This window comes from Linepithema humile, chromosome 1, assembly GCF_040581485.1.
Source record: "Linepithema humile isolate Giens D197 chromosome 1, Lhum_UNIL_v1.0, whole genome shotgun sequence".
NCBI classification, from domain to species: domain Eukaryota; kingdom Metazoa; phylum Arthropoda; class Insecta; order Hymenoptera; family Formicidae; genus Linepithema; species Linepithema humile.
This window is the reverse complement of record NC_090128.1, coordinates 16806159-16928054: the sequence shown is the minus strand read 5'-3', so window position 1 is coordinate 16928054 and position 121896 is coordinate 16806159. Positions and strand designations below refer to the sequence as shown.

General features: G+C 33.8%; 13 protein-coding genes, 3 long non-coding RNA genes and 1 other non-coding gene across 46 annotated transcripts in view; 8 read left to right on the top strand and 9 right to left on the bottom strand.

The window, feature by feature from the left end:
• Positions 1–5500: 5500 nt before the first annotated feature.
• On the bottom strand, positions 5501–10127 carry LOC105671059 (cytochrome P450 4C1-like). 3 transcript variants are annotated; one of them, XM_067347184.1, is made up of 6 exons: positions 9119–10124; positions 8770–8859; positions 8631–8699; positions 8115–8292; positions 5996–6172; positions 5502–5929 (listed from the first exon to the last, which is right to left on the bottom strand). In XM_067347184.1, the coding sequence occupies exons 1-6, from the start codon at positions 9164–9166 to the stop codon at positions 5844–5846; spliced, it is 648 nt and encodes a 215-aa protein (XP_067203285.1). In that variant the 5' UTR covers positions 9167–10124; the 3' UTR covers positions 5502–5843. The 3 variants fall into 3 exon arrangements, 1 of the variants encoding a protein (XP_067203285.1); XR_010887847.1 differs by having other exon boundaries at positions 5501–5929; positions 5996–7993; positions 8115–8699; positions 8770–10127; XR_010887846.1 differs by having other exon boundaries at positions 5996–7993; positions 8115–10125.
• An 852-nt stretch (positions 10128–10979) lies between these two features.
• LOC136997039 (uncharacterized) lies at positions 10980–17687 on the bottom strand. Its single transcript, XR_010887850.1, has 2 exons — positions 14178–17687; positions 10980–13510 (listed from the first exon to the last, which is right to left on the bottom strand). It is a non-coding gene; the product is annotated as an uncharacterized lncRNA (long non-coding RNA).
• A 6516-nt stretch (positions 17688–24203) lies between these two features.
• On the bottom strand, positions 24204–29518 carry LOC105671063 (ubiquitin-conjugating enzyme E2 Q1). 2 transcript variants are annotated; one of them, XM_012364934.2, is made up of 6 exons: positions 29178–29518; positions 27190–27537; positions 26535–26694; positions 25531–25682; positions 25105–25402; positions 24204–25029 (listed from the first exon to the last, which is right to left on the bottom strand). In XM_012364934.2, exons 1-6 carry the CDS (start codon positions 29337–29339, stop codon positions 24998–25000), a joined length of 1152 nt encoding a protein of 383 aa, XP_012220357.1. In that variant the 5' UTR covers positions 29340–29518; the 3' UTR covers positions 24204–24997. The 2 variants fall into 2 exon arrangements, with proteins under 2 accessions (XP_012220357.1, XP_067203283.1); XM_067347182.1 differs by lacking the exon at positions 29178–29518 and adding an exon at positions 28213–28242.
• A 2024-nt stretch (positions 29519–31542) lies between these two features.
• LOC105671060 (uncharacterized) lies at positions 31543–49491 on the bottom strand. Of its 6 annotated transcripts, none has more exons than XM_012364926.2 (7): positions 48483–49491; positions 38738–40116; positions 38428–38594; positions 37225–37251; positions 35344–35610; positions 34950–35207; positions 31543–34856 (listed from the first exon to the last, which is right to left on the bottom strand). In XM_012364926.2, the coding sequence occupies exons 1-7, from the start codon at positions 48574–48576 to the stop codon at positions 34661–34663; spliced, it is 2388 nt and encodes a 795-aa protein (XP_012220349.1). In that variant the 5' UTR covers positions 48577–49491; the 3' UTR covers positions 31543–34660. The 6 variants fall into 6 exon arrangements, with proteins under 6 accessions (XP_012220349.1, XP_012220350.1, XP_067203280.1 ...); XM_012364927.2 differs by lacking the exon at positions 48483–49491 and adding an exon at positions 42347–42475; XM_067347179.1 differs by lacking the exon at positions 48483–49491 and adding an exon at positions 42089–42227.
• LOC136997037 (uncharacterized) lies at positions 41021–47829 on the top strand. The gene is made up of 3 exons (XR_010887848.1): positions 41021–41325; positions 41676–42626; positions 47615–47829. It is a non-coding gene; the product is annotated as an uncharacterized lncRNA (long non-coding RNA).
• Positions 42655–46804, top strand: LOC136997038 (uncharacterized). Its single transcript, XR_010887849.1, has 2 exons — positions 42655–45710; positions 46114–46804. It is a non-coding gene; the product is annotated as an uncharacterized lncRNA (long non-coding RNA).
• A 363-nt stretch (positions 49492–49854) lies between the features above and the next one.
• On the bottom strand, positions 49855–55442 carry Aduk (Another Drosophila Unc-51-like kinase). Of its 3 annotated transcripts, XM_012364932.2 has the most exons (9): positions 55307–55442; positions 54550–54806; positions 53925–54076; positions 53563–53777; positions 53219–53445; positions 52321–52582; positions 52000–52197; positions 51175–51359; positions 49855–50064 (listed from the first exon to the last, which is right to left on the bottom strand). In XM_012364932.2, exons 2-9 carry the CDS (start codon positions 54643–54645, stop codon positions 49960–49962), a joined length of 1440 nt encoding a protein of 479 aa, XP_012220355.1. In that variant the 5' UTR covers positions 54646–54806; positions 55307–55442; the 3' UTR covers positions 49855–49959. The 3 variants fall into 3 exon arrangements, with proteins under 3 accessions (XP_012220355.1, XP_012220354.1, XP_067203282.1); XM_012364931.2 differs by having other exon boundaries at positions 54550–55369; XM_067347181.1 differs by lacking the exon at positions 49855–50064 and adding an exon at positions 50071–50545 and having other exon boundaries at positions 54550–55369.
• Positions 55443–57217: 1775 nt separating this feature from the next.
• On the top strand, positions 57218–59998 carry ari-1 (E3 ubiquitin-protein ligase ariadne-1). The gene is made up of 7 exons (XM_012364929.2): positions 57218–57427; positions 57513–57686; positions 57773–57835; positions 57904–58119; positions 58199–58756; positions 58834–59060; positions 59144–59998. Exons 1-7 carry the CDS (start codon positions 57218–57220, stop codon positions 59223–59225), a joined length of 1530 nt encoding a protein of 509 aa, XP_012220352.1. The 3' UTR covers positions 59226–59998.
• A 2322-nt stretch (positions 59999–62320) lies between these two features.
• Positions 62321–65622, bottom strand: LOC105671058 (bcl-2-like protein 1). Its single transcript, XM_012364920.2, has 3 exons — positions 64650–65622; positions 63975–64436; positions 62321–63896 (listed from the first exon to the last, which is right to left on the bottom strand). Exons 1-3 carry the CDS (start codon positions 64914–64916, stop codon positions 63777–63779), a joined length of 849 nt encoding a protein of 282 aa, XP_012220343.1. The 5' UTR covers positions 64917–65622; the 3' UTR covers positions 62321–63776.
• Positions 65623–75258: 9636 nt separating this feature from the next.
• On the top strand, positions 75259–88589 carry LOC105671064 (synaptic vesicle glycoprotein 2B). Its single transcript, XM_012364935.2, has 10 exons — positions 75259–75391; positions 82328–82567; positions 82642–82701; positions 83009–83092; positions 83364–83688; positions 83824–83945; positions 86687–86925; positions 87094–87538; positions 87661–87948; positions 88016–88589. The coding sequence occupies exons 2-10, from the start codon at positions 82531–82533 to the stop codon at positions 88069–88071; spliced, it is 1656 nt and encodes a 551-aa protein (XP_012220358.1). The 5' UTR covers positions 75259–75391; positions 82328–82530; the 3' UTR covers positions 88072–88589.
• Positions 80277–80349, top strand: TRNAR-UCG (transfer RNA arginine (anticodon UCG)). Its single transcript has one exon. It is a non-coding gene; the product is annotated as a tRNA-Arg (tRNA).
• A 143-nt stretch (positions 88590–88732) lies between the features above and the next one.
• RpL17 (ribosomal protein L17) lies at positions 88733–90207 on the bottom strand. The gene is made up of 5 exons (XM_012364936.2): positions 90121–90207; positions 89770–89856; positions 89513–89672; positions 89030–89200; positions 88733–88940 (listed from the first exon to the last, which is right to left on the bottom strand). Exons 2-5 carry the CDS (start codon positions 89848–89850, stop codon positions 88795–88797), a joined length of 558 nt encoding a protein of 185 aa, XP_012220359.1. The 5' UTR covers positions 89851–89856; positions 90121–90207; the 3' UTR covers positions 88733–88794.
• A 2231-nt stretch (positions 90208–92438) lies between these two features.
• LOC105671069 (uroporphyrinogen-III synthase-like) lies at positions 92439–93831 on the top strand. Its single transcript, XM_012364942.2, has 2 exons — positions 92439–92921; positions 92988–93831. The coding sequence occupies exons 1-2, from the start codon at positions 92735–92737 to the stop codon at positions 93602–93604; spliced, it is 804 nt and encodes a 267-aa protein (XP_012220365.1). The 5' UTR covers positions 92439–92734; the 3' UTR covers positions 93605–93831.
• Positions 93760–96817, bottom strand: Pez (protein tyrosine phosphatase non-receptor pez). 2 transcript variants are annotated; one of them, XM_012364941.2, is made up of 7 exons: positions 96411–96817; positions 95804–96181; positions 95151–95319; positions 94911–95072; positions 94743–94831; positions 94475–94673; positions 93760–94398 (listed from the first exon to the last, which is right to left on the bottom strand). In XM_012364941.2, the coding sequence occupies exons 1-7, from the start codon at positions 96494–96496 to the stop codon at positions 94078–94080; spliced, it is 1404 nt and encodes a 467-aa protein (XP_012220364.2). In that variant the 5' UTR covers positions 96497–96817; the 3' UTR covers positions 93760–94077. The 2 variants fall into 2 exon arrangements, with proteins under 2 accessions (XP_012220364.2, XP_012220363.1); XM_012364940.2 differs by having other exon boundaries at positions 96448–96815.
• A 743-nt stretch (positions 96818–97560) lies between these two features.
• LOC105671070 (TBC1 domain family member 13) lies at positions 97561–101525 on the top strand. The gene is made up of 10 exons (XM_012364944.2): positions 97561–97905; positions 97973–98046; positions 98181–98309; positions 98411–98567; positions 98639–98795; positions 99055–99253; positions 99329–99530; positions 100379–100501; positions 100577–100634; positions 100753–101525. The coding sequence occupies exons 1-10, from the start codon at positions 97886–97888 to the stop codon at positions 100819–100821; spliced, it is 1188 nt and encodes a 395-aa protein (XP_012220367.1). The 5' UTR covers positions 97561–97885; the 3' UTR covers positions 100822–101525.
• Positions 101526–106809: 5284 nt separating this feature from the next.
• Positions 106810–121896, top strand: part of LOC105671066 (uncharacterized) — a 15217-nt gene continuing 130 nt past the window's right edge. Inside the window, exons 1-6 of one of the 9 annotated variants that reach the window (XR_010888099.1) lie at positions 106877–107792; positions 107913–108072; positions 120608–120867; positions 121077–121239; positions 121388–121423; positions 121817–121896. The exon at positions 121817–121896 is cut by the window's right edge and continues 130 nt beyond it. Coding sequence is in view for 1 of the 9 variants with exons in the window: in XM_012364937.2 (XP_012220360.1) it covers positions 107691–107792; positions 107913–108072; positions 112567–112656; positions 112734–113209 (828 nt within the window). In the remaining 8 variants the exon portion in view is untranslated. Of the gene's footprint in view, positions 107793–107912; positions 108073–112566; positions 113435–118449; positions 118799–119075; positions 119830–120607; positions 120868–120960; positions 121240–121387; positions 121424–121506 lie in introns of those variants that run through there. The other 8 variants (XR_010888097.1, XR_010888100.1, XR_010888098.1 and 5 more) reach the window with 8 other exon arrangements.
• On the bottom strand, positions 108400–112409 carry LOC105671067 (uncharacterized). Of its 11 annotated transcripts, XR_010888092.1 has the most exons (7): positions 112275–112409; positions 112012–112109; positions 111766–111889; positions 111177–111697; positions 110823–110869; positions 110535–110753; positions 108629–108820 (listed from the first exon to the last, which is right to left on the bottom strand). XR_010888092.1 is itself a non-coding variant. In XM_067347875.1 (6 exons), exons 1-5 carry the CDS (start codon positions 112366–112368, stop codon positions 108711–108713), a joined length of 951 nt encoding a protein of 316 aa, XP_067203976.1. In that variant the 5' UTR covers positions 112369–112409; the 3' UTR covers positions 108400–108470; positions 108708–108710. The 11 variants fall into 11 exon arrangements, 5 of the variants coding, with proteins under 5 accessions (XP_067203976.1, XP_067203973.1, XP_067203974.1 ...); XR_010888090.1 differs by lacking the exons at positions 110535–110753; positions 110823–110869 and adding an exon at positions 108400–108470 and having other exon boundaries at positions 108708–108820; XM_067347875.1 differs by lacking the exons at positions 110535–110753; positions 110823–110869 and adding an exon at positions 108400–108470 and having other exon boundaries at positions 108708–108820; positions 111173–111697.

The window sequence follows — 121896 nt, the reverse complement described above, 5'->3', positions numbered from 1 at the left end:
ACCGGTATTTTCAATGTTCTGGAAAGTATGGCATTTTTTATTGCTTTGATAGGATTACAAATCCTTTGGTGTAAGTAAAGTACACATGCTAATCTTTCGGCAGATAGTGAAATTTAGACCAAAAAATAAAAAAAATTTTAGAAAATTTATCGACAATGTCACCTCAAAGAATTATATCTTTTATATCAAAATTATACTGCTTCAATCTGCAAAACAAGGGTGTGTGCCGAAGAAGAGCGTATGAAACAATAATGGAAAACCAAAAAAATAGAGCTTAGAGACTTATTTTCAAAATGCCATACTTTTCCAGATTTATGCAAAGCATGCGTGCAATATAGAAGAATAAGATAAAAAAGAGCTATAGATTAGTTCCGGGATTTTAAGATAGAGGCGCTATACAGTTCTCAGTGCTATCTGTCATATACAGAATCTGTTAGGTTAGTTATGTGTGTGTTAGTTGTGTGTGTGTGTGTTGTGTTATGTGCTATGAAACCCGGCTGAAAAAAATGGATTGAAGGCACTCTGAAGGATAAAGTGTATGTATTACACATAAATTTTGCAACATTTTTGCAAACATTCACATTATTTAGTTACATACATTCATATTCTAATTTCTGTAAAATACTTTTATTCATGTGCTTCATGTGTATATATTATGTATATTATGTGCTCCATATTATACATATTCACATCAAAGTATCTATGTAAAAAGTTAATATCATTTTGTATATTGTTATAATAAATGTATATGTCATATAACTTATATATTATTTATATGACGAATGACATATATCATTTAACACATATACATTATATATATATAAAGCATATGACGTAATAAAAATATCTTACAATAAAGAATAAGACAAGCCAGAGGCGGTTTTCTCGTGGACTGGCATTAGAGAATTCTTATTCTTCTCTTCAAGCCAGAGGCGGTTTTCTCGTGGACTGGCAATACAGAATAAGACAAGCCAGAGGCGGTTTTCTCGTGGACTGGCAATTTAGAATTACAAAAGCCAGAGACGATCTAACGTCAGCTAACAATTTTTAATAAATATAGTCAGAGGCAATCTAACGTCAGCTGACTGTTTAGAAAAAAGAGAGCTAAAGACGATTTATTCGTGAACTGACAGATTTTAAGAAATGTTGTCAGAGGCAATCTAACGTCAGCTGACCGTTTAGAAAAAAGAGAACTAAAGAGGATTTATTCGTGAACTGACAGATTTTAAGAAATATTGTCAGAGGCGATCTAACGTCAGCTAACAATTTTTAATAAATATAGTCAGAGGCGATCCAACGTCAGCTGACAGTTTAGAAAAAAGAGAGCTAAAGACAATTTATTCGTGAACTGACAGATTTTAAGAAATATTGTCAGAGACGATCTAACGTCAGCTAACAATTTTTAATAAATATAGTCAGAGGCGATCTAACGTCAGCTGACCGTTTAGAAAAAAGAGAGCTAAAGACGATTTATTCGTGAACTGACAGATTTTAAGAAATATTGTCAGAGACGATCTAACGTCAGCTAACAATTTTTAATAAATATAGTCAGAGGCGATCTAACGTCAGCTGACCGTTTAGAAAAAAGAGAGCTAAAGACGATTTATTCGTGAACTGACAGATTTTAAGAAATATTGTCAGAGGCAATCTAACGTCAGCTGACCGTTTAGAAAAAAGAGAGCTAAAGACGATTTATTCGTGAACTGACAGATTTTAAGAAATATTGTCAGAGATGATCTAGCGTCAGCTAACAATTTTTAATATAGTCAGAGGCGATCTAACGTCAGCTGACCGTTTAGAAAAAAGAGAGCTAAAGACGATTTATTCGTGAACTGACAGATTTTAAGAAATATTGTCAGAGACGATCTAACGTCAGCTAACAATTTTTAATAAATATAGTTAGAGACGATCTAACGTCAGCTGACCGTTTAGAAAAAAGAGAGCTAAAGACGATTTATTCGTGAACTGACAGATTTTAAGAAATATTGTCAGAGACGATCTAACGTCAGCTAACAATTTTTAGTAAATATAGTCAGAGGCGATCTAACGTCAGCTGACCGTTTAGAAAAAAGAGAGCTAAAGACGATTTATTCGTGAACTGACAGATTTTAAGAAATATTGTCAGAGACGATCTAACGTCAGCTAACAATTTTTAATAAATATAGTCAGAGGCGATCTAACGTCAGCTGACCGTTTAGAAAAAAAAGAGCTAAAGACGATTTATTCGTGAACTGGCAAATTTTAAGAAATGTTGTCAGAGGCAATCTAACGTCAGCCGACCGTTTAGAAAAAAGAGAACTACAGAGGATTTATTCGTGAACTGACAGATTTTAAGAAATATTGTCAGAGGCGATCTAACGTCAGCTAACAATTTTTAATAAATATTGTCAGAGGCGATCCAACGTCAGTTGACCGTTTAGAAAAAAAAGAGCTAAAGACGATTTATTCGTGAACTGACAGATTTTAAGAAATATTGTCAGAGGCGATCTAACGTCAGCTAACAATTTTTAATAAATGTAGTCAGAGGCGATCTAACGTCAGCTGACCGTTTAGAAAAAAGAGAGCTAAAGACGATTTATTCGTGAACTGACAAATTTTAAGAAATATTGTTAGAGGCGATCTAATGTCAGCTAACAATTTTTAATAAATATTGTCAGAGGCGATCTAACGTCAGCTGACCGTTTAGAAAAAGAGAGCTAAAGACGATTTATTCGTAAACTGGCAGATTTTAAGAAATACGTATTTCTTTTAGTTAGTAATTTACTACACTTGTGGTCTGTTTTTGTTTTATCGAATAATCTATAAGGTTATTTCAACTTTTTTCTCGCTATTAAAATTCTATTGTATGGCTGTATGATGTACATACGAGACGAAATAGACTTATACAAGGTGTCTAATAGATATAAATTAGATATGATAGAATCTTTTATTTAAAAAATCTATATATAATACTATATATCTAATTGGAAAAAAATGTTATATGTTTTCCCTATTTTTATTCTTATGTAATTAATACAAAATAAATAAATAAGTTAATTATTCAATACATACATATATATATTGAATATAGTTGTCTTTATTTTGTATTTTATATAACTGAAATGATATATACTCTCATTATTTCAGTTATCATCATATAAAATATAAAATAAAGATAATTATTTTTTTAATATATGTGTATATATATATATATATTAATTAATTGATTAATTAGTTATTTTGTATTTGCTACATAAGGATAAAAATAAGAAAAGTATATGACATTTTTCTTCAGTGATATATATATAGTATTTTATGTATATTTTCATTTATTATTTTGTCATATTTAGTTTATATTTATTTGACACCTTGTATACGCTTATGTTTTCTCGGACATTATATTGCAGCCTTGCGACGAAATTTCAGTCGAGGAAACAAGCGCAAGCATTGTTTGTTTACAAACTTCCGATGACACACGTACACAGACCACACGTCAGTGTAGTGAGTTACCACTACAAACAAATGTGTACACACGGACCTACGCGGCGTAGGCTACGCCGATAATGTCATTTCATTTTTAGTACCATCGAAATGATGGCGCTTTCGCGTCGGAGTTCGCCCGTCACTCTTTAGCATCCTCTTAAGAAACACGCCGCATAGCGGCAAACAACATCAAATTGCACTACGCAGATTTTGCTCGATTTCTGCCGCCAATCTGACATCAAACTGCGTTGCACAGATCCTGTTCGATTTCTGTCGTCAATCTGCTGTAATAATTCCGAGCAAATCCTACTCGGTTTCTGCTACTGATCTGCTGTCGAATTATGTCAGCAGGTTTTGTAACATTTTTGCTGGCATTCTGCTATCATCATCTGATGTAACAGATTTTATATACAATCTGCAGTCTTTCTGCTGACAAAAATTTGTAGCAGACGTTTGGCAATACCTGTTCGAACAGACTTTGCTGACTGAGAAATTAAGAATTAGGAATAATAAATCCATTCCGTTCTCTTGTTTAAAGTAAAATAATTTTAAATTGCTCTTCCTAATATTTAACCCTTAATCCCGACTCATGAGTCGTTTTCGACCCAAGTGAAATTTCAAAGTGCTGTAAGGTACCTCCATTTCTTAATAATAAACTATATAAAAAAATAATTTTTATCGAAATATTATAATTGGGACTTCAAGTTGAAGGTTGAAAGAAGCTCCATGAATTTTTTCAGATTTTTTAAAGCGTTTTTACTGATCCAAATAACGCAAAGACGCAAAGCGACCCATGAGTCGGGATTAAAGGTGCCGAAAAAAACCGTCAGGATTAAGGGTTAATATTTGTTCCTATTCCTAATATTTTTTCTATTGTGCGCCTTATAGTCCAATTCATCTTCCCTGTCAGAACCGGTAAAAAATTTCAAAGGAAAAAAAAATATATTATTAGTCCAAATTATCAATTTTTACATTGTGTAATCCACACGTAACAACAAATTATGTTTAGCAAAAAAAAACTGTGTTGGACAAATTTTTCGTGTTTTATTTGATATTTTTAAGTATTTTTTATGACAGCGCTCGGAATTAGTTGCACATTTCGGGCCGATTTCCGATACAACGCCTCCTGTTCCACCACTACCGCTCGGCCGCTGGCGGCCGAGCCGCCGATAGCTCTGGCTCAGGAGCGTTTTATATTAGAAATAGGCTGGATTGTTTAGGCATCTTTCGGGAAATCGTAACATTTTCTTCACTACATAAATAATGTTTATTTTTATTAATACATAATATATATATATTTAATTATTAATGAAAATAAACATTATTTATGTAGCAAAAAAAATATTACTATTTTCTGAGAGGTGCCTCAACAACCCAGCCTATTTCTTATATAAAACGCTCCTGCGCCAGAGCTATCGGCGGCTCGACCGCCAGCGGCCGAGCGGTAGTGGGGGAACAGGAGGCGTCGTCTCGAGAATCAGCCCGAAATGTGCAACTAATTCCGAGCGCTGTTTTATGATATAGAACTGATATAGATCAAAAATGAAATAATGGTACAGTGCAATTATTAACTAAAATGATTAATATTTGGATATCTTCCCAGTTAGCAAGGTCTGTTTGAACAGATATTGGCAAATGTCTGCTACAAATTTTTGTCAGCAGAAAGACTGCAGATTATTTATAAAATCTGTTACATCAGATGATAGCAGAATATCAGCAGAAATGTTACAAAATCTACTGATATAATTTGACAGCAGATCAGTAGCAGAAACCGAGCAGGATTTGCTCGGAATTATTACAGCAGATTGGCAGCAAAAACCGAGCAGGACCTGCGCAACGCAGTTTGATGTCAGATTGACGGCAGAAATCGAGCAGGATTTGTGCAACGCAGTTTTTTTTTTTTAATTTGCAAGGAAAAGTTTAAATTTCACGATGGTTATAGACATATGATATTTGCGAAAAAAATTTATTCCACCCCGTGGAATACGTCAAATTGTGCAATTTTTTGGAGATGTAACACGTCTTTACTTTTGAAAAAACAGCGGGAGAGGGAAAGAATAAATTCAAAATCTGAAAAATGCTTTTTAAAGTAGAGACTTTAAGCTTCAAAATAAAAAAAAAATTTTTTTAATACGACAATTTTTGACAGAGTTACAATTATTTGAAGTTATGCGAAATTTTGATATAAATTTACTGTTGCAATAATTTTGTTGCCATGTGTATATCCTTCACCTTTTATTTCTCATATTTTGCATTTATATTTTTTTTTAACATGAATTGTTATATTTTTTGAATTCAATAATCTCTTTTTTTTATTTTAACTTTCAGAGGATCCATAGTACACAATGCTATGTCTGTATTAAGAGTTCTATGTCTTCTAATTAGATATTTTTATCTATTTTGAATTCAAACGTGCGTATCAATGTTGCTAGAGTGGCTTTCATAGAAATCATCGCATACTTCTGACCTGCAATTATGTTAATTATATACAAAGCAATTTTATCATGATATTTTATTATTCGTTCGTACTTACCAATACAATTTCTACGTCCGTTACCAAACGGCATGAAATATTTCGAACAATGCCCTTCTTTTTGCGGAAGAAATCTATCTGGATCAAACATCAAGGGATTCGACCAATGTTTCTTATTTTGGTGCATATATAATATAGACATAATTGTATCAGCTCCTTTAGGTAAAATAGTTTCTCCTAAAATATACATATGTCTATATTAAAATATTATTATAATAAAAATGTAATAGTAAAAAATAGTGTAAGTAAACATACGTCTTATTATTATTACGTCCTGATCAGACTTCACGATTCTTTTCTTTTTATTAAATACCAGACCTAGTAAACACGGGACCAACAAAAACTCTTAAAGAATATTATAACGCCAGAGCTGTTTTTCTCACGAGACACCATGAGCTCGAACTTTCTCACAGAGAAAAATAGCAAGGGGGATAGATATTTGAAAATACTTTGGTCGGTCAGCGTGCCTATCGTCGTCAGAAAAATCATAAAAGTCAAAACTTGCGGTAACCGGAGTCTTTAGTCGACTCCAGATGTTTAAAGTAAGAAATAAAAACTGGCACCAGCTAGCCATATACTTGGATTCCGCCTACGGGAACCCTAGTAGATAGGATTTTACCGAGTGACGATCGGGCAATGACCACAGTCGCACGCCTAGAAGGCATAACACCTGATACGGTGTACGTGTTCAGTAGGTCTAGGAAACCGAGATGCATTAATCGCACTCTCCACGCGACCCCAGGGCCACGCGACAGTCGTAAACTGTCAAATTTATTAGATCAGTGACCCAAGGCCTCGCGAACTCATATACCGATTCTCAACCCTCCAATCCGGAAGCCGGGAATCGGGGCAAGCACCTCTATAGACCACCTTTCGTTCCGTCGTACGGTCTAAAGACTACGCCCACCTAGATCTTAAGACACTGAGATGCACCCCACCTATACTAATTAACACCAACCGGGTTACGCCACCTCAAAAACCTACCCCCATCGCATATGGACCCGAAACGACGCTATTCCTTATTCATTAGGGCCCCTTTTTTCCTACCCCCATTCCAAGTAACTTAATTACCTAAACCTAATTTTATTAGCTAAAAATGACGCCACTCTCCCCCACATTAAAAATCTTCTCACAAGACTAATTCCTATTTGATCCCCGCTTCAAAAACCTAAGATTTTCCAAATGGATCCACCCCAAGGAAAGGGTATAAAAACCCGTGTTTTGGTGGCTCCAAACGCAATTATACACAATTAGTCACTCAGTTCATCAAGCAAGTTTGCCAAGTCCTTCAGACAGTTTTCGAGTAGTTCGGGCCGCAAAATAAAAAAGGGTCGATACTTTGTCACGACCAAGTGGTGCATCTCAATTAGAGAGTCCATCACCCTGACGACACCATCCCGCAGCAGGGTGCCCACACGTTTACAAAGGGTCCGACGCATACACACCATCCCTCAACGGGGCGTCTGCTCAAAACCACCGAACATATATTCAACCCGATCCGAAACTATCCTGCAACGAGTAAGTCAGTTCATTCCTCTTTATTTTATTATTTCTTCTGTCCTCCCTCCGGAAAAATGAAACACTCACTCACACACACACACACACACACACACACACACACACTATTGTAAAAAATACACAAATAAAATTATTAACACCTGCGATTAAGAATTAAGTTTTGTATCTTAATTATAAATTCAATCAAATTAAAATGTTGTCTTTAGTAAATTAGACTTTTGTTCTTTTTCATTTAACCACACCCTCCTCGTTCGTCATCCCCTCACACCTTCCCTCTCAAATTGCGCACAAAGGTTCCGTCCCGGGTAATAGGGATTCAATTCCTTGACCCAAAAAGGGAACCACGAGCGGTTGACTTGTTGACGGAGTAAAAACGACTCTTCCAGTCGCTGACCCGTCGCAAGTCCTAAACGTGCCGCTCGGCTCGTGCGGTCAGGCCCGTTTACGTCGATCGCTGAGCCCAACGAAAAAATTCCACATCTATCAGGACGTAACATTATTAAAAAATTACTTTTATATGTATCTTTGTCTTTTAATTGTAGCACGAAAAAACACAATTTTTAAATAAATTATTATAATACACAATTATGGTTAATTATACCTATTTTTAAGTCTTCTGTTAGAATTCGTCCAATAAAAGGAGCAGCTGGGAAGAGTCTCATTGTTTCTTTAATAATTCGGTTCAAATAATCCATTTTTTGCAAATCGTCATATTTAATTGGTACAGATTTTGGAGATTCAGTGCCGTAAATTTCTGATAATTCTTTGTACGCTTTTTCCTAGTATGAAATAAATTCAAGCGATTATGTGTATTTTTTAATATATTGCTCTATATTTGTGATTAAAATTTTGTGCATTGCTTATGGAATTAATATTGCTAGCAATGACTAAAGCGTAAGTAATAATAAATGAAAATGTTTGCATAATTCTATTTAAATTTTTAACATAAATAATATATTACATATATATGTGTAATATATTATTAACTATAGTTATACTTGAAATAACATTATTTGTAAGTTTTATATATGTATTAAGTAAGTTAATAAGTATTGTATTATATTATACAATACAATGCAATACACTTATTAATTCAATAAAATTAATCTCTATGTACCTGTACTTCTGGGAAATTTACGAGCATAAAAATCACAAAATTTATTGTGGCGGCAGTTGTGTCAGTGGCCTACGTAAAATAAAAACCTGTTTTATTATACGTCTACATATAATTTGAATGTAGAAATATAAATACGTACTGCGAGTAACATTGTAATCATATGATTACAAACTTTTTGTTGAGTTAATTTTCCTTTATGACATGCTTCCAATAGAATATCGAAAACTGTCTTATTTGAACAAATATACATATAAAATAATTGATTACTTTCTTATAAAAGTAAGTTTCTTACACATATAATTTTGAAATTTTTGTAAAGAAAGAAGTAATGAAAGAAGAGAAAAAATCATTAAAAGTAGTGTTTCATCAATAAAACTTTATCAACAACAATTGTTTAAAAAAAAACTTTTCACCGTTATTTAAAAAATTTTTAAATATTATAACATTGAACAAATATAAAGACTTAAGTAAAACATTAATAAACTTACGAACTGTTTCACTGTTGGACTTGGTTGACACGTGTTTATCGAATGCATGTGTCCTTTGCTTCGTCTGACTAATTAGAAATAATATATAACATAAACAAAAAAAATTCACAAACAAAGAAATTTAGGCAGAATGGTAATAAATAAAATTTCAATATACCTCATTTTAAGCAACTTAATAGAATTTAATTGTTTCTGCTGTCTCCATTTTGTAGTACTAAGATTGAATATAACATTTAGATGCAAAAATATGTTACTTATTCTACATTTCTAAATTTCCTTTATGCTAAAACATGTTTCTTTCGTAAATCATGGCGAAAGATTTATTTAATCGTAATCATAAAATTTTATAAATAATATTAAGAATTTAGTTTTTTTTTTCATTACTATAATTAAAATATTTACAATTCTTAAAAAAAAAAAAAAAAAAAAATATATATATATATATATATATATCTGTTTTAAAAACATTTATTTCTATGATATAAATTTGACATTACTTATAAGAATTTAAATTAAATACATTTATACCTCGTCATACATTTATACATTCGGTTTAATAATTGTGATTCCAATTTGACGCCCAATATAATTTTTATAGTGTCACATAAAAAAATAGATTAATATTCATTATAATATCTGAGTACATAAACTGTATTTACATAGAAAGTTGCCAATTATCTAATTTTTGAATTAAACTGTAAACTTTATTTATTTATTTTTTTTTATGAATTGAGATAGATCCATTTTCTTCATTTTCCAGTAATATTACCAATATTGTTTTCGTAATCTAATATTATTGGAATATTTTTACTCCAAACAACTTACGAGTCCACTCTAATATATTTGTAGAACAATCATTAGCATTTATGGACGAATTAGAAAAAGTTGAAAAAGATGGAAATGGAATTATCTTTCTTGACTTTGTATATGGACAAATTTTGAATATTGCACTTTGCTTCATCTGAGTAATTAGAAATTATATATAACATAAACAAAAAAAAACAAATATTTATCACTCAGTCCGACTGGCCTCGGGCATTATGCATAATGCCTCATTCATCACTTACAATTAGTCCATAACGTATATAACGCAGACTTAAGTGCGAGAATCATTATTTTATTCCAATAATATTAGATTACGAAAACAATATTGATAATATTACTGGAAAATGAAGAAAATGGATCTATCTCAATTCATAAAAAAAAATAAATAAATAAAGTTTACAGTTTAATTCAAAAACTAGATAATTGGCAACTCTCTATGTAAATACAGTTTATGTACTCAGATATTATAATGAATATTAATCTATTTTTTTATGTGACACTATAGAAATTATATTGGGCGTCAAATTGGAATCACAATTATTAAACCGAATGTATAAATGTATGACGAGGTATAAATGTATTTAATTTAAATTCTTATAAGTAATGTCAAATTTATATCATAGAAATAAATGTTTTTAAAACAGATATATATATTAGGACCTTGAATAAGTTCTCGCTGTTTTTTTTGTTAAAAAAAAACATTAATTTAAAATATAAGGCTTACAATAACTTTACTCAAAGTATTGTCCATCATTAGAGACCACTTTCTCCCATCTTTCTGGCAGTAATTGAATCCCCCGTCGAAAAAACGATTCATCTTTTGACGCAATCCATGAATCGACCCATTTTTCGGTTTCTTCGAAAGAATGGAAGCGCTGCTCGCTCAAACCATGCGCCATCGACCAAAACAAGTGGTAATCCGAGGGGGCTATGTCCGGTGAATACGGCGGGTGAGGTAGAACTTCCCATTGAAGCGTTTCCAGGTAAGTTTTGACTGGTTTTGCCACATGTGGCCGAGCATTGTCATGTAACAAAATGACTTTGTCGTGTCTCTGCCCGTATAGTGGCCGCTTTTCTTTTAGAGCTCGACTCAAACGCATCATCTGAAGTCGATAGCGAGCTCCCGTGATAGTTTCATTAGGTTTAAGCAGCTCATAATAAATTACGCCCTGCTGATCCCACCAAATGCAGAGCAGAAGTTTCGAACCATGGATATTCGGCTTTGCCGACGATGTTGATGCATGGCCGGGCTTACCCCACGATTTTCTACGCTTAGGATTATCGTAGTGTATCCACTTTTCATCTCCAGTGATGATACGGTGCAGAAAGCCTTTTCTTTTATGCCGTTGAAGCAGCAATTCACACATGAGAAAACGTCGTTCAACGTCTCTCGGCTTCAACTCATACGGCACCCAATGTCCTTGCTTTTGGATCATTCCTAACGCTTTTAAACGTTTTGAAACTGTTGACGCATCTACTTGCAATGTTTTCCCGAGCTCTACTAGCGTCTGACATGGATCTAGATCAAGCAATGCCTCCAATTCTTCGTCTTCAAACTTTGTCGGTGCTCCAGAACGTTCTTTATCTTCAAGGTCAAAGTCATTATTTTTAAAGCGCCTAAACCAGTCTCTGCATGTCGTATTCGACAGAGCATTGTCACCATATGTTTCAACAAGAATTCTGTGTGCTTCAGCTGCAGATTTCTTTTAAATAAAGCAGTGCAATAAAATTCCCCGCAAAAACACTTTATTTGGCACAAAAGTAGACATTTTCGCAATAGGTAATTAAACACGTGGTTGACACTGTGGTAAACTGTATCTACTAGAATTTGAGGTTACATATAGTACTACTTAGCTGATGCGTTTCCGTACGAAATTCCATGCACAGAGTGCCGCTACGCCATCTTTTAAGAAACAGCGAGAACTTATTCAAGGACCTAATATATATATATTTTTTTTTTTTTTTTTTAAGAATTGTAAATATTTTAATTATAGTAATGAAAAAAAAAACTAAATTCTTAATATTATTTATAAAATTTTATGATTACGATTAAATAAATCTTTCGTCATGATTTACGAAAGAAACATGTTTTAGCATAAAGGAAATTTAGAAATGTAGAATAAGTAACATATTTTTGCATCTAAATGTTATATTCAATCTTAGTACTACAAAATGGAGACAGCAGAAACAATTAAATTCTATTAAGTTGCTTAAAATGAGGTATATTGAAATTTTATTTATTACCATTCTGCCTAAATTTCTTTGTTTGTGAATTTTTTTTGTTTATGTTATATATAATTTCTAATTACTCAGATGAAGCAAAGTGCAATATTCAAAATTTGTCCATATACAAAGTCAAGAAAGATAATTCCATTTCCATCTTTTTCAACTTTTTCTAATTCGTCCATAAATGCTAATGATTGTTCTACAAATATATTAGAGTGGACTCGTAAGTTGTTTGGAGTAAAAATATTCTTTATCACTTTTCGATGTGAGCTCCATAAAGATACTGAAATAAATAAATACAAAAGAATAATTAGGAAAAAGTTATTGACTCGTTATATAATATTAACCGCTTTCCTGTGAGATTACTGGGTAAATATAATAATACTGTTCGAGTCAGGGCCAGATGTATGATTTTGTGGCACCTAAGCTATGATCTTAAGGAGGCCCCCTCTTATTAACAAAAAATACATTTTTAAAAATCTTTTCTATACTAAAAAGGCCCCCTTATAATGTGAGGCCCCTAAGCTGTAGCTTATCTAGCTTATGTGTAGATCCGGCACTGGTTCGAGTATACTCGGGAAGTGATTATGAAAATAATAAAGATAGCACAGAAAAGATCAAATTCCACAAGAGATTTACAGTCTTACTGTGGAATTTGATTTCTTCTATATATATATATGGAATTTGATATTTTCTGTGCTCTCTTTATTATTTTCATAATTTATGTATAAATAATATTCGCTTATTGTGTAACTATTGTGTTATAAACATAATGCTAAATGAATAGTATATCAGAAAGTTTTTATAATTACTTTGTTATATGAACTGAATTAAATATTATTTAGAGTAAGTAATAACAATTAATTAAGCTTTGTTCTTGAAATATCTTACCAGGAGATGTGATAAGTCCTGTTTTCAATAATGGTTTAAAAATTTTATAAAGTGAACTTTTCTCGAAACATCTACTTTGCAGAACAGCCTAAAACACAAAATTAAAATCTATTTATTAACGTTTTTATATCATATTAAATATGTATATTTATTTATGCTATTTCCATTATTTACATATACTTTAGAAAATTATTTTTATTATTTAAAGTAAAGTATAAAAGTTACACACACAATAAAAATTTATATTATTTAATATTGATAATAATAAATATTTTTTATGTATATGTTTATAGAAAATATTTATTCTATATAATACATGTTTGTAGAAATCATACGTTATTCTTTTACCTTTATCTGTTCTCCGTCATATACACCGATATATGCAGTATTACCAAACCGAAATTGGAGATGAAAAATCATTCGCTAATATATTTGCAACTTGTATAATTTCTAAAAAGAACTTTTTTATTACTTAAAAAAATATTTTTCTTTTATTTAAAAAAAAAATTAACTGATTCTATATTAATATTAAATTCCATATGTTCCATAAATTAATATATATTCCATTTCAAAGAAATTAATTTAAAAAATTCTTTTATTATAAAATACTGAACAATAAAATAAAAGTGTACGATTCATTATAAATGTTAAGCTCTTTGCATAAACATAATCAACGCATAAGATGATTCTGTAACTTGATTTATCGAGCGGTAGAGAAGAACTATTCTTGTTCATGGAAATATATTTAAAAAATCATATTATGATCTTTACAATAAAAGAAAAATAGTAAGTCTTAAGTCGCAATGTTATAGTAAAAATTTACTCAATATATATAATAGTATGTAATTATATTATGCAGTACACAAATTGCAAGTGTAGATATGCATTATGATTAAATAATGTAAGCAATTTTCAAAATTTTATTGTTGACTTTTAAGAAGTTTATTCTCCTCTAGTAATTGTAATTAATTATTAAGATAAAATTATTAATTACAAAATTGTAACGCAGATATATTTAAGTAAAATACTGTTCTCTGAAATTTAATTTAATGTTAATTCTTTTACTTTTGTACATGAAGTGTTTTTGTACATGAAGTATATTATAATTTATTATTACCTGTAATATTTACTCCCAAAAAATAGAGAGCACTTCCAATGAGTGGATATGTTTTCGGGTCTGGCAAAGTATTAATTTTTTTAATAAAAGATCGATGCCAGAAATTCGATAAAACGTAGCACATTTCAAGACAAATTAAAGTTGCTAATGTAATAGTTGCAAACATAGTTGTACTTATTTTTATAACAATAATCACATTATTCACAAAAAATAGAAAGATATTAGTTGGCACTGATGTTACTGCTCGAACTGTAAACACCACTGAAGTTATTTCTTTTTGCTTTCAATATGCACTCTGACGAGAGAAACGGTAGTAGAAGCATTTATAGTAAGACACAAGGTCAACAGAAAGAAAATGGGAGTGGCTTGAATTTATGCAAAGGCAGGAGAAAAAAGTAAAAATAATGGTATTTAGAGATGACATTCTACAGACTGCAGAATAAAGGGGAATAATTGATTTCCGACTGGATACCCATATAGCACAGTGAATTCGCAAAGTATTCTTTAAGTTTTCTTTTTTCCTAAATTGTAATTCTTTGGGAATTCATAGAAGAATACTATAAGAATGACTCAAGAAGTTACATGCACTATAATTCGAATACTTGAAAATTTCTTCGAGTATCCATATAGTATTATTCTATACCAATAGATATGTATACTTTATGAAATCAAAAGGAATAGTTTTAGAATAGATAAAGGATTACAAAATACTTAGTAAACACTAACTAATAGTAACATTACACCAATATTACAATTTCACTCAATATCACTCAACAATGTAAATGCACTTAATATGTTGTATATAACAATTATATTGTTGAGTGGCGAATTATAACATTGATGTAATGTTATTGTTAGTCGATATATTTAGTAGATATATTAGTAACAATTATTAGAAATATATAATAAGTAAATCCAATTCAACCGTACTTACCATTCAATAAATTGTCCGTTGATTTTTATAATATATCGCCTTTTTGCCTTTTATAATACAACACATATGTCTTTTGTTTATGCAGAAAAAAATATCGCACTTAATGCTGGTAGTACACAGTGTGACACGAGATGCACAGAGCGTTTCGCGCATCGCATGTATACGGTTCTCGCTTGTGTGCGCGGAGGCCGCAGTAAACGCATCTAGCAGCTCTGGTCGAAATTAAAACAAATAAAATACTTTTAATTCCTCATGAATTCTCGAAGTATTTAAAATACTGAGTCGCATAGTATTTATTATAATGAATTTTTATAATGAATATTTCAAGACGAACTAATTGTAGTTAATTCTTTTAGAATTCTTCAGATATTTATTTTATAAATTTTATAAATTTATTTTTCTAATTCTGTATGTATTCTTTAAAATAAATTCTCTATAAACTTCTATTTATCTCTGTGCTATCTGGGTAGCTTCTGAGAAGGTTTCTTCTTCTTAGAACAGTTATTAATTGTGATCTACTAACATCGGTTAAATTAAACTAACTCTCATACAGCATGCATATCCAAAAGATGTTCAGAGGACATCCCGAAGATATCGTATCTCTCAAAGATATCTTCAGGATGTCCTCTGAATATCTTTCGAATATGTGTGCTCTGTAGGCTAACATCATTGAATAACAATTTTTGCGCAAATAGTTTTTCCTGTTACTTAAACTAATCTATGCATTCTTTTTTATTATAAATTTATATTCATGTTACAATGTCTACAAATAGCCGGCGTTGTATTGAGGTACGTGTTGCTTAGCTTATTTTGTGACGTTTAATTTTCAATTTTTAATTTCGTGACATTTTAATTTTTGACTCTTTTTACATTTCACAAGGTTTGACATTTGTGATTAACCGGTTCAGCTAGCCTATTCTGTAACCTTAACGATATCGTTATAATATTGTTGCGCAGGTTTTTTGCATCATATAATAGCTGCGTTAAGATTACAGAATAGGCCAGCAGGACGGGCGTACTATATATTTATAAAAAAATTTATAAAAAAAGCTTTTAAAAAAAAAGTAAAAAAACGGCGCCAAGTACACGCTCTTGTCACAACTAAAATAAAACATGTTTTACCTTTCAAAAAAATTGTCGTATATATTAAACTTTTCAAAAAAACTTGTCGTATATATTAAAATCTTTCAGAAAAACTTGTACATATTAAAATTTTCAAAAAAAGCTATTATATATACTTTCTACAAAAAAATATGATATCAAAAAATGGCACCAAGTGGAACTAAAGAACTATGAAAAAAGTTGTTACAGAATAGGCCAGCAGGACGGGCGTACTATACAGGGTGTTCCATTTTAATGTCCCACCCTTAATAACTTTGTAGAAATTGGTTTTAGCAAAAAATGTTTCAAACAAAAGTTGTTGGGTTTAGAGGGGGACATCCGATGATGATATTGGTTTAACCTAGGGTGTACATGCCAAGGTCATATAGAGGTTAACTTTGTTTTTTTAAATAGAACACCCTATTTTTGGTTTCAAAATCTAATAGCTGGTGTCAAGAGCTTTTCAAAACACTATAATAAAGTTATTTTTTATTAAGTACTTTTCGAGTTATGAGGCTTGTAAATTACAGTATTTTGACATAAAATATAAAATATCTTGTAAAACATTTAGTTTTTGAGAATGTTACCTTAAGGGGGTTATTGTGGTACAATGCGCCTCAAAAATACAGTGCCGCGAGCTGCGCGCGCCTGGTTCCCATTGCGTACTTCTCACTCTTCTTCCGAAGCTTAGTTTTTGTAACTGACTGTCTGTGCAAAAGCGCTAGTGTTTCGTCTGTGTATACACACACTATCAATTGCGTAAAAAAATAGTGATCCGGCAACAACGCACTTTTAGTTGTTCACTTTTAGTTTTTCAAAGAAAGATTTATGTATTAAGATGATTTATTTTTAATTAAATTGTTTACGTATGTATATATTATATATATATATAAATAAATCAAAAAAATATAAAAAGATATAAAGATCTTAAAAAAATGATTAAAATATTTTTAAAAAAAAATATGTATATGTATGTATTTTAAAATATTTTAATCATTTTTAAAATTTTTATATTATTTTATAATATATTTTTTTATTTTTTTTCTGATCTACTCTATACTTATGCCTATATTAAATAAATAAATGTCTTCATGCGTGATTATTTAAAATTCCTACATGTTTTCTGCCGCGGAAATCTCACGTGTCGTCGGCCAGCAGTCGCAACGTTGCCACGTCTTGGTAGCATGTAACGTCTAATTTTCTGTGTTTTGAACTTTAAAACGCAATATTTTGGAAACCGTGAAGCTAAGCTTCCTGAAATTCAACTATAGTATAGTGACTACAATCCTTAATAACATATTAGTTTTTAAAAATTTTCCTAAATTTTGTTTCGACGCTATTGTTTAAAATATGCCTTTCACAACGATCCCTCCATAAGATTCAATATTAAAACAACTTTGAGAATTTATATCTCGATTTCGGTAAAGCTGAGTCCCTGAAATTTTGACATGTTGTACATAATAATGTTATTTATACATGGTAATTTTTTCAAAATATTCTTAAATTGTTGAAAAATTGCGATAACCCCTTTAATACTTTTATGCACAAAATAATGAGACAAATGAATTGATATAAAGAAAACACATTGGTTTTAAAAAAAAGTATGCAGTTGCATGTTGCAAATTACATATTTTTTCTTGAAAGCAACTATGTGTTTTCTTTATACCAATTCATTTGTCTCATTATTTTGTGCATAAAAGTATTAAGGTAAGATTCCCAAAAATTGAATGTGTTACAAGATATTTTGTATTTTATGTCAAAATGCTGTAATTTACAAGCCTCATAACTCGAAAAGTACTTAATAAAAAATAACTTTATTATAGTGTTTTGAAAAGCTCTTGACACCAGCTATTAGATTTTAGAATCAAAAATAGGGTGTTCTATTTAAAAAAACAAAGTTGAGCTTTATATGACCTTGGCATGTACACCCTAGATTAAACCAATGTCATCATCGGATGTCCCCCTCCAAACCCAACAATTTTTGTCTGAAACATTTTTTGTTAAAACCAATTTCTACAAAGTTATTAAGGGTGGGACATTAAAATGGGACACCCTGTATATGTGCCGGTTATTATGAAAGTGGCCTAAGTTACAAAACCAAAAAAAATGAGATTTTCATTTGTATTATATTATATCAACTATATTTCATTATTATAAAAGAATTTTTGCAAAGTTACCATGAAATAAGCAATAAAATGGAGTTGTCATTTTCATTATTATCAGAGGTGTAATTGCATGCTTATTTTGATAGTGGCATAAGTCATTTTTTTTCTAACATTGCGATAGAAAAAGTAACATTATCATAATTTTCAACATATTTTTCTATTATGTCGGCAGACAGCGGCTTAAATTTAACTTTACAAAAATATTTCATATTTATTTATAAATGTAATATCAATAATGTAAATAATGCTTAATATAATTAAATTGCCGTAATAATTTTGCAAAACATTAAATTACTAATTGAGGTTATTTTGATCGTTGTGTGTTCATAGACTTAGTACCACGAAAAAATGTTTGCAAGAAATGGAAAGGGATAAAATAATAATTTCAAAAAATAATTAATACAATTAAAATAGTTAATACAATTCTAAAAGTAAATAAATTTGTTTTTTTTTTAAGTTATTTTATCAATTAAATTTATTAATTTTTTGTTATGGTAAATCATCAATTAGGACTACTATTAATTTTGAAAGTGGCATAAGTCATTCAACGGTTAAAAACACAGTTTCGTGCAAGTTATTCATAAAATTTAATGATCTTAGATAAATTTAACATCAGGAGAACATTATAATTTTTGATAAATTTTGCACCATGATAAAAAAATATTTTTAATATGGTCAAACGCAAAAGTTTGAATATCTCGAAACGAGAAATATATGACTTAGACCACTTTCATAATAACCAGCACATATACAAAACCTGTTACATCAGATGATGATAGCAGAATATCAGCAAAAATGTTACAAAACCTGCTGACATAATTTGACAGCAGATCAATAGCAAAAACCGAGCAGGATTTGCTCGGAATTATTACAGCAGATTGGCGGCAAAGACCGAGTAGGACCTGCGCAACGCAGTTTAATGTCAGATTGACGGTAGAAATCGAGCAGCATCTGTGCAACGCAGTTTGATGTCAGATTGACGGCAGAAGTCGAGCAAAATCTGCGCAGTGCAATTTGATGTTGCACCACCGCTATGCGGCGTGTTTCTTCATATATAAACTCGTATTCAAGATTCATCTACAGTGCATATAAAAGTGTGGTCAGTGGCTTAATTAAGCTTATCAGTTTAATACAATAATCTGATACAATCCCCATAGGAGATTCAGAATATTAAACTGATTTTTGAAATTGAAAATTCGCCGCGATTTGACCCGATATTGCAGTGATTTGGCCTAATAAATTTATTAAAACATAAGTACTTTTTTTGTCCCAATAAAGCAAATATATATTACATACTTTGCATACCTCATTTACTACTTTTAATAAGCAAAACGAGAAATGTAAAATTGTAATGAAGCATTTAAATGCCGCTATTCCATTTAAATTGTGATGGCAGGTTCTGCTCGATTTCTGCCGACAATCTGACATCAAATTACACTGCACAGATCCTGCTCGTTTTCTGCCGCCAATCTGCTGTCAACCTATGTCGACAGGTTCTGCCGGCAAAACACGAGCTTAATACGGACACAGATGGCACCGTATCTGTTGCCAAGTTCTGAACGAATCTGCTCGCAAACTGTCGGCAGGCTGCTAACATTTTGTTGACTGGGTTACTAATGTGCAAAATGATGGAAAGCGGGTAGGCAGGCACGCACGCACATATATAAACATCCAAATCTATTTTTTTATTAAAATCTTTATTTTCTGTGTTTTGTAGCGTTTTCCTAAACAATAATTAACGTAACTTAACGTGAAATTGTGGTATGTGTGAGAAAGAGAGAGAAAGTATAATGGTCGATATATTAGTTATGGAAACTTTCACTCAATCTCTGTAATGGTACGATATACAAGTGGAGCAGATTTAAGATACGTAGAGAGTAATCTTAAGATTATAGATTGACAATGAGACGACGCGACCGATTAACAAAAAATTAATCGATCTCTCCGTTGACCGATGAGTCATTTACGCAAGTACGCAGACAGAGTAGAGACATAAGTTAACTTATGGGCTTAGACTCGAGGAATATCGTCCACGTCGAAAATGTAACAGCATCCGAGAGAATGTTGCCGAAGAGAACGAGAGGCGAGACGAAAAACTATATAATAAAAACTAAAAATAAAAGAAACCTCAAACGCAGTTTCTCTCGACGTGCACAACACACGCTCCTTCGATCCGAAAGTCTATACCCTCGTCAGAAGATGTTATAATATGAAAGTTAAGTTATACCATATAACACGATACACAAAGTTGTTTATATCCCGAATATCAAATGGATACGATCAAAATACCACGGTTCAAGCGAAACAGAGGGCATCACTTCTGGTTGTCTTGATAAGAATACAGTTCAGTAACCAGGTACTGTGTGGGTGTAATCATTTTTATATATATGCTTATGTCACGTGTCATTTATCAGGCTGCGATTTTTTTTTATGTTCCACGTGAACCGGGTTCTCTTCCTTTAAACAAAAAAACAAAAAAAGAAACATTTCTCCGTTACATCGATCATTTGTGTTTACCCAACACATGATAAATTCATTTTTAAGGATATCTACATTAATAATCAATTGTGGAAAATAAACAAATTGGAAGAGACTTTAGACGATTATTTTTGCCACAAATACATTTTGGAATCGGATGTGTTTTTATCCACTTTCCTAATTGGCACTAATTGCCCTCGTACAAAAATTTTAAGAATAAATTTTACGATGCTCCACATTCACAAATATAAAGTCACATTCAATGCGAATAAATTGCTCGAATATCTCTTATTATCATGCTCACGAATCGAAGTCTCGCGTAAAAGACGCATTTTATAAATGTAACATGGAAGAGAAAAAGAACATTCAAGTTCTATTTTTATCAGTCTTCGAATAGAAAGATCGCTTCGAATATAACAAAAATTTGATGGACTATGCACCACTGCACGTAATCTAAAGATTTGAGAAATGCATTCCACAATTGTGTAACATCCGACTAATTCAAACTTGCACGTGGTACGATAGGCGCACATTTTTTCATCGGAATAAAGATAAATTGTTTCGGAACGAATCTTGAATCATCTGTTTTCTGATGCATCTGCGTCAATCGTAGTATCTCATTTATTAAGTGTAATTAGTTCGAACTAATCACCTGCAACATACCGACTTCACATATCGGCTCCGGGAGTTCCGAAATCGTTACGAATACCGACAAGAGAATGTTACAAAGAAACAAAAAATCTTAACGATATTTGTAGCAAAAATATACATGTCACATTGCTCCCCGCGATCATACACGATTACATTACAAAAAAAAGAAGAAGAAAACTTAACAGACGACACGAAGAAAGTTTTGGCAAAGAACGTAACGTTTAACTACGTCAAACAAATTACTAAGTGTCAAACGGGCGCGGCTGTACAAATTATAATACCCACTGACAACGAAGTCGATGATCGCACACCTATACTTAAGAATCTATTATTTATATGACGATACTGCTCAATATGATTTGCTCACAAACGAGTTTAACTGTACCGCGAACAAAACTTATAGTCACCCACGCTACTCGATTCAGTTATATCAATAATTGTGTGTATTGATACATTGTACATGCGTTATTGCCAATAACATATGTACTGCTCCATCTTCATACGATCAATAGGCGCCTCAGGTATATTCTTTCATCCTAACGAGAGCAAACGCGGTAAATACTCAGATATGCGATATTATTAAATAATATTATCAAAGTAAAAATATCTGAAACAAAATCCCTGAAACACATTTGTTCAATTAATCGTTACTTGCTATTATTGATATGTACAACAAAATAGATTTTTTCACCTTTATAGAAATATTCGTTATTGTGGTTGCTTCAGAAGCTATGTAGTTGTTGAAATTACGTAGGAAGATGAAGCACAAGGAACAGAATATATATGTATATGATGTGTGTATGAATGCGTATATATGTATATGTACGTGTGCATGCGCGCGCGCACGCGTTTTTGTTTGTTTGTTTATTTGTTTGTTTGTATGTATGTATGTATGTACGAAACAAAGTTCTTAGATACTTAGAAGTGCAATACAAATTCTAGTATTGAAACGGCTACCAATCAATGATTGCAATTTTACAATTTCACAACTTAACTTCGATGCCGTAATGCAAAAAATGCATTTAACAATAATATATAATTTTTATGAAAATGGATATTCGGGTATTCTTCACGTACAATTGATGGCAAAAATTAGATTTACTAAAAGTTATAAACATTGCGATTCGTTATTAATTCTAATGGACAAATTCGCTTTAGAAGCGTATACACAACACTTTGGCCATTTACTCCTTGCACAAATGACAATTGATTATTATCGTGTGCATAAAATCACCTGAGAATCGTAGTTTCTATTGTAACTGTCACTAATTTCAAATTTGACTACTAACGATTCTTCAAAAACAAATTTGTACATAAGAATTATATAATTGTCAAATAATATTTAACAAAAGCATTTGTTGTTAACACGCTAATTGCCGTGCTCCGTCAAACCTCACACATTTTTTGCAAAGCGCTATGCCACGCTATGCCGCTATACTTAATCCTCCGGTGTGTTTCGTGAACCTTAAAGACCCACCTATGATGATATGTGAGAGCTATTTGGTGAATAAAAAGACAAACAGTTGTATAAATTTACGCTAATCTTTATACACAAGTTGCCCAGTTTAATAATAGAACAAGTCACTTGAATGAACAACGTTTAGAATGACTAGTCGTTCAATGTCATAAACATTACACGATTTTTACTCTTTCCGTATTATATTTAGATGTCACTGTAATAAGGATAAATTTCAGCCAATTTTGCATCTTCTAAGTAAAAAAAAATCTAATCACCGAGTTCATTGTGCATTCTTCAAATAGACTTGCCATTATTGTAAAATAGACGTTATGTTAGCGATTATTAGAACCAACAGCTGTTGCGAAAGATTACCAAGAAAGGTTGCCAACAAACGTTTATAAGTATAATACTTATTAACAATTGTATAATACTTGTTATGTAAATAGTTATTAAATTACAGCAGCTTGTCTCTTTACTTACTGAACAGTCCTCATTATAGTAGAAAATTATGCATCGAAAGATTAAAAACGATCAACTGCGGCCTCGTGAAGAAATAAATAACTTTCGCTCGGCAATCAACGTTTGAGAAAATTATAGCTTGCGTATGTGGACACAATATGTCGTTTCATGTCATCAATTGTGTCATACTGGAGATAATAGAAATTAAAACAAATAGACTGAATGAAACACACAACCAAAACCATAAGCTCCGATCGTATTTTGTCCTCCAATAAAAAGACTCTAAAGAGTACTTGCATTATGTACATCTATACAACTTTCAAACCCCTACACTCGATTGGATATTACAATGGGATATACGATATATAGAAGATATAAGCCATCCCGATAACATCGCAAAGAAAAGATTAACGCAAATTTTCGCGATATTCACTACTTTAAGAAAGAAAATGTATAGTTCTATGGCACCTATGTATATTTAGTACTCGTTTCACCCTTTCTATACAAAAGATGAAAAGCCATATTAATTACTGTACCGTGTACAATACAAGTATTATATAAGGCTCTATTTCATCTAATCCACTAATGCTACGAAATATGCTATTTGCCGAATGTAAAAAAATATTGCTTCTTGTGTCAAAAATCTGTCTTAATTGATGTTGACAAAATTAGTTTTACAAAAACTTATTTAATTGCAAGTCTGAAAAGTTTGCAGAAACTTTTGCGACTTTTATGATCGTACTCTCTAGAGCCTCCCGATGTATAAAGTATGTCTATCCTTTTATATTCTATTTTGTCGTTTTTTTTTTTTTTTTTTTTTTTTCCAAATAGTTTGTCGAGAAATGCTTTGGTTGTGCGCTCGCATAATTTGGATATCACTTGTGAAATATCTGTGACAAAGGATTTCAAGGACAACAGTGATATCCACAATTTCTTTAAAGAGATGCATTTCTGCTACTCGTTATTCGTTTACTCATAATGTCAGAGTACATAAACAAAGAAACATAGCCTTGTTATTGAATTGCACAGAGAATAATCATTGTTTTATAAGAGATAAAGAATGCAATATTCTTACGTTGATAAGACGATAAAAGAAAAACTTAAAAATCTCTTCAGTATTATATTAATCTAAAATGCTATCATAATCTCCTCCCGTTAAAAAGACAGGAAGCACGATTGCGCAAACGCATTTTTCAGAACATTTATACTGTTTCGCACATATGTATCGTCGCAAGAAATACCAAAAATTACTATGTTATAATAATATAGTAATGATCGGATATCTCAAAACATAAAAATCAATTCTAAGTGAAATGATATCTTATATTTACCAATACAATTCGCGACCTAACTGCTAATGATCGAAAATATATGGATACGGAACCAAAGTATGCGGCAGCCTTTTTTAGCCATTAAAGGAATTATACGTTAGATTGATTCAGTATCTTAAGTTACCTAGTTACTGTTGTGTCTGTGTATCAAATCATTAACAATTATTTGTTGGGCACACACCGAATTAAAGTCTCAGCTGTAAGCATGTGTCGTATTTTCGGTATTTCGTAATCGCTGTTTATTAGCCGTCCTCCTTCGGGGGTGTGAACCAACCTGTCGAAACGCAAAAACAATAATATTCCGCGAGTAAGTGCAAAAAGTGGGCGCAATCGCAAGATAGATTCTTACCATTTTTTTCATGTATTTGTACAAGAGATTTAAATGACTGTTGGGCACGTGCCAAACTGTATTGGCCTTGTCCTCCACACACTTTACCAGCACCGCCAGATCCCTGGAACTGTATACGTGCTTTCCCTTTCACTAATGTCGCGGAAATCTGCATTATAACAGCTTCCACCGTGTATGCCGAACTCCATCCCTGTTTCGTGAGTAGTTCCATACAAATGGCACCTCCCACAAGAACATAACCACCAGAAATGATGGGATGTACAACTCTTACAAATGGAGGTTCGAACGGATAAGTTTCCTGTAACAATAAACAAATATTCAGAACAACTATTTTTTTTAAATATCTATAAAAACTTAACATTGCAAACTAATATTCCATATATGTAAGTCTCACTATAAAGTATTAAACGTATACAAGTAACATACTTTAAAAAGCATGTTGAGAAGAATACTGTCTTTGCCCTCTTTCTCTTTCAGAAGGATGAGATCGCTATGAAGTGGTGAATCGGGATCTACACACATCAACCTAATATTCCATTCGTACAAACTGTCATTTACTAGTTCTATACTATACATTCCTGAAAAAAAAATAAAACAAATATTTCAACAAGTATAAGATATATATAAAATAGTTATTAAAATTTAAGTTTATTCTTTTTCTTTTTTTTTACAGGTGGAGGTTGGCATTTTATAGTAAAAGAGTACTAAAAAAAGGAGGATGTTAAAAACATGTTGACTTTTGCCCCACGAACAACATCTAAAAAAATCTATACTCTCTTGCACTTTTTGAATCTTTGAATTCGATTTTAATAGTACAAATTTATTGCGTCAGAAAAATCATTAAATTAGTATAAAATCATGTAATGTCAATTGTTTGTAAAAATAAATATAAAATAATTTTATTAAGTAAAAAAAACAAAGACAAAAAAAATTAATCATCTTTAAAACTATTACCTTTGCTAGCAAATGAATCATTATCAAAAAATCTATGATAAATATGCAGATGATTGATTCTCAGGAAAAAATCAAGCGTAACTAAGATACCAAATAACTATTGCATATCATTATGCACTCTTATGGGTACAAAATAGAATGTTGAATAATTGTTCTTATGTAGCAGTAGTTATTTCGTATTTTAATTATGCTCGATTACTTGACAAAAAAATGACCAATTTATTTTTGTAAATAATCGACATTAAATAATTTTATACTGATTTAACGATTTTCTCGATGAAATAGAAAATACTACCAAAGTCGAATTCAAAGAGCCAAAAGTTGCAAGAAAATATAGTTTTTTTAGACGCCGATCTGGGAACAAAAATCGACATGTTTCACCCTCCTTTCAAGTTTTTCAAAAAAACAATTTTTCATTAAAGGTATTAACAATGTTTATCAAAATTAAAATCTCAAATAACATTTAAGAAATATACCTTTTTTAAAGCTGTCACTTCGATATATATCACGTAGTTCTTTCATGAGTCTATCAGTGGCTTGCACACTCCCACAAACAGATCCTTTTAAATAGTCTTGTCTCTGATTTTGTCTCAACCTCTCCAATGTCGCAAGATGTTCTAAGTCCATCTCTTCACTCTATATTATTTAAAATTAAAATCATAGCAACAGTGACGATAAATAAATAAATAAACATACACATACACACACACAGGGTGTCTCGCATCGAGCGCACCATAATAGCACATTCCTGAAATCATTTTGAGGTAAAAATCCTAATATACCAAAATGTCGAGGCTATAATAGTTTTTATAAAAGTTAATTATCAATCAAGTCGGTCCAAATTCGCGCGCTCAAGCATGGCATATCGCACAGTAATAAAAGTATTTTTAAATATCAATCTGTTTTTATTTTTTATCGTACGTAAAATTGTATCTGTATTTAAAAACTGAACTGAATTTGGAGCAACTTGATTGATAAATTTTAAACGCTTTCCATTTAAAAACTGTTACAGCCGTGACATTTTAGTATTTTCATCTAATCAAAATAATCTTAGGAATATGCCATTACCATACTGTGTGCTCGATGCGAGACACCCTGTACAGTAATCCATAAGAATTTATTCTTCTTTACCTTACTCTTTGCATTAGCATCTCCTTCGTCCATATCCAAGTGAAGGTCCTCCTCAGTCTCGCTCTCTTCATCCTCATCAATATCATCTATATCTTCCGCGTCCATCCTTTGCGCGACAGCTTCATTTGGTCCTCCCAAACGCAAGGGGTCCAAAGCAGTTCTCAGTCTTTCAACATCCGGTGGTTCTGGTAACGAGTGTAGTCTGCATAATTCCTTCAAGAGAATTCCAACTTGATTGATTACATGGTTGTCGCGGCCAGTCGTGTTACTTAAAATTTGTACAGCATTTGTAACACTAGTCTCTTCGGATTCAGCAAACCAGACTGGTGGTGTTGAAGGATAGGTTTCCTACGTAAACATTATTAATGTTGATTGACAGCTTTGTGATTTGGGATTTAAAGGACAATAATTCACACACTAACGCACGCAACTCAATATACTAATTGAAATATTATAGCCAGAAATAAAGTAATCAAGCTTTGACATGCACACATTACTTTGACTACTTTTCATATAAACTCCTTATTCCCCAAGTCAAATTTTTAAACTGTTGGGAAATTAATGTTTTGAATTTAGGCTTATAGAAAATTCAAGATAAATGGGAATAACCCATCCAATTTTTACCTAACCCTTCAGAACACATTTCTGATGTAACTCCAAAATTTTCAAAGGTATATCATGTTAAGTCACATGAACGTAACTTTTCAGAAGAAGAATCTAGAGATTTTCCATTTTTTATATGCTCTCAGTGAAATACTTATAATATTTTGCAGATTTATTATATTCACAGATATATCAAACTTTGACATGTTTAAAAAAATAAAGTTGTGTAATTACGGAATTGATTTTATTTCAATGTGACTTAATACTGTTTATCTGGTGATTATGTCATCATATTGTGACTCAACTTTATACAGTCAATATCTCTATTTTCATTGAAAACATTTGCCATTGAATAAAAATTAAAGTATAAAGTCTTGCGATAACTCAATTTTGGAAAAAATGTGACTTAACATAATATACCTTTGAGGTATTCATATAAACTACACAATCACGAATGTATGTAATCCATCCAAACACCATCCACACGAACCGCCGTCATCTGTCACATAATCGGTAAATAATGGATTACAAAAAATGTTGAACCACGTTGTAGCCAGAGACAGTGAGTATAACAAAAGAATCGTATTCGATTGCAATACTCTTCTTATAACATAGCATACAAATACAGATCCCTCTCGTTGCGCTATTACATTGCAAAAAAAGAATTAAAAACTCGCGTTTGCTATTGCACTTCGCGATCAAATTGAATTGGATGTATGAAATCGCAAACAATTCAGCGCGTAAATATCGCATGACGCGACATGAGCAATGAACAAATCTTTACACGTCTTTTTTTCTTTCATCTTTATCTTCGCGTCGATAATGAAATAATTTTAGAAATTCGAAAATCAATAGCAGAAGGTAAAATAACAATAGATTTGCGTCTTCTGCAAAAGGATCTCGAAAGCATGTTTTACTGCGACAAGCATCGATCTTTGTCGCGCTATAATCAGCTAATGAGAAATATCGTGTTGCGGAAAACACAATGTTAGAAGGGGAAAAAAAAGAATTGATTACAACGGCGTCGAAAATGATCAAAAAAAAGAAATAAAAGCGCCTATTCGTCAGCTATAAGTTTTGACAAATTGTATCCAAGAGTGTTTAACCAAGCTACTGGAATAATTATTCCTTTGTCCATCTGAAAACCTAGCGAAAGAGTCTAATCCTTGGAATGAGTGAACGAACGAACGAATGAACGAACAAATGAACGAACAAACGAACGAATGAACAAACGAACGCATGCACGACGCATGCACGACGCACGCACGAACGCACGCACGCACGCACACTCGCGCCCGCGCCCTCACGTATACACACATACACAAGCTAGCGATGGTGTTAAAGCGACACTATTGTCATTCAACACGCGCACATACGACACTTACTGTAATATTGGCGTGTATTTCGTATTTCTTCCCATTTTTACCGACAAATCTGCAACTGAGCTCATCCACGCTCGCAGACATTATCTGAAACCTCTCATGGCTCTTGGGGAAGACGGATTCGAGCGTTTTGATTTCCTGCTTGAGAGTGTTCAGACAGGCCATTTGCGGGTGTGACGTACCGGGCGGAACTGCGCTTATCCGTATCTACCGGCAGTATCGTTCCGTCCGAAAGAAAAATACGGACAAAATACCCGAGTTAAGAGAGAGAGACACGACAATCCTTTTGACTACCCGACAAAATGGCGACTGCGACTTGAGCACTTCGGCCAGTCTCGTACGAGCTCGTTATACTTCGCCGACGATGGCGCCACCTCACTGTACTTCCTATTAAAATATTGCGGTGACGTACTTCCGTTGCGAATTGCGAGTGCAGCATATGGAAATTGCACATAATGTTACAATCGTAATGTATAAAAAAAAATTTTTTTTTTTTAATGTACTCTAACTTTTATTGCATTTATATTAATTTTTAATTAAATTAAAATTAATTAAAAATTTAATTAAATTGTGTTTGATGATAGATAACCATGCAGTTATTCTATTGAAAGAATCGAAATAGCTAAAAAGGAAAAAAAGTATAGAAAAGTACAGAAAAAGAGAGAAAAATTGAAGTTAAAAAAAAGACGCATAAAATGAAATGACAATGTCCGGCCATATATTAATAGTTATTATTTAATATTTATAAATATGTGTAAATAATTAACATTAAATTAACATATTAAAGAACCGCAGAATTAATATAAAAAAAACTTTAAAAAATTGAATTTGCATATAACAGAATTAAGAGTTGATGCAAAATATTCAATTACAATTAATTAGTATAATGATCTGAGATTATATTATGTCAGACAATTTAGATTGATCATTGTAACAATTTCATTAAAAGCAAATAATATTTTACAGCATTGAAAAGAATCAGTTTTAAAAATAATACTCTGAATTTCTCATTTAACAAATATTTTCTGCGTGTCCATATTACATTCAGATACAGGTACGTACATACATACAGGGTGTCCCATGGGAACTGAAAGCTGTCATTTTTAAACGCACATAGGGAACAAAAAAAATAAAATATTTTTTAACAAAGGACATTTTGCAGTTTTATTTACCTATAGACTAAAAATAATCGGAAATATTTTTATCATTAAATAAATGTTTATAAAAAATGCCAAATTTTGCTCATTTTAATGGTTTATATTTTCGAAGTCAGCGCACCGTCAGAATTATAACAAAAAAAAATTAAGTCACTTTTGGAAACTAAAAAACTTTATGCAACAAAAGTTACAGTTACATTTATGGTTTCCGAAATCGACTTAATTTTTGTTATAATTTTGACGATGTGCACGTCAAAAATATATACATTATTTTATAAACATTTATTTAATGATAAAAATATTGTTTCTAGTTTACGTAAATGAAACTGCAAAATGTCCTCTGTTAGAGGATATTTTATTTCTCTCGCTCCCTGTATGCGTTTAAAAATGACAGCTAATTAGTTTCAACACGGGACACTTTGTATATCCAACATTTTTTGCACACATTTAATTGACTATCAATTGATAATACTGGTAACACGAATTTCACAAGAAAACTAATTGGTGTCTTTAATGTATATTTTTACGCTGAATTTAAATTTACAATTAGATTTGTTTCATCATCCACAGTTTTTTTCTGTGATAACTATTTCTGATATTACAATTTCAGCGTTTTTAGTATTCTTTTTATACTAATTAATGGTCTTTATTTATTGTTGAATAACGTATGCATATTAAATACTCGTTGTTGTAACAACAGATATATAGTTCTCATTTATCAGTAAACAAAAACACTGTAAGGTGAAATTCATGTTCTGACTCGTCGAGATAACGTTACGCATTCATTGTGGAATCCCCCCCCCAATAATATGCTGATTGACTATCGTTGAACAAAGATGTTCCACGAGCGAAATATGTCAGAAAATCATCGACTGTATTTTTATTTAAACAAAGCAGCATACGCTGCTTGGTATTATTATTAAATTTTATCAAATTAAAACCATGCGTTGCTTAATAATTTTGCCTGATAGACATCACTTCAGCATAAAAAGTACACTGTCAGATTCATTCAAGTTCTTCTGACAAAAAAAAGTTTATTTTTGTTGACCAATTATTGTTTTAGACTTGTTTCTACTAACAAGTAGACTTTAATCTTTATCATGTATACAAAAAAAAGATAAGAAAAATATTATTTTAATGGGAAAAATTGTATTTTAGTAATGATCATCTTAAACCGGCTACTGGGACATTTATAGGCTTAAGAAACCCAATTTCTATTTGATTGTATCATGAATTTATTTGAAATATCTAATGTAATCCTATTTCTTATATTCTATATGTACAAACGATAGCAATAAGATATAATATACATGTTGTTTTAACAAATGTTAACAAATAAACATAAATATTAATCTATATTAAAAAGAATTATATTCTAAACGTTTTGGACTGGATCCATCTCTTGCGTTTTTTTTAAGAAGAATACAGCGCCTACAAGACGGTTACACAAACTAAAACAAAATATGTGCTCTTGTTAAGTTAATTAAAAAAAAATTCGTAAATATTGTTTTTTCTTATTTTTGCACTAAAAAGAATTACCCGTAAAATCAATATATACTGTTCTCTTTTTCCAAGTATATATATATTGTAGTCCTATGCGTCCTAAAATATAAATTTTGACAATTACTAAACAATTTTACTGACATTTATAAATGAGGTATAAAGCATATATAAAATTCATACGTACTACGTTTGACAGTAATCATAAATCTGCTGTACGTATATATATATATAATACGTATATATATATATATATATATATATATATATATATATATATATATATATATATATATATATATATATAAAACATCAAATATTATAGTAATTAAATTAAATAATCAAAGCTCTATACCAATGAAATGAGATATAATCATCGTTCAAAGTTTTATTTATAACACGTAACTGTAAATTACTCTTCCATTCTTTGAATCTCTTCTACATTTGCTTGAATCGTCTATAACAATAAATGATACCAGTCCAGAGTCTCTCAGTAGCAATATAAGATCTTCCAAATTGTAATACGACAAAAACATAAATAATATCATATTCATTACGACAGAATGTCCAAACAATTTTTGCCTTGCGTGGAAAATTCACGTTCGACGTGAATCAGTCGTTATAATTATCCCTTTATATACACTTGTTTGTCATGTGTACTTTTTTTAGAGCTTTCTTACGCTAAAGTTAGTAAATGACGAAAGGAGCCGGTTGATAATAACTATTTAGTTCTCTATCTCACATCAGAGAAGAGACAAAATAGCATTTCATATTCTGTCCCGAAATGTAGAGCACATTATTATTGCGCCCTACGTTTATATTATTGTAAATAAAGATAAACTACTATTATCGAAGACTCAGTAATAATGTCGGTAATGTTTTAAATAATTTATTAAATCGAACAAAAGTTTGGCGAATTTATGGACCAACATGGAAGACTATCTCAGCGCGATTTTAAATATCAAATTTTCTTGTTTAAACGTTATCGCATTTTCTTGTTATACTTCACACATAAATGTTTTAACAGTTTACCTCGTAGGTTGTAGCTTGAACAATTTCAATTTTACTTATATAAATTCAACGTATCTATGAAATGGGTTGAGCGTGAAGCAGTCGCAAATATATGCAACTAAATCCGACTACTGCTTTGTGCAAATTCGCGTCGATCTTGTCCGTCTTTGTAGGATCACGTCTTTGTTTTTTTTGTCTAAAATTTCTATGAGATATTGCACTCGATAACATATTTAGAGATATGAAATCTTCTAATAAATATATTAAATTTCACGCATATTTTTTATATATTTTTTTCTTTACATTTATAGTTGGACCATCCAACCCCGGCAAATGTTCACGCTAACCCTCTCATGAGACACTTGTATCATCAACAAATGCTTGAAAATTATTAAATTTAGTTACATAATCATGTGTAACAAAATTCGAAAAATGTGCTGTTTTGAATCGTCTTGAAGCAAAAGTTTACAATGTGAGTAGGGAAGATGCAGCAGCAATGTTTGCAAAGTATTGCTCATAAATATATATGTATATATATATATATATATATATAGATGTGTGTGTATATATATCAAAATATAAACGCAGGAAGTATTTTCACCCTTTTTGTCAAGATATATTATTCGTTTCGCAATTTAGTCCATGAAATATTGCTTACTGCAATCTCTTTACATTAAATAGGCATTTGCTTCATTTTATCATTCCATTGATACGTCCACCATACTCTTGTACATAGTGCATCTGTTAAACGATTGAAATGAAAATTGTTTCATATTATATATATATATATATATGTGTACCACGCTTTTATTAAACAAATTTTATGAAAAAATATAAAAAACTCACATAAAGATCATCACAATTAATGAATGAATTAAACACTTTTAAATTAGCTTGCAGCTAGTTATCAGAATACATACTAGTAATAGCTAGGAACTTGAAGAAGCATTACTTCCATTTTTCGGTTTTTCTTTTATTGATATATATTTAATATGGAAAATAGGTTATCCATTCTGAATAACTCTATAGCAATGTCATGTCCCTTTATAAATTGGATAACGGCATTTTCTTTCTCCGACTTTTTTTTTTTTTAACAGAACTTTCTATTTCACATGCATAAAATATTGACGTGTAACAAAAAATAAAATGTGGAACCCGAAAGAATTTGTGTATTCACTCTTATAAAGAGGTAGAAATAAAGTAAACATATTTGTTGCACATGACTTGCGTGTGCGTGTGTAATGTCTATCGTGTTATTTATCGTCGCGCGCGCACGCGCGCGCACGCGCGTGTGTGTGTGTGTGTGTGTGTGCGCACGCGCGCGCGTGTGTGTGTGTGCACGCGTGTGTGTGTGTGTATGTGTGGAATGCCAAGATACATTTAACTTGAAAGTAAAAATTCTTGTGTTAGGTTTACTTTATCCTGTAACGATGTTGTATTCGTTAGATTGTAACAGCTCCGAGAAATGAATGAATTCTTTTACATAAAAGCAGATCTAAATTGTCAACTGTAACTCCTAAATTTGCACGCTTCAATTTTATTTACAGTCAATATTCTCTTTAATAAATACACTTTGGAGAAAGAAATAGCTCACATAGTGTCACTGTACACAAACTTGAATTATCAGTCGTGTGTATTTTTGTTGCGCGTTGCACACACGCGGTATATAATCTTTTCCTTTAAACACACTTATCTCTATCCCGAGAGCATCCCGTAACAGTGCGATGTTGCACCACACGCGAATCCAAGTGTTTATCGGCGCATTTAGAACGCCGAATGATAGTAATCGTAAGTAGGCCAGTAAGGCTGTAGCCAATCCTAGCTGGTGCGTTGGCGCTTTTTGGCGATGTGATCTTCTGACGAATGAACTGGGGATGGCATAACCATGTCTCCACTATTGAACATATATTTGAATTGTGGCATGAACTTTAGTACATTCCTAACTTGTATTAAAGGCAGCTCTTCAGTTAGCGAAGAACACTTGCCTGCTTCCATTAACATCTTCATTTGTAGTCTGGAAAGTAAATTTTTTTTCTCACAGGATTAGAATATTTCAAAATAGAAATATTCGGAATATTGCAGTGCCAAGCATTACTCGTCTATTTACCTATTTCCTTGATACAGGTCTATATGTAGAACATCTGTCAGGACTTGTCTACAATTCTCGATGTTGCAGGCGGGAAAGAAGCTGGAGACGAAATCGGGAAGCGTCATCAGCAACTCGGTATACATGTAAGGTTTCAGATTGATGCAGGGTACCATCTTCTCGTCAACCAGTGCCTTCTGAATTTGGTACGGTTGCACGTGACAAGACGACATTTGCGTATCTGGTATTGATATTAACGACTTCCTCCCTCGGGAATCTCTAAAAAGTAATTTGTGAATGTGAATGACATAGAATACTCTGAATTCATCGCTCGAAAGTGACTTCATTGCGATAAAAATTCCTATCATTTTTTCGTTTAATCCTCAAGATAATAATAAACTCGTAATATACATACCTGGAGCTGCTGCCGCCACCGCCGCTACCGCTACTACCGTTAACTGGTATTAAAGGAGGTGGATATTTCGTATGAGACGTATGAGACGTATTGTGTACAAATGGTGTGTGCCTTTGCGAATGTAATAAATTTGATGCCGGGGTAGGTGCTGGCATCAAAGCTTGGACTTGGTCTTGGACTTGACTTAAGCCAAGCATCTGTGGATATGTATTTGCTGTAACTGCATTAGGCACGCCTAATGTAGGTGTTGTATATGTAGTTGTCACCCTAAAATACAAAAATTATTACATTATATTTGACTATTTTACATATAATAATCATTTTCAATTTTTTAATACTATTTACTTATCACTTATCGTTCAAACTTCAAGTAATTTAATAAAGTGATATAAAAAATGTACTTATTACTTATGTATATTATTTACTTAAAAAAATAATTAATTGCACAATATATAACGTAATTATAACGTAAAGAACAAGGCAAAACTTGTACATAATTATATATTTATATACAAAATATCTACTCAAACTTTGAAAAAAAAAAAAAAAAAAAAAAAAAAAAAAAATTTATAAAAATTCCAGCTTTTTCCAAGCAGTAGATAATTTGTATATAATATTTATGCAAATTTCAAGCCATTTAAATGTTATAGAATGTTATATATCTGGTATGTGATGCGTAACAAAATACACACGATTGGTAATTCAAATTGGAAACCCTAAAGGGAAAAGTCTGGAAAAAGTCCTTTATCTTGCAACAAACCGGAAATTGACCTATTATGTAATATTAAATTAAATTAATTTTGCTTTAATTTGTTTTAGATTTTTAATTCCTGGACTTTGGATTCTTATCCAATAAAAATATAGTTTTGTATTTTTGTCATTATATATATTCAAATTAATGTGTTTTCAACTTGAGAAAATATTTCATCTAAAAATAAAAGTGTACATTCAATTGTATATTAATTTTTTCATAAATCATCGAGCGTTAAACATTCCCAACTATGATGTGTTTTATAAGAAAAAAATAATTCAAAATTTTCGACTAAGATCATCGATTAAAAATTAAATTGACGATAAAAATAGATACAGAAGCTAAATAGCTTTTGTTTGTCTGCACAATTTTTTGTTCGGATATGGCAATTAAATTCATAGATGCATGCGTTTAAAATTTTGCCGGAAAATATGACTCTGCTTCGATAATTTCTCTTAATCTTACACGCATACATCTAAATCTAGTAATTTTTATTAGTTCCTATTATGAAATACGTCCTTTATGCCCAAAATTTCGCTCAAAATAGTCATCTGTAATACTTTTTGGTCAATTAATTTTTTTTGCTGCACCATGGTTGCAATTAGAAAGTAGATATTGCCTTCCAAACTCTCCCTTCAGGATCTTTAAGTGCAATAACACAGTGTTAGCTATATCTTCCTCCAAAAACAATTCAATTTACAAATAACTATAATTTCGTTATATCTTCAGCATGTAGAAAAGTGTAAAATTATTATTGCAACTGATTTATGCAAAACCTATCAAACAAAGAAGCGAATTTTACAAACAGATCCGTAATAATCGTAACAATACTCAACTATTTCAGACATCATCTGCATCTCGGACATTAATTAAATATTTCAAATATTATTCAAATACCACGTCATTATGATTATGTTAAATGTATATTGTAAAGAGATTTACGTACGACAGAATCAATGTGTATTACTTATCACTCAAGAAAGCTTTAAAAATAATCGTACAGATTAATTATCAATATTGATATTTATATAAAAGAATCCAAGAACTATAAATGTCGAACTTGTGCATGCTTTTTCTTCACTTCTTATAATAATCTATATGATTAAAATATATTTTACAGGGAAACTCACCAGTCATCCTTCCCATAGGTGGGATAACTATACAAAAAAAAAATCATATGTTGTATGTACAAATGCAATAAGCTGTGGTGCAGATACTTTATATATAATAATTAATTACACATTATATGTATATAAACAATTATGTATAAATACAAGTATAAAGACACAATTTTACGAGCTAGAATAAGCGTATGATTCTAATGCTCGATACTTGTGTGAAATGCAGAATAAGTTTTCTTTTATTAACAAAAAAATTTTTACTTTTGAATTTATTAGAAAAAGCTGTTAATTCAGTGACAAGAGAGCGTGTCGCTGTTGCCATTATTTGGTATCAAAATCGAATTGCAATCATAATATAACCGAATAATAATCCCCCTCTCTTAAAAGAAGCATAAATTTTAGCCAGTATTTTTGCACAAAATTTATTAATTAATTTAATAATTTAAATTATGATATTAAAGTATCAGGCTCATGATCTAGGCTGTTTGCCCGTACCGAAAGTATTATACATTTGCGATCGATTTAATATATAATAAAATATTACAGTAAGTTAAATTAAACACATAAATGATAATTAGCACTTAAAAATAATAAAAAATCAAAGAACTGAGCATGCGTTTCGTCTTTTCGGATTAATTGTCTCTCATATAAATTTTAATGCATGCAATTTGTTTTTTTTTTTCTTTTTTTTATATTAACTTACTGCAATATTTTCACTGAAGATTTTCATTAAACATAGATCGAAACGTCTGTTATTAAGTCAGTTGCAAACATATAATACTTTAAGGAACAACTAACCTGGCTCATTAAGCCTATTATATCATAAATTTTGATTGAGTGAGTCAATTAAGCCTTAATTTTTTTTCTTATTTTGAGCAATTACTTAAGTCGAGTAAATTCCATCTTTTCCAAGACTTTGTATTAAAAAAGAAACGATTTAAATGAAATAAAAAGAGATTCAAATGTGATGATACGTGTAATATCGTGAAAGAAATGTGCAATATTTGGCTTGGACATTATACAGTCATTATTATGCGCTAGCAGATTTACTGTATCGTAAGCAAGCCCATCTATAAGTAAGAACACTACATAGCCAAAGAAAACTGTTAATAAGAAACACAAAGACATATTAAAAATTGTTTAAAAAGCTTTGTAAATTTAATACACTTATATGTCAAAAGCTATATGTCAGAAAGTTCTATTAATACACACCCGAGGTTGGGTTGATTGGAGTGAACAGTTGCTCTAACAAGAGGCGGTGGTGGTTCAGCTTCAGCAATACTTCGCATGGTTATTCCAGGATATTGAGCTGCTGTTCCACTATTGTTTGCTCTACTTCTAGATTGCTGGGAATAGCTTTTAGGAGTAATAGACATTTGCTGAAAATGAAAAACTAAACTTGATATATTGATAATATAAAATTAAAGCAATATGCGGTATGAAAAAATAATAAAAAAAAAAAACTGACGTGAAATTAACATCGTTCTCAATATAATTTCTAATAAAAAGAAGATTTTCTTACGTTGTGCATACTCTGAGTTGCACGTATGAGGGAATTAGCCTGCGGAGTGAGTGCCGTTTGGAAGGTGGGTTGACCACCGACGAGGCCTGACCAGCCATTGGCGACTACACCTTGAACATTGTTCAGCATAGATTGGGACACTATGTTGGACCTACCGGTGGCAAGTCCCGATGGAGAAGAATGCGAGGGGTGTGTCGTTGCGACAGGCCTCGGTTGCCCTATTCGCGGCATCGAAGGCGGTGGCGCGTTCACGACGCCCCGTTGTATTATAGTGGACATCGGTGCAGCGCGCGCGTTCATTGGAGGTACGATCTTACTCGCGTTTTGCACAGCAGGCTTAGCTGCCGGCGGTGTGGGCGGCTGTTTCGTCCATCCGCCGCCGCTACCGCCGCCGTTACTGTTCACCAGTAATTGCGAATCCATAACTTTCGTCGGCCAATAGTCCTCGAAGCCGGTGCCCGGTGGAAAGTAACTCTTAATATCACTCAAACTAATCACCGAGCACGTTTCACTAGCGAACAATTCATTACGTATACCCTGTACTTTGCAGCAGAACTTCAGATACGAGAGATCCCAGCCCTCGAGCTTCTCCGCCTTCAGCTTAAGATTTTCCGTTTCACCCTCGAAGTAGAACAGCGGCACGTATTGCAGACCGTCCTTCACCGTATAAGGAACCACAGACTCTTTGTTTATCCGTATAAAACCGCATTTCTCCGCCTTACGTCCGCTCGTCACATTCGGATTGGTACCGGCGGTCAGTTTCGTATAACACACATCGAGAAACGTATAAAACTCTTTCGCGTCCGAGAGTCGTACCACCAAGTCTTTACACGTGAACGCGTCCCTTCCGAACTGATTCTCGCAATGCTTAGCGTTGATCTCGTTAAACAGTTTGCTCTCGGCTTCCGTAATGTAATAACTTCTGATACACGTACAACTATAGATGTCCGAATGCAGATAGCTCAGGTACTTGTTGAGAAGCTTAGACTCTAGAATGCGTACGGCGCAATACTTTTCGCCGGAGCGTAGTATATAAGGTATGTGACAATCGTCGAAGCTCGTCCAGCCGAATCGTCCCCTTTGACTGTCGTCGTCGGGCGACGGTACCTTGCTTTCCAAACTACTCGTCGATGGCGATTTCGGCACGGACGGTCCGTCGGTTGGCCGTTTGTTCAAATACCCGAGGATACCGTGAAAATTAGATTGTGGTAGAAGACATTGCGGCCTCTGTTGTTGTTGCTGTTGTTGTTGCTGTTGCTGTTGCGCTACAGGCATATTGGCTAACATTTTCGCCTTGTTTGCTTCCACCATTTTGGCAGCCAATTCACGGATCTCCGCTTCATCTGGACGTTCTTGTTTGACGACGACTTTATCGAAAGCTGAAAAAGAATAAAGTGTAAGTCACAGTCTTGAAAGGACAAAACTTTTTTTATTGCTAATATGCAGAAAGATTGCGTACAATTTATACGCATAGATTAGAGAATTTATACATCTTTTTTTAATTTCTTGAAGGAAAAATCTACATATTTGACAAATTTAAAGAGATCTAAAGGATGCTTGTGACATCAAAATCTGAAGAATGTTTGAGATTTAAAAAAAAATATTTCAAGAGAGAAAAATTAAAATAATATGTACATAATACCTGCGATTTTTATTATATCAAAAAAATCAAGAAACCAAGAAATTCTGCCGATAGATATGCCGTTTGTATTCTTAACTATAAAATTATTCGCATTATTCATTATTCTTTCGATCATTAATGCATTTTATCAATCACTATGTTCTTAATACTCTTAAACTATGAATGCGTCTAATATATTCAACACATAGACAAATATGTCAATATAAAAATAATTATAATACATTTCGATCCCATCATTACTCCAGCTAATATAAAATTGTCATTAGCACGCAATCGCTGAAAATTCTTGTCATAATTCACTAGTGCGCAGATATAATAAATCAGTTCCAAAACTTATTATTGTATATCTTGCGTATCTAAACTAAAAATTTGTGCATATTCAAAATCAAGTCAGAATCGAATAAAAAAATATGAAAAGTACTGCAGAATACCATCTTTTACATTAATTTTTGAAATTTATTTATTTTGCCAATTAATTTTTACTCCACAATTTTTGCTCCACAATTTTTGCTCCACTGCGCACTTCAAGATTTATGGAAAGTTTATAGGATTTTGCTGCAAAAGTGACAAATCGCACATCGCTTTAAATTTCTTATTATCCAAGTCACGTTTTAACAATTGAAAATCTTTGTGTACGCACATAGAGCACAAACGCGGGGATAAACACACTTTCATGCAAAGTCAAAGAGTAGGATAACCAAACACTGCGCACGTGACGAGTCTCAATTAATTAAAGATCCTTGATCGATCAGTCGCAAATTACGCTCGGGCATGTCGCCACACCGCGTGTCCGATGATACCGCGCGTTTCACGATACTGCGCATCGCGCGACATGCCGCGACGCGATGATGAGAAATACAAACTGCAGCGTAAACATTCCAGCAGTACCAAAATTCTACATGTCAGTTTGGAAATTTTATCAAAAGTTATATCAATTCGAATACCGGTAAATCCATATAACGATCGAAATTGGTATACATAGTTGTGACGTATTTAACTTTTAATACCATAGCAAAATGCAATCATAATTTTCGCATGCTACGATATCGGAAAAAACACTGGAATAGCCAAAGGATTGAATTCTCGCACTTATATATATACATATATATATATATAAGCTTTTCGTGGCTCAAATTATATATATATATATATATATATATATAAAATGTGTGTGTGTGTGTGTATATATATATGTGTGTGTGTGTATATATATATGTGTGTGTATATATATATATATGTGTGTGTACGAAGGAAAGACGTACTGAATGAATTAATGAACGAATATGTTTCATTTAGCTGTTCACTAAGCGATACTCGCTCGGATGCCATCCGCGACGGACTGTTTTTCTCGAGCCATATGGCGTCCGTGCTACTGTCAGCACTCGCGACCGGTATATCCGTAAAGCCGTTCCTCATCCTCGATGGTCAAGAGAATGTTCCAAAACTCGATGCGCCCAAATCACATTTCGATGCGTAGCTGGACGGTCTGACACACGCCAACAATGCTTCCTCGTTGAGGTTATAATGTACAGCACGTCCACCTACGAACACCGCCGACGGTATCGCGCGCGATCCATGTTACACGACTAGAAACAAGAGGAAGAGAAAAGGCGCGAGAGAAGAGAAATGAGGAGGAGGAGGAGGAGGTGGAGGAAGAGGAGGATGACGGTATCAATGGTGGACAGCCAAGAATACAATCGGACACACACGGGAAAGTTGTTGTCCCTCTAAGCAGTTTTCGACTCTCGTAGCTTTCACGCTTTCCCCTGATGAGCACGATGACGACGTTTCACTTTGTGTGCCGACACGATTATACCAGGTGGCGCGAAAGACTCTCATCATCATCATTGCCGCCGCCGTCGCTACCGCGCCACCACTATCGCGCTCGATACCCCGAGGGTAAGTGTAGGTGAAACAAGGGGAGAACGGGGTACGTAAACGGTATCGCTCCACCGTCGACTACGTACATGCTTCTCGTCCGGGCGTAGGAGCTCTGCGGACCATCGGAGCATTCCCAGAGATCGCGACGCTCTCGAAAGAGGACAGCGCCATACTATCGCGCGAGCTCTCCCAGGTCTTCAGCGCGGACCTCGATTTCAGGCCGTCCGAGTGATAGGCCGTGTTGCAACATCGAGAGCTATTCGCTCGCTACGAGGACACTAGGCATTTTCACGGTCTCTAGCCCACAAACGCCACGCGAATCCGCCGCAACACTCTCTACGCGGACTGTACCGCGTGCTAGGCTAGGTATGTATTCGCTAGTGTCGTCCTCCGCGGACTGCATTCGAACCGGATCCGGTATTCTTACGATATTTATGAGTCCGTATGGTTGTTCGCTCAAAGATCGAAAACATTATTCAATTTATAGTGACGGCGCAACATCTTAACGCAACACGTGTAATCGCGCGTTGCTGCATGAAAATGTGCTTGTAATTCTGCTGGTATGACACTTGGAAAAATACTAGTTAATGAGTATATATACGAATTAATAATCGAAAGTGATCCACTAATTCTGCGACACCCTGTATATGTGAATGAGTACAGGATACTCGCCCGCGATTTTTTTTCACTTCTTTTCTATTATCTGTGTTACTTGAAGCGTAAGGAGGCAAATCGAGACGAATGCACTTGGCGATGAACAATACCTAAAGCCGATCGATCGATGTGGATAGATAGTTTAATGTTATAATTAAATTACTTGTTTCGCGATACACTTTCATATAAAATGTGTTTCCACAGAATGACAAAATTCAATCTCGTGCAGATCCAATTAATTCTAGATAAGTAATATGTAAACTCTGAATTATTAGATGATCATATGTAAGTCATCTTCTATAATACTCATGTAATATTGCTAATACATCTTTACAAATAGATCTTTTAGTTGAAGAAATACTTTTGCGATGCAAAATACAACTGACAGATACAAAGCTCTCAAAAACTACTACACAACTAACTTTGAAAAGAAACCAACGTGTTTGTCGTTTCATTGTAAGTGTTAAACTTTTACAAAAAAGTTGCTATTTTTCGAATAAATACATCAATTATTTTATATATATATGTCGGATCTGAAAAGGATTTTATTTCTTCACGCGCAAATGTTTCACTTTTAATCTCAAATTTTCTGAGAAAAGATAGTAAACTACGCTAAACAGAGCAAGCGCTCGACTTGGATCACGTGCATCGTGTAACATGGATCAGTTGCAGGAGCCTAGGTACATACCACTCAAAGAGTAGCCAGGACTGGCGCGTAAGATCGCGCCGGACGATGTGACAACGTCGCACGGTCGATATGCTCTTTCAGGCAAAGTGCCAAGATTGGTAAACGCACGCGGGGGTATATAGTCGTGGTTTCAGGTACCCTACTCCCCCGCCTCTCTAACGCTCGCGCGCTTGATTCGCTGCTCTCCATCACTTCAACTCACCGAACGATTCGCCCCAGCAGTGGGGGACCACGTAAAGGGTGGTGGGAGTACCGAAGTTGCGCAGAACCCAGCCAAATGCTGGCTCCGCTTGCGCTATTGCGCAGCTCTTACATACATAAACCCGGCCGCCTTATATACTACATATGTATTATACTTATTATTTTAATCATGATTTACGAGCGCGGCGTTGCCAGTTCTCGTGCTCCAGGCACGCCCACTCCCTCTCTCGTCTCACTTTTCAACCATATATACGAATACATAGAAATATGCGCGCGGAAAAGCGACGTCGCTTGATCGATACTTGAGAAACTTGAAATAAAAAAAAAAGGACTATTGCAAATATATTTCTTCAATTGTTCATGAATTGTATGTGTAAGCTCAAGTTTCTTAACGCCTTTTTAATATCCAAGCTCCATATTTTTTTCTGAAATAATTCTCTTTAGTGTACTCGCATATAGATGTATGCGTCATTATTTATTCAGTGCGTATTATATACACATTGCAAGTTCACAAGTTCACAAAGTTCTATGAAATTCCTTGTTGAAAACAACATATATGACGCAAATATATGGCTGATTAGATCATACTAAATCGAATATTGCGACGTTGCCGTCGTGGCCTTGGTGGCGTTTACTTTGATCGCAATACACATTGGGCCAGTCGTTTTGGCAACATTGTAGGTCGTAGCGATCTATTTATAGTAGCCCTCTATCGCTGCTGTTGCTATGCCGAGCAAAAGCACATTTGATTCAGGAGTGGGGTGAAACTGAAGGCGGGGACGAATAGAATGGGTGGGGGAAAATTGGCGTGCATAGATGGCGCGAGGGGTAAAGGGATTGCTAAAAAGTACAATATGGCGGTGGAGAACGGATATATATTCTCTTTCAATCTATTCACATTCTGCTATAACTTGACTATCTCTGTCTTTTTTGTCTTCTCTTCTCTCTCTCTCTCTCTCTCTCTCTCTCTCTCTCTCTCTCTCTCTTCCTCTTTCACACGCATCAGCTCTCTATTTACGCGATAATAGCTCTCGTTCTATTTCCTGTACTTTGCGAAAGTATGAGCTTGATGAACAATTGTTACGCAATATAGTAGAGTCTAATATGTGCGCAAGCGAGGTGTATAGCAAATAGATTTCGCAATAGAACGTTAATGAAATGCATTTCCGTCTTGAGGCCGATAGATAAAGCCAACAGGATGAAGGTCATATCTCGCCCCGTTTTCCTATATCTACGGCGGGAAGTGGTATAGAGCGTAAAGAGAGCAAAGGTCGAAGCCAGATCCGGTGAAAAAAGCCTGACGTGATGTACCATCACATCCTTCCATCCTTTACGCACGCGTAATTTTTTGTGCGGCTCGCGCAAAATTGCATATGGCGCCGTTCACTCACAGCAGCTGACGAAGTTCGCGCGGTATATTGCGCGCTCTCCTATGTAACAACGAAGGCACGCATGCGACTTATGCGAAACATAGTACTGCGCGAGCGCACACTCGGCAACGCTCGGCCGTCTTCGGTAGAGTCGCCTCTTTGTTACATCACACCTCGCTCCTTATGTATCCGCCCTTATATACTAGGGGCGGATACATTATGTACCGCGGAGTCGCACATGTCCTCCCAACTCTCGCTAGTTAGTACATAACGTACACATAGAACGCGCGTAACATATACGAGTCGCCGACTGACGGACACATCGGCGGACGAGCTTAGCTCCGCGTTACACGATGCGCTTACAAACATGCTGCGTTCAACGTATTGCATTATTACATAGAGACACGGCGACGCAGTGACAAGTATAGGATGTATAGAAAATTCATACTTTCGCAATAATGGCGCGAGAAACACGACGCGAGGCAATTTCGTGAAATTTAAAAGTGGCACACTTTATTTTCGTGTTCATTTTTTATGGTGAATATAAAAATTCCAAAATAATATGTCATACTTTTTATATCACTTAAACAAACCTACGCTATCTAGTAGATAGACATGTATATATATATGTTTTGTATTGCTTGGCAAACATAATTTTATTATATCGATAATCGATAAAATGTGATAACCGATCAGCTGTGTAAACGCATAAATGAAAATAGTATATAACGCATATATATATGCAGTATATGTACATGTACATACAAATCAAGATAATACGTACAAGTTTAAGAAGGATGAATTTAACTTATTTCATGTATAAAAGTAATTTTGCAATCTTCCTTATTCCAGAGTTAAATAAAAATATAATTTCTTTTCTCTTTTTTTCTTTGCAAATTACAATTTATAACGATGATATAACGCTTCTGTGCCGCCAAAGATCAACTTACCGGTTGATTTAAATAAACTATGACATCATTCTTCTAAGTAAATGCGGCTATCAAATGAAATAAAGATTAGAGGCATTATACTAATTATGCATAATTAAGAAATATACTTGTGCATCAACATATAAACGCATTTCTTGTTAGGGGAATTTGTCTCCGGAAAACGTTATCAATAGAAGATCGTAATTACACGTCATTTCTTACACGTGTCAATGAAAATAATAGTACTGTCGTATCGCTAATATATCAACTTGTTGCACGTAATGCTGTTAGTATTCAAAAATTTCCCAGAAATAATATGTCGAAAACATATTTTTCGAAATTAGTTCATAGGATTTGTCAATTTTCAAACTGTTAACTATTTCAAAATAACTAAGAATTTAAGGAAATCCGATTTAAAAAAATTCAAAACGATAAAAACTGGGAAAATAAAACTTGGAAAAACAAAACCGAAAAAATAATATAGTGTTTTAAAAAATAATGCTTCGCATAAATTATTGTAAAATGTCGTTTGAAATACTTTCATTATTCACGATGGACAATTAATGGATCTGTTAATAGTTTTTACATAAATTACATTGCTAAAAAAATATTTAGATACAAATAGATTAAGTTGCAAATAAAAAATTAAAAACTCAAAAAATGTACAAACTGACTAAGTATATAAAAACTGATTTCTGAATACATCCTGTGTTATCAATGACTTTGAGCAAGTACCTAGATATTTCAATGTTTTCTGTGAAAGCAGATGCATGAACAACATCTGATATAATTGAATACGTATGTATATGAGTATGTTGAGTGAATTTGAATAACAGATAGATACTCATATAATGCTCAGTAAATCACAAATCAATAAATAAATGACAAATTTATGTATTTTTGTAAAAATCAACTCTAGCTTCTCTAATTTCGCTACAATGTAACAATCTTATTAAAAAATATGTATAATAAAATGTGTGTGTGTGCGTGTGCGTGTATGTATCCGCGCGCGCATGCTTGTGCATGTGTGTATAATATATATTAAAATATATAAAAATATAGCATAACATAAACATAAAAAATCATAGCATTTTATCTCTCCCATCTTTAAGAATTTCATTAAAATCTATATAAAATACATGTCCCAAATTAAATGTTTAAAAGATAATCATTGTTGAAGCTATAATTTTTTCTATCAAAATAATTTTTTTTTTCATCATTCAATACGTATAATAAAGATTAAAATTTATTTAACAGAAATAAAACCAACAGTTACTAATTAATAGACAATTAAATATTTGTGAAAGATTATATGCACAAACTTTATTTTTAGATTTTATATTTATAAATAAATTATTTGTAATTAAATAATAACTTTTTGTTAATAAATGCCCGAAAATTGGAACACATGTCTAGCTACTAAACGTTTACTTTAATATTCAAAGTTAATGTACAAATTGAAAAATAAATCTAAGTAAAGACGTTTATGTACATTAACACTCTCTTTTTCAGTGTCAGTGATATACCGCCTGCGCTGGGGTCGCGTACAACCGAGACGTATGAGACAGAACGAGAGAGAACGTACGAACACGATGAATAATAAAACTCATTATTCAGATACCAAAGCCAAATTTGAAAGCAATATAATATTTATTGTTAAAAAAGTTATATGTTATGTAATGAAACATAATCTTTTTAGTGGAAATAAATGTATTAAGAAATATAAATTATTATTAATCAATAAGTAATATATGTATTTCCTTGTGTAGTTTAATGATAGTTTTTTTTTCTTTCAAATCGACCGTCCACCCTGTATTAGCATATGTACTTTAAATTACAGAAAAGAATTTTTCATTCTACACAGCCAAAAAAAAAGTAGTCTACTTAAAAGAAATCGGTAAAACAGACGACTCCAGGATCCCCTTTCTGATATTTTATTCACATAATTTTCTAATATTTGGTTTTAAAATAGTTCACTATACTGGTATTATGTTATAAATATATGATAACGTTAAGTTTAGTTTAATTGAGTTATCGAACGTTATCACGACAGACTTCGTCCTTGCTAACGAATAGTTGCCGGCACGTTACGCCGGTTCTGTATGATGAGATACACTTCGCAGAAGCATACACCTCTTGGATACTAATATAAACGGAATAGTACGATTAACTGTAGAAAGAGAGCGCGAATGTGTACAATATGAAGAAAAACGAGGACAATAAGATCGTACATCCAGTGAGCGAGTGAAAAAAGGGGAAGAGAAAAAGAGAGGGCGAAAAGAAAGAGGAGGAATAAAGATACGCACGAGTTTGCCACCGCTGCCACCATCGCGCTGCTACTGCCGCCGTCGCCGCCACCCACCTAACCTCTAAATCTTACCTTTGTAAATGTGGGCCTCGATAATCTGTACGTCTTCGTCGATATTCTTATCGCCCATCTTCTTCTTCTCTTCAAGTGGTATATCCATGCACATAATTCCACGTCGCCGTGCGGAATTTTCTTCGCGACACGACTACAATACAGCACACTTGTACCATTTACATCAAGTCGTGCGCTTGAGAGGCAACGAGCGCGGGCGCGCGCAAAAATTTGTACGAAATGGCCGGAAGGTAGTAAGAATCGCCGCCGCGCCGTCGACACCTCTGCCGTCACCGCCTCCACCGCTGCTGCCGCCGCCGCCGCTGCCGCCGCCGCCGTCGCCGCGTCAACGTTAAAGTACACGAGGCAGCGGCTTTTGGTGGAGATTCACTAGTCGCGTTGCGCTACACCGTTCCAAGTGCCTGCGCTGGGGTCGCGTACAACCGAGACGATAAGCGTGAGACAGAACGAGAGAGAACGTACGAACACCGCGAAAACACGTCGCCGATACCTTACGGAACAACTGAACACCGTCACAGACACATGCACACCGTCAATGCTGATGTTGACGCGCGCGCTCAACGGCGTCCTTTCGTTCAACGTGATATTACATTGCGATACCCACACAAGACATACGTTGTTTTGGGGAATCGCGTGCCGCAATTTTCTGCCGTTTCGCGTTTTCTACTGTTTTACTAAGCAGCCAACTGGGATTCTGATCAGATTTGAATGTGGACATGTTGCCAGTTCTTTCTCGTACTCTCCTATGCCTGACTTGTCTGTTCTCTCCCTCCCTCCCCCCTTGTTCTTATGTACTTAACGGTTGCGACGTTGCCGCACATCCGGTATCTCGTGATTGTTGGTGGGGGGAAAGAGAATTTCAAAGGAGTGGGAGAATGTATATAAGCGCCGGTGATGACGTGGTGGGGATTTATATGGCGAGTGACAAAGGGCAAAGGGGCGTTTGAGGGGAAGAGGAAAGAAGTTTACATATGTATACACACATACATTTTGTATATATATATACACACACACACACACACACACATTTTATATATAAACACACGCACATACACAAAAGGGGGAGGTGCTGCTCAGAAATTTTCCATTCCACAAAATGGAAGGGCAGCAGTGACCGTTATTTGATCACGTGGCCATGCCGGAAGTCGTAAAGACGCCGCGATGTGCGCGCCCTCGTCTTCCGCAAGTCGATCCTCTACGAAAATATTGATTTTCTTAATTGATCCATGAGAGAATAATTTAAAAATCGATTAAAATATAAATATTTATGAAATATTTATAGATATTGACAATTGGTTATAAAAATTGATTACTAAATCTCGATACATAATAAATATAAAATAATTTTTTGCATAATTAAAAAGAAAATACAGAGTGTGGAAAATCGTATATTTATACGTTGCAAAACGGTGAGATAAATTCTAATAACAAAAATAATCAATTACTATGGCATCGAATATCTATTATTTAACATCAATTATTGTAGTATGCATTGTTCGTCGGTTGTCCGTGGCGAAGAATCTATATCCTTAGTAGCTAAAAGTCCTTTTGTACTTTCGGCTTCTTTCATCCAAATCTGTACCTGTTGATCGACAATATTATATAAATATTTCTCGCAAAATTTGATTCGATAAACTAAAATAAAATGTCTAGTAAGTCCAAAACATATCTATATCAAAGTTGAATTTTAATTCACTAAGAAATGATAGTAGCGTTTTAACCTATTGCCAGATGATTTTAATTCAAGTTAAAAACTTAAAATCAAATCTGACGGAAACGTAAAACGCTACTGCACTTCAGTTGCTTATATCACTAATGTAATAAATTGTAGCACAATTAAACAAAATTAAACAGTAAAATTGCAATACTTTCATGTTAAATTGTTATTCACATATAATATATTATATATCTCTACTGCTTTATTTTTGTGTGTGCTTAATCATATCAATGATAATATATGGCCCGCCCTCATGCCAAAACCATGAATATGCAAATTTTCTTCAATTTCGTTTTTCTTTGTGAAATTTATTTTGTGAATCTAAAGTATCGTAGGCTCTGAAGCTCTGTAAATACAAAATCAAGTAGTATAAAATAAATTCATGGCATAAAGAGGACGATAATCCTCATCTATTTTATGAGTATTTTCGAAGTTATTATTTTGAATTTTTTCACGTTAAAGTCGCTAATGTCTAACATTATTTTTAGAATTTTCTCAAAAATATTTTTTTGCCGAAAAAATATATATATTGTTCAGATATAAAGTTTTGGAATTCCTATATTTTGTTTGTCTAAAGGTTAATTCAAAGAATTATTGTAAGTAACAGACACAAAGAAGACACGAAAGATATGAGAAAGAAGAAACGAGAGATAAAAATGATAGCTTAGGATTATCTTGAAATTATCTTGAAATTAAGGCACACAATAGAGAAAATATTAGGAAGAAGAATTTGGAATTATTTTACTTCAAACAAAGGAACGAAATGTAGGTATTAGTTATTCTTAATTCTTCATTTTTAATTCATGATACGTTAATACATCCCACATTTTCTTATTCTGAAATTAAATAATTCCAATTTTCTATTCCTAATATTTTCTCTATTGTGCATAGAGCTAAAGCAGCTTTTAGCTATTTATTATTAAGAACATTTATTCACACTAGAAAGTAAAAGTATGTATTTTCTAATCTAATCACCTGTTTATGTAATAAATCTCTTCTTCGGCCCAACGGTTCCTTACCCAAAAGAGATACAAGTATACCTAAACAGGATTGAAATTTTTCTAAAGCCAAGGCATAGCTGCCTTCAGCAAGATACTGTTCAGCAGCTTCTCCTATTTCAAGAGCGTCCGTCATACCTGAAGTACTTTTGCTGAGACATCCTACGATAAAAACAATGGCTGTCGTTCATGATTTATGATTCAAGGTTATGAGTTAAAAAGTTGGAATTATTATTTTTAGGAATCTTGGTACTTTACTGCAGTCCATGTGGAATCATGATTTCAGAAACAAGAGATCGTATTTTTTTCTAGTACATTAAAAAAAATTAATTGTTTCTCACGTGTCATTACTCCCATAGATAGCATAGAAATGGTTGAGTAAAATATATCGAAAACTCTTCTTTAGGGAGATTAGTAAATAATTCTGTTCACAAATTAATAAATCTTATTCAACCATCATCGCAACATTTAAGTGCAATGCATATAAATTAAACTATATGTATTTAAATTGCAGGATAATATTGAACGTAGAAGATAATAGGAGATATAATTCATCTTTTTTTTTTTATAATATGAATAATATCATGTAAAAAAGGAACTTATTTTAATATATATTAAAAAAAATGTTATAAATAATTACTTGTTTTTGATGCCATAATCTAACACGGCTTCAGTGAGAAAATAAAATTAATAACATTAATATTCCTAATTTGTTGCATTTACATAATAGTAAAAAATAATCAAATACGTAAAGTTTCTAGAAATAAGTTCTGTACTTAAAATATTTTAATATGATACAAACGCAATTCGTTATACGCGAATGCTGAGCTTCTCTCTAAGGACGGAGTTCTTTGCAAATGTGAAGTATTTCCTTTATTTTCGGAAGACGGATGTTTTTCATCATTATCGTCTCTAAATGCCACTTTAAGCGTTTCTGCTCTCCTTATGTAATCATTCACACGATGTCGTAATATTTCTTTTCGTTTTAAATCGTTTTCATCTAACAAAGTAATTTACAATAAATTTATAAATAATATGTATTTGTAAAAACTTTAAAAATTTTAACCGAAAGTCGTCAATCATCTATAAATGAATTACAAGTTTTATATGTGATCGTTCTTACTTATCAAAATTGGAATAAAATATCTAAGAGCCTCGCAGTAAAGATAAAATGCTTCCTTCGCATTTTTATCAGCATCCGCTTCAACAGCTTTATGCACCAACGCCGCTGCCTTATCATAATTTTCTTTCGCAGGCGCGTGCTCTAGGTCCAAAAAATCGTGCGCGAAAAATTCGTCGTACGTTATCCGATCGCTAGGATTATGCTTCAATAGAGCCATGAGTAAATCTTTGCACGTCATCGACACATGAGCCGCCTTCGGTATCTACGAATAATGTTAATTATTCTAGAAATAACAATCTACGAAATAACATTCACGGATGACTCATGATTAAAAATTACGTTTAGCATACGCGAATTAATGTACATAATATTTATACGACGCTGATCAAATTAACAGTCTTTGCACATTATTAAATTACTTATTTAATGCGACATCGTATAACGATGGCGGCAAAACTTTTCAAGTTTTATCAAATTGACGGAAAGAAGAAACGAAGGGCCAACGCAAAGTGACCTAAGTCATAGGTCGAAACATTTGCAAACAATTTTTTGTGAATTGTAAAATATACACTGTTATTTATCGCATTTCTACCTTACGTTGACTGTTTCCCTTTTCTTTCTTTAATTTTTTTATTTAATGTATTACAAAACACAAAAATACATATCTTACGCGTACCTAGTAACTCTATTATCCGAAAGGTAATTGTAGTCACTCCATAGACCAAGATCCCGCTCGACAAGTGACTACAATCACTCTTTGTACCGAAAGAGTTAACACGATTCGTGCAATAAATAAAAAAACCCGAGGTGGGAGAAAGAAAATGATTGGGGATTTTAAAAAAGCAAGCTGTATATATTTGCAGGTTTAAGTAAAAAAAGTTATCACAAATTAAGTCACCTCTATAGGTCGACAATCTTTGATTTTTTCTGCTAGTTCCTGAAAGCTACTGCTAGAATACGGAGCTTTCCCGAAAAGGCACTCGTACATGATCACCCCGACACTCCACAGATCGACGCGAGCGTCGTATTTGTGCTTCAACAGCATTTCGGGCGCCATGTAAAGAGGCGAGCCGCGTATCGCAAATTTGTGTTCCGAATTCGAAAGGTATTGTGCAAAACCGAAATCTGAAATAGCGCGGAATAAGTAAATCGCCGTTGCATATTATTTTGTTAAAATACAAGTTTCAAATTCTTTCAAAAAAAGAAGAAAAGAGAAAAAAAGGAAATGTACTGATCACCAACCTCCAACTTTAAGCACTAGTTGGGGTTTTCTCATCAATAATAAATTCTGCGGCTTGAGATCCATGTGACAAACATTGTGATCGCGCAGATATCTCAACGCCAGTGCAAGTTGTTGCAAAAACCTCCGACAAATGTTTTCGGGCAGCTTGTGTTTTCTCTTTATAAAACTCGATAAATCTCCACCGTCGCAGTATTCCATGACGATGTATATATTCCTATTCATAGGTTTTTTTTTCAGAAAACAAGACGTTCGCACAGTGATCAAAGTGATTTCTTGTTTCAAACATTGCGATTAATCTAATTCATTCTGGACATTTTCTTAATAAAGTATAAAATATCGTAAAATCTCGTGTATAACGTACCCTTCGTCCCAGAAGAAATCTTTCATCTCTACGATGTGTTCGTGCTTGAGGACATTCAACAGCTTGATTTCCGTCAGGAGATTGTCGATTGCTGACTTAGAGAGCGTGCCTTTATCCACGCATTTGATAGCAACTATTTCTCGACTCTTGTCCTAAATCATTGAAAAGCAATAATTTAAAAAATTTCAAAATCTGTAACTGTAGTGTTAAATCTTTATGAAAAAATTTAAAATATCTTTTTTTATAAAACCATAACGATATATTTCATGTTCGAGAAATTGTGTAATATCAAATATTTTTAGAAAAAATATCTCTACTAATATTTTATTGTAAAATGTCTCGTACAATTTTCGGAATCATGTGTCATTTGAAAGTTGAATATCAAAAAAAGCAAATCTGTCACAGTATTTAAATTACCATGTAATGCTACCGCGGCGATAATTTTTTAATTTATGTTTTTGTAAATTATATACACGAAAAATATATGAAAATATATAATGTGACAATATAAGTAAACCCAAACACATATAGGCGTAGAACTGCACATTTCCGACAATAACTATAATACTACTGTCATTATGAAAATACATGCTGTTTTCGATCCGAACTTTAAATCTGCACGTACCTTCTTAAATGCTTTGTACACAGTCGCGTAGCTCCCGGTGCCAATTTTTTCCAGCAGGCAATAATCACTCACGGTGGGCAGACTCATTTTTTTCATAGGTGGTCCAATTCGTCACAATATTAACAGTTAAACGTTAGATTAGTCTTAAAGACTTATCGTGACAATACAACTTTCGTCTTATCACCCGTTGCTTGAGTGCGTCAATTTACTCACATATAGGCGTAATCACGTGTCAATCAACAAAAATTCTAGATTTACTATTTGGACAATAAATCATTATGCTACAGAAATTATTGTACAATTATCTTTAACAAAAATTTCAAATTTCTCTTTTATAATTTTACAAAGAATATATATATCAATATAAATAAGATACATATAAGATTAATAATTTATTTATTTTAATTATATATATATTTTTTCTTATAATATATATATTCTCTTTTAATATATGTTATTTATTCCATTAAACGATTCCTTAATTTTGTAATATCAAAAACGAAAAGTCATCCCATACAACATGTATTGCAATGTTTTTTACTCAACTCCGCTAAAGTAAAAGAATTAAAATAGTAAAATTTACAGAGCAGTTAAGTCATAAATATACAAACATAAATGCTTGCAATCGATATAAATCCGGCATATTTAACATTGATGCCGTGAAAAATGCAAGCAATTATCATGCCTCAATTGATACGAAAGAAAACACACAAGTATCATTTTAGCGCTCTTCTCTGGCATCAGAATCGAACTTTACCGAATTCCACTTAAATGTCTAATTGTAAACAATACATGAAGCGTTCGTGTACATTTAACGCGATGTCGCGTGGTGTTGCGTGTCAGCTGTGTGCGCGATACACGCGAGGCCAACTCCACGGCGCTCGTGAACGAGAATTAGCACGACGGAGTTAGCGCCACTCATTCACGGAACGGCAGTTTGTAGGCAGCCGTTTTTCGATTCCTTTTGGCGTTCGCGAATCGGTCTATCTCGCGCCGTTCCACCGCGGAGATATCTTTCACGCGAAATTTCTCGTACAATCTCCGCCAGGCGCACTCTCATCTGTCGGCTACGGCGTCGCGATTTGACGAGTTCGGGAGAAACGGCGGCATGCTCGTCGTTCAATAGCCTGAAGATATCCGATGGCGCGCGCCATCGTGGACGTGGCAGCAGTGCTTCAGCTAAAGACCCGTTCAAGGCTTTCTTTCATGGCGAATGGTGCGTTACTTGGTGATTAATTCGCGCGAACACTTTCCTCGTGTATCAAACTAGCTACGCGGCATGTGTCGCGATGGGCGAAGATAATCGCGTGCCCGATATTTGCGAGACGTGATCTCGTGGCTCAGTGTTTGCAGTGATGCCCGCAAGTGTGATATCGAGTATCGCGCGCATCCGTGGATACTCGAGTTACTGACTCTGTTTCTTTCTTTGTCTCGACGAGATGCAAACAATACAGTTTTAGCGAGTGTATAGATGAACGGCGACTGGGCGTTTTACAGTTTTCGTTTATCGTGTGATTTATCCGAAACACAAGTTTAACGGACAGTTCGGACACGCTATCAGCAAGTTGGTGAAAATTTCTGTTTACAAAGAAATACGTCTGGCAGTCCGACGTTTCCTCGCGCGCACTAGAGACTAGGTCACGAACGAATCTTTGAAACATTAATGCATCATCGTGCCTTTTTATAACGCGTATTAATTGGCGAATCCAAATTGCAACACGCTCGTCCTTCGCGCGTGTATTTATATCGTGCACGAATCGCAGCAGATTCCTTCGACATTCTCCGATCGCTTTTAAAGAGCCTATCACTTCGCTCTCGATATCTCGGTGTAGCTTTACGTCTGTAATTTGTCGAGCTTTAAAACAGCCTCCTTAATATTACCAATACACAATCTCTCAATTTCTTCGAAACACGTTGTTATTGGCCGTTCGGCCAATAAAATTTCGTGATTTGCCGATCGAGCGACGTCTTCGTCCGCCGTTTTCGCCGTGAGATTAGCCATTAGTGCGTTAGCCGCCGGAGTCGTTTCGGATGTTTTGGCAGCTGATTTTGTTCTCTTTCTTTTTCCGTCACAGAAACGTTTGAAAATTTTTCAATCTTCTCCACCGCTGAAGAGGTTAAATATTATCGCGGTGGGCGATTTCGCAACGCGTTAACAGCAGTGCGTCTCGGAGAGCTCGTCTTTCCCGTCTTTCTGCATGCTTTATTCGGAAAGTACCAGAGAACGGTGACGTCATGTACTGAAACAAGCTGTTTTCTCGTAGCAGGTGCGCGTGTCGAATTTTTGAAATTGTAAATTGTACGCACAACTCGTTCAAATCACTTATTATTACCACACTGTGAACGTACAAAGCTGATTTCGGAGTAGATCTAAATTTGCCGAGCATACATTGTGTGAAAGTGAACATTGCTATGATACGATGAATTTGTGTTGTATCACATTAATACATTAATAGCTTATAATGTGCATTTATGTCTCAATCGTGTATATACGCTTGTATTAGTATATAGAAATCGTATAGAATGAGATATTGACTGAATTATCACAGCGCAAATCAATTCCTGCAAATTCTTTGTATCCAATGTGCTGCGTGTATAAGTGCAGCATACATTAATTGAGAAAAGGACAAATATCAGTGTAGATTACTTGTTAGTTTGACACAACAATATGGATTCCGAAGAAGAAACACTTTACGATGACGTCGACTCTGGTAATGAGTCCAGTGGCGACGATGTTGACTTTGCCATGGAAATAGAATCTGGTAATCCACGCGAGCGGGCTACCGATGTCGATGAATATCCCTTTGAAGTACTTTCCACGGAAGAGATTGTACAGCACATGGTTGATTCTATAAAGGAAGTCAACACTGTTGTCGAAGTAAGATTCTCTTTACAAATGATAGTTGTTTATGAATAGAGCAAACTTTTTTAAGAAAACATTTCACATATGCATTAACGTACAGATACCAGCAACGACTACACGTATTTTATTAAATCATTTTAAATGGGATAAAGAGAAATTGATGGAACGTTTTTACGATGGCGATCAAGAAAAGTTATTCGCTGAAGCACGTGTCATTAATCCATTTAGAAAGGGTCCTTTAATAAGCAGAAATCGATCCTCTCAAAGTTCTCTGGTAGATACATGTAATTGACTATGTACTTATATTTTATTAACAAATTGTGTAATAAAGATTGTATATATGTTTACATTGTCTGACAGTCCAAAAGAACGACAAATGGAACAGAGGAATGCGGAATCTGTTTTATGATCCTGCCATCTTCAGTAAGTTTACATAATTTTTGTGAAATCTGTAAAAGATAAAAAAGTATAATTTTTTTTTTAATTATTAGATGATGACTGGTCTCGAGTGTGGACATCGTTTTTGTACTGGTTGCTGGGGCGAATATTTGACGACTAAAATTATGGAGGAAGGAGTTGGACAAACAATTGCATGCGCTGCTCATGCTTGTGACATTTTAGTTGATGATGCCAGTGTTATGCGGCTTGTCAAAGATTCCAAAGTTAAACTAAAATATCAACACTTAATTACTAACAGCTTCGTAGAAGTAAATATTTAACGAATACGATTGAATATGTATATATTAAATATTATAAATATTCATCATGTTTCTCTCTTTCTTACAGTGTAATAGGTTATTGAGATGGTGTCCCTCTCCCGATTGTAACAATGCTGTTAAAGTGCAGTATGTAGAAGCAAGACCTGTTACTTGCAAATGCGGACATATTTTTTGTTTTCATTGTGGTGAAAACTGGCATGATCCTGTAAAATGCCATTTACTCCGTAAATGGATCAAGAAGTGCGATGATGATTCCGAGACATCAAATTGGATCGCTGCTAATACAAAAGAGTGTCCCAAATGCAACGTTACTATCGAGAAAGACGGTGGGTGTAATCACATGGTTTGCAAAAATCAGAATTGTAAAACTGAATTTTGTTGGGTGTGTCTTGGACCTTGGGAGCCACATGGCTCCAGCTGGTACAACTGTAATCGTTATGATGAAGAGGAAGCTAAAGTAGCCAGAGATGCGCAAGAGAAATCCAGATCAGCTTTACAGAGATATTTATTTTATTGCAATAGATATATGAATCATATGCAATCACTGAAATTTGAGAGTAAATTGTACGCCAGTGTGAAGGAAAAGATGGAAGAGATGCAACAGCATAACATGTCGTGGATTGAGGTATGTGCAACAATAATAATTAAACAGACTCGCTTGAATTTATCAACAGACAGATTTATGGTTGATTTATTTTTCAGGTACAATTTTTAAAAAAGGCAGTTGACATTTTGTGTTCCTGTAGACAGACTCTTATGTACACTTACGTCTTTGCTTATTATGTGAAAAAGAACAATCAGTCTGTGATCTTTGAAGATAACCAAAAGGATTTAGAGAGCGCCACAGAGTGTCTCTCTGAATATCTTGAAAGAGATATTACGAGCGAAAATCTTGCAGACATTAAACAGAAGGTTCAGGATAAATATAGGTGAGAATTACGTGTCATTCATATTATTAGAAAATAAGATGTTATATAGATGTTATATTTATGATTATAATTTTTTTTTAAAGATACTGCGATAGTCGAAGAAAAGTGCTTTTAGAACATGTCCACGAAGGGTATGAGAAAGAATGGTGGGACTACAAGGAATAGAGAATTTTAACTAGTTTTATTTCTTGGGGTGTGACACAAGTTCTCTTCCTTCCCACCTCTGCCCCAGCTGTGATAAACCAAGAAAGAGCTAATAAGAGACAGAAATGGAGCATGTCACAAAGTGATAAATGTGTTATATGCACTGTGGCCACCACATATAATGTCGTTTATGATGAATATTGAAATCGATCTATTAAAATTTCATCCGATCATCAACAAGTTGATTGGACAATATTTTGATTTGCGCTTGCTGTGTGTTGTATATTATTGTAGATCATTGATCCTTGATAAAAAAAATGCCCTATTGTTTTAGATAACTGTAAGAAGATTAGTTATATTAACAAATGCGCCGCGTCATTAATATCAGACATGCGTTGTAATACAAAATTACTCGACTAAAAGTTCACTTATATTTTACTTGACATATTTTATCGATACTTGTCGATTGTACGCTTTTTAAATCCTAAGAACTTATTAATTTTCTTCCCATTATAATTTTAAGGATAGCTGTTTAAAATGTAAAACAAATCAGGTACAACTAAGATGAATTTATCTGAACTGTTTTGCTCTATTTTGGACCACGATACGTCCAGGCTACAACTGCCAATCTTTAAGAAACACTAAATTACCATATGCGTATCGTCAGTGCTATGTAATCAATTTTTAATGGTTGAGTTTTCCCTGCTCTTGCTTGTGTATTGTTTCAAGAGAAAGTTAAATATATTTTAAAATATCTTGTGCAAGACAGTGAAAATATAGCCAGTTTTCTCTTTTTCTCCTGTGTATATCTTTTTTTATAAATGAATTATTTGATGCGTCGGTTAATTATATTCATACTGACATTACGCAGTTTAAAGGGGGCCAAGTTTGTGATATCTTTCACATATGTATACCATATTTCATCTCTATGTAAAAATAGGACACCTTACAGATTGTCAAATTGTAAAAAAAAAGATACGTTATAACACAACTGTTTCTCTTTTCATAAATTTAACATCATAAATTTAACATCTTAAATGAAACATTCTTAATTTTATATTTTTCGATTTTTTGTTAAATCTTGATTTTAAGCATAGATATATTTTGCAAGTAGTTCATAATTATACCCAAATTTGTATATATTTTTAAATATTATCGCATCATATCATGATCAAAATAATGACTCTACTCCTATGTAACTTTTTAACGAAATATTCTCAACTTAAATATGGATATGTTGTATGCATAACGCTGACGATATGTTTTATATATATTATTAGCTGTATGTACATTACAATGATTACTTATTATTGTCAATACAAATGGAAAATGAGATGAGTTCCATTTTTGTACAGTTAGTATGATACAGATATTCACAAGATAAATATATAATATTTAAACATAGTATAATGTCAGTAATAGGAAAGTAAAAGTAGAAAATTTTGAAAATTTATTAAACAGAAATTGTTGATTCTTGCTATTATGCACGTTAGGATCTGAAATAAAAGTTGAAATGCAGTTGTTTTCTGTACAGTCGTAAAATTTGATTAGGTGTAAGGAAAATTGTTAGATATGATCGTCAGAAATTCTCCTCTAGTTTGCGATTTTGTAATCTATATTCATACCCAATTCATCTTTACGATATATACATATGTATATGCATATATATATATGTTATATGTATGTATGTATGTATGTATGTATGTATGTATGTATGTATGTATGTATGTATGTATGTATGTATGTATGTATGTATGTATGTATGTATGTATGTATGTATGTATGTATGTATGTATGTATGTATGTATGTATGTATGTATGTATGTATGTATGTATGTATGTATGTATGTATGTATGTATGTATGTATGTATGTACGTATGTATATCCTGTGTAAAAATAAAACTCGTAAATGTTCAAAATTTCTTGTACATAACCTGAACTTGAGCTTATGAGCCGATTGTAAGTCTTCGTATTCACGAAAATATATGGCGTATATAAATTTAAAAACTATTTAGCTATCAAACTATCAAAACATATCTAAAAGAAAAGCATTATAATCAATTATGCAGACGTTTAATTGCATTTTAGTTAAAATAGATTGTAAATTTGTGTCAAGGATTTCCTTATCTACTTATTTTGTTATTTAAGAATATTTCATAAACGACAAAACTTACGCAGTAATAAAAATAGACTATATTTTACTAGCAAAGTGTAATATATAGGAAAAATTTGGCTTTACGTAGTTATAAGCCAGTATCGTACATTATTATCTCTATCAGATTCCTGTAAGGATAAATTTCTCATCATTGTTTAATGTTGTCCTTTGTTAACATTACAAATACATAATATATATATATAACAAATATATACATGATTACTTGAATTTAAGTTGGAATTTCGTTACTGCGCTTGTACTTTTAAATTCAAACAGCGGTACATCCGAAAAGGAATATCCGCAACGGTTTTGTATAATATTCCTCAGCGTTTACTCTCTCAGTTCAGATCAAAGTGAATAAGCAAAAGATCCGCGTCTGTGTGTGAAAGAAACAATTATTCGTTTTCGAGATAAAATTGGTTGATATAATATTCCTTAGTGTTTACTCTCTCAGTTCAGATCAAAGTGAATAAGATCCGTGTCTGTGTGTGAAAGAAACAATTATTCGTTTTCGAGATCAAATTGGTTGATTATATATATATGTACACACACTGTAAATCTTAAAAGTGATTTAAATCTCGGTAATATCAGTAATATGAAGATATGTACGATGTTGAAAATAACCATTAATATATTTCCTTGACAAAAATGTATTCTTCTCTTTAGTTAAGAAATAAAGAAACGCAAGTTGTCATCCCAGCATTCTATTATGCGTGTGAGTGTGTGTGTGTGTTTATATCATTGGTTTATATTTACATGTTTATCATGTATTCAAAATGATTATAATTGAAATTCACATGTGTAAGATTCAACGAGTCCCAATATTTCTCATGTAACTTCCTTTAAATAAGTACATTATTTTAAGTAAAATCCACATGTAAAAGTAGTTATATTACTAATTATAATATTCAAAAACTGTTAATTTGTGTAACATATTCTACAGAAAAAAAGCTAGATTCGTTATTTTCAAACCAATGTATTTATTAATATTGTGAACAAAAATATTGTTAATCTCATTTTCCATTCTCCATTATCTGTAATTTTACATAGATATGGTTACAAAGATTGTTCATTGCAATAGGAATAATAATTGTTTTTTTATGGAGTTATTATTTTTGATTATTTTGCAAACATATATACATTAAAAGTTTACAGTATTCTGTAATGATTAAGGCTGACCCCCTTTGACACATGACATAATGCAACAGTATATTAAAACTTATCATTTACAATTTATGATACATTAAAAACTGACGATATGGACTTAATGGTTCTCCAAAGAAAAAAAAAAAAGAAAAACAAATTTCCTTACATCATATCAGTAAGTTTCCATATTATTTTGCTTGTAATAGTTCAACATAATTGATTCATAAAACTAGATTTAAATTTTTATAACAGCAACTTGTGCTCTATCCTATAAATCTTTCATTGATAGTAACATTTGATAGTATATAAAAAATTACTAAATTTTATTAAAAACAAAAAATAATAATGCACGTATGTATTCTTTTAATCAAAAAATGAGAAATTACATTATAAATTTTTTATATTTTACATTGTATAAGATTAAAAAATTGCAAAATTGATTGATAAATCAATTATCTTTCTAGCAAGTATTCCTTTTTAATATCTCTTCCTTCGATAATGATTACAAGATCATTATTTTATAAAAGTATTTATTCTGAATATGCATATAAAATTTTTGCAAGTGTAATAGAATATATCAACATATAAGAAAGTAGCCATTATCTGAATATATATCACGGTATAGTTTGTAGTAGTCATTACTTTTTTATCGATATTACATATCTCTTAAAGTTTAAATACAGATGTGATCAATTTTGAAAAAAAAATATTTAAAAAATTTATTATTTAAAAATATCTCTACCTAAAATAAATTATGAATAAATAGATTATGTCTACCTAAATTCAATAAAATTTAGAGATTCTTCTTCTTCATATAAATTTCTAAAATTTCTTCAATTTTGAGTATTATTAGAAATTACATTAATACCAAGTGTTCACATTGTAGAATTAAATAAGATATTCTGTCCACTAATTTCACTAGTTTGTTACAAGATATTGCAATAGGAAACTAGCGTCATTGTCTGTCGCTCATATTATGTATGTTGGCTGGAGTTATATAAAAAGTAGGACGAGTCTAAACCGAGTGACATTGATATGAAAATTATGTGTGTCAACGCGTTGAAATATCTTTTGTTAATCTTGTTTCTCGTATAGACGTAGCAAGCGTTCCATCTGAATCAAATTGCTCCAATGTCCGTGTAAAATGCAACATTGTGCGTACATCATAGAAATCTATTCACATTTTTTTTCAAGTGTCCTCGTAGAACATAAGTACGCAAAAACTTTTTGGATAAGACATACTGAAACCACACGATCTTGCAAAACTCCATCACGAAGTTACCGACAAGATCGTGGCGATTAATCCAAGAGTGGCTCCGGTCATTAATAGACTCCTCCAAATTGCTCCGCTAATTTCTTCCGCCACAGGATACTCCACGCATAATTGTTCCTGTAAAAAGACAGCACAGGGGTATGTACATTTTGCAAACCTTACGCATCTTTCAAAGGCGAATATGCGCGTACTCACCCACCCGCCGTAGCCTTTAATGAAGTGTGTTATGTTTTCACCCACGTATCTCGAAATGTAAAGTGGCAGTTTCTTTTTAAGACTATGCATTCTTCTATCTCTCGCCCATAAGGCTAATCTGCCCATGAAAGCATATAAGCAAACAATTCTAGCCCACGTGATAACGCCGTGTAAAAATAACTCATTAGCAACTCCCATAAATGTTTCATACGCAGTGTCCGGGACTACATTTAGACGATTCACCATACTCGTAAAGAGAATACTGTGCTTGTTGAGCATTTGATACACATTATGCCTCATGCTGCGAGACACTGAATCCTGTGACATTTGATAGATATCCTCTTTCAACAAATACCGTATTACATCGTTGGCCAGACTCTCCGCTGTCGATTCTATGGAATCGTCGTGAATATTGTACCGAGGCGGTGAGCTTAATTGTGGAAAAAGGTGTTGCAGTCGAATCTGAAAGACAAAATCAATGATATCGATTAATTTGAATTTTGACAATTAAAAGTGTTACATTGTAAAACACGACAAGTCCGATATTTAAATTTCTCCCCCATTTCATTTTGAAAATGTGGCCGTGGGGCGAACATTTCGAAAATTAGGACGTCGATGATTAGACCGACGCAAACGTAACTGATAAGTCGATATATCGCCGACACGATATGATACCTGACACATTTCGAAGAAAGACATAGCGCGGTTGGCAGCGCCGACCGCATATCTGCAGACACCGTCCTCGTTGTCGTCGGCGGCAACGGCGGCAGCAGTGGCAGCGACTCGCTCGTTCGACGAATTCCTGTTACCGGGGGGATCGCATTCCAGAATGCCGCCCACTCTGGAATGCAGCTCTCCTCGCACCGACGTACCCTGCTCCTCCCCTCCTCGCTCCGCGCCGAGAATCTCATTGTTCGTCATTGTTCCGTCGTCGCCGGCCATCCTCTCTCACGCTCAGGTTGAACTGGAGAAATCGTATATAATTGTGTTCCTATTCCTGGTCCTCGTGCGATTCACGCAGTTTCCTGAGATTATCGTTATCACGCACCGAGCTCTTGCATCTCGCGCCGCTGCTCTTCTTCGAGATCGCTGCGTGAATCGATCGCGCGCGCGCGCGCGCGTGTGTGTCGAACGATGCGCCGGGATGAACGAGCGCGTGTGTGCTCTTTCAAAAATTTTAGCCAATGTCCGACCCAACCGATTCCGACCCGGCCGACCAACCAACCAGCCTGCCTGCCAGCAGCGACAAAACGCTCCGCTCTCTACTTTCCCGCGGCCATTTCTGAAGCCGATCAAGCCGATGCCAAGAAGCCGAAACCGCGCCGCGCCGCTCCTTCTCCTTCGCTCCGCGTCACACTTCCAACTTTTCTCTCTTTCTCGTCGTTCCGCTCTCTCGGCCTGCCGATGTCGCCGACCAACCAACTCACGAATGTTTCTCACATCACTACCACTGCCGCTTATCTCTCGACTCTCTGCCCCACTACGCGCGCGTAACGCCGAGTACTACATGACGTAGCTCAGTGTCCCTCAATTTTGATATTCGATCGGAATTTAATTTAACTTGCGAGTGAAAGACATTGCATTTTGACAACATTTCACTTTCGACAAGTGAAAAATGTTGCTTGCTAATTCAAGTTCCAAACTGTCTTGATCTAACTTAACCTAACCCTAACCTAAAATTCTCGTCTCGATCTAAAATTATACACGAAAAAATCTATTTAAATAAATAATGTTAACGGTGTATCAAAAAGTAAAAATATCGCTTGTAAAAACAACAATTTTGTGTATCGCAGATAGTATCGGCAATGTGACATTTGCTTAAAAGATATTGCACTATATTGTTCCGGTTTACGAAATCGAATACAAGAATTGAGAGTTCCTGACATAAACGCGGGGCAACGCTGAACGATCATCGACGATACTCACACCAGCGCGTTTTACGTCTGTGCGCGCCACACCGTCGCACACTATCGTACTGACTCTCTATGGATCATTCACGTTTCCGCCCCACCACCGCGCCGCTCCGACACGTGCACCGTGTATATACACGGGAGCGCACGCGCGCGCTACGTCAGTGTGCGCGCCGTCTCTGTTCTTCTTTTTCACACGGCCGGCGGCTAACTTTCTTCGTGCGAGGCGCCACCGCCGGATACTTCAACCCTCTCTCACGCACGTGCGAGCGTGCGAGCAAGCCAGCGAGCGGGTTATCTGTGCGGCGTTACCTGTATGCACGGAGTGGAGTGGAGGAATGGAATTTTCGATGGAACGCGGGGTTTGGAAGATGAAACGTCTCACCTCGCGGTGCATGCAAAAGGCGTAAGGCTGTTACATTGCTTCGTTGGTCGAGAAAATATTGAGAAAATTCCTCAATTGAGAGAAATCCTTTGTCATTCAAAAGAAATATTGTACAAGTCGTTTGCTCTGAAATGTCAAGCAAAATGATGTTGAGCCTATTATCAGGGTCGCATTTGTGTCGCTTAAATATCAAGTATCTTATGGCATTAGATATATATTTCTTTGTCAACACTACTCACATAACACACTCTCTTAAGAAATCTGTATTTATTCAGCTTTTCCACCACGGAATTCCGAGCCTTGAATTTCTAAAAGATCTCGCATTATACGCGAATACTCGCAAGAGATGCATTATTCGCCGTAGTAACGCGAGAAACGGTGAAAGTCTAAGCCGCAGCTCTGCTAACTCACACAAGTGATCAAATATAAAATCCTCTATAATAAAGCCGGTTAAATATTCGTGAAATGAAATTTATGTTTCAAATTGATTTAAAATCATTAAATATCATTGATGACAAATTAATTTTTGTATTTTGATCATAAATAAATCGATAATAATATCAGAGATATGCTCCCGTTGGAGATGAAAAATTACAGATTACAATCAAATTTAATTTTGTCATTATATTTTAATATTAAAAATGTCTGCTAGAGTACAATATGATTTTATTTTTTATTTTAAGACTAAAATAAGATGTAAAATGTGTGAAAAGTTATGAAAATATTTTAACTTATTCTAATATTTGCAAGTACGAACTCCGCTTTAAAACTTGTAAGATATCCATGCGGTCAAATAAATCTTAAACAATGAGGCCACGTGAGACGTGAATGCTCTACGAGTCTCTTTCATAATCAGTGGTGCATTTCCACGAAGGTATTATGCTCTGAAACTGGTCCGCGTGTTAGCCGGTCCGAGCGCCACTTTGCCAATAGTAGCGTAACGAGATAAGCGTGCACCCACTCTTAGACTGTTCAACACATATATACCTGAACCAAGCAATCTATTCGTGAGACAAAATTTCGATCAATACCTTTTGCTATGTTTTTTAAATGTAATTATCATGTAAAAACAAGTAACATAAAGATCTAGAAGCTTTATTCTATGTACAAAAATGTTAAACATACGTATATATTGTGTATAATTCGTGTATGTGTGTGTGTGTGTGTGTGTGTATGTGTCGGTAGTTTCTCTTCTGCAGAGGGTGAGTGAAATTCCCCTTCTAATTCACGTCCCTGCCCGCATCTCCGCGCCGCAACACGCGCGTTCATGTCTACCGCTCCCTTCTGCAAGCAGTGCAACCTTCAAAGGCCACTGAATGCGTTCATGAATGAAGTAGGAAAGTTGCTGGAGTACAGATCGACCGGATGTATGCATACTAGGTGGGTAAGAAAACGAGAGCCGGCTACGTCGCCGTGGCCATGTCAGAGCCAAGTTGTCGATCAAACCAGTTCTAGATTGTCGCCAGTGATACGGATTTAATGTACCATTTTCGCGAACATTTCACATGTCTCTTTACAGCTTGACTTTTTGGATTGGTGATGGTCCGTTCTGTTTTAATTGCAATACAACTCGGTTCCGGAACTACTTGAGAGGGAGGAAGGGGAGGGGGGAGATAGGAGGATGGTCCACGGAACTAAGCCGGGTTCTAGTACTTATTCTGTTGAAGATAAAAAAAAAATGGTAGAGGCAAAAGTTAAATAGTATGACATGAAACATTTTTCTATCCACTCATTTTTTTCATAAGTAACAGTGCAGCAGAAAAGTACAATTGCATTTTTTTTAAATGGAATTATATATTTCTTTTCGCATAAATAGATTCTTCTAAATAATCTATGTATAAAAGTATTAGGGTAAGGTGCTCGAAAAATAAATATTTTATGAGATATTCGAAATTTTTTAGTTATGCTATTTAACTTCTGTTTCTGCCATTTTTTCTATCTTTAACAGAACAAGTGCTAGAGCCCGGCTCACAATCAGTTCCATGGACCACCCTATATATATATATACATGTATATATATATATATATATATATATATATATATATATATATATCATTGACGGTGAATCACCATGTAGCATTTCTCACGATAGTGTATTGATGTTGCAATTTCAATGTTTGACTTAAAGTTCAGGTCGATTTAAATCCAGCTACACTTTATTGTAGTGCAGTGCGCGATCCTCGCAAAACCCCATATCTTTCACATCAAGATACAGGATAAGCGCCGAAGACGTTGAAATATCGCCACCGGACGAGAATAATAATCGACAAAGTGAGTTACGTGTAAATGGGATTTGATAGGGTCAAATTGTACTACCGCGTCGCGCTTCTTGGAGTAACGAAAACCAGGACAGGAAGAGAATACGGACCACTGCGCCAACAATCTTGAATGATGTAACAAGAAGAACATTATTGATTGTACAACGTCGTAAATTATTTGTTGTCGTAAATTATTGCGCCTACTATCATAAATTGTTCAAGCGATAATTCAAGCGACAATTGAAGCGATATAGACAAAAATTGAAAATAAAAATAGATCGCAAATTTTAGATAGTCGAACAGTTTGAATAGTTCGGATCTCGAAATAGATCAAACAATTTGGATTGTTAGGTCTGATTGAACAAACTTTAGCTCTAAAACGTCAACACATTTTGCAATCTAATTGTAAGTTTATCAAATGTACAGAAGATATAATGAAGAATGCCAATATTGACGTGATATCAACTCTGCGTAAAATTTTGTAAAAACAAAAAATTGTTTTCTGTTTCTAATGCATACTATTTTTGCTCCAATTTTTTTCACTGTTCGAACTGCTCGAATCTTCAAACATTACAAATCGACTTCTGCTTACGTTTAAATTGTTCAAACTTTTACGTTCTTTATGTTTTTTGTTCGAATACACAAAATATATTCGCATACATTTGAATTTTTTGTTTGAGTTGTTAGGTCATAATAATTAATAATAACTTAATTTTCCGACTTTTCGGATCGAATGCATCATATTTAGATATTTATGCATCGTGATTATTGGTAAACAATCTAACATTATAATTTAATCGATTAATTTGCTTAATGTATAAGCTGATATTGATATTTTAATTTTCTAAAAATTGTAGATGTATCAGGCTCTGATGATTGTTAAAATCAATAATATTCGATAGGAGCGTAAAGAGCCAACAGCCAGATATTCGTGCGAAGGTTATCGTGTATTAGTTTATAACCATTAAACATTTACATTAAAAACAAACGTTTCAGCTTGTCATCAGACCTTCATCAGTGTTATTACAAAACCAATAAAACGCAACTCTTAAATTAAATACAAAATAAGAATATGTTAAACTATCAAATATAATCTTGAATTATGATGCATAAATTTAAATACAGTATACATAGTCTGAAAAATTCTAAACCGGAAATGTGGAAGGCATTATTGATAACTTTATTTTGTTAATTTTAGTAAATTTAAATTCGAACTGTTCGGACATATGTACTGTTTAGATTAGAAATTAAAAACTTCTGAGCATTAATTTTAACTGATGTATATTGTTATACGTGTATACGGTTTTCGCGGCGTAAAACGAACCGTGGGAATAGCGCAGAGCGAACGGCACGCAATATTTCAGGGGAACTCGCGACGACCGCCTGCCTCTCTCGGTGTTGTAGCATTTTCTTACCGTCATTCATGATATTACAGTACGACAATAGGATGATTGCTTGACAGCCGGTGACTAAAGTGGATAAAGCCTTCTACAGTAATCTAACACGAGTCAGGGTGTAGGAGTGCAGAAGTCGGGCCCATTCTCGATCTCTTCTTTTTTTGCATCGTATGGCAAATTGTCATTTTTCGCGTTAATTATTACAGAAATCGCTCGCGATGGAAAACTAGACACGCTCGTGAGATCATTAAGAATCGAATTTTTAAAGTGCTACTGTTTAATTGACATCATTAGACTGGCGCCGCGTGTTAATATGAATTAATTTATTCTCTAATCAATTATTTCTTTAAGAAACAATTGTTTTCTCGCCATATTTGTGGGTAATAAAAAAATGTGGAAAACTTACAGCCGACATAAGACATGTGTATGATTTAATTCGCCCGATTTCGACGTCCCTGGAATTGCAGTAATACTAACCCTGCTGAAACAGATTGACAGACATACTCACCGCGAACTGACCCCTCCGTGATTTAGTTATGTCTCTATGGACGCATCGCCAAGTCGCGCGTGTATGATATCACTGTAGAAAGTACAAGTGACACCGCGGTGGATGAAGTGTTTGAAGGGTTCAGTCGCGTCGTTTCCTCGTATTCTCTTCCGTTGAATGAGCTTCCGCGAGTTTGACTCTGTTCCGTTTCGAGATATTATGATTAGGTGAGTTCATTATCTGTATACCGGATCTATACATCCAGATATTTCGTAACGAAATGTAAGATCTTCTACAAGTACTTGAGACACATTTTACAGGTTTCTGGACGAATTTGAATTTAATACGATATTTTTTGCTAACAATAAGTAGGATAAGACCGAGTTAATGAAACAATTCAGATATTAGATTTAGACGTAAAGTTTAAATATAGTAAACGAATGGTCTAAATTAACACTTTCGCGGCTGCTCACGTATTTTTACGTTTATATTTTGGTATGAGTCAGGAGCTGGTCACGTAATTTTACGTTTACTGTTTTTTGCATCATTGTATTAGGTCGTGTAATATGAAATGTCGCATTTTATATCAATATATCATTTCAATATAACAGAGCGGCTCCAAGCGTTGAGCAGAATTGAATATACGACGGTCGTGAAAATGTTAATAATCTACATTAAAATTGAAATGTGGTTTTTTAAAAACAAACAAAGAGAACTAGAAGCGCAGTTGTCAGAGCACAAAATTGTTATATTATATCAATGTACAAAAATTACAATACTTTACGGCCTTAATTTTGACTCCTCTTCTCAGTTTGATAGAATATAAGAAGGAAGTAATTTACATTATTTGTTTCTTAAATTTAATTTCAAATCTGTGAAACATAGATTATTAGTTTTTTAATACACATATACTTACGCGCGCGCGCGCACACACACACACACACACACACACACACACACACACACACACACACACACACACACACACACACACAGAGAGGGTATCCCGTACTAACCGCACCACACGGTATTGATACATTCCTGAGATCATTTTGAGATAAAAATTCTAACGCCAAAATGTTGAGACTACAATAGCTTTTATGAAAAGCATTTAGAGTTGATCAATCAATTTGCTCTGAATTCGCGCTCTTAGGCACGATATGTAACACAGTAATAAAGATATCTTCAGATATTCTCAGTATCTTCAGATATCTTCAGTATCCTTTTTTTTCTACACCTGAGCGCGCGATATCGGAGCAATTTTGTTAACTTTAAACGCTTTTTATTTAAAAACTATTGTAGTTTCGACATTTTGGCATTAGGATTTTCATCTCAAAATGACCTTAGGAATGTATCATTACCGTGTGATGCGGTTAAATGGAACACCCTGTATATATATTTTAATATAAAGTAAACTATTTGAACATAAACTACTTTAGTTCATCATATTGTCTAAAAAAGAAAGCAATTTAGAGGGTTTAGAGAAATTTCAAGAATACATGAATACAGGCTGCTGGCCTCAGTGTGCGAGCGTGCACAGCTTCTGCTGAGTCCTTTAAAGTTTGCGAGAGGCGATCGTGATTGCGCGCTTCTTCGCCGGAGCAAGAATTTCCTGCATGCGCCTACTCTCGGATATAATGCCGATATCTACGCGATGGTATAACACAACCGAGTGCGCTACGCGGTACTCGCTCAATCTGCAACACGTTTTTGCATTGCTTTGCCGGTTGATTGCCCCTCGAGCACGCCGATGATGACGTCAGCATTCTGTATGAGTCACTACTCGCTTAATTCGCGCAGCACGAGTGAATATACGTACGTATGTACATTCGTATCCGGACGTAGATTCGACTTGAATTTGCGCGTATACTTGCGTACATAGCGTTTCAAGGAACAGAGTAATTGATGGAAAACTTTTTTAGAGAAAGAGAGAGAGAGAGAGGGATTCTTACGAAATTTAATTTTTCATTCTCCTCTAGTTCGAGCTAAATGTATCACCAAAGATAGCGATATCCTGTTCTGTCTCTGAAGACAGAACTTTGGCAGATATATGGTCGTTTTATCGGACACGTGATCTTATTTACAACACCGGTGTGCGATATATAACGCAGAAAAACGGTTCTCTTCATTTTAAGATAGGCAGTTAAGCAACAGCATCACACTTATAGCGTGATCTAGTTAATCTTACATTGATCTAGATTACACTTGTTAATCCGGATAAAGGAACGTGCGATAAGTGTTGTGATGAAGCGGCAGTCCAAAACGCACTCTTTCCACTTTTTCACTTTATGTATTAAACTTTGTCTTCAAATATTGCCGTCATGGTTTATAAGTACTATATTATAAGAATCTATTGATGAAAATCTTTGTATAATACACCTAAAATAATATTTATTTATATTACAAAAATGTTTTTTTTTAATTTTTTGCAAATTTCCTCGAGTAAATGCGAATTGTTGTATAGAATAATCTTTCTCGTTTATTTTTGTAAAGCAACAAAAAAAATTGTGAAACAAAATATCATTATGAATGTTTTACGAAAAATTGATATATTTTAAAAGTGTTTCACGAAATATTTATGTATAACAGAATTGTCGTATTTTCGCGCCAACTATCAAATAAAAAGACGGTATCAGTCCGTACGCATCGTGCTATACACGCAAGTATATTCAACACAAGGACGAATGTTGTTGATTCACATGCATAATATGCTATTATATAACGCCATTGTAAATAGCTACCTTTACATTGTAAATTTAAATCTTTCTGCTGCACATTATAAGAGCTGATATATGAGCCACATATGAAAACATATAAAATGAGAAATTAAAGCAAAGAGGATGCGCAGAAAAAATACATTTTTTTTTTTAGGTAAGAGAAGAAAATCGATGATGGTCTTTGTGTATGTTGTATACAATCAATGACATGATTTTTGCATGCTATATTTAATTTTGGTTTAGAGACGACAAGAACTCGCATTTTCGTATTCGTCGTTCTATCGGTTCGATAAATGAGTTACGACGAATAAGTTAAACAATATTCGTCTAATATAGGCAATTTTAATCAAATTGTAAATACTGTCGAGTAAATAAGAAGATAATGAATTAATTATCGGATGTTGAATTAAATGTACGTTCCGAAAAGTACGAAATAGAACTCCAAAATCGGGCAAAATATTTTCGTACGAGATTTTTGAGATATAATTACAATTATAAAACGATGATTCATGGTAGCGCAAAGAGTAACGCAAAAAGCTGAATTCTCCAATTTGGCGCCTGGTTAAATCCTGTGGTAATACTTAGGACAAACATACGCGCAAACATCGCGTTTCCGTTGGTTCGGAATCTTCAGTATCAGTATACATCTTTTCCAAGTCTGTTAATGTAGATGATTAATGCCGCTACTGCGTAATTAGCGACTATATATTTTCCTCCAAGTTTCGAATCGCTCTCATATCTCTGTTTAATTGATCTTATAAATCAATCGCGACATTGTATTTCTCTAGCACTTGACGAAATAATTTCAAAAGGCCAATCAGAATAAGTAAGGAAAATGTCAACGACTGAAATATATACGTAACATTGTGTAATTACTAATGACTCAACTAATGTGGATTTGGTGATATTCACTTTCATTAATCAACGTATATGGATGAAACGCACACGTGGAAGTAAGCTCAATAAAAAACGAAATGTATGCGATGCAAACGGAGTATAATTAGCAGTTTTGATATTCAAAGCAAATACAATATAATGACTTAATTGAACGTATAATTTCTTTGCTTCTGCTATTTTTAGCATGTTAAATGTCAAAAGAGTTTATTTGAAAATGGAAAAAAGCGAAGGTGCACCGCCTAATATCATCATGCATGCATCATTTGCATTTAATGGCAATGGATATAATTCTCGCGGTCAACACTTTACACCAAATAAATCCGTGAGAAACCATGCATAAAACTTGTGTGTATTATATTCCTCACATCCTTGTTATCCGCTCATTGTAATAAATCCTGCAAAAGGAAACTCTACCACCTCAAGCACCTGTGAGAAATGATATGTAGAAAAGTATGTGTTTTACGTGTTAAAATTCGGTCTTGATATAATAATAGTGTCCGTTCATCGAGACGCGAGTAAAAAAATTGAGGAAAGGAAATATATAGTATAAGGACATAAATTATAAGGACATAAATTTTTCACTGTTTAACTGTTAATTTATCAATAGAGCGTCCACGATATAGTGTAATGCACAAATTGCAATGATATCGCGTCGACACCTGTCGCACGGTGCGTACAATCAACGGAGATGCATGAACATGATGTCTTCTCTCACGGAGACGCGAAGATTGCGCAATGAGTGGAAACGCGAAATTAGGTGTTAACACGGGTCGTCACGCACGGACGTCTGCGCGCGTGGAACATATGTTTTGTCAACCGGAACGGAACGAAACAAATGCACAGTGGAATATAGTGGTTATACAGGGTGGCCGGTAATTTGCAAATTTCACAAGAGAATAAAATTTGTTTGATTTTGAATTTATTTTTTCCGAACAAAGATCAGTCATCCAAACTTTACGTTCTTCTATGGATGTGTTTTTTCATCCTGAATTAATCGAGATATTCAAGATTCTTTTATGTTGAGAAATATCCCGATCAACCCCCCTCTCTGTCGTTAAATACCACAATTTGCTGTCTGCCCCTTCTCCTCTCTCTCTCTCTCTCTCTCTCTCTCTCTCTCTCTCTCTCTCTCTCTCTCTCTCTCTCTCTCTCTCTCTCTCTTTGTGTACGCGTTCCTTTATTTTTCGATACTATTCTAACACAATGCTTCAAGCAGTAGAAATTATTTGTCGCGTATTGAGGTGGTGGGGAAAGTCAATGTGGGTTAGTATTACCCTATATAAGCTTTGCGATTTGTCGTCTCACTTTGGTAGTTCCCCAATTCGGGCGAACACTTCACAAAGCTTGGCACAACCTACCCAAACTGTAAGTTTCACTCTTTTTCTTTAGAACTTATAATTAATTTTAAGCGCGTCTCGGAGAATGGATATGTCAGTGGACGAGAGTTAAGCGATGTCGTTAAATGACAATTATTCTTCTAACTTGAACTTTTTTATTATTTTATTAGTGCTTTTATAATTATTTACTTTACAATTGATAAAGTTCGAGCGTCTGAAAATTTTTACGACTGCTGTTAATCGAAAGTTGACCAAAATGCAATATGCGTGATATAATTGTGTGATAAGATACATAAAATTATTAAAATTATCCAGTCTCTCTCTCTCTCAACTGTTATTAATATTCAACTTTTTTGTTAAATCAAGAGTAGAATTTTGAAATCATACTTGACATAAAGAACCGACTGCGGTTGTTAGTACGGAAGAAATAAATTTTGTTAAATTTATTAGTCCACGTAGGACCAACGTGTAAAAATCTCACAACGGAAATTCAATATTAATAAGGAATATACAATATAAAATTTAAATTTAAAATATGTAAAATTATTAAATTTGCTCAATTATTACTTCTAACTTGTGTCAATATTCATCTTTTTTTACTGAAACAGAAATAGAAGTTCCTTGAATTTTTAATTTCCCACTTGTGTACAATTTACATTAACTTTTTTTGGAATACCGAGATATAGTAGCTAATAATATATGAGGTAAATATACTTTTTTCAATAAAATCGCCTTTTTTACTGATTAAGTCAATAAGTGATAAGGTGCTTGTGTTATAATAAGCCGAAAATATTTTGACAATATGCGTCGTTGACCTCGGGAATTGTCGATTGCACTGAGATAAAAGTATGTGATATTTGGAACTATAATTGTATGGGACTATAATTATAATCAGACTCATTTTTATAGAAATTGTTACTATAACATTAGCAATAATAACCGTATGGCACTGTTAATCATATAATCAACTATACAGTTAGAATATCTATGAAAATATGGTTAGCGTCAAAAAGTACTATAAATTATGCATTATTGCAATGATTTTTTTCTCTCAGTGTGCATTTGCAGCAATCATATGTGCGAATGGATCTCAGGTTAAAACCGTTCGTTTAGCATGAAAATCTAAAAAAGTTCGACAAACAAAGCTGTAAGTGTCGAAGAACCGTGTCATGTGACCACCCCGACGGTGGCGATGCAAGCGTTTCATTTCTTTAAATTTTAACCGGTTGAAACCGCTGCATGAATTTATTTCTCAGCTTTACGTAACCGGTTGAAACTGCTTTCGAGGATCTTGATATCGTTCGTGCGCCACCAAGGGTTGGATCGTGTTCAATAATAATTTCTTTGATTAATCATGTGCGCGTAACGATACTCGCAGTAGGTTCAATTCACGCTATTCGTTGTGTCTTATATTGTATTTTTATTCTTTTCACGTCTTGGTGCTATGTAACCTTTTATATCTTACAAGTATCTGGTTCCTTAATAATATTGCAACTATAATGCATTACGACATCAGAATGGAAAAATTATTATATTTTTTTTGCATTATTTGCTGAAGTAAAGTTATTGCTAAAGAAAACTTTTCCTTTATTCCTTATTTTTATATTTTCCATTCCTTGATGCGATAAATATCATGTGTCGCAGCGGTCAGTATTTTTATACACTCAAGGTTCCTGTTTCTTTATTGCAACTATGGTGCATTATGACATCAGAAACAAGAAATTATTATAATAATTTTTTTCTTGCATTATACATCAGTCATTATACGTAAATCTTTTTTTTTTTTTTTATCTGATACTATTCGCATTTGTATAAATTGATCAAGTGTTCTCAGGAAAGTTAGAAGTAAGAATCTTACATAAAAGTGGTTTTACTCGAGCCATGGGAAAAATCGATGGATACTTATCCACCAATCAGTTGTGGTTTGTTTTTCAAGAAACATCACAAGAAATAATGTACCATTTTTCGATTATTCTTCATTTTTTTTGAATGATACATTATTGATAATTACTTGAATTTGTCAATAAACTGTCGAGAAATCTACAAGCTTTGAGATTTCATTCCCGGGCAGGATACATCCTTGCACCTTGCCCTCCTCCTCCTTCCTCAGACGGAAACATACGTGGACGATGGCCACTACCGCCGACGATAATATTGGTCTATATCAGTGGGAGGTGGCAGGTAGCTCTCTTTTAGCATTTCAACGCTCTCGGCGCTCATTTCGTCCGCAAACTCCGCGCGGGTCAAGCATCATTAAATTGCCGATTCGCGGCTGACATTCGACATTACAATCACATTGGAGACGACGAGCTAAGAAATCGCGATTTCCGTAATTTCGGTGTTAGTCATATAATTTCGAGCACAGTGCATATCCTGACGATTCGCGATCCTTGAATTTATTGAACACTATCGTGGACAATCAAACTACTGTTGTTACATTTGTGTACGTATTAGAATCGATGCCTTCAATTTTAACCACCAAACCGCGACGCTTGATAATCTTTGCGAGAACGACTTGCTGAAAGGAGACGTGCATTACTGATGACATCGAAATGTTTCGCGATCGGTTGTAATACACCTTTTTTAACGAGAAACAGTTGAGTGAATTAAAATATTTTTTATCTCAAGGCGGCGGAAAAACTTGTACAAGAAAAATTATTCTCCAAGAAGTTGCAGGAGTGTGCAAAAAAAAATTACATTATTTAAAGTCTCTTGAGATAAAAGGCATTCTTGACGGAAGAACGTTTTATCGAATACATTCGCAGGCAAGATACATGCGCAAGATTTTATTAAAAGAAACGCTATATCAGAGTAAGTGTCAGATATATATATATATATCAAAGATCAAACATTACTTCATTCTGCAACATTAAAACACACATTATATCAATATTAAACTCTATTTTGCGCTACCAAGTCTAACAATTATAATGCCATGTCCAAGGCATTCTATGCCTCTTTTCGCATTGTTAACATTGTTAATACTCTTGCAATGTCAGATTGATTATACCACTTTTGTTTGATAATTACAACTAATGATAATTACAAATTACTCGATCTATCAGTGCAGCGTACTTTAACGAGAGATTCAAGAGATTTCTAGTACGCTTCGCAACCTTGTTTCCTTTTCGCGCGTATTATTAGCGTCGTCTCTTCAGCGTCGCGCGACCTTCCAAATGGATCCGTCTTATCACTACGGCGTACGTATACGAAAATATCAAAGTATGATTTTTATTTGTACTTTTGTCAAAAGAGCCGTTTGTACAGGTGCTAAGTTATAGAAAACTTTCCATTACGACGACACTATATTCAAGTTAATATATGATTAACCAATTGTATTATTGTATGTAATACATTACGAATTGTGAATAATATTTGAAAAATAGGTGTGAGTGGAAATGATATCATCGACATAAGAGAGAGAAAGAGAGGGAGGGGGGAAGAGAATTTTATTTTCATTAACGTAATTATTATTTAAACAATATACTTAACTAATAACAATATACTAAACAATATAATTAACGGAAATTTTTTAGTAATTATTATTCTAATAGTAAAAATTCATCGATTGATTCATATTTCATCTTTTAACATTGTCATACACAGCTTTGCTATCTTTTTGACTGTTTTCTAATAATGTACGTATGTATTTGTAAAATACATTGTATATAGCATTAGCTACTTGAATCTATCTTTGTCTATATTCCAACCTTCTTACTGTTTTGTGATAATATGCTACGAATAAATAAATTAATTCGAGCTAATGTAATATAAAGATAATATTCAATAAAGTCACAGTTGGCATATGTTCGCCTATTCTCTCACAAATACGATATTTTAAAACTGATAGCGGCTTCTGCTGTGTAGATAATTTATATTCGCAATTATCTACAATTATAGTTTTATATTAATTTTTTCACAATTGAATGTAAATCATGCAAATATCTCAATCACATCGCTTCGCCGATAATAATTATACATATGGTCACTTTGCTTTTTCGTACAGAATTCTCTGAAATTTTCAACATCTACAATATTATGAATATTAAATTGCATAATAACTAAAAATATCAACTATTTTATTAAAAAATATGTAATTTTTACTTCATGTTTTCAACTGTTTGATTTTGGAGAAATTTAATGTTCAGATTTACCATCAGTTAATTTTGAATCTTGAGAAAACATTCGTATCGTTACGAAAAGATGCGCGTGATGTTCGTTTATTAGCGAGTATTTGGTACAGGATGTCGTGTCATTTTCTAGAGTGGTGTTAAAATCGCAAAACGCCCTCCTCGCAATTACATTATTGAGCTTCTCTCTTTACAAGATCGACGATATAAACGACCGGTCAAATTTCTTAACTAAATCTCATTTACCAATCTCGTTACAAATATAATTATAATTAAATATAATTATAAAGGTTTTTCTTAAATTACATTTAATCGTGAGAAAAGTTATGCAAATATAAGAAATGTACTAGAGAAAAAATACTAATAAAAATATATATAACTATGTATAAAAGATAAGAAATATATAGCTATCGATTTTCAATGAATTAACTAATTATAAACAGATTAGATTTATATTAACTTTTAATAAAATAAAATATTTAATTGTTGAAAAATAGAAATATTAAAAAAAAAATCTGTATCAGTTTTGCCGCTTTTCTTCTAATAAATGATAATAATTATGTATAATAAAAAATTAATTATATCACGTATGTATCATTATTAACTAATTTATTATATATTTTACGTGTTATCCGTAGTAATACTTAGGCATTTGTTATTTTTAATGTATAAAAAATTCAAGTGTCAAGTTTTATTAAATCTCCGAGCTAAATCAATAATACGAGAGGGTAAAACGCGTTCCAAACATAGAAATACTTTTCTTGAGAAACAACCCTTCGATATGACCGTGTGGCCTAACGGATAAGGCGTCGGACTTCGGATCCGAAGATTGCAGGTTCGAGTCCTGTCACGGTCGAAACTTTTTTTTTTCTCATTGTCACATGGATTCTATATATCTATCGTACATCTATTCTCTAATTAATCTTTTAAGTAATAACAATTAAATAATTTATTATTTTTTATTAACATCTAATATTAGCTTCTGATATACATACAAGGAGTGTTTCCAAAGTTCTGGGAATTGTGCTCTGATTTAAAAACAAAAGACTATTGACCAATATTTGCGTACATGCACAAGTTTTGACATATTTGTCTTACGATACCGGCCAATGGCGATTAGTATTGTTTGGTCGTTAAGCAACTACATTCAATGTATATTTCTGAGGTGTTAATATTGTAAATATAAAAAATGCTGTAAAATACTACTCGCCAAACTGAAAAAGTATTCAATGATCTGTACTGGGAATTACTCTCATATCTAGCGTACTTATTTTTTCTGGTACTCAGCGATTTTCATTTGTTTGCTGAGTTGAAAGAACTTCCACTTGCGGTGTGCGATTTCATTAAACGTGTTATAAACTAGTGGGTTAAAAGACATTCCACAAAAGTTTTGTGAAAAAGGCTTAAAAACCAATTTCACGCTGGAACAGATGCAATTAAATGGAAATTGAAAAACTATACACGGAGAAAATTTTATATCAGAAATTACTATGTACGGTAGTAGCCGCGGACTATGAAGGAATTATAAAAACTTTTACTATGTTTTTTATATGTGAAACATAGTAAACATTTTTGGTCCGCGGCTTTATGGTCCGCGGTTAATGTCGTACATAGTAATTTTTGATATAAAATTTTCTCCGTGTAGTGTTACATAGACGAAAATTGATAAATTATCGAATTTCAAACAAAATTCCCAGAACTTTGGAAACACTCCGCGTATATTGAGATTTTAATTTTCTTTTTTTGTTCTTGAAAACGGTTTATCTTATTGCTCTTATAATAATCTTTAAGCCGATTGTTTTTTAATTTTTATTGGTTCAAGTTGTTTTTTTTGCTATTTTATTCCTTGTTATTTATGACATCATAACTCGCTCAATATTTACATTTAATTTGCCATGATTCTGTCGATTTTATCGAACTAATGACTAGTGATGATGTTATATTCGAATGCAGATTAAAACGCGGGAGGCGTTACGCACGACGGTTTATAGAGTAATTTGTAATAGAATTGTGGGAACTAATAATAATTAAAATGATCGCGATACAGAGTTATAACGCGCGTTCGATGTTTTTCTCGAGTATCAAGGACACTCGAATGCTCATGTATCAAGGACACTCGAACGCATCTTGAAAACCGCAAATAAATTGTAAATATCATTACTTCATAATCCATATCGCAAGATCAGCCGAGAACGAAAAGTTTATATTATGCAAAACGATGAAGCATGCGTTATTTTGCTTGACGTAAGGAGTAATTATTACGCATTTGTTGTAGCTCGTATTTTGGCATATTTCAAAGTATCAAAGATTGTAGGTATACACAGAAGGAAAAAATGTGATGTTATTTAACATTCAATACGAAGCTCGTAAACATAAAATGATATACTTATTGGTTAATACTACTATTGAGAAAGGAAAACTTTGAAAGAAAGACACGAAACGGCTCAGACGATAAAGTTTCCTGCTCAGTTTGTCTATTCGGACTTATTTCGTTATCATTCTGATTACACGGTAATTACACTCAAACTTGTATTAGCGACACATGCGATATTGTCTCATTGTGAAATTGTGCAGGTTCAGACGCAAGAATGTCAGTTCACTGTGTTGAATTAATAACTAGTGCTTCAGGAATATTATATCACGTGCATTCGAAGTTAGACAAATTTATATAATTTTATCTTTGTCGAATATAGCGTAGTGGCATGAATAATATATAAAAACAAAAATTTCGACAGATACACAAGACATAAATAAAATAAAATTTTAATGTTGATTTTTGAAAAATAAGTTTGAAATAAGTTAAAAACGTTTAATCTTTATTCGGTATGTTTCAGTTCACGAGCGAGTACAGAACCCAGTCCCGCCGACGAACAGCAGCAGATCAGCGCAGATTCAGCAGGAAGACTTCGTCCAGATCTATCAATCGGCAACAATTACAACGGCCTGACGCTCAACGAGATTTTCCGTCGAACGCGAGCTCTCGATATCTGATTCTTTTAACCAAGGCAGCTTCACCCACCCGCGCCGACATCGTAGAATGGTAGAAGGTGAATCCGACACAAAGTGCAATATTAGTACGTACCGATTTAAATTTCGCACAATTTCTCCTCGTTAATCGCATTTTATAGATTTTAATTTCATATTGTAGAGTGTGATGTAAAAGACGAGCGGCTAAACGGTTGCGGTTCCAAGGAACTCGAACTTGCCCGTAGGTATAAATTTCAAAAACCGGTATTCCATTCTACATTCATCTTTATATGCATAGAATATTTTTTTTTTTTTACTTACAGTTTTATTTCTTTGAGTTTAATGGAACTAGCGTATCTTAAATATATTATTCTTCAAAAACTAGAAAGAAATTAAAGAGAGAGACATAAAGACATTAATTTGGCATACATTTTAGTTCCAAAATTTATAAGCAAAAAGTATTTGGTCATGAAAGGATTAAACCACGATTTTTCATTGATTTTATATATATTTCAATTTTTAATATTTGTTTTACGGTATCGGATCAGGTATCGGATTAAAGGGCAAAACTCTTGATCCAGAACAGGGATCCTATGTTCAAGCTGATTTTGAGAAAGCCATCGAATTAAGCGGTAAGTTCTTTTTTTAATTTTATTGTAAAATATAATTAGCATCAAAAACAAAATCTGCACGATATATTTATTTGCATTTGTGCTAAGTTGTAAAATAAATGTAGCATTTCGGTATAAAATCATGGTACAGAATAAAATAAATATTTAGGTAATTAAAATTATGTGTAATGCAAGCGCGCGCGCACGTGCGACCACGATTGAAAGAAAAAGATGGCGGTTATCGTTATCACTTTAATGAATGGATTAAAACACTCTCGTCATCCATTTACAGAATATGGCAAGTTTCATTACTTCTTGCTCGCGGTATGCGGCTTCGTTAGCACGAGTGAGGAGATGGACGTAATCTCCATGTCCTTCATCCTGCCGAGCGCACAATGTGACCTAAAGCTTGACACCCAAGCAAAGGGATGGCTCAACTCGATCATCTTTATCGGGATGATGGCCGGAGCGTATGCTTGGGGCTCCGTCGCGGACGCCCTCGGCCGTCGAAAGGTCCTAATCGCCATCTCGTTCATGAACGCCCTGTGCATCGTCGCCTCCAGTTTCAGTCAGACATATGAACTTTTCATGTTTTTCCGTTTTCTCAACGGTGCAGCGTAAGTATCAATATTAATACGTAATCGTGATAATTAGCGTTACTTGTTTATCTTACATGTGCTCTACTCTCCTCCCCCCCCCCCTCTCTCTTTCTCTCTGCAACGAAAAGGTTGAAAAATTTAGTAATGTTCTAGGCTTGGAGGTAGCGGACCGGTCATCTGGTCGTACTTTGCCGAATTTCAGCCCAAGTCTAAGCGCGGCTCCATGCTGTCCTTCATGGCGGCATTCTGGACATTGGGAAATCTTTTTGTGGCTGGTAAGTTTCAATATTTAAGTCGTTTTTCAGTAAAGAACGCAAATCAATACGAATAATCGTCTTTAGTTCAATTTTTAAAAATGTGTTATAAATTATTAAAAAATTGGTGCCAATAAAAATAAAAAAAAATGTTTAATGTAAAAAGACTTGGCGCGCTGCTACATCTGCTGCTCAAATAATCTGGACTATAAAAATAATAATGTAATTTAATATTATATACTTAATTATTATACAATGTTAATATTAGATAAAAATACGAGTTTCCGATATAGTATTTCATCAATGATTATAAAATGTGTTTTTCTCTCTTTGTCGATTATCTTCTTTTGTGTGTTACTAATTATTTACTGTAACACATCTAATATGCGTTTACATTAATATTAAACATAAGACATTAATTAACATTATGTTAGTTAACATGTTTTTTGCATTAAATATTTTTTAAATTTTTATTTGCATCAATCTTTTAATAATTTAATAATATACCTTTTGTATGAAATATAAAACAATTTGCTACTTTTGTAGTGTACTTGGCGCCATTTTATGATATTATATTTTTTATAAAATGATACAAATATAATATACAACAGCTTTTTTTAATAGATGAAATATATGACAGTTTTTTCTATATATAAAATATAATATGACATGTGTTCTATATTTATTGTGTTACATGTACAATATTTTCTATAGTATTTTATGTACATGTATACAACACTGTTCTAACAATCGCATATACCTGGCGCCTTTTTGTATCTTTTTTTAAAAAGGTAATTTTTTATAGATATCATGCCTTTTTTAATTCCACAAAAAATTGTATAACTTTTACTCTTGTCTCTTATATCTAACTGTTATTTATTAATCTGTAATAATATTAACAAAACTTTTAAAAAAATTAATATTTTGGGCGTTCGCTAATTTGTATTATACCGCTTTTTAACATAGAATTGTTGTTGTGGTGAAAGTGACGATTCATTCCAGATTTCCCAATCTGTGATTTATTGTCATTGTTAAAAATTGTCAAATGTGAAAATTTTTGCAAATTAAAATCTAACTTTTTAAAATATATGAGTTATTATTGTTAACATTAAACATTGTTGTAAATTTACTCTGAAATGGATTCTCACCCCCATAGCAAAAAACGTCCTAGTGACACCACAATGAGATCATAATGACTATTATATTTACACTGTGATGTCACTGGGACATTTTTGCTATTAGGACAATTACAAATGTTAGTAGCTTTGTGTAAGCACGCATTTCATTGTGTAAATCTTTTTCATCTTTATATTTTGTTATTTTGTTAGCCACTAAGTATTGATTCCCAAATCATAATAATCCATTTTATTTCTTCTTTTTTTGAAAGGATGAGAGTGGAAAAGTATGTATAAGATATGCAGGAAAGGAGACCACAAATTAGACCAAAAAAAAAAAAAAACGAAATGGAAAACGGCTTCATGGATTTTGATGAAATTTGCAGGGAAGGGGTAGTTTAGGGTAAAAGAAGAAAAATGACCATGACAATTTGGCTCAGGTGCCATAGTTCCCGAGTACTGGCGCCCGGAAGTTCCGTCATGGATAGGAACCCAGTTCCAGGCGCCATTACTCGGGAATCATGGCACCTGAACCAAATCATTATGGTCATTTTTCTTCTTTCACCCTAGACTACTTTCCTTACAAATTTCATCAAAATCCATGAAGTCGTTGTCCATTTCATTTTTTTTTTTTGACCTAATTTGTGGTCTCCTTTATTCTATTCTATTGTTTATTATTAAAAATATATTTTAAATATAAAACACTGAAATATAAAAGATATTCACTTAAAAATAATAAATTTCTTTGTACATAATATGTAAAACTGTCAAATTTACAAGCGCGGCTAACTTACACTTCTCGGCGCAACCTAACAATCTGCTTGGTTATAAAAAAAACTGTTAAATTTGCATGCGTGGCTAGCTGATTTTCTTAGCGCCGCCAACGCAACCAACGTCCAAAAATCGTAACATACATTGGGATGTCTGGGGACGATGACGATGACTTAAATAGATTTTTTGACATCTCGACTTTGGACTATTATAATTTTATTTATAGAACACGTAGAGTAAAAACAAATATACTTTTATGATATAATTTAAGTATGCACAATCAATTGAGCCTATTATCAAATCGATTAGTCCAGGCGTTATTAAGATCCGATAATCTTGGCTCTCTTCAACTCACGGGCTTGCGTGTAGATACACGGTCGCTCTTTTGCACGTGAATCTTTTTCGCGTGAGATACGACCGTGTGTCTTGATTTCTTGATAAATTTATAATTGGCACAAATAAAAAAATCTTAATTCAATTATTTAATATAATTCTTTGTACTTCAAGAGCCAGCTGAGCTAGTTGTAAAAGTTTTTTTGAAATTCTATAATTTTAAATTACTGCACATTTTATTTATTTTAATAATTGAAAAGAAGTAAATGCAATAATAAGTAAAAGTTCAACATTTGTCAAATATAAATGTAAATTGTAAAATTAATATTTTTAATATGTGATTATAACACTTGTACACATGAATAAATATCTAGAAATTCGCGGAGCGCGAACCATCGAAATAATACTTAAGAAAATCGAACTATAAAAACCGCTCCAGAAGTCGACTTGTTGTTTATGAAAAAAGTAATCTTTACGATAGCTTCGATATTGTACTCCGCATTGATATATTTACGATCTCAACATTACGCTTTATGTTCACAGGGCTGGCATGGCTGATCATTCCTAGACAGATGGGTTTCACGAGCACGTCGTTCACCTACAACTCCTGGCGAATCTTCCTGCTGATCTGCGCTATTCCGTCGTTCGTCGTGACGGGGCTGCTTCTGCTGCTTCCCGAATCCCCCAAGTATCTCTTGTCCTCCGGAAAATACGAGGAGGCCCTCGAGATTTTTCGCAAGATATATGTTATTAATACTGGCAAACCACGCGAAACTTATACGGTAATTGAGCGATAATTTAATCCAGCAAACACAGAACATTGCAGTAACATTGCCACAATGTTGCTGCAATGTTTTGTGTTTGCTAAGAAGAGACAAGGAAGTAAGGCCAATTTTTGAATTCGCGGACATAAAACATTTTTTATGATATAATATAATTTATCCAAACAGGTGAAAGAACTGATACTCGATGATTTTCAAGAATCGAACTCGATAAAAACCGAGGTGGAGGAGAAGAGCAAATGCAAAACCATGCTGGGTGATATTGTGGAGAATAGTAGACAGCTATTCGTAACGCCCATTCTTCGCTTCACGATAATATCGATTGTTATTAATTTCACCTTCCATATCGGTTATTACGGTTTGATGATGTGGTTTCCCGAGCTGTTCAATCGTTTCGACGAATTTCATCGCGATCAGCCGACCGTGGTGGCTTCGATATGCCAGGTCACCGATTATGTCGTCAGTAAGGGCTCGCACAGCATCGAGAATGTTTGCTCGGACAAGATTGGAGAATCCGTCTTCATGGAGTCTCTTATTACGGTAGCATCCGCCATACCTGCTAATATCATCGCTATCTTGGGAATGGATCGTCTTGGGCGCAAATTTTTTCTAGGTGTTTATTTCAAATTATTTAAAAGCACATATAAAAGGACAATATAGTAATATAAATCGCAAAAAGAAAAGTATTTCAATACAACATTATTAATACTTATCTAAATTAAAACTTCTTTGTAGTGTTCAGCACATTTTCATCGGGATTATGTTCAGTGGGCTTATACTTTGTGTATAACAAATATCAGAATTTGGTCGTGTCGGCTATCTTCAGTGGTGCGATAAGTTGTGGTAATGCAGCGTTGGATTGTCTCATCACTGAGGTGTTTCCAACGCAATTGCGTGCAACCGGAATCGCTATATCGATGGTCGCTGCACGTCTAGGTGGGATAATAGGTAACATAGTTATAGCTCAGCTCTTGGATATGTATTGTCCGGCACCGACCTTCATAGTGGCTGCACTCCTAATTGGTAAGAACACATTAAATTTTCTTTTTTCAATTTTATTTTTAATTTTTACAGTTTATGTGCTTTACAGGTGGAGGCTTGCTGTGTTTATTCTTACCAAATACAACACGCGAACCACTTTCTTGACCACACTAATATTTTATTTCAGACAACAGGCTGCGACCATCTATGTATTTTTATAGAGTACAAGTGTCGTCAAATTTTTGAAATCCCTGAATATCATATTATTTTATTACTTTTTAATTTTACACTGTAAAGTAAAATTTAAAAAAATTTCCATTTTGCAAGTAGGAAATTAGAATTTCTAGTATTTGTAATAGTCCTTATTAGGGGAAATACGTTTTAAGCAAAACATTATAAGTTTATTGATGAAATGAGAATATAACATTTATTTTGATACAGAATGCAACAGAGTTAGACGCATTAGTTGAATTTTATACATATATTGATATTAATCAGTGATTAATTTAGAAATAATTAAATTGAATCGAAACATATAGTAAATGAATAAAAATTTCCTTATCATTAATAATTCTCATTATTTTATATTGCGACACGCATAACTTCATACAGATTGACTGTAACATGTAAATGTAAAAAGAAACTGAAAGAAAAATATAAAAGTAAAATATTCTTTAAAACAAGTGCTTTTTATACTCTTTCCCAATTTTCCTTCTCTGTATCTTTCATAACTAAATTTATAATAAGTATATTTATATACAGTGCAATTAAATACATGTCAGTTACGTTGATTCTAAGAATTTAGGAAGAAAATTAAAACATCGAATTATTTTATGAATCCATTTCTTCACTTTTTGTAGTACATTTAATAGCATATAAAGCATGAAATTATTCTCTCATCATTTTTTCCTTTTGCCTAGCAAGCTTTTTCTTGCTAAGTTTCTTTTTTGATGGCTCTTCTTCTGTTGCTTTAGCAACAACGTCTTCTTTCTCTGTCAGTATTACTTCAATATGACAAGGCGAGCTCATATAAGCTGTAAGAATTATGAGTCAGCAATAAAAAAATAAATTTTTAAGAAACTTCAATATATGTAAATTATGGAAGTTTAATATATGCACTTACGATTTATACGACCATGAGCTCTATATGTTCTTCTACGAAGGCAAGGCGCATGATTAACTTGAATGTGTTCAATCACAAGACGGTCTACATCGAGCCCTTTGTAATCCGCATTACTTTCTGCATTTCTTAAAAGTTGTAGTAGAAATTCCGCAGACTTCTTAGGCCAACGACCTAAATAATTACAATGCATAGCAAGATAATTATAAAGCTGCTATAAATTTATCTTTTAATTAGATTCCACTTTAGAAAATAAACATAAAATTAAAATACAAAGCAAACTTTATTTTTTTCCAATTTATTTAGGCTCATATAAAATGCAAAATTATTCTCTTATTCGACTTTTTCGTTTTGTTTAACCAAATTTTCCAAGCTTCTGTTTTGATATTTTTTCACATTAAACATTTTAATAGTCCAATTATTTGATTATTGATGTATGGACGTATAGTAATTGAAAAATAGACGTAAAAATGATGTACAACGTACCTTGCGTAGTGCCAAATTGTTTTGCTTGAGCGCATCTGCCAACACCACCGTTGAATCTACGGAAGGGAACACACTCCTTATGTTCGATGACGTTCTTCAGGTATTTTTGTGCCCTCCGTAGAGGCATGTTCTTAACAGCACGGGCTGCCTCATGAGTGTTCTATAACGTATGAAAGAAAAGCAGATTATATCACAATTGTTCATGAGCATTAGTTCTCGAATTTGAGGTTAGATTTCCTACAAGCAAATTTATTTACCTTAAAGTGCACTCGAAGATTGGATCCGCGCGCTTTACAAGATTTGGTCTGATTGACCGGTTCGTGGGAATAACGACCCATTGTGTCCTGAAATCATAAACAGATCATGTATTGTCTTTCAATTGGCATTCTACAATCATAAATATGACGGGTAAGTCGGATCTGCTCGCATCATGCTGTATTTCTCTAGTAGTTTTATGACAATTATTGTGAACAAATACAATACTTTTTGCATTTACGTGATAATTCGAAGTTTTCTGTTTGAGAAATTACCTTTCGTAGAATGAATATTTCAATATTAAGCTAGATGCGAGCAGATTTGAATAATATGGCAGGTTAGCCCATACACACCTTTCAACACTACGCTTTTAAAGAAAAAGCAATCGGCTCCCATGTGACTTCCTATGTATGTCGGGTATGCCAATCAAAAATCAAATAATCCTATACTCTCTATACGCATATACGAATAGGAACGGTGAATAAAATGCAAGAAATACATTTTATTATCCCAATTTTTTAATTAATATTGCATCTTTGATGCAATAAAATAATAATTCCGCATCATAATATATCTTATTTTATAAATAATTTAACTCCCTAGAAAATTAAATTTCTGATGTTACTATTCTGTATCGTCATATTCAGGGCATCGATCATGTAATTTTCCCCTAGGAGCGAAAACGTGAAAAGTGAAAACTTTTATGTAAATTTGACAATTTTATTTGTTGAATTCACGTGAAATTTTTACTTTTCACGTTTCATAGGTAAAAATTACATGATCGATGCCCAGGGCGGTATTCATAGTCCGTTCTTATTCCAAGATTACTTAAGTACTGTCTTAAGATACTAATAGCGTTTTTGATTATTCGATTGATTAATGACGTCATTGCATTGGGTGTTTACGATAATTCAAGTTCGAGTTAGTTTCACTAGGACCGACAATGAGATATACATAACCATCTAGAACCTTTATGATTCATGACAACTCAACGCTGTCTTGTATTGCTTGAGTTAAATTCATTGAATTTGTTGAGTTTAATAAATATAATTATATACATATATATATAATTATATCTATTAAAGAGGTATACCAACATACATACCAACATTATTTGTTTCTTTCATAGACTGATTTGCAGTTAACCTTTTTTTATTACAATAAAATTTGCTCTATAAACTCAACAAATTCAATTAATTTAACTCAAGCAATGGGTGTTTACGATAATTCAAGTTCGAGTTAGTTTCACTAGGACCGAAAAATGAGATAGACATAACCATCTAGAATCTTTATGATTTATGACAACTCAACGCTGTCTTGTATTGCTTGAGTTAAATTAATTGAATTTGTTGAGTTTATAGAGCAAATTTTATTGTAATAAAAAAATGTTAACTGCAAATCAGTCTATGAAAGAAACAAATAATGTTGGTATGTATGTTGGTATACCTCTTTAATAGATATAATTATATATATATGTATATAATTATATTTATTAAACTCAACAAATTCAATGAATTTAACTCAAGCAATGGGTGTTTACGATAATTCAAGTTCGAGTTAGTTTCACTAGGACCGAAAAATGAGATAGACATAACCATCTAGAATCTTTATGATTTATGACAACTCGACGCTGTCTTGTATTGCTTGAGTTAAATTAATTGAATTTGTTGAGTTTATAGAGCAAATTTTATTGTAATAAAAAAATGTCAACTGCAAATCAGTCTATGAAAGAAACAAATAATGTTGGTATGTATGTTGGTATACCTCTTTAATAGATATAATTATATATATATGTATATAATTATATTTATTAAACTCAACAAATTCAATGAATTTAACTCAAGCAATACAAGACAGCGTCGAGTTGTCATGAATCATAAAGGTTCTAGATGGTTATGTATATCTCATTGTCGGTCCTAGTGAAACTAACTCGAACTTGAATTATCGTAAACACCCAATACAAGACAGCGTTGAGTTGTCATAAATCATAAAGATTCTAGATGGTTATGTCTATCTCATTTTTCGGTCCTAGTGAAACTAACTCGAACTTGAATTATCGTAAACACCCATATAGCGTTTTCGAATAAACGGGGTTTGAACGATCTAGGGTTGATCAATCACTATTTTACTATAAATGCAAGTCTTTCATTGGTGGAGAGGTTGCAATGACGTCATTAACCAATCTTGGGTCGTTCAAATCCTGTATAATCGAAAACGCTAATAGTCTCCGTCAATAAAAGACATGAATTTATAGTTAAATAGTGATTGATCAACCTTGGATTGATCAAAATCCGTGGATGTATTCCGTGTTAGTCTGGTTTATTTTATTTTCTAGATGTTGGCAGCTACTAAACTAAACCGAGAAGTGTTCCGAACTTGTTAAAGGTACAGACTTTAGGTTTGTTCTTTATAGCTGAGGTTTGTTCTTTATAGCTGAACTGGTTGCACTAGTTCAGAGTTTATCTTTTTCCCTCCACATTGGAAGGAGAAAGATAAACTCTGAACTAGTGCAACCAGTTCAGCTATAAAGAACAGACCTTTTAACTGGCTGCACTAGTTCAGAGTTTATCTTTTGCCCTCTACATTAGAAGGAAAAAGATAAACTCTGAACTAGTGCAGCCAGTTCAGTTATAAAGAACAGACCTTTTTACATAAGGCAAAACGCATAGGGGAATCAACCAATCAGAATCCTTCATCCTGGGGATGAATACGGTCATATTTTGTTTTTATATATATATATAAATTAGGTTATATTATACGAGTGCGCTTGTAATTAATAAAATGACTAATAAGATAATTTTAACATTTTTTCAAAGATTTGTTTATTAATCATTCCGTTCTTTTTTTTCTTAAGATATCGTGATAAAGCTTATTGTTATTATCACTGATATGGAATATACTGATATATTTCTCTCAATGTATCAGAGCTTTAATTGAAAAAAATTACAATATACTTTTATTCGTATAATGGCCGGAAATGGCAAAACTGTGATATTATGCAAAGGCTCGTCCGAGAAGAACGACAAGGAGGAGGCGTATGTGCAAATGTTGAAATCCGCTGGTTATATTTGCGAATGTTTACGTACTTTGCGATTTGAGTTTGTGAATATTTCGAAATTGCAAACTTGTCTCTTAGCAGCGGACAAATATAGTGGTAATATATAATATTAATTATGTATCACCTCTAATTATATTTATATCCTATGAGTTTACGTTATAGGTCTGATATTAACAAGTCCTCGTACAGTTGAAGCTATTGCACTGGCAGTGAAAGATGATGCAAGTATTTTGTATCATTGGAAACAGGTGCCAGCATACTGTATAGGACCTGCAACAGATTCTCTCGCAAGAAGTCAGCTCGACTTGCAACATTGTATTGGTAGTCAGTCTGGCAACTCAAAGCAACTGGCAGAACAAATTATTTCTAATGTAAAGAAAAATTCAAAACCATTATTGTATCCATGCAGTGAGATTGCACGCGACACTATAGCTTGTACTCTTGACAATAATGAAGTTTCAATACACAAGATTGTGGTTTATAGGACATTAGAAAGTGAATCTTTAGAACAGGACCTTTTAGAAGTGCTTAAAAAATCTTATAATATATTTGTTTTTTTCAGTCCATCTGCAGTAGAATTTATTGTAGCACAACTTAAGAGAAATTCTTGTAATATAAAAGATATAAAAGCAGTAGCAATTGGTCCTGTGACAAAAGATGCATTAATTAATTCTGGTTTCAATATATATGCCACTGCAGATAAACCTGAACCAGCTAGTTTAGTCCATGTAATTAAAGCAGCTGAGTATATAGAAAATTCAAGTGAAGATGTTTCGTGAAAATCAATATTAATAAAACTCATCAATATTTTTAACATTTTATCTGCCTAATGTAAATATTTGAATATATAATGGAGATTTGCTATATAGCTATCAAAGGAATTTTTTGCTTCATATATGAGATTTGTTTGTTAACAATAATTATATACATAATGTATATGTGAGAGATATATATATATTGCAGTTTCAAATTGAATATAAATATACAATAATTCTTAAACAAACAATGTTGACTATGATTTATATTCCTTCACACTACATTTTCTGTTCAGGATGGATAATACAATAATTTCATTAAAGTGATAAAACTTTAAATGTCTAAAACGTTAGCAAATTTGTGCGCACGCATGTTGTTGCTGATAGCCTTAATAACATATGTTGAATCTCTTTCGCATATATCACTAATCTAAGTCTACTTGTATATTACAGTTATAACTTTTGATATCATCATGTAATCTCATGTTTCATTAAGCTCAATATCTATTGCGATTGACATTACCAAGGAGACATGAAATGTCCGAGCCAACTATCGCGGATTGATTCGCGTAATAAGGCTGAGGAGGATTTCCTCCATTATTGTATTTCATTTGTACCGCCGTTTCATAATCGGGTGCTGGTCTGTAGGATGGTAATAATGCGCGCAAACTATTTATATCCGTTGATGAAACGGATACAACAGGATATGGCGATGTTGAAAGGTCATTGTAGCTTGTCCATCGCGTATGATTGTCCGTATTTCGACTTTCCAAATTTACGGATACTGCTTGTTCGCTAGAATCGTTTGTCTCATTATCCTGAAATGATATATTAATGTTTTGAATTGTGAAAATCGTGTGACATATTTCAATAGATGGTTGAATGAATGCTCACAAAGTAGCCATTAGTTCTTTCCAATGGACGACGTTCTTGATACTGCATATAAAATGTATGCTGAGCTATGCATAATCTCCATATATATTTTGCATCACGTGATTCAGAAAATAAAAATTGTTTTGCTTCTTCACCTTCCAATTGGCACTCTATCCTAAACGTTTTTTTGTGATTTATGACATTACTGATGTCTCTCCATCTGCAAGACAGAAAATTCTTTGATTTATGTTTACAATATTCTTAGCATATATTGAAGTTAAAAAAAAACCTGTAAAATTGTGTTGCTTGCGTGTTAGGATAAACCATCATAATTCCATTGACGGAAATTCCAAGGATAACTTTATTATTACTGTTATCCTGAAACGTACATTTACAGAGTTAGACCATTTGAAGCAACAAAAACCACAGTAATCAAATTATACTGCAGTTTTCTAACCTTTGCAGTGAACGTTTCATTGCCATATCCTTCTAATTGCGTAGCAATTGAAATATACAGCTCTTCTGCAGTAGCTTGTGTAACATTAACAAGACTCTTGTATTGACATATTGCTGTATGTAAGAGAGAATCTTGCCCACCTGGATCTGTCTTAATCACATCCTACATGTAAAAATATAGTATGAAGAATATGGCTCCCATAAATTTTAAATAATTTATAGTTATGAAAATTGATATTACATTCGGAAAGAAAGTACATTGTTGGAGATATTCAGTTGTGTGTTTTTCTGAACTATAATTTCCAAACTCAGCTTGCATAGAATAGCTTGCTAATAAACAAGCTTGTCTAGAATTACAATGTATTTTATCTTCAAATATATCACTCTTCAATTGTAGATAATAATGATATCTGAAAATAGATAAAAAAAAACGTTTAAAATTATATTTATATATTTAAAACTTTATATTGCTTAATTCTTTGATTGCAGGATATTCAAAAAGTACATATATACAAGTGCGCTGTCATTTCTGTGTATGGAACACTTTTGGAACAAATTTTCATGCATTATGCAAATCGTTTTCGTATTTACAAAACCATTGAATTGCTCAATTGTCTTATCATTACAAATAACTTTTTTTCCGATCTTCTTTATCTTATAAGTGCCTAAAGACACCCGCAATACAGTGAGCAACTCTATCAAAAGCGTCAAAAGTGCCAAAATAGTATAGTGAGCATTTTTATCAAACGTCTAAACCTACTGATAATACATATCTGTCTTTTGTCAAGTATCTAAATCTCGAGATATCTTTTTTATCAACTGGGTCATATTTTTTAGATTGCATTGATATTTCATGCAATATTATATTAATTTTCTTAAGAGAGTAATAAATACCTTGTCATATCATCTTGAATAAGTTGAACATCTGTAACATAGTACATAACTCTTAAATAAAGCGTAAAGTTCTTAGCATCTTTCTCAAGTTGTCTTTTCAAGGGTTTGTCCATGTCTACCCATCGCAACGAGGCTGTACCGTGACAGCAAAGGTAGCGTAAGCCGAAGAATTCTGGCTGTCCCAGTCCCAAACGCTGTGTCACATTGTTCAGACATTCCTGACCGACACTGTCAATACTGAGTGTGCATTCTATGGAAGTAGTATCCAACAATTCGACACAGATGACATACTGGTTCTTGGATACAACGTTGTATTGTCTGCTTTTCTTTAAGTGAAACTTAAGTGCACTGAATGGCATTTTAGCAATCGCGAAGAAACTGAAAAATATGGATGCATTGTATGATTTAAGGTTTAAAGTACGACTGACGATGCGAATTACAGGTTAAAACTCATACTAGCAATTGCATGGATGTTTACGAATGAATTAAATATTAATATATATTGCAATAAAATAATATTTTATGTTTCTAATAAGGTACACCCACACACACACACATACACGCAATAATAATAAGTTAATAATATAATAATCAAAATTAACAATACTTCAGGCGCTGGTAGTGTTGCGCATATGCAAACTCACCCGATGTCTTAAAATATCGTACACTCATCACTCTCCCTTGTGTAAGCATCACTCGGCGTACACACGGTTACAAGATAAATGCATGTAATTTTGCAGCTATTATTTGACATTTCGTTATCAATAACCGTATCAATCAATATCGGCTATAAATATCAAATTCTTCTCAACGTGTTATTGTATACGCGGCCTTACGAGACGAGATCTATTCCATATTCTTTTTACGATTGTAACGTTTTCTATCAACGGAATAGCTCATATATTCCGTTTTCTCTTCTAAATGGTCATTTTAATACACAAGTTTAGCTTGTGTGTATATTTTCCTTATTTATACAGCAAACATCTCGCGTAAGAAAGTGTCGATTTCGGCTCTGTCGAGTGAGTCTCGAGACATCACGAGATATCGAGCGATTGAGAAAAAGGTATCGATACTTTCTATCAGAGTAGTGTCGGCAGTGATGCAAACTCGAGCCGGCCAGCACCAGGGTCGGCTCGAGTTTGCATCACTGAGGCTGGCGTCACATAGGGCGGTATTCATAGTCCGTTCTTATATTCAAGATCGTCTTAAGCACGAACTTATATTCGCTCTCTTTGTCAGACACAATCTATGTGTGACGAAGAGAGCGAATATAAGTCCGTGCTTAAGACAATCTTAAATATAAGAACGGACTATGAATACCGGCCATAGAACCCGTAATCCGTAATCCGCACCGGAAGTCCGCAAAAGTTACTAGGGATTGCGTCCGTAACGTTACGTATGTTTTTTCTCCTTGTGTCCCATGGAGCCGTAAATACACACGTAACGGTATTACTATTTTTTATTTAACAAATTATAATTGTTTATTTGTATTTTATTCATAAGAAAACTACAGAATATATTATAATTTTAACAAAAATTTTAATTAAATCGTCAAATTTAGTTAAATAAATAAAATTAAAAAAAGCATTACTAGTAATAACTAGTAACTTTTAGTAACTTTTACGGAAATTTCATGGAATTACGGCTCCATGGGACACAAGGAGATAAAACACACGTAACGTTACGGACGCAATCCCTAGTAACTTTTGCGGACTTTCGGTGCGGATTACGGATTACGGGTTCTATGTGACGCCGGCCTGAGTGTTGGTGATCAGCAGTAGTCAGTGACTATCAGTGGCTATCGGTGGTTGTTTCTGTGTGTTACAGCTGGTTGATGGCACAGCGATTTATGGAGTACATATCGGGAAATGATTTGATGGCGATTATTACTCGCGTTAATCTGACAGCACGTTGTCAATAATGAAAAGAAGAATATCAGTTCATGTCCGTACGCTCGCGCGCTTACACCGTCTGCACGTCACCGCACACGCCTACCGAATGCCGATAAGAGACGACGGTAGATAGATTGTAGAACCTCTGTGTCGAATCACCGCATTGTCACATGTTACACGCGCGAAGAAAATGAGCATTTTGCGAAAGAGGTAAGGATGCTCGAATTTATGTGAAAAGTCGATATTTTCATGTTTGTTAATATTCGGATATTTGCAGATTGAGCGAATTCGACGATGTTCTCAATGCGGATGAGATAGATACAGTCAGTCTTGGCAAAATATGTTTCCATGGTATGTTTATCACGTAAGATTAATCCTTCGTCCACTTATAACGACAGTTCTGATATCACGTTTACAAGTCTTTAATTTTTCTCTTATAATTAAGTCAATCAATTTTTTGCTGATAATAAAATTTTTTATGACAGGTATACCTGATGAACCTGGTGGACTGAGGCCTCTGTGTTGGAAGTTATTGCTTAACTATTTGCCATCTACAAGATCTAGTTGGATAGAGACTTTGAAGCGCAAGAGGGAGTTGTATAATACATTTATTGGTGAGAGAAAAGAATGATGCTTGAGAGATGCTGCTTATGTTATGAAAAATAATTTAAATGTGAGAATTTATACATGATATTTTTGTAACTATTTATTATAGAAGATCTCATTGTTATGCCTGGAGAATCTAATACGGATGACAAAGAAAGAGTCGATGTAACATTACACGATCATCCTCTTAATTTAAATCCGGACAGTAAATGGCAAACGTACTTTAAAGATAATGAAGTTTTGCTCCAGATTGATAAAGATGTTAGGTAAATATTAAATTATATAACTTTAAAAAAGACATTAAGTAAAAAGTAAATAATAAGTTTTCATTACGCAGGCGACTATGTCCAGACATATCATTTTTTCAACAAGGCACTGATTATCCATGTCAAAAGATAGTGAATGCCAATGGTCAGCAGCGTTTGCATAACAGAGTTCAACACACCGTGCTGAAAAGTGCAAATGTTGAACGAAAGGGATTAGGAGTGACCAAGGTAATAGATTGCAAACAATTAAAGCTTCCATCACTAACTTTTTATTAAATTTATTAATAGATTCTATTTATCTTTGCTCTTGCATTGACGGGGAAAGCAGCAGGTATTACAAACGATGCGAATGGAGTAATATGTTCTGCTAGTGTTTTCTAAAATGTCTTTTTTTTATATCTTACATGTGTTGTAAAACAGATTATGAGACTATACATTCATGACGTCTTCTAGATATGGTCGGATTACATTATGCTTTATCTATTAGATAGCAGTCTCTGTGAGAAAGGCGGCAGAAGACTACGCGCCATTGGCTGAAGGCGGTGAAGCACATTGGGAAGTGTTAGAGCGAATACTTTTTTTATACGCTAAATTAAATCCTGGCCAAGGTTACGTACAGGGTATGAATGAGATAGTTGGGCCTATATATCACGCATTTGCTTGCGATCCTGATCCCACATGGAGAAGTATGTATTACATGAAAGCAACTATATGGTATATGTAGATGAATATTTACGATAGCGGCGTAATATTTTTTACAGAATACGCTGAAGCAGACACGTTTTTTTGTTTTACAAACTTAATGGGTGAAATACGTGATTTCTTTATAAAGACACTGGATGAAGCTGAATTTGGAATTAATTCAATGATGAGTAAATTGACCAATCAAGTTAGAGTCAATGATCCCGAAATTTGGTTGCGTCTGCACCAGCAAGAACTGTGTCCACAGTACTACAGCTTTAGGTATTATACATATCGACAATTACACTATATTATAAGATTTTGCACTTTTGTCATGAAGGTTCGTTCTTTAGTTTAGTAAATCGGGTGAGCTAACTACGAATCTGACCTCAAAAACTGTTCATCACATTAGGTTTTCGAGAAAATAAGACTTTAAATCCTCAAAAAAACGTGTTTTTGGCCATATTTGAACCAGACGGACCAGCAACTTTGACAATGTTTGAAATTGAAGCTTGAACCTTTGTCTTTATTTTAAAAAGTCGGAAATTTAAGTGCAACTTTGTGGAAGTCATCCTCGCAGGGGGATAAAGTACTGTCAAATTTGTACAACAAAATAGCAAAATTATCTTACACCCAACAAATTTTTGGGTACATTTCTGTTAGGAACAAACTTCTGAAATAAGAAAGATTGTAGAAAAAAACCAAATCCATCCATGCCGTACATACACCCTTGTATACATTTTTAACAGTGCTTTATTCCCCTAAGAGAATGACTTCCATAAAGTTGTATATTTTAAGTTTCCGACTTTTTAAAATAAAAACAAAGGTTCAACCTTCAATTTTAGACCTTTTCGAAATTGCTGACCCAAATGGTTTAAATTTACGAATATGACAAAAAACACGTTTTTTAGGGTTTAAACTCCTATTTTCTCAAAAACGTGACGTGAAAGAGAAATAGACAGTTTTTGAGGTCAGATTTATGTTCAGCGCACTCGATTTATTAAAGAACGACTCTTTATAACAAAAGTGCAAGAAATTGGTTAAAATTTGTAGCATATTATTATCATCATATTAGGAATTCGCTTTTTTTTTATTGTAATCATCATTATTATTGTTCACTTTGGAATAAGGTGGTTGACGCTTCTTCTTTCGCAAGAGTTTCCTTTACCGGATGTTATGAGAATATGGGACTCGTTGTTTGCTGATGAGAACAGATTTAGTTTTCTTATACATATCTGCTGTGCCATGATCCTGTAAGTAAAAAAATCTTATTATGCATAAAAAAGTACTCTTTGTTATTTTCCCAGCACATGTATTTACATTTCTAGATTATTGCGGGACCAATTATTGGCCGGCGATTTTGCTACCAATGTTAAACTCTTACAGGTGAGAGATAGAATTGTTTCATTATATGTATGTATTAATACCTATGTATTAATACGTATGTATTAATATTTATTATATAACAATAACGTGTATTAATAATAACATATTTTATATACAGAATTTTCCATCAATGGACATACAAATTGTGCTCTCTAAAGCCGCTGCTCTAGCAGGCAAGACTTTATAACATGACCGTTAATTAACGCATGGACAAAATGCAATAATCTCTCAGCATGTTGAGAATATCATGGTTTTTCTTCTCTCTTCTTCCGTCACAACTACGGGCGTGTATATCGTAAACTATAATTTTATACACATCACAAATGCATTATTTCCAAGGAGAGAAATACAATGAAATATCAATTAGAATATAATATCGTCATGTAGATATACCGATTGCTCGGTAAAAGATAAAATTGGCATTTATGTTATACAAAATACTTAACAGTTGTATATATGATATAGAATTTATTTATATTTGTCAACGAATATCAAGATCCATTTTGTCACGTTAAATTTTTTGATATATTTAAAATGTGGTGTTTGTATATACATAAAATGTAATATTGGAAAGTAATATATATGAAAAATTTTAAAATGTAAATTTTACAAAAGATATGATAATGATTTTTTACAAGTGGCAAGTAATAATATTAGCTGAGAATTAAAATATAAAAAAAAACAGAAAAATATTAATTATGCTTTCCAATTGTCCGATTTTACATGAGAATTTGCAATAATCATAATAGTTTAATATAATATATACCATTTATATACGCTATATAATAATAATGAAATATTACATTTTGTAATGTTATTTTTGTAATAAAATGCGTCGTTCACATAAGCTACGTTTATAAAATAAAAGGAAATTTTATTAGTTTCATCAAATATATGTTGATTTTTATTATTTTATTTACATGCTAAAAAGCGTTTAATTTTGAAAAGTGTTTTATTTGGAAATATATAAAGGTGTTTTCGAATAAAACACTTTTCCGAATTTTAAAGAGTATTTTAAATTGAAACGCCAAAAACTGTTTTACTTTGTAACGGTGCAGCCCGCAAGCTGCATCGTTACGGCTACGGACCGTCCATCGTCCGTAGCCCACCAAGGGCGCATCGAGCGCCGATAAATTTCTTATCGAAACAACGGCGGTCAACCGCCGAAAATCCGCCACACCCGACCGTTCCGAAATTCCGTTTTGTGGGGGACTCGCCGCCGAAACCGCCGATGCTTGCCGATTCGAAACCATTCGGCTGCCAGCCGGGTATAAAAGAGGCCCGGCTGTACGTCTTCTCACCAGATCCCGTTCGCTGATAGACAGCGAACATCCCTCTACGAGTGTCCTCGTAGTCCAAACCGAGCATACTCGGATTTTATACCTGTTCCAGCACACGAGTATCCTCGTGTACCGCCGAGCGTCCTCGGTATTCTTGACTCCCGCATACGAGAATATTCGTATACCCGCCGAGCGTACTTGGCTCCTCTAGGCCACCGAACTTCGTATTGCGGGCATTTCCGCGTACCTAGCCAGGTCGCCAGGTTCTAAATTCCGCCTTCGTACGAGCGTCCTCGTACTCCCGCCGAGCGTAATCGGCAGCCTAAGTCCTTATATCGCGTTTATTCACCGGAATTTCAAATCCGTAATCCGTCCGGCAGGCAAAACCGCGTCGACCAATCCGCGCCGCCGAATAGTCCGCATCGATCTACGATCGAACAGACTCGGGATACTCTACGAACGCATTCACCGACGAGCGTTGCGTTGTACCAACCGTTGCGACACGATCGCCCGCGCTTGCGCTCTCGCCGACCGTACCAGGACGCCTCGCGTCATATTTTATTTTGCGCCGCTCTAAAATAATTATTTCACCGTTGCTCAAATAATTATTTCGCTATTGCCGATACTTCGCATTTATTTCCACGTTACTTTCTCATTTATTTTACGCCGCCTAAATAATTATTTCTCACCATCGCTCAAATAATTATTTCACTATTGACGATACTTCGCCTTTATCTTCACGCTACTTCATATTTATTTGACGCCGCTTTAAAGAATTATTTCTCTGTCACTTATTAATTATTTCACCGTTAATACCGATCGCACCGATATTTTGCTATTTTGTATTCTCTTTCGAATTCATTTCGCACACGCTTCGCATGTACACCAGGTCACACAAATGCCTTGACATATGAAGTTGCACGGGTGTCAAGGCATATCGAGTCGGCGTGTTTCGACTCTACATATTTTTACATCATGACTATGGTTATAAACACAACGGCAAAGCTGTTTTGACTGTTTCAAAGCAACTGGAACAATTGACAAATAAAGGTTAATATTTATAATATCAATCAATTGCTCCAGTTGTTTTGAAATAGCCAAAACAGCATTGCCGTTATGTTCATAACCAGTCATGATGTAAAAATATGTAGAGTCGGAACACACCGACTCGATATGCCTTGACACCCGTGCAACTTCATATGTTAAGGCATTTGTGTGACCTGGTGTACACACGAGCATTAAAGCAGATCATTCGAAACAAATCATATCAACATCTTTCTTAATAAACACTGTTTCATTACTTTAACACAAACGAGCATTTATTTATTTCCCTGACATACCCCCAACCGACCGAACCCGGATTCCGGCGAGCTACTCCGCGTCCGCCGAAGCTCACACGGTTTCAACTTAATTAATTTAATTTTTTAATTTAATTTTTTAAGTTTACAAACACATAAAATTGAGAGAATCTTAAATAAGGTCCAAAATTTTGAAAGTTTTTGGTTATTATATATAATTTTGTTCCACAATTCCTTATCAAAGAAATTCAGCAGTCTTATAATTTGCTGGATAATGGGTATCCCACGCATAGTAAGATCCCATCAAACAAAGAGTGGATTTGGCAACAGTTGGATTATCAATTTTTATTTTTATGATATTATCGATACAAATAAAAACTGATACTAATTTTCTCTCTTCTTCGAAAAATATGAGACGGGGAGAATCAGTCTTTTTGGTTATTAAAACTTTTTCTCAGACTTTAAATGCCTGTTACCAAAAAACAATGAATTAAATATTCATGCCAAAAATTTGTAACTTATAAAAAGAACAAAAACGAAATAAATTTAAAGATGTAAATAAAAATGCACAAATATACATCATATATTAAATATCATAAACATACATCAAATACGATAAAAAGCTCGTTAGAGTAGCTTGTCTTCTTGTACATGAAATTCTTAAAAAATGCGATAATCCTTTTATTTTTTCTATTTCGAAAACATGTTCAACAGATGTTGAAATACGTGGCTAATTTTATGTCATAATGATAAAATCTTGAAACTTTAATTTTGGTCGTCCTTAGCAACGCCTCTCAATGCACTTCACAATTCATCGGAATATATTATATATTATATAATATATTCCGATATATTTATATATTTATATTTTGTTTTTCAGCGTGTGGAGAAAGTAAAAAGTTTAACTATTATAGTAAAACATCTTTTTCCGTTTGAAGAAAAACAGTAAACACTTTTGAGTGTTTTCAATATTTTAAACACCAGGGTATTTAGATTTAAAACACTAAAATATTTAAATCCGAAACATCTTTCATCATTAAACGCTTATTTTGGAAAAAACGTTTTAACTTTCTTTTATGAGTGTATTGGTGTGTAATGGTTTAAGTAATGGTGTGTTCATTTAGTTGTTGTCTCTTTTTTCTTAAAGAGTTTTGCCACAAACGATTTTCAAACAATGCCATGAAAAGACCAATCGAAAGTTAGCGCTGAAACTACTATAAAAATAAAAAATAAAAAGATAAAATGATTGCTCTCGAATAGCTGTTTTGATATACACGATTGCTCCACTTAATTAATTAGTACTTATAAAGTTATTAATGAAAAACAGTCACTAATTAACAATTAGCAAATATCTTTATCAAAACTTTTTTTTTTTTTAATCGGTTACTACCAAACGATTGCTCCTTAAGGGGGGAGCTTCGTATGATTCGCTAAAACAAAGGTGATTTTTAGGAATTTTTTTTGAAGAAACAATGCAACGAATCTTTTTAAAACTTTTTGGTGTTTTATAACATATTAAAAAGTAAAAAAAAATTTTTTTTGTTTAAAAATAATTGATTATAGAGCCACTATAAACAAATGTTGACGCAGTCTCGTCACTGGAGTTGTGAATTGATGGGAGTTGTAGCGTCTTTTGCACTCGTTTAAAAAAAAAAAAAAAAGTTTTTTTTTTCTATGAAATTATCTAGTCGATGAACCTAAAAAATAAGTAAAAAGTTGAAAATTTAAAAAATGGCAACACTTTAAAAAAAAATGCGATTTTGACCCACAAAATGTCACCTTATTTATGCAATAAAAATTGTTTAAATTAATTATTTTACTAATTTTATAGGTTCATCGACAATTTATATTATTAAACTACATGTATACACGGGGACAACTCGATTGATCGAATAGTTTTTGAGTAATCTTTCCCCCAATTGCCAAAAACTGGTTTCGAGAAAAACGCGTTTAAAGTTTTCGGTATTGAAAAGTAAAAAAGAAAAGTGTAACAACAAGTTTAAAACTGAGGCTCCGATTTCCTGCTTCTTCGAATTTCACACTTTGCTTGCACTCTCCAAATTGCACTCTCAAATAAGTACTTCAGAAAACGCGCCAAAAACAGTTACAAATTCTATAATCTTATATCTTATGGTACCGTTGACCAAGCGCCCCGCCGCGCGCTTGTATATCTGCGCGCAAGAAATGGGCTGTGGACTCCTTAAAACTTCGAATTTTGTTTTGTAACTTTGGGAATATATTTTCTACATGGATTACTATTGATTAAAACAAAAAAAAATTTTCAATTTTTTTAACCGGTTACACGAGGCTCCCCCCTTAATCGCTCTATTCATTTCCAATCATAGATTGTTCATTTTTGTTGAATTATTAATATAAAATTCAATAAATGTTAATTACGCAATCAGTGTTGCCAACCATTGAACGCAAAATTACTTCTAATGTATCAAAAAGTACTAGAATTGAAAGCATTGTAGTAAAATTACTTCTTTTAATTTCTAATGCATCAAAAAGCACTCGATTTTTGCAAAACAAACTTCCGGAAGTTATTCCTAAAGACTAATTAACTAACGGTTTACCTTTACAATCTAAACAAGAAAAAAATAATAAAATAAAGAACAATAATAATAAATGACAATTTATAATAAAATAGAAACATCGCAGGTAAAAAATTAGACAAATAAGTAAACATAAATTATTAGCAGATTTCAACCCTAACCTAACTTTAGCTTCCTGTCCTAACTTCCTGTCCTAACCATAATTTTTCACTTAACAAAATCCAACTGTTACGGCGTTGCAGTCATATTGTTTAGTACGAAATTATAAAACCCGCATCAGAATATGTATTAAAGATTGAGATTAAAGACTGAAGATCAAAAATTGATCAATCAGAATAAAAGAAATTAAAATTTCTTTTTTCGCTAATACAGTTCTGTGATTGGCTTGCAATATCTGAACTGTGCTTAAGACGGTCTTCAATATAAGGCCCTATCCAGCAAACTTGCATAGTCGCATAAACATATGCATAAGGAAATTATTGGACCATTTCTTTATGCATTTGCATATGGATTAATCAATTTTTTTATGCATATGTTTATGCGACTGTGCAAGTTTGTCTGGATAATGCTTGGTGCGCGACAAGACGCGATAATTAATCAATTTATCGTTCCTATAGAAAAATTGTAAGTTGATTAGCTACCGCGTCGTCTTTTGCCACGCGACAAGCGATACGTCGTTCCATCTGCAGAAGTAATTATGAAAATTATGGAAATTAAAAAATTATTTTTTTTTTCGGGTTGTTATGGAATAATTTATTAATATTATATAATTTTTCCAAGAATAAAATGCATTTAAAAAATTTTTTCTTCTTGGTAACCAGTTGTCAAACCTTGATTGCCAGTTGTCAAAACTGATGACGTAATAAAACAATTGAATGGTATTAATGATATATGTATATTATTGAATGATATTTAGTTTTTGCAATAAAGTCTTTACTTAAGATTGTACAAAGTTTTAAGAGTCTTAAGGAGTGGTATATTGTTTCCTATCAAATATGCCAAGTAGAGCTGCAGTGAGTAATTATCAAATTATTGAGGTTCTCAGTAATTTTGATATTATTAGTGTAGGATTCGGAGGGCGTGTTACATTTTTTTTTGTTGCCGTTCAAAAGATTATTATTTAGAATGCGCGTGATTATATTTTGTTTATGAGGCGGACGATGGCGCTGAGTCGAGCGAGCAAGCTAAGCGAGAGCGGTTGTAAGACGCGAGAGAGTTTGCTTCCGAGTGCTAATTTTTTCTGTTAACTTCGCTTCCATTCGTGCATACTTGTATTGCTAATTAACATATATCAAATACATTACTGATTATTATTAATAACGAAATAATCATTAATAGAAACCTACAATTTGGGGACTCAGCCGGGATACGAGTAGTAGCACGTGCGGAATCGATGTGTGAAGACGAACAGTGCGTAATAAGACGAATACACAAGACGAGACGAACACGTGAAGACGAACAGTGCGTGGTAAGACGAAGTATACGAGACAAGACGAGACAAACACGTAAGGACGAACAGTGTGTGTAGACAAAGTATACGAGTTGAGACAAAGCGAACACACGAAGACGAACAACGCGTAAAGACGAACAGTGTGTGATAAGACAGAACGAGTATACAAGGCCAAATAAAGAGTAGCCCAGGGAATAAAGGTGTGTGTGAACTATTAGTGCGAATAGCGTGTGAAAATCACGTGGCGGGCATAGCCACCGGCATGAAGTAAGATATAAGGAGACTCCACTCATGCTAGCCAGCCCGCGGAAAATGAGTCAAGTTTGCATCGAAAGTTAAAGTTCCGATTTTCGCCACTCGCAGCGCTTGTAAACTATTAAGTGTGTGCATAAAGTGCGTCGCAGCAAGAAGAAAGACATATATGTGAGAATAATATCTTCCTTTCTGACAAATATACGCGAATTTATTTTGCAATGCCATTCTGTTGTATTGTGCCTGATTGCAAAACTGGGTATATTAAGAGCGTGTATCAAAATAAAATCAAGAAGAAGCTGAGTTTGTTCAGACCACGTACAGTAAGTTTGTAATAATTTTAATTAAATATGTCGAAAAAATATATATTAATGTATATGAATATATATTTTGTATTTAAAAAAAATATTTACAATAATTTAAAAAACATTTTTTATTCGTAGGATGATATGTTACTGAAGTGGCGGCAGGTAATCTGTCGTCCTGAAACAAAACCATTATTAAAATCCCATGGCGTTCGTGAATTACATTTTAAAGAAGAGGACATTGAGAGATACTATGTTACTAGGTTGAGTAATGGAAGTATTTTTAGAATGCTAAAAGGTAAACTGAGTCTAAAAGTAGAAGTTGTGCCTTCTGTGTTACTAAATAGTGATGTAGGTACGAGTCGTCCTTTAACGCCTGTTTATGAGTGCGAACTTGGAAACACACACGCACGCGCGCGCGCGCGCACGCACACACACACACACACACACACACACACACGCGCGCGCGCACACGCACACACACACACACACACTGACACTACGCGCACACTAAACTAGAGTTCCTATAAGTAGAGTTGTGCCAATCCAGATTTTGTTCCCGGAAGCCACGTGACATTCATCGACGCGCAGAAAATTTAAAATCGTTGAATGTAGATTTGAATGATTTATATAGTCCTTATACATTACTTTATGTCCTTTAGACATATTAAAGTAACATCAAACTTAATTCCTTCACTGTGGAAGCAATATTGTCAAATTAGATCAAAAGTGTGTAGAAAAAACGGTTCAGTGGACATTTACAATACTTGCTATACTTATTTGCTATTTATAATATTTGTTATTTTATTTACATTTTTATGCAAAAAAGGACATGAAATCATTAAATAATGTAATATTATTTAAAAAGTTTTATTTTTTATGTACACAATATTTTACAAATGAAAATATATTCACATATATATTCATACTTGCCATCTATTTGCAGTTATGAAATTCATTTTTGATCCTTTCGTATGTGTACTCTGCATAATTGAGCTCGGGTAATTTCAAACTGGCTGGTATAGATTCATGAATAAATGATTTTTCTAAAAAAAAAAGAATACATTTAGGCCTGATTACACCAACATTATTTTGATTTTTATCAAGACTTAATATGTGTCTATTTATTTATAAAGAAAAATAAAAATATACACATATTTAAGTCTTGTTGAAATCTAAACTAATGTTGGTGCAACCTGGCCTTAGTAATTCTATTTAAATACATTTTTAATTACGTTTTTGTAAGTATATAATAAATAAAACATGCATTGTTTTAAAACTGGAAATTGCACTTTTTTACGCAATAAAACATTACAAACGATAACACTTAATAAACATGACAATACTTAAAGAAATTACAAACGATCACAATTTATAAACATAACAATTAAAACTTAAAGAAATAACATTACTTAATATTATGATGCATCGCCATCGTTTTGCTGGATTGGGTGCAATTTTTATTAACGCGAATCTTTTTAGAATTAATTTTTAGCCTAAACCCTGCAAACCTGGATGCTATTTTATCCTTTAAGTTATGGCACTTTGGTAAAAAGTGAGAACATTCTTTAAATTTAACAACCATAAAGTTATGTATATTAATGTTACTTCTGGAAAGAGAACTATTATTATAACTTCTAAATATTTTCTCCATTTCAATGAAGAAGTCAAATGTCACGTTGTTAATAAAAAATAATGTATCCTCTTTATAACATTTTATTATTGTTAATTTACTGTAGTGCCTTAATTTTTGTCTACGACTGCCAAGACATTGGATGCATTGTTTGCAAGCTCTATTAGTTTATATAATACTAGTTTTTATAATACTAGTAATAATGTAATCGGCGACATTATATAAAATATTCATTTCAATATTACTTAAAGTTATATCTTTGGGTAACACGTCAAGTACTGGCAGCTGCTTATTGAGCGTTTCGTTATCACAGTCTTTTTTCATGTTTCGCAAAATTTGAAAGAAGTCGGGCAAGAATTCACGATCATCTTCATCATAATTGCTAGAGATTTTTCGCATGTGTTGCAAAATAGTTACTAATTTTAAGTTACTTTTTAATTGTAGAGCATTTAATGTACAATGTTTTGAACGAAAAACCGCAAACAAGTTTTTGATGCAATCCTGTGTGAATCGCATAAAACGAATTTATAATTTCCTTCTTCAAGTATTTTGACAGTTCAATACACGAAAGTGTCGATATAATAATACCTTTTTGAAAAGGCTTCAAATCTGTTTTTGAACCAAAAGTTAATAAAGAAATTAAATCAACAAATTCGTACAAAAACTCTATTGTTTCTATATATTTTTTTGTCGTGTTTGCTAATAGCAAAAGTGAGGCTTCGAGAACTAATTATCTTAAACCATCGTGCAATTTGTGCAACCAACCAAGCAGTCATCTTGTATTCTTCTCGATTATGTTCAACAGCTAAATAGTTAAGCGCTGAGCTTACATCTCGGCTCAAAACATTGTATGCATTTTTCACCCTCATTTTTAGAAAGTGTTTGGACCTATCTAAATAATCTTCTAGCAATTTTGGTGCTAATGACAATTGTAAATCTTTCTGCGCATTAATTAGTTCCGTAAAATGTTTCGAACTTAATGTGTTTGTTGGCAAGTTATATTTATCAACAAATTTCGCAGGAATAGTAACATTTACGTGATTCAATGCCTTCTTTTAAATTCTCAAGTGCATGGCAAACATTATGAAAGAAGAAAAGGTGTCGCCCTTCATTTAATGGATGCTCACATTTATTTTGTACCGTCGAATATCGAGAAACATTAATGTTAAACGATTTCCACATTGCCTGGTTCGGAGCACTCATATCGGATACGATACTCTGGACACGCAATCCTATTTTGTTAGCTTCCTCAATAATATTTAAAATTATTGACTTATAAATCGATCCGTTTGTACTATTACCGGAATAAAAATATGCCACGGTTTGTTTCCACCTTTGAGCAACACCTGCAAGCATAAATACTAGGCCATGTGTCGCTTCATTGTTACTATTATGACCTGGCAAAGTTACATTACCTACGTACGTATTGGTGGACGTATCAAACCATTTCCCCGGAGAAATGCTAATTTCGTCAAGAACAATGCAGCAATCTTTATCTATGTCGTTTTTAAACTGTGAAACTTTTATACGTAAAAACTCGAAAATTTCCGTAGACAGTCCGTTTTAAAATTTCCATTTTTCTAAGTTTCTATGCAAAGTTCTAAGAGAGGGAAGCCTGAAGTACCGCATGCAAATTTTAATTGATACGCTTTAACTAAAGTACTATCACACCACTTTGGCATTCTTTTATACTGAATTTTTAAGAAATTTTTTTGATCAGAATTAAAAAGTCTATTATTAAATCCGTTTGAAGATACATACGTACGTACAATTTTTTTCAGTTTCATAATTTTCCTCTTCATAATGACTTGCAATCGGTTGTGATTTTTTTTCATTAAAACCCTCGATCTTTCACTTTTTAAATATAGTTTCTCAAGTTTTTTGTACTTCTCTGCCATACCACAATTGCAGTCAGATGTTGCGAATTTCTTCTGTGCAGTTAATAATTCGACTTCCTGTTTATGTACACTTTCATCGTTGCTAATGATATCGCATTCATTTTCCTCCAGAGGTACATCTTCCGATAAAAAAGTCTGCTTACTGGAAGCATGAATATTAGTACATGTCTCTTGGTGCTGTGCATCCACTTCCTTATTTTCCTGTTGTACATTGTTAATTTCATTTTCATTTGATGGTGCTAAGTGTGCCAATAAAGATTCCTGCATAGGCTCTGTACTCTCGTAATGTCTGGTTTCATCACATTGAGATAATATCACAACGTCTTTACTTGATGGATCTGTATATACTAATATCGGTGAGTGCTGTGTAGACCTCGCATTAGATCTATGCTCTGTAAAATACAATATTACCTTTCATTACAATAACCCAACAAATCAAATATTTCATTTATCATCATACCTGAAGCTCTATTATTTTGCATTTGCATGATAGCATGTCCAAATATTATTGGTATAGCGTGCACTTTCAATTTCTTCTTTCCATCAACACGCTCCTTTTCCCACATGTTTGCTGGAAAATGGTACTATAAAATAAAAGGAGAAAATTAAAATAGAATAGTTAAATAAAATAGAATAGTGAAATACATAATCGCATAAAAATAAACCATCTTTTATTGGTAACTTTAGTTCAATATTTTTTGTCCACACTTCTCGTCGTTGTGGATTCTTTGGAAAACGGTGCATTTTTGTGCCATGTCTTGAATGACTGCGACATCCTGGCGCTGCACAACTCGGCATTTCCTTCTGTAATTATTATAAATACATTTTATTATGTACATATGTATGCATTAACAAAACTGTCACTTTGAGGTTAGATTTCTATTAGTAGTTTATATGCAGAAAAATGAATTCCGTCAAATATTTATCGCACGATATATATCAGTTTTTTTTAAATTAAAACGTACTTACCGTTGCTTATAAAAATAAATTGGTCAAATTGCAACCAGTCCGACACAAAGTTATCAACAAACTGAACTGTGATGACGTATTGAAACGGAAACATGGGAACAAAATGGCGTAACCAATCACAGAAGCAATCATGATTGGCACAACTCTACTTATAGGAACTCTACACTAAACAGTTCACAAGCGCTACAAGTGGCAAAAATTGGAACTTAAACTTCGACGTAAACTTGACTTATTCTCCATTTACGGAGTGGAGTCTCCTTATATCTTATTTCATGGACACCGGTGAACATAGACGTGGCAACCGGAAATACGGCCATTAAAAGCATCGATTATCGATCGATTCCTACTTTATCAAGCGGATTTATCGACCGACCATGGAGAGGTTAGGACAAATCTCTGTCATCGCTGCCAAAATCAAATCAGCATCGTCGAAAGTTATCAAAACGTTCCATACTTTAGTTTTCGGAAACGAAGGTGATAAGGGTAATCGAAAAAGACTGTTGGAATTTCGAGGATTTGAATTTTCAGCCGATACAGACGAACTTTCAGTTAAAATGAGACAGGTATCTCAGCAATTAGGTGTTGGTGACCTGGTGTCCATCTGCAATATATTAGCTATGGATTATACGAGCACAAAACAAGAAGTAATAAATCGTATTTGCAGCGGCCTGATGGATTTAAGCCAGCTAGCATGCGATGCAGAAGAAGAGGAGTTCGAGCACGACGACGAGGAAGACGATAGAAGCGAAGGACAGAACGATGACAGGAGTGAGAAGCAGGATGATATAGACCATTCAATCAAACAAGAAAGAAAAGGACAAGTGATGCAACAACAAGTGGTGCTGCAACCACAACATTTTTCTTTGAGCTACAAAGACGTGGAAAATGTTATTCGTACATTTGACGATACTGATGCCTATCCGGTGGAGCGCTGAATTAGTGACTTTGAAGACGCCGCCGTCTTATTTGGCTGGAGTGAAATATAAAAATTAGTATTTGCTAAGTGAACGTTGACTGGTCTCGCCAAGTTATTCCAAGGTGAGCGTGGTTTATATACGTGGAATCAATTGAAAGAGGCTTTGTTTCAGGAATTTGCCACTAAAGTTAACAGTGCTCAGTTGCACGAGGTATTAGCAACTCGCAAGAAGAAGAAGGACGAATCAATACAAGAATATTATCTTGCGATGAAGGAATTGGCTGCTAAAGGAAGTATCGAAGCTGATGCGTTAATGAAATACGTTGTTGATGGTATCACAGACGACCTCAATCATAAGCTGATACTATCTGGTGCTAAGACGCTGACGAATTTAAGGAGAAACTACGAGTGTACGACGACACGCAAAAGAGGACGGGAAAGCGGAATCCACTGTACAACTCGCATAAAAACAGTAGGAACAAAGGAGCTGAATCTACTGGGGCAACAAGTACACAGTAAAAGACTGAAAACCGAAAGAAGACCGAGGCGTCGAATAAGTCAAGCGTTTTGCGTTGTTTTAATTGCGGTGAAAGCGGTCACAAATCTAAAGACTGCGAATCTAAATCGTTAGGTACCAAATGCTTCAAGTGCAATCAATTTGGACATGTGGCGATAAATTGTAATAAGAGACGAGGCAATAATAGCAATAAGCCGACAATAGCCACCCCAACTAAAAATGTAAATAATATTGTAAATCTTACGGGAAATAGAGTCTATAAATTAGTCAAAGTAAAGGGAGTAAGCGTAAGTGCTTTAATAGATTCAGGATGTGAAGTTAATCTGTTCCGCGAAGATGTATATAAGCAGATAGGATTGCCGACATTAAAAACGACACAAATTTCTTTGAGAGGTTTTGGGAATGACGAAGTGTTTTCTTTAGGCTGTTTTGAGACGGTTATAGAGATAGATAACGAGGAACTTAAGCTAGACGTACATGTAGTGCCAAGTAACGCGATGCCGATGGTAATGATCATAGGTAATAATATCCTAGAGCAGGCTGAACTGACATTAAAGAAAGACGGAGTAACTGTTTCGAAAATTTCACGAGATGTTTTTCTGGGTCAAATTAAAGTAACGGCTGATTCTGAAGTCGATCTTAGTCATATCACTGATAAATCTATACAATCAGAAGTTACGAGATTAGTGACGTCTTACAATCCGAGAAAAACTAAAGATACTGACGTGACGATGACGATAGTTGTCAAGAAGGAGCGACCCGTTTATATTCGACCTCGCAGACTGCCTCCATCCAAGCGTGAAATTGTAGAAAAGCAAATCAAAGAATGGCTTAAAGACGGTATTATAGCATCATGCTCGTTTGAGTACGCGTTTGAGTCCTGTATTAGTCGTAAGAAAGAAAGATGGAAGTCCAAGAGTGTGTGTTGATTATAGAAAAGTTAACGAGATAATAATTAAGGATAGATACTTTTTACCTTTAATTGAGGATCAGCTCGATCGATTAAAAGATGCTAGGGTCTTTACTACTCTAAATCTGCGAAATGGATTCTTTCACGTAGCGGTTAATGAAGAAAGTTGAAAATACACCGCCTTTGTGACGCATAGCGGACAGTATTGTTTCCTAAAAGTACCGTTTGGATTATGTAACTCTCCGGTGGTTTTCCAACGGTTCGTAAATCATATTTTTCGTCCATTAATTAACGCGGGATTAGTACTTACCTATTTAGACGACTTAATTATTCCCAGAAATAATGAAAAACACGGATTAGAGAGATTGATATCTGTACTTCAAGTTGCGAGCAAGCATGGATTAGAAATTAACCTTAAGAAATGCCAGTTTATACATAAACGCGTCGAATTATCCATCTCCGGACAAAACAATAGCTGTGAAACGTTATTACGTCCGATGCCGCGTTCATTAAAAGATGTCAGAAGTTTCCTAGGCCTGACCGGATACTTCCGAAAGTTCATACCACATTATTCCACGATTGCTAAGCCGTTAAGTGACATGCTCAGAAAAGACGAAAAATTCGTATTCGATGAAGCACAAGTGCGCGCATATGAACTGTTAAAACGTTCTCTAACCGAAGACACGGTGTTAAAAATCTATCGACCAGAGGACGAGAAGTACACACTGATGCTAGTCAAGACGGATACGGTGCAGTGTTACTGCAGCGCTCTGGTGATGATAGACAGATGCATCCAGTTTACTACACTAGTCGGAAGACAACACCAGCCGAACGAAAGTACACCAGTTATGAGTTGGAGGTCTTGGCTATAGTGGAGGCCTTAAAGAAATTTAGAACGTACCTCTTGGGTATCAAATTTAAAGTAGTGACTGACTGCTCCGCTTTTCAGAAGACGCTTAATAAAAAAGACTTGGTGACGCGAGTGGCTAGGTGGGCACTCCTACTAGAGGAATATGATTTGACGGTGGAACACAAATCCGGCGCGAGAATGAAACATGTAAACACGCTTTAAGCCGATACCCCGTCATGTGCATTATCGACAGCGGTATAATCTCTAGAATTGCAAAAGCTCAAGAAGAGGACAATGAAATCAAGCTTATTATAGAAATATTGAAAGATCGCAAATACAAAGACTATTTTATGCGAATGGAATACTTTACAATTTTAGAGAAGGACGAGAACTACTGGTCGTACCACGGACAATGCAGCAAGAAATAATTCGAAACTCCCACGAGAGAGGACATTTTGCCGTAAAGAAGATCGAAGAACTGATTCTACGCAACTATTATATGCAAGAGTTAACAAAAAAGGTAGAAAGAGTTATCGCGAACTGTGTTCAATGCATATTATTCAATAAAAAACAAGGAAGACAGGAAGGATTTCTACATCCTATAGAAAAGGACTCTATACCACTATATACTTACCATGTGGATCATCTAGGGCCTTTAGAGACGACTAATAAAAACTACAATCACATTTTTGCAGTCATAGACAGTTTCACTAAATTTGTTTGGCTGTACCCTGTGAAATCTACTACTTCAAAGGAGGTCATAAGCAAGCTGGAATTACAGAAGTCCGTTTTCGGGAATCCGATGCAAATAATTTCAGATAAAGGCACGGTCTTTACTTCCAATGAATATTAAGAGTACTGCAAGAATGAAGGGATAAGATCTTTGTGTATCACTACCGGACTGCCTAGAGCTAATGGGCAGATAGAAAGACTCAACCGCACGATCATATCGGTAATTAGTAAGCTAGCGATAGAAGATCCGTCAAAATGATACAAGCACGTGAGTCGGGTCCAGCAGATTCTGAACGCCACGTATCATTGAAGCACAAATACAACGCCTTTCGAACTGATGTTCGGTATTAAAATGCGCGATAAAGCAGATCTGGAATTGAAGAACCTGATTGAGGAAGAGTTTAGGGAACAGTTCGAGTCCAATCGTAAAAATTTACGACAATCGGCAAAAGAGCAGATCAAGAAAGTACAGTTAGAAAATCGAAAAACTTATAATTTACGTCGACGCAAACCTACACTGTATAAATTAGGCGACCTAGTGGCGATCAAAAAGACTCAGTTTGGTTCAGGATTAAAGTTAAAGGGAAAATTTGCGGGTCCCTATAAGATAACAAAGGTAAAATTAAATGATACCTACGATGTAGAAAGAGTAGGAGGAAATGCAGGTCTTTTACGTACCATCACCTGCGCTGAATACATGAAATCATGGATTAATTCTAGTTCGTTGTCCGGGTCGGACACCGAGTCGGATGGCCGAGTGTAGGATTCGGAAGGCGCGTTACATTTTTTTTTGTTGCCGCTCAAAAGATTATTATTTAGAATGCGCGTGATTATATTTTGTTTATGAGGCGGACGATGGCGCTGAGTCGAGCGAGCAAGCTAAGCGAGAGCGGTTGTAAGACGCGAGAGAGTTTGCTTCCGAGTGCTAATTTTTTCTGTTAACTTCGTTTCCATTCGTGCATACTTGTATTGCTAATCAACATATATCAAATACATTACTGATTATTATTAATAACGAGATAATCATTAATAGAAACCTATATTAGTGATAAAACTGGGAAAATTTATCCTAAAAGTCACCCAATTTGGACAACTATTTGTAATACATGGAATAATCGCATGAAAGCAGTAAATCTTTATTTTTACGTTGCTCAAAACAGAAATAATGTTTTTAATCTTTATAAAACTTCAAAAAATATTCCAGACAAAAGTTCCAGTTTCATTAAATATAAATCGATTAGTGAGATGTCAATCAATGATTCTGATGAAAAAATTAATTCAGATGAAAAATCTCACAATCAAACTTCAAATTCAAAAACATACAAAACTTTAAATTAAAAAAAATTAAATTTTCAAGTTACTTTAACTGAGGAGCAATGGTTAGCAGTAAAACCAATTTATAAAGTTAATAACAATAATAAAAACTATTATATCTTAAAACCTGGCTGGACACACATTTTGACAGAATTAATTTTCTTTGAAAAAAAATTGCCTTGTGTTTATAGTTTCAAAAATAAAAAAATTATCAATATAGATAATAAAAGTTATCTGATTAAAATATATGGGTTTTGTAGTGAACCATCTTGTCCAGCAACAATTTATTGTAAATGCCCATTTAATTTTGATCAATGTAAAGATATAAAATTCAACATTTGGACGGTAGATGCAAGTGATTGTCCACATTCAAAAAAACGCTTTGTGTCAGGAGTACGTCGTGATATATTCAAAAAAGAATTAGAAAACAAAAAGACCAATCAATTGCGAAATGAACTTGTTACAAACTTTGTTTCATACGGTGAACAATTAGGTCCACTTGTACCAAGTTTTAATGTTCTTAATAAAGTTTGCCAAGAAGATACAAATGAAAAATTAGACATCGCAAACATGAATCTATGGAATTCATTACAGTACTTAAAGACTAATGTAAAGTTCAGTCGAGCAATTAAACAAATTGGATACAACAAATTTTATGTTTGTTATTGGACTCCAGAACAAATTGATATTCATAATGATTTACACAAATTACATCCAATTGTTTCAATTGATGCAACCGGTAGCGTTGTACGTAAAATAATGCGGTCAGAAAAATGTTCTAGTAGTCATATTTTTCTTTATCAAATCGTAACATCTATAAAAAATCTAATTGTTCCAACGTGTTAATTACTATCCGAACGACATTGTTATACTTCACAATTAAGTAATTAAATACAGGATGGGATTTATCTTATAATACGATAACTGCATTTATTAAGCTTCTTTTTCTTTGCTCTCATATACTTGTCCATGCGCTCCCCTCTCCGTCTCTCTCGATATATATCGAGATATCTCGAGCCTTAAGGCGGGAGCACAGACTTTTGCATAACGCATAAGGCATAACGCATAAGAAAATCAACTAATCAGAGTCTTCTATTTCTATCCCCACTCCTCGTTCTGCAGATCTTGCATAATGCATAAAGCATGATGCATAAGGAGTCGAAAAATCCGTAAGGATGAATTTTTATGCGTTATGCAAACGGATACGCGTCTAGATTTGTCCACCATTAATTGTGTTCGCTAATTTCAACCAGTTTCTAACCTCTTCTCTTGTTGACAATACGTGGTAAGTACACTTATCGATTCTACTATATATTCTTAATATAATAATATAATTATATATATATATATATATATATATATATATATATATATATATATATATGTTCAGGATCGGGTCAAAATTTCATAAGTATCGGTTGCAACATTTTGAATAATCCGCAAAAACTTATCTCGCGTGGCAGCACCTCTCGGTAAGCACCGCAAGAGAAAAGAATTGGGCCAATTAGAGTGAGCCACGCGTTACCGTCGCGCCGCTCGCGATCGATAGAAAAATCATTTTTGGAGAAGAAAAGAGAGTCATTGGAAAATGGTCGGCGAGACAAGACGTGCCCTCGGTTCAATCGACTCAAAAGTTTTCGCGTAACTGCATTTTCGCGTTCGCGAACTTTTACGACGAGTGAGAGACCGAAATCTCATGTGGTACTTCTAGTTGTCTCGAGGAATTGAAAGTGATTTCCGGAGTTTCGCTCGCGACATTATCGTCGAAGTGTTCGCGACATACATACCGGCGTTTCTTGGCACGTGTCGAGCACGTGTGATAAGGACGAACATCGAATTTTGAGAAATCCGTTGTTCTCTCGTGTCGTGTGAAGACGAATGCATATTGGGCACTCGCTCCTTTTAAATCGACATCGAATTAAGTAAATCTCGGCCGCGAAGTAATCGCAAGGATTACCGCGCCGAACTAGTGGAAGGTTTCACGCACTTGCCGCGCACGTGATCAGCGAGTGCTTTTCGCGGAGTCCTGCGGCAGGACGGGTGATACCTTTTTCTTGCTAGCGCACGCCTAGCGCTGTCTTGCTCAGATCTTTGTGAGAGCGTACGAGCGAGGTGACAAGTATTTCGATTGTCGCGCTCGCTCTCAACATATAGGCATTCGATGCATGCGTTGCCGAAATCAAAGTTTGTGAATTGTGTGAAAACCATTTGATGAATAAATAGACAATGTTGAGACAAGTTAGATTTATATAATAAACATTGTGCATTCTCCTCGTGCCAACTCGCGAGTGCAGAATTTGTGTGAGCAATATAAAGGTAATGTAACAGCACGCGGGCTGTACGTACTTATTATATAACAATTGTGAGATAAAGTTGTGCATGAGATGTGCGCGTTCGCGCTAAAGTCTCTGTAACGGTTGTCCTTCAACGGACCTTCAAATATTCTTCTTTGTGTGAGACGCGGATTTACGACCCGCGCAGTCTCTATATTAGATGTTTTCGGTCGCAATGAAGGATAAATTGTATTGACATTGACGATGCGAACTCGCGAGAGAAACACGTTCATAAGATAAGTCGTCCCGAAGCGGGCATTCATCGAGAAAGTGTTTTGTACAGACAATTTCTTTGTCGATCTTCCGGTCGAATCGAACGATGTGTTTCAACAAATTGTGATTCGCATAATAAAGACAGTGGTTGTGACCGTTAAACATTTCAAGTTGTCTCGCCTCTTTCACCTCAGCTCCTTGCTTAATCCATCACTTTCGGCGCACACGCGGGTGCGCTACTATCCTACAAATTTATATACAGTCCACTTGTGATTCCTCTCGCTCCCTACGATTCGCAATCACCAAAATCGAATTCAAATAAATCTATTGTCAAGTGAGTCGGTGCGCGAGACGCGGCCTAAAAAACCGAGCATGCTCGTTCATCGAAGCTTCGCATCGGACCGGCGTTCTTAGAAGCGCGTTCGAAACAATATATATATATATATATATATATATATATACATATATATATATATATATATTATATTATATAATTACTAAATTAATAATATATATAACAATCACATTAATATATTTTATTTCGATAGGAAAATGGATCATGATTCATATTTTTTTGATTCTCAATATCAAGATGAAAATTTCTGTGGAGAGAATCAATATTCTCAATATTCTGAAAATGAAAATGTTTGTGAAATAGAGAATCAAAATGAAATCGATGGAGATGCTTTGCTCATTTCTTTGGTGCGTGATTATCCTTACATATATAACAAGGAACTGACTGATTTCAAAGATACTTTTAAAAAACAGAATGCCTGAACAGAAATAGCAAGCATTTTGAATATGACAGGTATATAATATATTTTTATACATTGCAATTTATTTTAACAGATTTTAAATTGCATATGTTAAACCAGTGACACAGTGTAATTTTTCATGTTAGATTGTAAACTAGTAAACTACTTGCTGAAAATACAGCCTGCAGCATTTTTAGCAAGACTAGATTGCATGCGATCTAGCATGAAAAATTAATATATTTAATATTATTTTTGTTGCTAGTGGACGAGTGTCAATCACGATGGACGCGATTAAGAGAGTGATACACAAGAGAAAAAAAACAAAGACAGGAAGAAACAACTACTGGAAGTGGAGCATCAAAAAGGAAAACTTTTGAGTTTTTTAACAACATGCAATTTTTGGATCCATTCGTTAAGAAAAGAAGGTATAGTAAAAATTAGGATGTTGAAAAATTAGAATAATCAAGATTTCTTTTTTGTATATTAGTCTTAGAACTCTTTGCATGTTACGGCAATTTTTTTGACATTTTTTTCTTTTTTCAAAACAATGACTAATGTGCAACATGCCAAAAGCTCTCCATTGACAAAACGATGTATTTCTCTTCAAAAGTAAGATATATACATAATTCATATAAAATTAAAAGCGCTTTTATTTGCAAATCTGTAATAAAATTTTTATTTTCTAATTTTAGAAACTTTAACTTTAGTAACGAAAAAGAAAATCTCTCTTTGGCGAATGTGGCTACCTTACAACAGAATTTTTCAAAAGTTAACAATGCAGAATCATTGGAACAAAATCGATTTACAAGCTTAAGTGGCAGAAACGTTAATGTATCTCCTACAAATACAACTACTTTACTTGAACAACAACAGTCTTTTACAGAAATAAATCAAGCAAAAATACATCAAAGATAAATATTTTTACAAGCATTTTTATTTATGGCATTTTTTAAATAAATTTTTTATTTGTTTTATTTAAAAAAAATTTATATTTGTGTTTAGAGACTCAACTTCACTTTCACACAAATCAAGCGACGCGGTAACATCATGCCAGTCTGATGCTTCTTCAATATCAGTATTAA

What these genes read in the sequence shown, in the direction of transcription:
- ari-1 (XM_012364929.2), top strand. Translation starts at nt 57,218, where the DNA reads ATGGATTCCGAAGAAGAAACACTTTACGATGACGTCGACTCTGGTAAT. An exon ending in ATAACATGTCGTGGATTGAG is followed by an intron (nt 58,757 to 58,833) that starts GTATGTGCAACA and finishes TTTATTTTTCAG; the next exon opens with GTACAATTTTTAAAAAAGGC. An exon ending in AAGGTTCAGGATAAATATAG is followed by an intron (nt 59,061 to 59,143) that starts GTGAGAATTACG and finishes TTTTTTTTAAAG; the next exon opens with ATACTGCGATAGTCGAAGAA.
- Pez (XM_012364941.2), bottom strand. Translation starts at nt 96,496, where the DNA reads ATGCTTACACAAGGGAGAGTGATGAGTGTACGATATTTTAAGACATCG. An exon ending in ATTCAAGATGATATGACAAG is followed by an intron (nt 95,320 to 95,803) that starts GTATTTATTACT and finishes ATCTATTTTCAG; the next exon opens with ATATCATTATTATCTACAAT. An exon ending in AAAGAACTAATGGCTACTTT is followed by an intron (nt 94,399 to 94,474) that starts GTGAGCATTCAT and finishes ATATCATTTCAG; the next exon opens with GATAATGAGACAAACGATTC.
- LOC105671059 (XM_067347184.1), bottom strand. Translation starts at nt 9,166, where the DNA reads ATGCATTCGATAAACACGTGTCAACCAAGTCCAACAGTGAAACAGTTC. An exon ending in TGATTACAATGTTACTCGCA is followed by an intron (nt 8,700 to 8,769) that starts GTACGTATTTAT and finishes TATTTTACGTAG; the next exon opens with GCCACTGACACAACTGCCGC. An exon ending in CGGACGTAGAAATTGTATTG is followed by an intron (nt 5,930 to 5,995) that starts GTAAGTACGAAC and finishes ACATAATTGCAG; the next exon opens with GTCAGAAGTATGCGATGATT.
- LOC105671063 (XM_012364934.2), bottom strand. Translation starts at nt 29,339, where the DNA reads ATGGCCTGTCTGAACACTCTCAAGCAGGAAATCAAAACGCTCGAATCC. An exon ending in TTCTCAACATGCTTTTTAAA is followed by an intron (nt 25,403 to 25,530) that starts GTATGTTACTTG and finishes TTATTGTTACAG; the next exon opens with GAAACTTATCCGTTCGAACC. An exon ending in ACAAATACATGAAAAAAATG is followed by an intron (nt 25,030 to 25,104) that starts GTAAGAATCTAT and finishes GCGTTTCGACAG; the next exon opens with GTTGGTTCACACCCCCGAAG.
- LOC105671070 (XM_012364944.2), top strand. Translation starts at nt 97,886, where the DNA reads ATGAGCATTTTGCGAAAGAG. An exon ending in GTTGTATAATACATTTATTG is followed by an intron (nt 98,310 to 98,410) that starts GTGAGAGAAAAG and finishes TATTTATTATAG; the next exon opens with AAGATCTCATTGTTATGCCT. An exon ending in CCAATGTTAAACTCTTACAG is followed by an intron (nt 100,635 to 100,752) that starts GTGAGAGATAGA and finishes TTTTATATACAG; the next exon opens with AATTTTCCATCAATGGACAT.
- LOC105671058 (XM_012364920.2), bottom strand. Translation starts at nt 64,916, where the DNA reads ATGGCCGGCGACGACGGAACAATGACGAACAATGAGATTCTCGGCGCG. An exon ending in CTTTCTTCGAAATGTGTCAG is followed by an intron (nt 64,437 to 64,649) that starts GTATCATATCGT and finishes TTTGTCTTTCAG; the next exon opens with ATTCGACTGCAACACCTTTT. An exon ending in TTAAAGGCTACGGCGGGTGG is followed by an intron (nt 63,897 to 63,974) that starts GTGAGTACGCGC and finishes GTCTTTTTACAG; the next exon opens with GAACAATTATGCGTGGAGTA.
- LOC105671067 (XM_067347872.1), bottom strand. Translation starts at nt 112,368, where the DNA reads ATGTTTCCGTTTCAATACGTCATCACAGTTCAGTTTGTTGATAACTTT. An exon ending in ATTTATTTTTATAAGCAACG is followed by an intron (nt 112,110 to 112,274) that starts GTAAGTACGTTT and finishes TAATAATTACAG; the next exon opens with AAGGAAATGCCGAGTTGTGC. An exon ending in GAAACTGAAAAAAATTGTAC is followed by an intron (nt 110,754 to 111,172) that starts GTACGTATGTAT and finishes TTATGCTTGCAG; the next exon opens with GTGTTGCTCAAAGGTGGAAA.
- RpL17 (XM_012364936.2), bottom strand. Translation starts at nt 89,850, where the DNA reads ATGGGTCGTTATTCCCACGAACCGGTCAATCAGACCAAATCTTGTAAA. An exon ending in ATCTTCGAGTGCACTTTAAG is followed by an intron (nt 89,673 to 89,769) that starts GTAAATAAATTT and finishes CATACGTTATAG; the next exon opens with AACACTCATGAGGCAGCCCG. An exon ending in AGCTCATGGTCGTATAAATC is followed by an intron (nt 88,941 to 89,029) that starts GTAAGTGCATAT and finishes TAATTCTTACAG; the next exon opens with CTTATATGAGCTCGCCTTGT.
- LOC105671060 (XM_012364922.2), bottom strand. Translation starts at nt 41,795, where the DNA reads ATGAGGAACGGCTTTACGGATATACCGGTCGCGAGTGCTGACAGTAGC. An exon ending in TTCGTTCATTAATTCATTCA is followed by an intron (nt 40,117 to 41,641) that starts GTACGTCTTTCC and finishes ATTCTTTTTCAG; the next exon opens with CTTTCGATAAAGTCGTCGTC. An exon ending in CAACTCAGAGTATGCACAAC is followed by an intron (nt 38,595 to 38,737) that starts GTAAGAAAATCT and finishes TTTCATTTTCAG; the next exon opens with CAAATGTCTATTACTCCTAA.
- LOC105671069 (XM_012364942.2), top strand. Translation starts at nt 92,735, where the DNA reads ATGGCCGGAAATGGCAAAACTGTGATATTATGCAAAGGCTCGTCCGAG. An exon ending in AGCAGCGGACAAATATAGTG is followed by an intron (nt 92,922 to 92,987) that starts GTAATATATAAT and finishes TTTACGTTATAG; the next exon opens with GTCTGATATTAACAAGTCCT.
- LOC105671064 (XM_012364935.2), top strand. Translation starts at nt 82,531, where the DNA reads ATGGTAGAAGGTGAATCCGACACAAAGTGCAATATTA. An exon ending in CGACACAAAGTGCAATATTA is followed by an intron (nt 82,568 to 82,641) that starts GTACGTACCGAT and finishes TTCATATTGTAG; the next exon opens with AGTGTGATGTAAAAGACGAG. An exon ending in AGTGGCTGCACTCCTAATTG is followed by an intron (nt 87,949 to 88,015) that starts GTAAGAACACAT and finishes TGTGCTTTACAG; the next exon opens with GTGGAGGCTTGCTGTGTTTA.
- Aduk (XM_012364932.2), bottom strand. Translation starts at nt 54,645, where the DNA reads ATGAAAAAAATGAGTCTGCCCACCGTGAGTGATTATTGCCTGCTGGAA. An exon ending in ACTAGTGCTTAAAGTTGGAG is followed by an intron (nt 53,446 to 53,562) that starts GTTGGTGATCAG and finishes GCGCTATTTCAG; the next exon opens with ATTTCGGTTTTGCACAATAC. An exon ending in ATTCGCGTATAACGAATTGC is followed by an intron (nt 51,360 to 51,999) that starts GTTTGTATCATA and finishes TTTTTATCGTAG; the next exon opens with GATGTCTCAGCAAAAGTACT.